Here is a 121,896-nt window from a genome sequence, read left to right as displayed (position 1 = left end):
GGACAGCGGGAGCTCAGTCTTGTTGACAGCAGGTGACAAAAGTCCAACCAGACCAGGGGCGCCCGGGGGGCTCAGTGGTGGAGCGTCCAAGTCCTGACTTCGGCCCAGGTCGTGATCTCGGGGTCGTGAGGTTGAGCCCCGCGTCAGGCTCCGCACTCAGTGGGAGTCCTTGGGGGTCTCCCTCCCTCCCGCCCCCTGCTCATGCTGACACGTGAACGAATCGGAAAAAAAGAAAAAGATGCATCTGATCAAACGCGAGTGGCCCAAACGCGGTGCCGCCTTGACTCCTCAGTCCGGGCCGGGGGCCCCTCGAGCAGCAGCCCCGGCGCCCTCCTGGGAACAGGTGCAGGACGAGCAAGCAGCCAGGCCCACCCCACACCGCGACCAGCCCGCGTGCAGTAACGGGCCCTCTGGGGCTCTGACCGCCCCGGGGGTGCGCTTCCCCACCCAACACCCGAACCGGGCACCTGGCGGAGGCCCGGCCCCCTCGGCCCCCTCGCCGCCCCAAGTCGCACACTTTGAATTCCTGGGGGGCGCTCCGGGGCGGGGCACGGCTAGGCAACTGTGACCCTGGGGGCCCGGGCCGCGTTTGGGACACACGTCCTGTGTGACTCTCTACGCACGTGTGTGTCTGCGCCACCTCTCACCTGGACAGTTGTCATCGGCTTCATTGCTGCCTCTCTCCTGTCCCCAAACCCATCTGCTTTGCTCCCTGGTGTGTGACGAAGCCCTGGCCCTTAGCTTCTCTCCAAAGTCCCCCGGGGGCTGCACCTGAGTCCCAGCTTTTCCTCTTGAAACCTGCCCACCCCTCCTCAGCCCTCCTTGCCCCTCCTCGCCCCTCTTGGCCCCTCCTCACCCCTGCCCACCCCTGCCCCCCCTCCTTGCCCCTGCCCTCCCCTCCTCACCCCCCATCCCTTCTCACCCCTGCCTGCTCCTCCTCACCCCTGCCCGCCCCTGCCTGCCCCTCCTCACCCCTGCCCGCCCCTCCTTGCCCCTGCCCTCCCCTCCTCACCCCCCATCGCCCCTCCTCACCCCTGCCTGCCCCTCTTCACCCCTGCCCACCCCTCCTCACCCCCCATCGCCCCTCCTCACCCCTGCCAGCCCCTCCTCACCCCCCCATCGCCCCTCCTCGCCCCTGCCGGCCCCCCCTCGCCCCCCTTGCTCCTGCCTGCCCCTCCTCACCTCCCCTCACCCCTCCTTACCCCCTCCTCGCCCCTCCTCACCCTCAGCCCCAAACGTGTTCCCGCTGCGGGGTGTGGACGGGCCTGCACGGCAAGGCCGGGACTCCCCAGGGCCCGGCGCTCAGCAAGGGAGTCATACGTGTGTGGAGGCCTTTCAATTCAATTTATTTCAGTCCAGTGCAACTCAAAGCCATTCAGCTTAATTCACGTCCGCGTATTGGAGGAGCCGGAGCCCGGGCTGGGCACCAGCTCCCGAGCGCAGGCCTCCCCACGTACCGGGTAGAGGTGACGGGCACTCACGGGGGCCCCGCGCGGCCCCGCTCACCTCTGACCGCTTCCCTGACAGGACACTGCAAGCCGCTAAGGGACGTGTCGCGGCCACCGTGTCCCTGGGGCCCGTGAGCTCCGATCACCCGGAGCCGCGCGCCTCCTGACCTGCGTCACCGGCTATGTCGCGGGGGAAGAGCAAGCTGAGCTGAATGAATCTACCGCGGGGGCCCCACCTCCCCCGCCTACCTGCCACCGGGGGGGGGGGGGGGCCACTTTACCAGGACATCGCCACCCGGCAGCGATGCACAGCAGCAGCTGCTGTGCATAAGCCACAAAGCCCTGGTCCCACGCCAGCGCCAGCGGTGACTTCTCGGCGGGAGTCGGTCGGGATCCAGCTGCGTGGTTGGGTGCGGTCCTAGGTGTCACAAATAGCAAACGGGGCGGCAAGGACGGCCAGTCTCCGGGACCTGCTTGTTGGCGGAGTGCGCGGCCCGGGCACCCGGACGCCGGGAGAGGCCGAAGCTGCAGGGGAGGTCAGATGGCAGCGTCAGCGCGTCTCCTTCCTCCTGCGCCTGAAACAACAAACGGAGACAGAGACCTCCTGAGGGGCTTCGGGACAGCCCTGGAATCACGGCCCGACCGCAGAGCAGAGGCGAGGGGGCCGTGCACCTGCACCTGCACCTGCACCTGCACCTGCCTTCGCACCGGAGACGCTTCCGGCTCCTTCAGGGCCAATGATTTCAGAGGATGAGAGACCCCGAGGAGCCCGCCCCGCCACGAAGCAGACGGGAGACCTAGCCCCGGGGCTCCCCGCTGCGCCTCTCTCCTGGGGTTCAGTGAGACTTGCGTGCGTTCGGCCAGAACCCGGCGCAAACAGAAATAAAACACTTGGCCATGCTCCGCGAGGAAAGCGGGAAAAGCCAGGCGGCCCGGGGCGGAGAGAGCGGGGGTCCGCTCCGCAAGGGACCCAGCTCGAGGGGAGCCCCACTCATCCCTCCATTCACTCAGCAACACAGTGCGAAGCGCCCGCGACGTGCCAGGCCCCGGGCAGGAGCGAGACGCGGTCCTCGAGCTCCTGGAGGGTGCGCGGCGGGGGTCGGCGGGAGGCGGGCGCCGTGGAGCCCCCAGAGCTCACTGCGGGTGCCTGAGGGGCAGGGGGGGCCAAGAGGTGACCTGCACTCCGAGGTCCAAGGACTAGGTAAGATCCCACCTCCCGAGTCGTCAGTGCTCCTGCCTCGGCCCCCGCTGCTCCTGCTCGGAGGGCCCGACCTGCATCGGCACCCGGGCTCCGGCTGGGGGACACCCTGTGCCTGTGCTCCTCAGAGATGCTTGGAGGGTCCCCAAAGACTGAGGGAACCTTTCAGGTTAAGAGAAACCGAGGAGACGTGACGACTGAATGTAACCGGGGATTTTGGACGGGCCGGGGAGGCAGGGCGGGGACTGTCCCTGGGACCCCGCGGGACACCGCCCATCGCCCCGGCCTGGAAGACCTGGGGTCGGTGCTCCCCCTCCTGACTCGGATAATGGCCCTTTGCCTCGGTGCGGGAATGTGCTCCCAGTCGGGACTTCATCCCCCGCGAGCTCAGGACCAAGGGGCACGTCTGCCATCCGCTCGCCAACAGGGCAAAGTGTGCGTGTGCGTGTGCAGGAGGCAAAGTGCCAGGTAATGGCCGGGGTGAGGGGTAAGGGTACAGGGGGTTTGTACTATTTTGCAACCTTTTTTGTACGTCTCCAAGGACATCGGAATGAAAGGCTGCCCCCGAAGCTGGGTGCTCAGCGCAGGGCCCTCCGGCGGTGCCGGGGCTGGGAGGCCACCCGGTGGGCGCGGGGAACAGGCCAAGGCAGGGACTAGTGGGAGCGCGGGCTGGACGGCCAGGCTGTGGCCCACGGAGGACCTGGGCTCCCCCAGGCTGCGGGGACCTGCCGCTTGGTGTCACGCAGGGGAGGGGACGGGAGCGGGGGCCAGGCCGGCCTCCGATGGGCTAGCCGGGCGCAGGGGGCTCCTGGGCAGGGACGGCACCGGGACAGGAAGCGCCGAGTGAGGAAGTGGTCTCGGGAGGAAGGGACCGAGCCCGCGTCGCTGGAGGGGCCCACGGACACGGGTGGCCCCGGAGAGGTGGGCACGGCGGCAGGGCGGTGGGCAGGCCCCTGGAGGCCCCCCGCGGCCACCTGCGCCTCGGCCCCCTACGTCCTGGTGTACACGGCCGAGAGCCTCTCATGGGGCGGGGGGCCTGGCGGCGGCACGAGGAACATCAGAAGATGCTCAGAAGGGCCCCTGGATGGGTCGCGGGGGGTGCTCAAAGGGTCAGCGGCCACCACTGTGTCCCCACCATCGCTGCCTCCGGCTGCCCTCTGGGCACCCAGCAAGCGGGCAGGAGTAGGAAGGGCAGGTGCAGCGGCCCCATTTCCCCACCAGCCAAAGCAGAGGGCCAGGGCCTGGCTAACCGTCACCGCCTGTGCTGCAGATGCCACCCCGCCGTCCAGCTAGTTGGGGGCTTCCCAGGGGCCGGCCAGGCACATCGGCTCATCACTCTGCACCGGGTGGTGCCTCCAGGTGGACCCAGGCTCTCCAGGGGCACGCACAGCATTAAAATGCAGCTTCCCGGGCCCCAGAGCCGGAGGCAGCAGCTCCAGGACGGTGCCCTGAACACCCCGCTTTAAGCAAGCCTCCCCCGCGCCAGCATCCGCGAACGTCGTCTAGGAGCACGACACGGTGGGAGAAACGCATCTCGGAGGGAGACAACAAAGGGCAATTATTCCCATCCTTGATCATAAATAATTATTTTCAACCCCTTACATCATGATTTTAAGTGGCTAGATTTTTCCCCTCCCCTTAATACAGTATTCCCTTACAAAAAAAAAAAAAAAATGATGGGAGTATTTCAGAAAAGATAAATCCAGGTCGGTCGAAGTGGTTATTAGGACTTTTTACTTTAGCCTGGATAAACGATGACTTTCGATAAAGGAAGGAGTGACGGGCCCCTTCCAAGACACGAAGGGCTGTCAGGAGGGAGCTAGGAGACTTTGTCCTAAGATGATCTGGACAGCGGGACCGGGGCACAGGCCACGAGGCTGACTGGGGCTGAAGAGGGCGTCGCCGGTCCAAGGATGGCAGTGGGGCCAGGCCCAGGGGACGTGTCCCCGGAGCGGGTTACGGAGGACAGTGCTGCGCGGGGCAAAAAGCTGGACCCGTGAGAGCCTGTACGACCCTAATCATGCACGAGGCTCCGATAAGTGCAGAAAATGATGAGAGGACCACACCTTTTAAAGAGAATTTCACAGCTCTGGGGCGGGGGGGGGGGTGCGGTTATTAATGATGCATTTTAGTTGGCTGACACACGAACATTACTTTCCGGGGAAAACAAACTTACTTCTAATGAGTGAACATTAGGGTTACTCGGCACCAGGCACTGGGATATGCTTTTTCACATGCAGGATCTTAAAAAAAAAATTCAACGCCACACCTGACGTGTAATGAGGGCTTGATAAATATTCACTGGGTGTTAGTAACTAATAACCTGTCACTGTTAGCCCATTTTACAGAAGAGAAGGGGGCTGAGACCAGAGGAAAGTGGCTCGTCTAAGGTTATCCAGCCGCTGAGTGAGCCTGGAGTCCAGGAACCAGGAGCCGTCATACTGCACCGATGCCTGGGCCAGCTATTGGGGTGTTCATCTGAAGTGTGTGTGTGTGTGTGTGTGTGTGTGGACACGATGGAGGCAGAGCACAGGTGTGGCTGGCTTTGTCCTGACACCGTGTTTCTCCTCTTGGCAAGGATGAACCTACAGAACCAGCGCCCTGACACACGGGGTCCTTCACAGCAGTCATCGTCTTTCTACTGACACGATCATTCAGCAGACCTAAGAGCCCGAACTCCTTCTTTGACATCTTAGCAAAAGCAGTATTTTTCACTTTAATTTGATGTTTTAGTCTTGGGGTGGGGGTGGAGCACAGGCATGGGCTGCATTGTCCAGAGCAGCAGTCTGCTTTAGGAGAGGAAACTCCCAGCAGACCTGTCTCCTTCCCAAAGCTGCTTCACTTTTCTAGCAACGCCCCGGGGCGGCCCGGCGGAACCTCCGCTGCTGCGCCAGCTGTCAGCAGCAGGGGGCAGCACAGCACACCCTGCGGGCAGGTAGCCTGGCACCGCTGGGCATCAAAGTTGACCTTTACAAGGGTTTCCTATTATTTGGAGAATTCTAGAAGAAGAGTACTACTGATTTAAAACCATGAGATTCAAAACACAGAAGCACGTAGTTACTCCCTTACTACAAACTCAGTAATTAGAAAAAAAGATAACACAGCTACTCTCGTGAAACACTTCAAAGGGGGCTCACGCTTCTAGTTTTCTTGGGTCTCTTCCCTCACGGTGATCTTGTAACGGCTGGTGGGCAGCTTTAGTGCACCTACAACAGCTAACTGAGTTGTCTCAACTTTGTATAATTTGCTACGTTATACAAAAAAAAAAAAAAAATTTAAAAAATATTTAAGGTTGCAATTCACTCCCGGTTTGGAAACCGACTTCATTTTGAAGCTACAGCTGTGATTTCTCTATCGTTTCACTCCCTTTTCTAGAACTCACCTATGAGATTTCAAATGAGCCACACTTACAGCAGCTCTCGGGCACTTGCTTGCCTGTTTCCTGAGTTACTGTTTTGGTAAATGCTTCCTGCTGGAGCCACTTCGGCCTCTTACTCTCTAGAATCCGTAAGTCGCAGTCGTCTGCCAATGAGCCTGGAAGTCTTGTGCAGATGGGCACAGGTGACGCCAAGACTTGGCCACAGCAACTCAACCTGTTTTCTCCTGGGCTTTCAGGGAATGGTGACCAGGCTCCCATCTGGAAAACTTGAGGGAGGCAAGCGGATCATGTAAAGGTTCTGGACACAGGCATGTCTGCGTTCCCATCTCCGCTGTGTCACTTAATAGCTGAGTGGCTTAGTCAGTTATTTGTGTATTCCAGTTCCTCATCCTTTATAAAATGAGGATATACCTACTTCACTGTATGGCTGGGACTGTAAATCGTATTTATTAAAACGTTTAGCATGTGTCGGGTACTGTTTTAAGACTTGGTGATCTGGTAAATATAACTCTTGCTGTCATGAAGCTTCTGTTTCAAGTGGGGGTGACAATGGAAGAGGGAGGTAATTTCTGATAGCGGGGAGGGCACAGAGACCATGATAAATGGTGGTGCGATGCAGATGCTGGGGTAGATGCCTTGGATGAGGGGAGCGGGCTGGGGAAGGCTGACAGGCAAGGATCACATGGGGGCTGGGGCCTGTAGAGGGAATTACAGCCAAGGCTGGGGGCCAGAGGGAAGCAGGGGAGGACCAGATCACCTGGGAATGACCGTGGTCTCCATGTTCACACAGGTGTGACTGGAGGCCAGACAAGGGGCAGGACTGCACTCACTGGGCCACTGTGGGCCCAGGGACTGGGAGCCAAAGTGTGGGGCAGGAGCAGCAGCACTCAACACAGTGCCTGGCACAAACCCAGCTGCAGATGGAGTTTATGGATTTAAAAAAGTGACACATGGGAAGCTGGGGTTCCTTTAAGGAAAAATACTCTCGAGGATTTTCCATCAATAATCTTAATTTTCTCTGAATATGTAAAGTGATAATACTTCCAAGTTTTAAAAACTGGCTCATTTTATGAGCTACAGCAAAGCTGCCCATAACCACTGTGATTATTATGCTCACTGTAGGAGGCTCAGATAAACTTAACTCTGGTTTCTTCCATTATAAAATAGATGTATATCATAAACATTTTGAAAAAGAAAAATAAAGGGAGATCCCTGGGTGGCTCAGCAGTTTAGCGCCTGCCTTTGGCCCAGGGCGCGATCCTGGAGTCCCAGGATCGAGTCCCGCGTCGGGCTCCCAGCATGGAGCCTGCTTCTCCCTCTGCCTCTATGTCTATCAAAAATAAATAAACAAATCTAAAAAAAAAAAAGAAAAAGAAAAAAAAACCTGCCACTCTATCACAAAAACTGCTTTAGCATTTTATATGTATACTGCTCTTCAGACTTTGAGTGTTTTTTTTTTTTTTTTTCAGACTTTGAGTGTTTCAAGCACTGTGGACAAGAAATTAAAATACTGGTTCTTATTGTCCTAATATTTTTGATTTTTCATTTTTTCCTTCAGCAAAGACTAAAAACATTACATAGCTACAAACACTGTATCTCCAAAGTTTTTTTGGAGATCTCCATACTTTTTTTTTTTTAATTTTTATTTATTTACGATAGTCACACAGAGAGCGAGAGAGAAAGAGAGAGAGGCAGAGACACAGGCAGAGGGAGAAGCAGGCTCCATGCCCCGGGAGCCCAACGTGGGATTCGATCCCGGGTCTCCAGGATCGCGCCCTGGGCCAAAGGCAGGCACCAAACCGCTGCACCACCCAGGGATCCCCTCCATACTTTTTCTATGAAGAACACATTAATTCAGCTCTACTGCTTACAACACAATCTTGAAAAGGAAATTCTAGGTACTGCCCTCATCAATATAGATGAGCAAGTTAAAACAAAGACACCTCTCTGCTTGTTTAAAAATGTTTAAAAGGTCAAGATATGCAGTCGGTACAATTATGGGAACCCAAACTCTCAATACATGTGAGTATGAGGAGAAGGGGGAGGTTTATGACCAGCACCTGAAAAGTCTACTAGCTGCAAAACAAAACAAGTAAAAGTCATGTCGTCTTTATCCTAAAACAAGACTTTGTTACTTGAAATGTCAGAATTTTAAATGCAGAGAATGTGTTTGGCTTTTTTTCCCCTACAAATTCCAGGGGGGAAATTAAGATCAATATTGTACTTCTTTTTTTGCTTAGTACTTCTGATTCACTTTGTGCTTCTCACCTTTAGGACCTAGTAATAATATGCAGCGCCACTTTAGGAAACATTCTGTACTGTGTACAAATACTTCCGAGACCAGCTTTATTTAATTGGGGGATATGTAAATATAAAAAGGTGCATTTTACAAGATAGCAGACCAGTTTAGGCGGTAGGTTAGACCTATGGAAATAACAAAGAAAAGAGGTGCTCTGGAGTTTACCAAACTGGAAAAACTGAGATTTCCAGATACTCATAGAGCAAGAACCAACATTTCTCAAAGGCACACAAGAATGTTAGGGATTAATCAGGCCCACGTCCATTAAGCAGTCCTGAAAGAGAACATCCTTATTGGACAGTCACCAAATAAAACCTGCAGAAGAAAGCTGTCATAAATAACTCGATTAAAATACACCACTAGAAATCACATTCCCAGTCTGAAAGCACTAGAAACTAACATAGCAAACCCAAGACCTCCTGCAATGAATTAGGAAATACAAAAAGAACTATTTGGAACCAGAGGTATTTTGCCTACAATGAATGAGTTCAGATGTCTCTCAAGCTCTGAAATTGTTAGATTTTGAAATTGAGAGAATTTCAATCTAATTTAATTCATAGCAGAACTAAAATTAGTAAGAATTTATTAAATACTTATGGGCAAATGGCTGTACTTGGACTTTTTCAGATTTCATACTGGACAAATGGGAGCCGTGTTACTGGAAGAGTGGCAAGAAGTTAGGTTGGGGAGATCGGAGGGAAATAAACATCTGAGGCTTGTTTTTTCGGGGTTACAATAGAAAGTTTAAGTGAAAAAAAAAAAAGAAAGTAAGTTTAAGTGAAAACCAATCACACACAGGTGGTTCCAATGACGCCAGGAAACTAAGGGAGGACTGAGGTAATCAACAGCGGATGAAGCTCTCCAGAGCTACTACAGAGAGGACAATGAGCCTGGGGTGTCAGTTGGTTAGTGGAGACATGAAAAGAAGGCAAGAGCATCATCACAGAAGCTAAGGGGAACTCTGAAGGGGACTGATGGTCAATGGGTTAAACGCGCAAGTCAAGGCCAGAGCGCAGCAGACTGGCAAGCAGGGAACCACGAGACCCTGAGGGCAGGTTTTTGGGACAGAAGCTAAATTGAAAGCCTAATGAAAATTTACAAGACTGACAGCCTAACAAAGAAAAAGAGGCCAACAGAGTCTAATACTTTGTCAGAAAAAACAACAAAACAGGAATGCAGTTAGAGGGGCAAGAGAATCCTGCACAAGACTTAAGACAGGAGGGTTTCCATACAGTTGCACACAAAAGGAAGAAACTCAGAGATGATGAGGATGCTGGGAAAGGAGGTGCATATGTAGAGACCCAATCTCAAAGATCTGGAAGACAGAATCTGATAGATAGGACAATGAAGGAGGCCCAGGCATAGCTCTGAATGGCTTGTGCAGACAGCGGTCAGCCAGCCAGGTCCTCACAGCACAACCAGGGCGGCGTTCAATCAGGATTTCTCCTTGCAATCAGACTGTCAGGCCATTAGCCATGTGAAAAGTCACTGTAGTGTCCAATGATGGGTCACAGGATCTTACTGGTGGTCCTGAAATGAGATTACTTCCAGGCAGAGGCTCCAGGTGGAATTCAACTAAGGAGTCAAGATACAACCCTCCATACTACCCCACAGAGTCGTCCTCCTGCCACTACCTTCTTGCAGCCAGCTTCAGGACAGGCAGTCTACAGGCCGGCTCTGCATCGTATTTCCTGCTTAGTGGAGATACAGAGTGCCAGCAGCCTGCAGGGCTGAACTGAAATACATTAACCAGTATTTTTAACCATGGGCAGCTCACTCGATTATGAGGTATTAAATACAAGACCTTACGATACACATGACTGTAATAATAAACTGCTCAAGAGAATTCAATGGTTGAAGTCCTGTTTTCACGTGTGCTGAGGACCAACAGCTTTAAATCTTCTACCTTGAAAAAAAAAAAAAAATCTTCTACCTTGGATGATGGCAACAGGTCCTCTCCAAAGAGCCACTGTGCAGAGTATTTATAAATCTTGACTTCTGGCTGTGATAGTGCGTGCGCGGGCGCACACACACACACACACACACACACACACAAAGAGGTATCTACACTTCAGAGAAAATACCAAGCAAATCCTAAGCGATGCAACTACAACACAGGTAAGTAAGTATATTTGTGCATTGGTGTGAAAGCGCTCCCTCTCCGAGGATTCACAGGTCTTGTTCCAGCAAAGCTGGAGGCAGCAATGGACCAAATCTGCACCACTGATGCCTCTGGGCTCCTTGAAGCAGGTTCATCGTGGGTTGCGGGGTTACATAGGGCAGCTGTGAAGATTAAGAATTATGTGGAAGAACAGGCAGCAGATGTTCGCTATACATACACCTGCTCCATCTGAACAGTATTCTTGACTGAAATATTTCTCACACTCCTAACATGCTTTTAGAACCGCAGCACCTATTTTGACAAATGTAAGATAGATGATCAAATGGATTTCTGAAAATACACGAATAAGACGGATTCTCCTTGGGTAGCTCAGTGTGAAGAAATTCTGAGGAACTTCAGAAATGTTCTGAACAGCGATGCCATTACTGGAAAACATGCAGCTGCTCCAAGTGTTCTGAAAAAGGTAATTTTCAATTTGACAGGCAGGCTCTAAGAGGTAACAATAAACTCCCCTTGGCAGCCCTATTACTCTGGTTCATTATCATTTCCAGAGAGCTAGCCACATCACATGTCCATCTTAAGACTTTCACTCTTTAGCTAAAAAAAAAAAAATAGCACCATTTAGTGTTCCTATACAGACCTTAACTACTAATCCACATCCGAGTCCAAAAAGTGCCATACCCCCCTCCCCTTCATATACTTCAGGGGAGGTTGCAACAATATGGTGTTCCACAACAGCAGCAGCGATCACTTACGTGGTCACGACTCGCCAAAGTTCTGAACAGCTAACAACTCTAAAAGGCAGGCACCCAAGACTGAAGCCAGTGAGATGATGTAACTTGGAGAGACAGCTGGGACTGGGACCCAGGCAGTCACGCAGGAGTCCATTCTATACCTTAGTTCTTTTTGGTTTTGCTGGCTAAATTTAAGGAAGAATCATTTAATAACATTGAATTAAGGGTTTGTAGGTAACAGAATCAGACGATTTGGGACTGACACTTTGGGTATCTCTCAATTTAAGAACACATCAAGACTCCGAGATGAGCTGCCTTCCCAAGGTCACCGCTGCTTAGTGGCCAAGGTGGACGATATCCTAATCCCAAAGCTAGCATACCGTACCATCTCTCTTTGTTCAACCTCAGAGAAAGGCAAATGATACTGGGTTATCACCAGGAATATTTCTAAACACAATCCCATGGAAGAACAAGTAAAAACTGTTTCTCATTCTTTCTTTAAACACTTGCGATAAGGCTTCCACGTGACAACTGTAAGCTAGAAACTGGGGATAAAAGGCAAACAGGATGCAGAACTCACAGTCCAGCAGAGACAGACATATCACCAAGGGGACAGATCATCACAGGTCCTATAACAGAAATCCATGTAAGGGTTGTTCTTCATGTTCTCTAGATGATCCTGGACTTTCTAACGCTCCACGGTGTCCAGTAAGGGAAATTCACATTTGAACAGAAAGAGGACAGAAGCCTCACCTATAATCCCAGTTTTGTGTAGTTGTATAACCCAAGAAAGAGTACAGCTGACCCGTGAATGCAGGGTTTGCGGCGCCGATTCCTGCGCAAACATAACCACTAATAGCCTACTATTGACAAGAACCCTTTCCAATAATATAGTCAATTAACACATATTTTGTATATGTATTATATATGCTATCCCTACAATAAAGCTAGAAAAAAAATTTCACTAAAATCTAAGAGGAAATACATTTATAGTACCATATTGAAAAAAAATCCATGTGTAAGTTGTCCAGTGCAGTTCAAACCCATTGTTAAGAGGTCAACCGTACTTCACTCTCCTCTTTTAACATGAATATGAATCTCCAACCCTTTAAAACTTGAAAAACCCACCCAAACTACCATATTTTAAAGAAAATATTTTTAAAGACCATGATTTTGTTAATTAGGGGTACACTTAAGGAGGTGTCATTATTGAGATTAAGTAGGGGATTGCAGAGAACTGAATTATATAAAAAATTTCAAAAATTATATATACACACCACAAACTAACACCCAAATCGATTTAAAAAGCAGTTCAAAGACTCCTTGGGGTTTTACAGTGTTCTGAAGTTGAGTGGCATTTATATACTATTGCATAGTACAAGTATAGATATATTCAGTACTTTATTGAAACTTTCTGGTTGCTGAATTCTGGAAAACCAAGTATTTGTAAGCTGCCCAAATGGTTTCATAAAATTTCCATCTAAAACATGATGCTGGGGAAAGAATGTGGGACCTTTTAGAAAAAGCTCTGAATCTATTTAGAATCTATTTAGATTCAATATATAACACCTTAAACAAGCCACCTAAACTTGGGGGAGGTTTTTTTTTTTTTTTTTTTTTTTCCCATCTATACAGGGAGAATCACCTTCCTTCAGGGAGTTTTTGTGAAGGTTTCTTAGACGGTGAATGGAAAGGCCCAAATGAACACAATCCATGGCTGATGTTTAATAAATGAGTTCCTTTCCTACTGCCTTTTAAAAAGCAGCTAAGTGGTACCCAAACCTCACAGCCATAATCCTAAATGATTCCGAAGTCTGAAAAAAGGGAAAACTTCAGATTCTATGTAGAATTAATTACTATAAAAGTCTAGGCTACTTCTGTGTGAATAAAGAATAAAAACCATACAAATATTAACTAGTAAAGTTCTTAAGAGCCCCTAAAGAAACTGCTGAGATGTTTGCAGGTCAGTTAAGTCCTGTTCCTGCCTCCTACTATCCTAATATTCCGCTTATGCCAGTACTAAGGGGGTGACAGGTCAGGTGGCTCTTCACTAAGCTGGAGATATTAGTTCAAAGTAGGATTTTATTTAGTAAAATTAGAACAAATGTATTGACTTTACAGCTATAAGTGATGCTGTCCACAAATGTGGCAAATAACTTCAAGTATACCTGGAAATACAAATTCCAATTTTTAAATTTAAGCTAACGTCTAATTTTGGAACTAAAATAGTGAAAAACCAAGGATTGTAACCTATCAAAATCTTGGTGATTTTGTGTGGATTGCCAAGTTCAATGCAAAAAAACCAAACCAAAACAAAACCCATCATTATTTAAATGCACTAACCAAATTTCTTTCTTCTTCCAACCAAGGGTATGAATATCAGTGTACCAAAAAACATGAATTCTGTATGACATACTAGTAAGTTAATTTACTACGACTGTGCCTCCAAAATACTGTAGTCATTAAACAAAGATTTCAAGGTCACATTACTACCATTAAACTACTCCTCAACAGAGGCAAATACAATTATAGGCTGATGGACTGCAAATACACGTTTAAGGCAATGGCTTTTTAGTGTTTTTTTCTTAGATCTAAATTTGCCTTTTCCTATCAAAAATCACTGTTTTCTGAAACTTACTGAAAATTAAAAACCATGAAAATCAAGTACATGTTCCTTTTCTTCTGACTTCTATCTTCCTCAGGACCTTGCAGGTCCCCATTCCCTACCCACCCGCCCTGTTCAGACAACAGTTCAGAGGGCAGGGGCAGTCTGAAAAGTCACTCACTAGTAAGACCATGAAATGAATGATGAAGCTATACAACCAAAGCAAGATCCATGCTTTATGAACACATTATTCTCACATGTCTGCGTGACAGCTTTGATACACAAGATTCTTGGTTCATTTTACAGATTCTGAAACCAATTTGCTCAAAAGGTGAATTCTGAAACCATGGTTGGTATAGCAAATGAATATATCAAAACAAACTTTAAAAACTTCATCCAAATATTTACATTTAAAAAAGACATTTAAAAAATAGGCTACTTATTAAGTGTGCTTGAACAAACCATGTGTGGAATTGAATTCCATTCATTATGGAGTTAGTTTCTGCTAAACACATACTGATACTATAGAAGACCCTGGCAGCTGAGGATTTAAGAGTTTTCAACTGTTCCCAATCTATGCTAAAAAATAAAACATGACAAATATTTTCTGAGGCACTAATTTGAACCTCAGCAGTGGAAAGGCTAGTATGTAAGGCAAATTACTTAGGAGTCAGAAGGGCTGGCACCTGTAACTCAGCGTGGCTTTGCCACTGCCTAAGTACCACCAAGTAGTCAATGAAACGGTCTAGAAGCCACTTAAATTTTGTAATTATACCTCACTGCATTGTGTTCTAGTATCACAAACTTAGAAATTCACAAAACAATGTTTTTGAAATATATTCCTTGAAAAGGTAGAGGGTCTCCTATATTACATTAAACAAAAAACATGCAGTTTTTACAGCTCATAGAGCTTTTTCAAAATAAGCTACTAATCATACAGCCCAATTAAAAACTCAAACACTTTATATTACAGGTATAGAAAGTTTATAGTTCAGCAATGCCAATATAGATAATTTGACACCTTAGCCCCTATTTGCAAAGTTGTAGAAGTTTAACAACTATACAATAACTTCTATTCTATTGTCATAGGCTTTGGCTCAGATGTTTAAATACTTAAAGAACTTGGAAAGATTTTTTTATTTGCGTATCTTATTTTGCTGTTGTTTCATGTGGGCATGGGTGGGGATTATAGTGAGGAGGGGAGGAGGGGTCAGTTCATTGTAATAGACAGATCAGGAATTAAACAGCCACTAGAATTTCAGTTACCATTTCCTTACAAAATATATGGGGAAGAATATGGCTTAAAGACAGAGGGGAAAAGCCCCTTATCTATTCATACTATTTGACTTACCCTTTATCCAGTCTGACAATAATGCCAAACTTAATTTACTACCTAGGACAAGAGCATTTTATGAAGTCCAATTTAGTTTTGATTCTGAGATCTTAAGTGCTTAAAATTTTTGAATTCTTCAGATTACTAAAAAAATCTATTCTGGACAACCAAAATACTAAAAAAAAATTAGATAAAAATGAATTGGTTAACTACTTAAAAAATATCCAACTTTTTTTTTTTTTTTTACAGATTAGTAGTATAATATATATTTACCCCAATAAACTGACTTTTTTGCTTAGTCTATAGACCAAGACAATTTTTCTCAAACAAGATACTTCTATTAAGGAAAAAAATAAATGATCTCTTAAAAAAAAAAAATCTAAGCGGGTCAGAAATAAAACAATGGATAATACACTCGGGTCCCACAAATGTACCATTTTCTTTTTGTAAAAAAGAGAGAAAGAAATAGGAAAAGAGAGGGTGGGGTGGATTTTATATAGCAAAATCAGCAGAATTCTCATGCTTCACAATTTTGTTGCTAGAAATCCCCAAATTCCTTGGGCTCATTTGGGAAGTTTTCTGAAGGTGCGCATCATAGTAAACAGCAGCAAAATACCAAAACAATTCTATTGCTAAAAAGCAGCTACTCCTGACTATGCCTTTAGAATACTAGTTGTAAAACAGCAACAAAAACAAAACACCAATTTGTGCCGTCAACTGAGATTTGAGCAATTCTAAAAGAGAAATTGTTTTCTTTACAACAGTCTAAGGCAGGACATCCACAATCATATTGGACAAATATTCTTTTGAGTTTTGGGGGGAAATACTAGGAAATGTCAAAAAGAGACAACAGCATTATATTTAGTATTCTAAAGGCAGGCTTCAGGTAGTTCAACAATGATTCTGGTAACACTAACTGCTCACATACATACACACGCACACACATAGATTTTTAATGGCTTAAAAAAAAACCAAATTTGTTACTTTAGAAAAATGAATGCAGTGCATTTTCAGTAATATTATTATCGCCACAGACTCTGATTGCTCAGTCCACACATAAGTAGTAGTTGCCTTCTATGGTGATATGGCTTCTCTGCACTAATTCCCATCAGGCCGAAAAACATTAGGGCAGGTTAAGTAAAGACTGAATTGTTGCACAAAGGAACATTTACTCATCAGATCCCACTGATCTCTTCTGTGCCCGTTTCCTGGGCAACCTTCTTGGTGAAGCTTTATCTGGAAGAAAAGAGAAAGTTTTAACTTGCTTATTGTAAGTATGATGGATTCAAAAGATCTTTAAAAAGCATTTTCCTTCCACTTTACCATTAAGTCTAAAACACACACACACACACACACACACACACACAAATACCCTAGTAAAAATTGCCTCTTATCTAGTATAGGTTAAACGAGCCTTTAAAATAATCCTTCAAGAGGTAACTCAATTCAAACAAAACTTTGTACAATTAGGGTGGCAAAAGGTCTAATCTTGGTTACTGTGATATTGAAGCCACCAAGCAAAATCTTAAATTCTACAATTTAGTATGTTTATACATGCAAAAGTAAACACTTTGGAAATAGTGCCAAAGGTATGAAATTAAAGCTTTAAAAACACCTATATTGGCTACAAATTAATATTTATAAATGCAGCCATGCAGTTTGCATAATTTTTAGTAATTTCATAAATTTGCCTGGAATGAGCAGCAGGTTAAAGGAAATTTTTAGAAGATCAATACTAAAAACATCACCCTTCACATGTAGGCATTCTTTGTACTTTTTCTTATCTTTTTTTTTTTTTTTTTTTTTTTAAAGATTTTATTTATTTATTCAGGAGACACAGAAAGAGAGGCAGAGACACAGGCAGAGGGAGAAGCAGGCTCCATGCAGGGAGCCCGTCGTGACTCATTCCGGGGACTCCAGGATCATGCCCTGAGCCGAAGGCAGACACCCAACCGCTGAGCCACCCAGGTGTCCCTGTACTTTTTCTCTTTATCTCTTAGAGTCCTAGCGGGGTCTATTAAATAAAAGCTAAATTGGTGGTGACTTTCTGCTTCCATCCAGGAAGAGCAGTATCTACGTTTCTTTAAATGAGGCTGTCTTCTTCTCTGACCATACTTTTTCAATTTCTAGGAGCACTTTACATATTAGGAAGTCAAGCCCTTTCTGGAATAAGTTAGAAACTATAATTATTTTTCCAGCTTAAAAAAAATGAAGGGGTGGAAAAAATATTTCACATCAAAGTATGGGATTTATTTTGTAAGCATTTCATGAACGATTATGAGAAAAAATCTACCTAGAAGATCTTAATTTTTATTTTCTAAAACTGCCAGATCATCCTAACTACAGTTTTAAAATATACAGTAAATATTTATCAATATATTCTTTTTAAGATTTTATTCATTTATTCATGAGAGACACAGAGAGAGAGAGCGAGAGAGAGAGAGAGACAGGCAGACACACAGGCAGAGGCAGAAGCAGGCTCCATGCAGGGAGCTCAATGCGGGACTCGATCCCCGGACCCCACCCCAGGATCACGCCCTGGGCTGAAGGCAGGCACTAAACCACTGAGCCACCCAGAGATGCCCAAGAATATTTAACAACTAAATTCTTTTTTTAAATTTTTATTTTTTTTTTATTTTTTTTTTTTAACTTTTTATTTATTTATGATAGTCACAGAGAGAGAGAGAGAGGCAGAGACACAGGCGGAGGGAGAAGCAGGCTCCATGCACCGGGAGCCTGATGTGGGATTCGATCCCGGGTCTCCAGGATCGCGCCCTGGGCCAAAGGCAGGCGCCAAACCGCTGCGCCACCCAGGGATCCCCTAAATTCTTTTTTAAAAAATATGCTTAAGAGGGATCCCTGGGTGGCGCAGTGGTTTGGCGCCTGCCTTTGGCCCAGGGCGCGATCCTGGAGACCCGGGATCGAATCCCACATCGGGCTCCCGGTGCATGGAGCCTGCTTCTCCCTCCGCCTGTGTCTCTGCCTCTCTCTGTGACTATCATGAATAGATAAATAAAAAATTAAAAAAAAAAAAAAAAACAAATATAAACCTGAGAGATGTATTTAAAAAAAAAAAATGCTTAAGAGTCAAGGAGTATAATTTATTAAGACTGAGTCTGCAGATCACGTGAAAACTGACCTTGGAATTTTATTAAAATAGGTTAATGATGTGTTTAGAGGGGGCTCAACTCACCCCAAACTGAGCATAGAAGTAGTTTTCTCAAGAAAGTCTACAACTTTCATCAGATTTCAGAATGGTTAGACTGAACTACTGCCTTTATGCAACTGGCCAACTATTAGATATTTTATTTGAGTAGCTCCATACCCAGCATGGAGCCCAATGCAGGCTCATACTCAGGACCCTGAGATTAAGACCTGAGCTGAGATCAAGAGTCAGGATGCTTAACCAACTAAGCCACCCAAGCGCCTCTCAAAAAGTATTTTAGAATCTAACAGCCATCTGTGTGAATACAGCGGTTACTATGCAGATGTGAAGTGGTGATTTATGGACTTCCAATAATCTCAACCACCTGCAGCAGGGTTTTAAATATGAGAATAAATGAAAAAGAGCCTCAGAGGACCTGTGATGCCTGTCTCAACACCTATCAATTAAATTCCAGCAAGGCAGCCAACTCTGTCTACCTTAACAATGAGTCTAAAAACCTCCATCACCTGCCTAGCACAGCAAGTTAAGAAGCAGATAAATGAGAAACAGTAATAAAATAGCACTCTAGAGTTATTTGGCTTTCGGGAAACTGGCTCCAAATATCTCAAGAGTCCAGAAAGCAGCATTTTACTTCAACAAAAATGTTGTGTGTAATGATGTTTTTCAGCCACCAAAGAAAAAACAAGCCCCTCTTATCACTTCCCCCACCAAAAACCCTAAGAAACTATTTTTTTAAAAAAAAATTGAACATATTAAGGTCAAAATATTCTATGAAACAAGAAATCAACTGAAAGAACAAAAAACACTGGAACATGCATGATGTTAATGAGATTCAGTAAATGGGGCAGATCTGAAAATGCCTTAAAAAAAAAAAAGATGTTATAAAACCCACCTAATCATGTGGTAAAACTGTGACTTTTTTCATTTTTAGAAAGGACAAAAGCAAAATGTTAGCAGAAACTTCAACTAGTCCCTCACCAACCCCTTCTCAGAGTAATCTATTCCATCTCCTATCATACCTGGGGAGTCATACTATACAAATAGTTGTCAGATGAGTTTTGTAATTAATGAAATTAAAATTTCAAGCTTCCTAATGGATCCCCGAGTTAAAAAGAAAGTCAAATTACATGAAAGACTTCATCTTTGTAAGTTTCTGATTAAGGTTCCTTATGTATACGTTTAAAATACTAGTATTAAGCAAAGGGCCTATAATTTTCTATTAAAATAAGCTAACCTGTCATTTACAGTTAGAAAGATTTATAGGTAATTGAAGCACCCTAATCTGAAATGCAAAACATATAAGGAGAAAAACGTATTAGTAGCAGGCTCAAATTGTTTCAAACTACCCCTCCTTCCTTTACAATTCTCATTGAGTGAGGAGGAGACGAGAAAAACCTCTTGCCAAATTTACAGTGGCCCCTGAAACCTATTCGTCCTCACATTACCCCTCCCCAAAATTCCTGGAAACCTGAGAGACCTTCTACTTCCACAAAAACCTCCTGTTCTATTATCTCTAAAATTTCTCTTGGTTTTCTCCATTATGTCCTCAAATATGCAAATCACATGTCCTATCTTTGAAAGAATTGGCTACTTTTTTTCTAAATTATCTTCAATTTGCTCAATGTTCCAGTCTGGGAAAACTCTGTTCTAAGCGTGGTTCTTAAAATATGTCTGGACCAGTAGCCTCAAAAATCACCTAAGAACATGGATATACAAATTATTGGCCCTACCCAGACCTACTAGACTGGAAACTTGGGGGAGGCGAGTGGCTAGCAGGGGTAAGAAACAGGCTAGATGGTTCTTTTTTTTTTTTAATTTTTTTTTTTATTTATTTATGATAGTCACAGAGAGATAGAGAGAGGCAGAGACCCACGTCGGGCTCCTGGTGCATGGAGCCTGCTTCTCCCTCTGCCTGTGTCTCTGCCTCTCTCTCTCTCTCTCTGTATGACTATCATAAATAAATAAAAATTAAAAAAAAAAAAAAAAAAAAAAAAAAAAAGAAACAGGCTAGATGGTTCTGGTGAGTGCTATAATTTAAAAACTACTGCTTTAAGGAATCATGTGTAATATAAAATATAAGAATAAAAAAATCAAAAAAAAAAAAAAGAATAAAAAAATCAAATAAAAATATTAAAATTGACCTGAAAATATCACTTTGATTTCAGGATTTATTTGAAAAAATATGTATTTTCTAGTGCAGTTCACAGAATGAGCCTAGAAATAATGTCACCCAGTATCAGTAACATCCCTTAAAATCTAGATTTTCACTTCTAATGTCATCCAGGGGTCCTTGGAAAGGCAGCTTGCTCCATGCCTTGAGCAAGTACAAAATGTCTAGATTACCTTGTTGAGCTAGCAAGTAAAGGATCAAAGATCAAAAGGATACAGTTAAAAATGGTTCAAAAAGGCAACCAGTAAAAAAAAAAAAAAGAAAAAAAAAAAAGGCAACCAGTAATCCCTTCTCAGCTTTTTGGCTGAGATCAAGTATAAAAAGGCAACCAGTAGTCAAAACTGTAAGAATCGTAGCATCAAAAAAGACAGCTGACTAAAATACACGGATTCTATGAAAAACTGAGTTTATACATGATAATTAAAAAACAAAGGAGAAAATTAGGAAAATCTCATTTGTCACACTGGGGTGGTTTTTAAACTAACTCTTTGAAAACTGGAAAATAAAGGGAAGAATTAAGTACTTATCCTGCTTTTCCAGTAGGAACTGTCTTTTATAAAGTAACCAAAAAGTCCCAACTGATGAAGGAAAGAACTACTTTACAAAAAAACAAACAAAAGGCAATTAGCAAAATCAAAGAAATTTCAATGAAAAATGATCACTTAAGACTTTTGAAACATTGACTCAAGAAAGGATTTTCAACAAGTGAAACGTTTAGAGAACTGGATATCTGTGTGATGACGAACTAATACCACACAGATAATTTCTAGGTTGCAAGCAGAAACAACTACCTTCTCCTGGTTACATGGAAAGATCATATGCCTACTGCCCTAATCTAGTGCTCAATTTAGCATCACTAATGATGGGACAATCAGATACAGTTTCTCGATGTGATGCAGGGAGAAGTACTTATGAGTTATGATGTATGCTATCAGCCAAAAATATTTCAATCTAATCAAAGCTATAGATTTATCTTCCAAGTTAAACAAATTTTAACTAAAAGGCACCAAGAGAAAACAATCACAGAAATCTGGAACAAGGGACTTTTTAGAGTCTCATTCTTTAGTGAATCAATGGGTTGAAACAAAATCAGGTTTTGAGCAAGAAAGGCCAAGTACTATTAAAAAATATTTAATGACTTTATCCATCTTTGGGTCTTAAGTCTTCCTGGGAAAGTACATGGGCTTCAGAATGAGACGATCCAGCTGTGACACTTGGCAAGTATTTTTCCTCAGTAGCAATTTCTCATCAATAAATAGAGACAGCACCTCATCTTGCAGAGTGAATGCCCAGTACAGAAGTTTAATTCTTTCCTTCAACAAGGTCTCCCTGGATTCTAATATGGTCCCTTTTCCTAACTTAAAAGTCGTCCATATTATTCACTCTACCACATACCACATACTATCTCTGATTACTCAAATATTTCATACTATCTTTGTTTATTCAAATATTTCATACGTGTCCTTTACTTCCCTCAGGTAGAAATGTAAACTCCTGAAAAAAACCAGTAATATTCTTCTTTTCAACATACCATTCAGAACCTAGCATAGTATTATGACACACTAAATACTTGACACTTGCTGATGAAAATACAATCATAAATTCATACGCTCTAAGTGTAGTAATTCTCAGCTTTAAAGTTCATGAATAATAACGTCAGGGAGAAAAGATACGATAAAACCAACTCCTCTTCAATCTATTTGTTATTTAAGAATTCTCTGAGAGGAGTGGTGCCACAGCTTTAGTTTTTTAGCTGTAACTTTTAATGCTTTTAGGGCAGCCCCAGTGGCTCAGCCGTTTGGCGCCACCTTCAGCCCAGGATGGGATCCTGGAGACCCGAGATCGAGTCCCACGTTGGGCTCCCTGGAGCGTGGAGCCTGCTTCTCCCTCTGCCTGTGTCTCTGCCTCTCTCTGTGTCTCTCATGAATGAATAAATAAAATCTTAAAAAAAAAACAAACTTTTAATGCTTTTAAATGTAGTTTCAGCCAATTCTGTGTAAGACATTTAAAATTTCATTTTTTAAAGGTTTTATTTATTCATGAGAGATACACAGAGAGAGGCAGAGACACAGGCAGAGGGAGCAGGCTCCTCACAGGGAACTCGATGCAGGACTTGATCCCCAAAACAGAATCACACCCTGAGCCAAAGGCAGACACTCAACCGCTGAGCCACCAGGCGTCCAAAAATTCTAATTATTTTTGAAGAACCTTTATTTTAAACATCCAGACTACATTAAGTAATTTTGAGGCATTATAAAGAGACCACAGTCTACCCTCAACCCAATTCCACTTTTTGCTATGATGAATTTCAGGATAATATGGAAAACTTGTCCTTAAAAAAAGATTAAAGATTTATTTAAATTTAAAGATATATTATTTCATGGGATCTCAGCTATCACCTACACTCTATGTCCCAATGTCTCCAAATCTTTTGGTTTTTTTTAAGATTTTATTTTTAAGTAATCTTTACACCCAAAGCAGGCTTGAACTTACAACCCCCAGATCAAGATTGCATGCTCCACAGACTGAACCAGCCAGGCACCCCATCAGTGTCTCCAAATCTTGATTCACCTCTGCTCTAAAAACTTTCGAATGCTTACTGGACATCCTTATCTGGGCTCCTCATACTCAACAAATCTAGTTTCAATTCATCTCCCCTCATGCATGTTGTGCTACTGTTCCTATATTCTCTAACAGTATGGGATCATCTTCCATCCAGATGCCTAAAAGTCAAAATTATTTTTCCCTCCTCCCACCCTCAAACAAAAAATCACCAGAAGCCCAATCTGCTCCAATTCTGAAATATCTTTCTAGTTTCTTTTCCTCCACATTACTATTGTTTTAGCTTAGCCCCTAAGGATTTCTCAGATGTTTTAATGAAAATCATTTAACTGGTATCCCTACTTCTAGTAGCTCCTGGTTGCTAAACCATATACCACAAAACTACGATTATTTCTTTCAAAAATATAAATTTCTGGCAGCCCGGGTAGCTCAGCGGTTTAGCACCGCCTTCAGCCCAGGGTGTGACCCCGGGGTCCTGGGATCGAGTCCCACATCAGGCTCCCTGCATGGAGCCTGCTTCTCCTTCTGCCTCTCTCTCTGTGTCTCTCATAAATAAATAAAATAAAATCTTTAAACTATATATATAGGGATCCCTGGGTGGCGCAGCGGTTTGGCGCCTGCCTTTGGCCCAGGGCGCGATCCTGGAGACCCGGGATCGAATCCCACATCAGGCTCCCGGTGCATGGAGCCTGCTTCTCCCTCTGCCTGTGTCTCTGCCTCTCTCTCTCTCTCTGTGACTATCATAAATAAATAAAAATTAAAAAAAAAAAACAACTATATATATATATATATATTTCTTACTTCTCTACTTCAGAGTATCTGATGGCTGACTTTTAACAAGAAGGAAAGCCAAGTCCTTCACATAGTGCATAAAACTTTGAAGATTCCTTCTTTCCCAACTTCTTAAGACTCTGGTCAAAAGTCAAACTTTATAAATGATGTCCCCTACTCTCTCCTGGAAGATGAAGGGCCCTCCTATGCTGTTACTGCTTTTGTGCTCACTTTTAACAAAGCACCTATGATACTGTAATTATGTTTCAATAGAGAAAGCTTTCTGAAAGTAATAATGAGAACAATTCAATTTGTAACCCTGGAAAGGACTGTGAACAGCCCATTCACAACAAAGTACATACTAGGTAACCAATATAGATGTGTAAAGAAGAAAAACCTTATTCATAATTGTAAATGAAAAATGCCATTTTGTACCATACTGCTAGATTAAAACATCTGATAGTATTTAGTACCTGAGAAAGACTGACTGGTAAGAGTGGAAAAGAACTAGGCAATACTGTACATCGTTGAAAACAAACTACCTTTCGGAAGGGAAATAAGACTTTTCATTAAAAAGAAAATGTATATAATTTCAGACGTATTTTTAGGATTATCTAGCCCAGGTGAAAGGGGAGAAGAGAATCAAAAGGTACAAATTTGCAGCTATAAAATAACAAGTCATGGGGGTGTAATGGACACCACGGTGTCTACAGTTATTAACACTACATTGTACATTTTAAATTTTACTAAGAAAGTAGATCTTAAAAGTTCTTGTTACAAGAAAAAAAAGACTTGGGGTGTCTGCGTGAGTCAGTCGGTTAAGCATCTGCCTTTGCTCAGGTCATGATCGCAGAGTCCTGGGATGGAGCTCTGCATTGTATACCCTGCTCAACAGGGGGTCTCCTCCCTCTCCCTTTCAAATAAATTAATAAATAAATCTAAAAAAAAAAACCCACAAAAACGTTTTTAACTATGTGTAGTTAACAGATGGTTAACTAGACTTACTGTAGAGATCATTTCACAATGTATACAAACACTGAATCATTACGTTGTACATCTGAATCTAATGTCACTTATCTCAATTAAAAAATGAGGAATTATAAATTTTTATATAAAAATTAATTTAGAATTAAACACCTGAAATAACATATATCCTTCAATACAGAACAGGTTTAATTTATTAGGACACATTTATATAAAGGAGTACTACCCAGTTACTAAAAAGAATGAAGTCAGTCACTATCATTAAAAAAAACCCAAGACATGAAAACTCAGTAAGTAGAACAGTGTATGCAGCATGATGCCATTTGTATCAACTATTCACAAAGAAATAACAGACATATGTACTGGTAAATGTACAGAAAATACTTAGAATAACACACAAACACCAATTATTTATAGAAAATGAAGTTAGTGGAGCCAGAAGGGAATCTCAGTTTTTCACTTCTGTACTATTTACTAATGTTTTTAATACAAGGCCATACTGCTTTTATAATGTTTCTAAACAGTTCATTTATGGGGCCCCTGGGTGGCAGAGTTGGTTGAGTGATAACTCTTGGTCTAAAAGTTCAGGGCAGGATTCTGAGATCAAGCCCGGCATCGATGGTCAACACAGAGTCAGCCTGAGATTCTCTCCCTCTCCCCTTTCCCACACCAACTTGCCGGCTCGCTCTCGAAAATAAGTAAATAAATCTTACAACTAGTCCATTTATGATTGGAAAAAATAATTCCCATATTCTTTCATAAAAATTAATAGTTTAATCACACATGTAATGTTAAAATATATGTTATGTAAACTACCGGGCAAAGTTCTGGGTTTATTCTTTCAAACTACAGTGGGTAGTTAGTAGTTAGCTTTTCTAATAAACACAGTGCTGAAAACTGTTCCATTACTCATTAAACTTACTGTATTCATAAGCTACACAGAATCCCCCAGTACTATATATAGCAAGCACCATTAAAAAAGTTAATTGCCTCACCTCTTCTACTCTGCACTGAAGCAACAGAAAAAAAGAGATAGGAAAAGATTAGGAATATGGAGAATTGACACATTTGTATATGAAACTGTAGATCTGGAAGCATTTCTAAATTAAAGCATAAAAGTACTATTCACAATAAAATTTTAAAGTGTTTATTATACTAGGTTCTCCACAAGTAATGGAAAAGATGAGTGTTAAGTAGCATTGACCAAGCATTTTTGTGTCTAAAATACTTAAGTTTAACTTCCACTTAAGATAAAAATTTTCCAGCCAAGTTTATAAAAAGTACTTACTGATTTGATTCAAGGTTTCCTGAGGAATCCAACTCATGTCAACATCATTCTGACTTGATGTACCCATCTCTACCTTCTGTATGGGTCTCTTGCGCTGAGAGCACAAAAACATTATTTTATAAGAGTTCTCTTATAATGTTCACTGTAATTTTTAAAAAGCATATTAAGCTCTTCTAGCTTTAAAAACATACTCCTACTTAAGCACTTTACTAATTAGAAGGAGAAAAATCATGCCTATCACCAACTATAAATAAATGATAAGGAGTAAATCTTCACAAGAGTTTATTTTCAGGTTTTAAAGACCTTTTCCTCTGCTATGAAGCTTCCTACGTTGGTGGACTGGTGGACCAACTAAGTATTTATAAAGAATTCAAGATAATTACTGAAATACTGCATGCAAGCAGGTAGATCTGTACTGTTAGCTAAAGCTAAATACGCTCATACAGTTGGCATAGGTAAAATAAAAATATAAAATCTTATTTAAGCTAACAACCTCAAACTCTATCCCTGGAATAACTGCAGCAAATTGCTAGAAAGAAAGTGATTCAATTCTTTTAGTCTTGCTCTTAAACAACAAACCTAATCATTTATGTATCAAGTATACAGTCTAAAAACTAGACTCTGAGTACATGAAAAGTAACTAAAAACTGGCTTCATTCAAATGAAAAAAAAAAAAAAAAAAACTGGAGTTGCCATTACACCTCATACATAAATTTATAGCAAAAAGGCTATTATGAAAATGAGGTAAAGAAAGTTGTGGAAATTAACACCTGAGTATTTCTGAGTATTTCTCCTTTAAAGATCAAGTAATGAATATAAATTTGACACAAATCATGTTATACTTTCCATTGAGAGGATAACATGGGTTGTTCCTTTTTTTTTTCTTTTTTTGCAGGGAGAACAGACAGATAAAAGATTAAGTGGTGGAATAAGCTACCATATCCAGACAAAGAAAAACCATGATTATAGCAGGTGCTTCAGCATTGCCACTTTCCTACCCTAATAAGAAAGCAGAAGTTTGATATAATATAGCCAAATTCATTCATTCTATTTCAAATGAAAAGATTAACTTAAATGCTAACTGGAAATTATCTCTAAAGAGTAAAAGCTGTATTGATTAGACGTTGAATAATATATCCATTGAAAAGTGTAGTAAACAGTACAATGAAATCTTCTGAGTTGAAAAATAAAAATTCTAACATGATTTAGAATTACAATAAGAAGGTAAAGATCATTCTGGAGGGTGTAACCAAAAGACCTTAAATGCATTTGTGTATGGAAGTCTAAACAAAAACAAGTCACATATCCAAGGTCTCATCTTCAGGTTTTATCTTAAAAAAGTACACTAGACCTATAAATACACAAACCCACAGTTGAGAGCAAGAAGCCACAAATAACTAGATTATACTTAGTACACTAACAACTTCTGAATTATGGCTGTAAGAGTCATTCATCTAGAATTACCTTTCTCGATTCTAGGAGTTGATGAAGGCCAACAACAACCAGGAGCCCAAGACCAGCAAGGAACATATACATAAAGATTCTGATATAAAAAGGAGAAAAAACAAACTGGCTTTAATTCATAAGAAACAGCACAACTAAGTAAAACTATAATTCTGCTTTAACTCAAACATCATAGCTAATTACAACTATAATTCTAATATAAGTGTTCCAAATAACTTGTGGGGCAAAGGAAGTATTTTACATCTAAGTATCTAAGTATCTTACATCTAAGTAGTAAGTTTCACTGATTTACTTTAAGAACAATTAGTCAAAAAAAACCCAAATGTATGATCTAAAATGAATAAAATTACTTTACAATTTATTACACTCAAGCTCAGTTTATTAAAATTGCATTAGGTTTTTTTCTCTCTCAAATATTATTTTGCACAATTTGATTTAAAAATTGCTTCTAGTCAGTTACATATATGTATACAGTGAGAAATGATTCATGATCATTCACTAAGAACAGTTTCCAAGATAACTTGAGGAAAGTTAAAAATATAAACTAGATCTAGCAAGTGAAGAGGTATGTAACTTAGATGAGGCTGGTGATCAGCTTATGAGCATGTGGCAGAAAGAATTTAGAAAGGGGAGATGTTCAGAAAGCCATCTATCTTTTAAAAACAATATATGTCATTTTCCATTATCTTTCCTAACTCACTATTAGTTCTAAAATATGGATTTATGTAGGCAGGATTTCACAAAAATTTATTGTGTGGTCCATTCTATCAAAATAAATGTTGGGCAGCCCAGGTGGCTCAGTGGTTTAGCGCCGCCTTCGGCCCAGGATGTGATCCTGGAGACCCGGGATCGAGTCCCATGTCAGGTTCCCGGCATGGAGCCTGGTTCTCCTTCTGCCTGTGTCTCTGCCTCTCTCTCTCTCATGAATAAATAAAATCTTATAAAATAAAATAAAATAAAATAAAATAAAATTAAAAAAAATAAAAAAAAAAAAATAAAATAAAATAAAATAAATAATAAAATAAAATAAAATAAAATAAAAAATAAAATAAAAAATAAAATAAAATAAAATAAAATAAAAAAATAAAATAAAATAAAATAATAAAATAAAATAAAATAAAATAATAAAATAAAATAAAAAAATAAAAAATGTTAACAGGAGCAAGCCTTTCAGGCCTACCTTGTGAGATCAAGACATACATACTGCAAATTTCACTTACGTTTCTCCATCTAACCCATCCTCTCTTTCAATGATCGTAACTGTTTGATTGAAGACAGCATCTTGGAATACATTGCCCTATTAATAAATCACAAAAATGTCAACAGCATTGAAAAAATAAAAATTGTAAGATTTCTTAAAACTGTTACCTTAAAAAAAAAAAAAAAACCTGTTACCTTAACAGATATAAAGCAGCTTTCTCATCACTTAGATAAGACTCAACAAAGTTACATGTAATCGCACTAACTCAATGTCAGAGACTCAACATTATAGTAATACTTTCTTCCACAAAATAAAATCGCTTCCAACTTTGCTAAAGTTGTCCTCTGGTTTCATGAGGGTGGGCAAGTGGAAAAGTGTGAGACACCAGGAAAGTAAAATAAAGATAAAATGTGCAGAAAGAGACAAAGCCCACAGAACACTCATAAGCTAAAAGCTGTAAGTTCTGTTGTGTATAATGCCCCCAAAAAGAAGGGAAGAGCATGACAATGTATACAGTAGCGGCCACAGCAGCAGATTTTAAGAACTGAAGTCAAATCCATGTTCTAAAAATTGACAATGGACTGGAAATTAATTTACATGATTTCAGTATCAAAATATTTTTCTGTTGCAGTCTTGGATTAATTTTGTCGGTTCAACACAACTTCAGTTTTCAAACACATCAGAATCATTGGGACAATACAGATAGTTGTTTCCAGTGTTTGATGCTTCACACAAAGGCAATACTTCTCAAAATTGTCACTTATTGCTAAACTGTAATTATGTAAGTTTTACTTCTAGATCTTTCCACCTGCATTCCTCCAATGACAATTCCAGGAATCAGAATACATTGATGATACAAACAATCAAAATGAAATAAAACTACACATTCATGTCTGTTGGATTAAGTTTAATTCTGCTTGAAAACAAGACAAAATATATAATTATTCAAACTGCTTAACTATGAAATTGAGGAAGATGACTACATTATTTTGAAAGATCAAAAACCGTAAGTAATAAAAAAAAAACTTCATTGCAGCATGAAAAATTTATCTTAGACATAAGTAAGCATGCTGACAATATATAAAGAAAAGGTTGAGTAAGCTTCCAAAAGGATAAATTTTCCTTCTCTGAAAACTTTTTGAGAAGGGAATGATTTAGACGTGCTTTCATCTGAAGGATATAATACTTGGCACCTGGAGGTCAGCTCCCAGCAGTAAAATTCTGGTGTTCTCTCATTGATTTACTAGACATATACATATATATTTATGTGTGTGTGTGTGTGTATATATTAAAAACCACAAGAAAGACAACAGAGCTTATATTAGACCATTTGGTTCTCATAAACCATAAACCTTACTGCTCTAACTATCCTAAAAATAATTGATTATATTTTTATCTGAGTATATAAAATGATGGAAAAAGTTACAGAAAGCCCTTAAAACTTACAAATAAAAGCAGTAAAATGGGCAAAATGGAAGCAATGAAAGGAAGTACAAAACAAACTATTCTCTCTATATGAACACCTGAATAAACAATAGAATCTGCTGTGTGGCTTATCTTTAAGATCAAGCTCAAGTCACATCTACTTTTCTACTACAGCACCTTACACACTTCTCTTTAGTATATATCACTAATGCTGGAATATTGCCTGTTTATACGTATCTGCCCCACTCAATTCTAGTGTTGAAGACAAACGTGCAATTTATTTTTGCCTCCCTGTTGCCCATCACAGTTCCAACCATAAACAGGCACTTGAATGAATAAATATATGAGTATTCATTAATCAGTGTCGACTGTCCTCATTCATCTCTAAGTTAAAAAAAAAAAAAAAAAAAGTTTAGAGGGCCTTACATTCAGATCTTTGTAGTTCAGATTGATGACTAGACCAAAAGGTCGTCCACCCATGGGCTCTGCAGGAATGAAGGAGTACTCAAAAGTTGCCTGTCTCTGGGGTGGTACTACAGTGTTCAGAGGAAGAGCTGTGAAATTCTGGATATAAAACTGGTAGTCCTGAGGATAACGGAATGAGGCATCTAAGGATTCAACAATAAAATCTTCTGTACCCTTGTTTGTAAAGCCTACTAGGAACTTCACAATATTATTTGCTGGAAAATCTAAGAAACAAAAAAAGAAATCAGAAGATTAGAAAACATTTTAAGCACACAAAATAAATTGACATTATTAAGGATTTGGGCACCCTTTCCTACATGTAGACTTGGTTTCAGAATCTTTTTCAGTAGCACACTCCAGTCACCCACTAACTAGTAATTGATTACAGTTAGTGTATAAACTGAAACCCTTGTCTGTACTTTGGCACTGCAACTTAAGAACTTAAAAAGCAGGGAGCATCTCAAAATCAGATTACATCACTTCCATGTTGTGTGATCTAAGAAAGAGTTGTGTACTTTTAGCAGTAAGATTAACTGGCCATGGGGCTACCTGTCTTAAAGTCACCTCCAACCTAGCGTCTATTATCTATGCAGGTAAGAATGACAGAAAGGTGAATCTGAGATTGTAGTGTCCATTAAAATACTGGAAAAAAAAATTAACCAGGTAACCCATACCACTTTAAGCAATCAGTCAAAACACAAATTTGAAGGTAAGATTCAGAGGCAGCTACAAAAAGAGGAGGAAAAGCCTCTTAATCAAATCCTACTTTTTGTAGGCATAAAATTGGAATACATGCAGGAATAAAAACTTGAGAAGACTAAGAAAATTAGTAACTTCAAAATGGAAGTATTTAGGGATCCCTGGATGGCGCAGCGGTTTAGTGCCTGCCTTTGGCTCAGGGCGTGATCCTGGAGACCTGGGATCGAATCCCACGTTGGGCTCCCGGTGCATGGAGCCTGCTTCTCCCTCTGCCTGTGTCTCTGCCTCTCTCTCTCTCTCTCTCTGTGACTCTCGTAAATAAATAAAAATTTAAAAAAATAAATTTAAAAAAAACAAAACAAAACAAAATGGTAGTATTTAATAATTATATCATGGCCTACAGAACTGAGTTTCACCCAGTTTAGCAGAGGCTTTGGGGCAGACACATCTGGGACCATCTTCATAATTTATTTACCAACTGAGTAGCCTCTGGACATGTTCTTCACCTCTCTAAACCTCAGTTCAGCAAGAGTAACTATCCTCATATGGTTTCTGTTATTTTTTTTTTTTTTTTTTAAGATTTTATTTGAGAGAGCCAGAGCATGAGGGAGCACAAGTCGGGGGAAGGGGCAGAGGCAGAGGGAGAAGCAGACTCCCGACTGAGCAGGGAGCCCAAAGTGCGGCTCAATACCAGGACTCCAGGACCATGACCTGAGCCAAAGGCAGATGCCCAACCGACTGAGCCACCCAGGAGCCCTGGTTTCTGTTAAGATTAAATAATGCACACAAAATATTAAGAACAGTGTTTGCTGATAGCCCTCAGTAAATATAAGACATATTCATTTTTCTTTTAATGAAACTAGGCTTAATCAGTTTTCATATTTCACTAATATTTACTAATATTTCACTAATTTACTAATATTCGTTAATATGTCTCTCATATTTTAAAATAGAAGTCAGTTTACTGTGGCAGTTTGAAAAATGTTTAAAAACAGTATCTTCCAAAAGAACATTTGACTTCTAATTTAAATATAGTACTTATTTTCCCCATAGTTTAAATGCCAGGAATACTACCTTACATGGATTATATGGATAATCACACATATAAGTGGGTTTTTTAAAAATACGTATTTATGCCATATTTGTAAAATAATAAAGAGGAAAATGAATAAAAATCTTAAGCACTACTAATGCTTCCCCCAAAAAGTAAGCTTGTCATTTGAAAAATTCCTATGCCTGAGTTAAAACATTTCTCTATTACCTTCTCCTTTCACAAACAGGATGGTTGTATCTGCACTTGGTGAAGCTTCAGGTTCACCAGATACATCTTCTTCCTCTTTATCTTCAGCCTAACAAAAACAACATTAAAAAAAGATAATTATGAAGGAAAATACATCATTTAAAAATAATGACTTCACTGTATGTGGGACAAAATGCTGCTTCTCCAAGGCTTTGCTGGGATTAGTAGGAGTACGAATTTCAGTGCATCTCCAAGAATATGTATACCAATGCCCCGGGGATTTTATGCAGATCTGATTCAGTTCCAGGGAAAGCCTGAAATTCTGTATTTCCTTTTTTTTAAAATTAATTTATCTATTCATGAAAGACACAGAGAGTGGCAGAGACATAGGCAGAGGAGAAGCAGGCTCCCTGCGGGGAACCTGATGTGGGATTTGATCCCAGGACCACCCCATTCCACCCGCGACCGGACCAAAGGCTCAACCACTGAGCCTCCCAGGTGCACCTGAAATTGATCCCACACGTGCTTTTTAAAAGCACGAAGGAAATGCCAAGGCTACAGGTACTCAAACCACACTTCCAACTGTAAGGTTCTAGAGCACAGGTTGGTAAACTTTATCTGTCAAGTCTGAAAAAAGTTTAAAAGGCATCTTTCAAATGAACACTTAATTCCCAGTTAAAACAAATAGTATTTGTTTTCTCCTTTAAAATGCCAGGAATACTACCTCACAGGAAAAAGTCTCAAACTTACTCCCTCCCGCTCACCCTCCATCCTCCCACAAGGGTGAAGGAAACAATACTCTGAAAGCAGCACCAACCCAAGGATCCAGCTATCAAATAATTTTGGCTTTGGGAACCATGAGGTCCCTCTGGCAACTACTCAACTCTGAGGCTGCAGCATGAAACCAGCCACAGACGATATGTTAAACAATAAGGACAACTGGACTTGGCCTGTAGCCATTTTGCTGACTTCTGTTCTAGAGCACCTTGTCATCACCCCCAAAAGATTTCTATCTCAATTAACAGAACAATCTTTCTGTGAGAAGATGTCACACAACTTGGAAGAAGCGGTTAAAAAAAGAGTAAGCAGGATCATATGGGGATGATGGAAATGGCCTAAAATGCAGAGCTGCTCAACTTGGCACATTTATTAAAGATTGTTGAATTGTTTGTTTAAAACAGATGAATAGTATAATCTGTAAACTATATCAATGAAATAGTTACAAAATGTGAAATTTTAATTTAAAATTTTAATCCTCAGTGCAGCACCTCTTCAGGAATTGATGAGGATTACAGAGATTACTAATATATTTGAAGTGTTCAGGCCTTTAATAAATTGAGATGCTTAAGGGCACCACTGTTTACTGGCATTTTGCTTTTTTCATTTATGTAAAACACTCTCTCTCTCCCAATAGACCTCTCTCAAGGGCAAAGACAGTCTTTAACTTAAAAAATTCTCCACATCTAGATCATAACTCAAGAGAAGACCCTCAAACATTTGTTCAATGACTGTGCAACTGTTTGATGTTATATTTTAAATATCCTAATGATATACCATTCATTTAGTAAGAGTTAGTGAATTTCTATTTTTGAGAAAAGAAACCCACAAGTAGGAAAAGGGACCAGCGATAAGAAGGCAGGAACCAAAAGGCTGTAATAAGAAGCAAAGAGTATTTGATCTGACTTGATTGATGTATTGTGGTATAAAAAGAAATGGAAGTCATTAAGATGAAAGCTTAAATTGCTAGAGCCATATCAAAACAGGAACAGTTTATGGAAGTGGGATGGATGGTAAAAGCTGAATTCCATTTTAGACATATAAAATTTCAGGTATGAATGGAGTATCTAGATGGTGCTATCCAGCAGAGAGCTGGAAATAAAGGTATAGAGCTCAGTAAGGTAAGTGGCTAGAGACAAGATCTGAAGGTAATTGGTAAAAGGTGGTGCTGGCTGAAACCACAGGTTTCATCAACAGTAAGGAGGCAAGCAGAGGGAGAGAAGATGGTAGAGAGATCGAGCAGCAGCAGTTGGGCAGAGTAAACTAGTCACCCCCACCTCCAAACCAACATGAAGGGACTCAAGGAAGGGGTACTCCGCAAATGCTAGAAAGAGTTTGAACAGGATAACAATATAACAATGAAAAACAGGCCACAGATTTTGCAATTAGGTGAGTGGTGACTTAGCAAGAACAGTTTTACTAGATACATCGGACCAGACCACAATACAAATGTGAAATGAGTAGAGCGGTACAGTTTACTCTCTCAAGAAAAGTGCTGGTAAAGAAAAAGTGTAGCAACTTAAAGTGGAGGAACACAAACTGGAATATAAAAGTATATCTGTAGCATTTTAACAGAATCAAGCCACTGACAAAGTTAAAGAAAAATACAAAATCCCACCACAGGACCAGATGGGGACATGAATACAGGTGGTAGGGCTAGCCTTAGAAGAGAGTAAAATCAACTCACTATTTTTTTTAAGGAGAAAATGTAGAAAGGATGACTGAATAATATAATTCAGAAGTAGAAAATTTGATAAAGTTCACACTCGATGGCTTTTACTTTCTGGCACTGAAGGCATTGTCTTGCTAAGACTGTGAAGAGAACTGATTCTGGAGTTTAAAAGTTGTTTTTTAAAAAGAAGTAATCTGTGTAGAATAAATTATAGTAGTCCAGAGAGGAAATAAAAGTAGCTAGAAGCATGTTGCAGTTATCTTCATTCTACCCCAACATTCTTACTGTCATATAATTTTATAGTAAAAGTTTCAAAACTAGACTTATTTAAAGATTATTTATTTATTCATGAGAGACAGAGAGAGAGAGAGAGAGAGAGAGAGAGGCAGAGACACAGGCAGAGGGAGAAGCAGGCTCCATGCAGGGAGCTTAATGTGGGACTTGATCTCGAGTCTCCGGGATCACATCCTGAGCTGAAGGCAGGCGCTTAACCACTGAGCCACCCAGGGGTCCCCAGAACTAGACTTTTTAAAAGATCTCCTCCAAGCCCCTTCTTTTTCACAAGACACATTTTATATACTGTTTATTGCCTATTCCTCACTCCCTGCCACCAAAACACATATATATTGCCCCAAGAACAGAAACTCCATGTCAGCAGGGAAAATACCTAGTTTCTTTACCCCAGCACTAAAAACAGCGCCTACCACATAGTATGGATTCAGTAAATACTTGCTTACTGAATGAAGGAAAGAAAGGAGGAAAATGAGATCCAGAGAGATAACCTACTCAAAGTCAAAAAGCTAAGTAGCATGCATCCCAAATCGATCAACACTGGTCCAGTGCCATTCCCAGTGTACTATTACCCTCTTAGATAAGGTCCGTATGACATTTAATTGTTCTTTAATTGTTCTTTGTCTCACATCTTCCTCCTTGTGCAAGAAAATACTTATCCATTCTCAATTACTGGCCCCTTTCTCCCAACTTCAACCCCCTGATCACAGTAACCTCTTAAAGCAAGAATTTTAAAACCAAATTTGGGGAAGCCCGCGTGACCCAGCAGTACAGCGCCGCCTTTGGCCCAGGGCCTGATCCTGGAGACCCAGGATTGAGTCCCACGTCAGGCTCCCTGCATGGACCCTGCTTCTCCTTCTGCCTGTGCCTCTGCCTCTCTCTCTCTCTGTGTCTCTCATGAATAAATAAATTAAAAATCTTTAGAAAACAAAAACAAATTTGTCTATAAAAGGATAGACTCTAGAAATGCCATATACATGAATTACGCTTTATAGAACACTAACCAAATCTGTGGGTTCATCTTCTTCCACTTCTGCTTCATCATCTTCATCTTCAATTATTGAATCTTCCACCGTTTCTTCATCTTCTGTGAGATCTTGAGCTGCAGCTAATGAGCCTAACAATAAAATACAAAACAAGTAATTACCCTTTACTGCTGGCATACCAATGGTTTTTAGTCCCAGGTACAGGCAACACATGTTTCCCCTGGAGTAATTCAATCTCCCAGTTCCCTTGAATGATGTCAAATTACAATGCATCTAGAATACTCGTGATTTTATCCTATTGGTAGTCAGATCAACTGTATGTTGTTTTTATTTTTTTATTTTTTATTTTTTTTATTTATGATAGAGAGAGAGAGAGAGAGAGAGAGAGAGAGAGAGGGGCAGAGACACAGGCAGAGGGAGAAGCAGGCTCCATGCACCGGGAGCCTGATGTGGGATTCGATCCCGGGTCTCCAGGATCGCGCCCTGGGCCAAAGGCAGGCGCCAAACCGCTGCGCCACCCAGGGATCCCCAGATCAACTGTATGTTAACTTTAATGGGAAATACTGTTTCAATTCTCAAAAGCACTGAATTGTTAGGAAAATGAACTGCCGAAACTAAAGATGCCTTGAAGGTCAAATAAAAGAACTTTACACAAGTTTGTTTTAAACGTAAAAAGCTCCAGAATTTAATACCTATCATTAACCATACAAACGAAAACCCTACTCAGATCTAAAGGAAATAGCAACCTCAATAACTAGGCAAGAAACATTTGTTATTAAAGTTGACTACAGCTCCGAGAACTTGATAGCATGTAATTCCAAGGAATAAATACTTGTATGGCATCCATGGTAAAAACTAGCTTGCATAAAACATGTTGACTACAGCTCCGAGAACTTGATAGCATGTAATTCCAAGGAATAAATACTTGTATGGCATCCATGGTAAAAACTAGCTTGCATAAAACATATTTGATACAATAAAAACTACACTGGTAACTTCAGAGTTGATAGCACCGAAAGCATGCATCCATCTATTTTTGCATATGACTTTCAAACATGTTTTAAGTACCTTTTCATTTTATTTCCCCTACACTTAAAAAATTAAGCATCACTGTAAGGTCAAGAAATTATAATTTTATAGGCAAAAGTTCTTTAAACAAGTCACGTTAAATTGATCTCAGGCAAGATACTCAAAACAGAATCTCAAAGTTCTAGTGACTCTTCCAACATTTCTCAGCAAGAATGATGATGTGGCAATTCAGAAGAGGAAAAAAAAAATGTGGGAAAGGAAGCATGTGTACATGCTGCAATACCCAGAGAAAACAGTCTATATTAAGGGCTATGCATTTTAAGCCTTTCCCACTTCCTTGAGTTCTTACAAGCTGTTAAAATTTATGTACAATATTAAAGAACACCGAACCGCACATTATGAACTGAAAAACAGCTTCTACTGTTTGCTGGACAAACAGTGCATTCATAATTTACAAGTCATCTTCTAGAACCAGCAAGAAAAATACCTATGCTAACATCATAATTTCAAGTTGTACTTAAATTTCAAGACTTCTCAATAGATGCAATGGCTTTTCACCCTACAGTTCAGTAGATATTAAGGTTACTCAGTAACAGTTCTGCACCTAGAGAGTCTAGCAATTCTCAATTGGAAAACTTTAGAGAAAAAACTTCCTTTGGGAGAAAGGGGAAAAAAAAAAAGACCATTCCTCACACACACACAAATGTCTAACGATATCTAATTAGGTTTAGACAAAACTGATGTTTCTTAAAACAGAAAGACAATGTTTTGAAACCTGAAGAACACAGTCTGGATCCTAAACAGGCAATTGTCAGATTTTCTTTTGAAAGCCAAGTAAGAGCAAACCAGCCAAGTGACTCCTAAAGGAAGAGAGTCCCCCTTCAACCCTGCAAATGAATTCATCAACAGGCTCTATTAATTCTCTCACCTGGTTTCCCATCCCCTAAATAGAAACCAGTGGCTTCCCTTTCCTTTGTATTAAAAAAAAAAAAAAAAAAAAAAAGAGCATGCATGGGCAGCCGCGGTGGCTCAGCAGTTAGCGCCGCCTTCAGCCCAGGGCTTGACCCTGGAGACCCCGGATGGAGTCCCACATCGAGCTCCCTGCATGGAGCCTGCTTCTCCCTCTGCCTGTGTCTCTGCCTCTCTCTCTAATAAATAAAATCTTTAAGAAAAAAAAAAAAAAGCACTTGTGGGTACCTGTCACTATCAACCATTTCTGCTTAAACTTACAGAAGGAGGGGAATCCTAGTGATCATTTAGACTGAAATTCTGCAGATAAGAAAACTTAAGTTTGGGCAGCCCGGGTGGCCCAGCGGTTTAGTGCTGCCTTTGGCCCAGAGCCTGACCCTGGAGTCCTGGGATCCAGTCCCACGTCGGGTTCTTCCACTTCTGCTTCAGAAGTAAACGGAAGCATATAACTGGGTGTTTTATGTTGGGAAACTGGAAAGAAAGAGGAAAGAAAGAGGAAAGGAAAGGAAAGGAAAGGAAAGGAAAGGAAAGGAAAGGAAGAAAAGAAAAAAAGAAAGAAAGAAAAGAAAAGAAGAAAGAAAGAAAAAGAAAAAAAGAAGGCTTCTCCCTCTGTCTCTCGTGAATAAATAAATAAACTCTTTAAAAAAAAAAAAAAAAAAAACCTTAAGTTCCTAACGGAACCAGGGGGCAAAAAGAGCCACGTGTCTCCGTCCTTAGTGTCCTGCAATTCCCACATCAGGCCAAGTGCTGCAAAGAACAAGCCGAAATGAACGTCTAATGTTGGATTAGATCTTTTTCCCGGCCCCAGGGCCATGAGATGCGCACACATACAAAGTTGCAGAGACAGGGAAGGGGAGGGAGGAGGAGGAGGAGGAGGGCTCAGGTACAGGCAGGGCGGGCTCCCGAGCCGCCGGGCGAAGACGCCAGGTACCCCCAGGGATGCGGCGCTGGTTAGCAGGGGGGGACTGTGGGGGGATGGGGGATGGGGGGATGGGGGATGCTCTGGGAGCCGAGCTGCGCAGAGGCCAAAGGTCTCAGCAAATGAATGAAGGAGGGCTCGCAACGTGGAGGCCAGAGACACGTCAGCCCAGAGCGGGGCGGGGGCGGGGCGGGGCGGCCCGAGGAGCGCAGCGGGCTGCGGCTGCACCCACCCCCCGCCCCCCGCCCCCCGCGACCCGGGGACCCCAGCTCCGGCCACGGCGGCAGGTGCGGCCCAGGCGGGGACACCGAGGTGCAGGCGGCCGAGGGGCAGCCCGCGGGGACGCGGGGACGCGGCCGAGGCCCCGGCGGGGGCTGCCCCGCGCGCCCGGACCCCCGACGACCCGCCGGGGCGGGGGAGGGCCGGGAGGGCGCGGGCCGGACCGACCGCGACCCCGACCGCGACCGCGACCGCGACCCCGACCCGGGCGCCGCTGCCGCCTCCGCCTTCCAGCCCGCAGCCGCCGGCCTGCGCCCCGCCACCCACGGCCCTCGCCTCACCTCCCGGGCCGCCTCGGAGCAGCACGGCAGCGGGGAACGCCAGCAAGAGGAGCAGAAGCAGGCGCGGGAGGACCCTCATGGCGCGGCCGGTCCGGCGTCCGCTCGCCGCCCGCCAGCGCTCTCCGCGGCTCCGGCGGTAATGGCGTCACCCTTCATCCGGGCTCCGCGAGGGGGCGGGGCACGCACCACGCACGCGGCTCTCGCCACGCCCCCTCCCCGGCCGCGGAGCGCCGCCAACGTGGCCGCGGGGCTCGGAGGGGCGGGGGGCGGGGCCGCCCCCGAGTCACGTGATCGGCTGCCCCGCCCCCCCGGGCTTCGGCTGTTCCCGCGAAGGGTCCGCCTCCCGCCGGAGACGCGAGCGCTGCACTTGCACCTTGCTGCCTCGCGCTCCCCTGGTTCATTTGCATCCTACGCACTGATTTTATTTGTCTTTTTTTTTTTATTTGTTTTTTTAAATTATTATTATTGCTGTTTTTTAATTTTTTTAATTTTAATTTTTTATTTATTTTTTATTTATTTATTTATTTTATTATTGTTTTTAAAAGATTTTATTTATTCATCAGAGAGACACAGAGACAGAGAGAGGCACAGACACAGGCAGAAGGAGAAGCGGGCTGCACGCAGGGAGCCCGACGTGGGACTCGACCCTGGGTCTCCAAGGTCACGCCCTGGGCCCAAGGCAGGTGCCAAACCGCCGAGCCACCCGAGCTGCCCTAGTGACTTTATTTGAATGACCATCGGCCTATAGTGCCCGGCGCGATGCTCTTTTTTTCTTTTTCTTTCTTTCTTTTTTTTTTTGTTGTTGTTATTTAAATAAAGTTTGCCAACATAGAACACCCAGTTATATATGGGATCATCGGGCGCTGTAGCCTTTGTATGATTTTAACTAATAGTGATATAAGGGACACAAACTACCTGCTTTGAAAAGCAAAAATGTTTTGCGATATGTGATTGTTTAAAAAAAAAACCCTAAAAGCATAAGAAATAGCGGAAAATCTTGGCCTCTATCGGCCCACACCCTCACCCATAGTTAAATAGTGCCAGTGCTTAAATTCTCGACATTCCAGGATTATAAATCACCCAGAACAGTGCCTGGCATATGGTAAACATTTGGCAAATATAAAATAGAGGCGGCAAGGGCTGTTGAAGTTTAGGTTGCTATCAATACTTGGGTATTTCGTGCAGTTAAACAGCGTGAATACCAACTACTATTGGGCTGGAGCAGTGTGAGATGTCGTAGGAGTGGTGAAACGGGCTATCCTTTATCACATGCCTACTATTGTCAGTCACTATTTCTTAGAGCTGTGCTTTCATGCATGATTTCAGTGATCTCTAAAAATCGCTCTGAACTGGATATTATTTACTGAGAAGAAAACTGAGAAGCAGAAAGGTCATTTACCCAAGGCTGGTCAATGACAGAGGCAAGATTTGAACTTGGCAGTCTGATTCCAGATTCCTACTCCGGGGCCTAGTACCATCCATCAGCTGCTCTGCTCCTGTGTTGGCTCTGCTCAAGGCCTCATTGGCCTGGGGCCCCTGTAAAAGCAGCTTGTAGCCCATGTTGACTAAGTCTGTCTGCTAAAATCACAACCTGACCGTGCTAGGCTGAAACAACTCAGCTCCACGCGGTTCCGTCAGGCCGCCAATGCCACTGCCGCGCTGCTGTGAAAAAAGAAAACTCACAGGCCCCAAGCGGCATCACTCAGGCCACATCACCAAATCTGGACTTGATATGCAACTTAATTGCAGTTTCAACTGCCACTAGAAATCGAGTCTTAACCAGTCAGTAATTTTCTGATCAGCGTCGATGAGGAACCTTGTCACATGGGCCCATCTCCAACCCCCAAAAGAAGGTAAGGTAATCAACCTAATAAGACAGGCTGTCCTTCCCCCCAAGGGGCAGGTGACTGTGCCTGAAACAATTCTTTCTTTTCTTTTGCTAATAACTTCTTGTCCCCATCCTCCTTCCTATAAAAACTTTCCATTTCCAAGGATTCCTCCTTGGAGCTGCCCTCCACTTGCTAGATGGGATGCTGCCCAATTCATGAATTACTTAATAAAGCTGATTAGATCTTCAGATTTACTTGATTCCGTTTTTTTTTCTTTTTTTCTTTTTTTTAACATGGCTAAGGTGGTACCCTCCCACTCTGCTACTGCCTCCACTTCTGTGCTCGCCTGCCAAAGTCGCCACTCTGCGCCAAAGCCACCAAGTCCACTGCCACTACTTTGGGGCTGAACTTTGCTGAGTACTCCCACTGGCAAAAGAAGACTCTCCCTCCCCAATTTTCTGTTTCTTGAGTTTCAAATCAGTCCTTTTCTGAGTTCCTGATATCTGACAGGTTTTTTTTGAGAAACACAGCCTTCTATTTAACTTGCTGCTCTTCCCTTGTAGCAGAAAGAATCCAATGTGAACCATGTAAAAGAAGACACAGACATTAAACAGTACTCAAAATCACCTCTTCTCTCCTTTCTGCACCAAGGATATCTCACTGACTCCTTTTCCTTCAGAGGACCGGTTTCCAGTGAGAATGCTCATTACAATTAAAACAAGATTCCTAGTAGGGCTGCCTCTCCAGTTCTCAGGACATGTCTAGACGTAGCCTGAACCAGTAAAGATAATCCCGTTTAGGCTTAACCTGGGACTGCAACACCAGGTATTAAATGATTACCTAGTGGGTTTTATTTGGGACTTGAATTTTAGATAACCAGCTACGAAATGCTTATCCGGGACACATAAAGTGTGCCTCTTCTAGATGTGACTGCTGTACAGAATTTAGGGAAAAGAAAAACATACAAACAGAAAACAGACATACGTGACTGTCCAATGGTATAAAATATAAAAGGTAGTTGTCTGCGGATAAGGGAAGTAAAATATCCTGATCTTGGTGCTCACAAACCCTGTACTTATTATGATCTACATTCTCCCTATAATAAGCAGCTTTCCTTTGGTGCCCACCCAGAGCTCTCCCACTTGGTTCCAATCCTTGATTCATGGAATTAAGAGTCTACCACTAAGGTAAGGGGCACCATTGGCTCAGTCAGTAGAGCATGTGACTCTTGATCTCAAAGTTGTGAGTTTGAGCCCTATGTTGGGTGTAAAGATTACTTAAACAAAATCTTAAAAAAAAAAAAAAAGAAAGAAAGAAAGAAATGCACCTACTAATTTAGTTAGATCTTTCCAAATATTTCCCCATGTTCTCCTGTCTCTTACCTCTGCACCTATCTCTCTAAAGATATTCATTTTCCTGGAATATACCACATTCTGGTTATCCTCATTCGTATAGCAAATTCACCATTGACTTTCCACTTTTGTCATTTTATTCCCTTGGAATTTGTAGAAGCTGGGCCTTTTCTCCCTCTGATTATTTAAGAGTTCTCTCAGCATCGTTGGCAAATGGGATCGTTAAGCACCATTTTTTTGTTCAGTTATATTCCCCCAGATTACCATATAGCTGAGGAACTTCCTCGTGTCTCTTAAACTTTTGCTCAACCGAAGCAAAAGCCCAAAGTGGGGCTTACCATCACTGCCTAATTTAAAATCACAATCCTCCAATCTTCCCTTCCCCACATTCTCCATTTCCTTCTCTCTGTTCTCAAGACTTCATTCTTTTTTTTTTTTTTAAGATTTATGTATTTATTCATGAGAGACACAGAAGGAGAGGCAGAGACACAGGCAGGGGGAGAAGCAGACTCCCTGCGGGGAGCCCGATGGGGGGACTCGACCCAGGACCCCAGGATCACGCCCTGGGCCAAAGGCAGAAGCTCAATCACTGAGCCACCCAGGTGCCCTCTCCTTCATTCTTAGCACTTGTTACCTCCTAAGACAATATATCGTTTATTATGTGTCCTCTCTTAAACATCTTGAGGCCAGGGATTTTTGTGCCTTTGAGTCAATGTTACAGAAGAGTACTCTGTGTGGTAACTCAGAAAATATATGTTGACTTTATTGTATTGTCGCTGGTGACATTTTTTTCTCCACATATTTGCAACCTCAGTTTAATTGTAGGCTGAAGAGAAAATGGAAAAAAAAAAATCAAGCAAAAAAAAAAAAAGTTGTGTTTATTACAGTGCAAGCAAAGACTTAAGTGTTCTTTCATCTAGCAAGGGCTAAAAGACAAGAATTGGGTTTTTTGTGCTATACTTTACCTCTGAAAGAAAATCCTCATGAAAAGAGGGCACTGCAGGATAAAGAAACAAAGTAAGGAAAACTTTCAAAGGAGTCCTGGCCCTCTAGCCAGACTCCTCACTTGGAGGGCGGTCCTGTATTCCCTCCCCAGCCCCCTGGGCACTCTTCCCATCTGGTTCCCTTTGCTGCACAATTCACAGACCTCCCCAGCTCAGATTTCCTTGGAAAGAACTGATGGACAAAAGCACAATCACCTGATCACTGGCCACAAAACCTGTTGCTTCCCTCCATCTGTACACTTAGGCTCTGCCCTCCTGTCTGTTACAATAAAAAATCTTTATAGGCTCATAAAGGGCATCCACCATTTGTGGTCTGCATCCTATCTCCTGCTCAAAAACGTGTGACTCTGAGAATAGCTCTTTCTTCTCCACCTCATAATAACTTTCTTACCTCTCCAATTCATCTTTCCCATCAACATACAGACATACTGTAATATTGCCCATCTTAAAAAACAAAACCCTCTGTCTCCAGAAATAGTCTCATTTCTCTGCTCTCTGACAAGGTAAAACTTCATTAATCTCACCTTTCAATTTTCTCCTCCACCTGTTCCAAGTAGGCTTTTATTTTTACCACGAAAACATCTCCATCTTGCTAAATCCCAAAGTCCTCCTCAGAGCCCTGCCTCAGAGTCCTTCTTTCACACTTGTTGTTCTAGGCTCAGAGACAACTTACTCTCCTAGTCTTCTTTCCATTTCACCGGCCCCTCCTTCTCCTCTGCCTGGTCCCTAAATGTAGGCTTGTTGGAATGGATATACTATGTAAGGCTGGAAAACTCACCAGCTCCCATTCTGCGAGAGGGCCTGGAAAACACTCAATCTACCAAAATGGTCCAGCCTCACTGAGACCAATGGTGGGCTGTCCTCTGTAGCCCAGGCTGAGGGTTAGAGATGCTATTACACACTGGGGCTGGTTGCAATGAGGACCAGAGGATAAGAATGAAAGGAAGCCAGGTGGCACCCCGTAGCCATCAGAAACAAGGTAGGCTCAGTTATCATCATGGCTTGCAAAGTCTGAACAGGAGAGAGGAATGGAGAACGGGAAGGAGGAGTAACCTGGAGAGAACCATGGCAATGGTTAATAAGATTAATAATATTACCCACCTTAGTGTTAATTCATACCATAAAAGACATCAAGAAAGATCAGAAAGAGGCAAGACAGTCACCCAGTAAAGTCACAATCCCCTCCTCAGCTGGGCCTGAGCTGGTTCTCAATTCCAGAGCCCAGTAACCGAAGACAAGCCAGAGTGCTAGGACATGGAGCCCTGAAACACCTCAACAATTCAGTAGTGCATCCCCCATCCTTTTTCTTTTCCCCCCCCCCATCCTTTTTCAATGGGACCTATGGACATTTAATCACAGTAATCATGCACTGAGAAAAAGGGAACACCGGCCTGTGGAGGATTATTGGACACTAGGTCTGAACTGATTTTATGTCGAAGACCTAACTTGCCAACGGGGCCTCTTTTTAGAGTAGGAGTATAGGGGAGCCAGGCAATAAATGGAGTCTCAGCCTGGGTCCAGCCAACAGTGGGTCTTTCAGATTATCAGACCCACCCATGTCTGGTCCCTAAAAGTAAAGATGGAATGCACATACTTAGTGGTTGAAAGAACTGTTATGTTGGTTCCTAGGGGACATGTCAAGAGTAATACATTGGGCATCTGGGTGGCTCAGTTAGTGAAGCATCCGATTCTTGGTTTCAGCTCAAGTCATGATCTCAGGGTTATTGAGATTGAGCCCCACGTCAGGCTCTGATCTCAGCACAGAGAATCTGCATGGGGTTCTCTCCCTCTCCTTCCATGTGTTATAGTTTATTTTTTTAAAAATTTTTTAAAATTTTTATTTATTTATAATAGTCACAGAGAGAGAGAGAGAGAGGCAGAGACATAGGCAGAGGGAGAGGCAGGCTCCATGCACCAGGAGCCCGACGTGGGATTTGATCCTGGGTCTCCAGGATCGCGCCCTGGGCCAAAGGCAGGTGCTAAACCGCTGCGCCACCCAGGGATCCCTGTGTTATAGTTTAGAGAAGAGTGTGCTAAATACCTTTAGAAAGTCTCAAATAAAATAGAGGAGGAGCATCTGGCTGGCTCAGTTGGTGGAACGTGTGACTCTTGATCTTGGGGTTGTGAGTTTGAGCCCCACTTTGGGTGTAGAGATCACTTAAAAATAAGATCTTTAAACAAACAAATTGTGTTGTTTTCAGGTAAGGAGGAGGGTGAGATTTAAATTAGGCCTTGAAGCGTATAAAAGTGTCAAATATGAAGAGCTTGTTGGTAGAAGTGGAGAAGGAAGGAAGTTTAGTTTAGTTAGGGCAGGGAAGGGCATTCCTGGAAAAGTCACATGATAGGCAAAGGCATGCAAATAGTGTGGGGCCGAACATGTAGATCAAGAGATGTGTGGCTACAAACATCTATGGCTACAAACTGTGTCCTTAAGATATATTCAATAAATTGTAACACACACACACACACACACACACACATATACAATGCATGGAATATTATACAGCCTTTAAAAATGAGAGTGGCATTTTGAGACTGGCAATATGGAAGAGTATTCATCAGAAACACTAGGAATTGGGGGATCCCTGGGTGGCTCAGCGGTTTGGCGCCTGCCTTCGGCCCAGGGCGTGACCCTGGAGTCCCGGGATTGAGTCCCACATCGGGTTCCCTGCATTGGGGCCTGCTTCTCCCTCAGCCTGTGTCTCTGCCTCTTTCTCTGTGTCTCTCATAAATAAATAAATAAATAAAATCTTTAAGAAAAAAAAAAAAAGAAACACTAGGAATTGAGATGCCTGGTTGGTTAAGGTGATATGTGAAAGTGCTTTGTCAACTATAAACCATTTCCCAGAAGGGATAACGGGGTGTGAAAAGAGAGCAACAAAAATAGCTTTAAGAAGAGAAGAGGATTGCAGGAAGGAATTTTTTCTGGCGAGAGCAAGAATTCAGTGCAGAGTAAGAGGGGGGAGAGAATAAAAACAATTGATGGGGCAAGTCCTCAAGAAGATGCGATGGGTCGGAATCAGGGGAACGAGGAACCAGACGGGAAGGAGAAGAAAGTGGAGATAAAAACAGAAATTGTGAGCCGGAGAGGAAATTGTACCTCCTTGTCATATCCTGTGGTGAGAGCCAAAGCTTTGCCATGTGAAGGCAGAGGCTGTGCCTATTTCAAACCTTCACCTCCAGCCTCCTGCTGCAAGAAGAGAGGGAAGCTTTCAGCCACGAGCTTCCACCGACCATGGCACAGCCCTAGCTGCCCTGAGCATGCTTGTCCTGATTTCCTTTCTTCCAGGTTCAGCAGAGGAGGTATCTCTGTTTCTACGCTGTGCTGGGGAATCGAGTCTTTCTTCCCCTGAGACCTTGACTCATCAATTATCCCTGCTCTCCCCTCTATCTTCAGTCCCTGTCTGGCTAGGGGATCCTTCTCAGCCTGTATGCCACCGCTTGTTAAATATCTCCTGGATGTTTCAAGGCAATCTCACACTCATCCTCTCTTTCCCTGCAAACCAGCTGCCCCATTGTGTTCTCTATTTCAGTTAGGACAACACACCCAGAATCCTGCTAGGCTTCCCAGGCTCCTCTGTCTTCACCCCAACAGTGAACCAATTACCGAATCCTTTTCACTTTACCTGACATCAACCGGGCATGCCTATCTTCCTCTTCATTTTCACCACTGCTATTTTAGTTTCTGGGATCAGTTTTCCTCGCCTGGTGCATTGCAGCCGTATCTTAATAGGTGCTCCTGATTCTGGCATCACCTACCATCAAACCTACCCTTTACATCACTTTCTGGGTGATCTTTCAAAATATATGTCTGACCGCATCACTCCTATACTTTAAATCTTTCAGGGCTTCTCATAAGGATACAGTTCAAAATTTTTGGGAAGGCATGCAATGCAATTCCTCATCATTTTTGTCTCCTGCCATAGGAAGAACGTAAGTTTTTGGTTCAGGGGATGTAACGCAGCGCCTATCAGGCCTCTGTGCTTTGAGTGTGCTGTGGCTCCTCCCTTCTGTCTGGGGGATACTCAGTCAGTGGTAGATCTGGCCCAGATATCATCCTCTCTGGAATATCTTCCCTGAGTTTCCCGTGCATAGTCCTGGACCATTTCATCTACGCGCCTAGAGCACCCTAGACAGGTACACTGATACCTCACTCCAGGATAGAGTTTATCTATCTCCCTCAGTAGATTATATAGTCCTTGATGAACTTTGCCTGATTTTATATTGTGTCCTTGGCACCTAACACAGGGGACGTCATATAGTTTATTGAAAGTCACCAAATGTTTATTGAAACAAGTATATGCTTAGACTCTGTGTTCTTGAGCCATGTACCAAGGAAGGCACACTACCTTCATTTTGAGACAACCTGCAGGTAAAAGATCATAAATGTCTAATAATACACATGACAAATGTAGTGCTTATGCACATGCTCCTGTTTGCAGACCACCTATCTTAATCTTTTCTTTCCAATCATTTCATGACATTTGTATGCAGCTTCCAGAACTGCGTTAGCCATTTCCATGCTAATATCTCAAGCATGTCTTTCTCCTACCATATTTTAATTTTCCCTCAAAGAACTCCTAAAACTATTAGTACTAATATCTTTTTAAAACTTGAATCACTTCCAAAACTTTCAGTGCTTAATTTTCTGAAACACAACACTGTTACAGCTGCAACACTGCATTTCTCATCGTTTGTCTTAAGTGATATTGCAACTTGTGGAATTTGAGAAATTAAATTTCCTGTTTCAAAATTCATGTAAGATTTGTCTTACAGAATTCCTCCACAAAAATAACAACACTGGTACTTCCTAAAAGGCCAGATATAACTTCTTCATGTATTTTCCTCTTGTATTTATCTGAGTAATATAAATGCAAAACTAATTTCAGTGAACTAAAATAATTTCTTCCCTTCCAATAGTTGATTCAACAGCTACATCTACATCCTGGCTTTGGGATTTATCAAAAGGATAATATATGCATGTAGGTACATTTGTTTTTCTTTTCTTTAGGATTTCATTTATTTATGAGAGAGAGAGAGCATGAATGGGGTAAGGGGGGGCCAAGGGAAAGGGAGAAAGAGAATCTCAAGCAGACTCCCTACTGAGCAAGGAGCCTGATGTGGGACTTGATCCTAAGATCTTGAGATCAGGCCCTGAGTCAAAGGCAGATGCTTAACCAATTGAGACACCCAGAAGCCCCTACATCTGTCTTTCTGATACATCTCACAAAATAAGCTGTCTCTGGTTCCTTTGTTTAAATTCAGAACTAGGGGAACCTGGGTGGCTCAGTGGTTGAGGGTCCTGCCTTTGGCTCAGGTCATGATCCCACGGTCCTGGGATTGAGTCCTGCATTAGGCTCCCTCTGGGGAGCCTGCTCCTCCCTCTGCCTCTCTCATGAGTAAATAAATAAAATCTTAAAAAATATAAATTCAGAACTAATTCCTCAAAACTGTGTTAAAGTAGAAATTATAAGGATTCCATCTCAGAAGGCCAGTCCTCTCCTGTCATCTGGGGTTTAACTCCAAAGGACTTCAGAATTAGTGTCTTAATATTTGGTTGGTAATAGGAAGAGCCTGCCTATTAAGAGAGGAAAAGGATGTCACACAGGGGGAAACGAAAAGTTGAAATGACACACGTTACTATTTTTATGTGTCATTAAAGGCTTGATAATATGGAAGTGGTATTCTGTGTGAATGAAAATAGACATTTGGACAAGAAGCCACTGCATTCCTCTGTTTATGCTAAAGTAGAATAGATTTCATTGTCCATGGGAATAAATTAGAAGAAAAATAATCACATTTTTTTGGAATGTAAAATTTCATCATTTATACAGATTTTAATGTATCATTTGTATGATCAGCCTGGGTATTATACTTAATAATGACTCTGCTCCTGGATTGGTTGACAAAAAATGATTAATGTTTAATATTCAGTCCTGTTTAATCTAAATAATTTCTATTTCTTCTAAAATATCTGGCATCTAAAAATGAAAAGAAAAAACTGTATCTAATTTTTAGGAAACACATTCAGTGACAGAGCAGCTGATTCTTGATTACATATGGAATTCTTGATTATATGTACAATTATATTCCATAAACAGCTAATTCTTAAATACACATGGAAAAGGGGTACTGCATATAGATAGATGAACTTCACAGGTAATACCAATACTTTAATAAATATTTTTGTTTGTTTCAGTCTTTTTCCCATTAAGGAACATGACAAGGAACAAGGATGGTTGAGTTTCATCTTTCTTGGTCTGGTTGCCGGTGGACAGAATGAAGAAAAAGGAATAGAAGCAAGAATCTAAGCGGCACCTGGGGGCTCAGTTAGAGTGTGTGTGTGTGCCTTTGGCTTGGGTTACGATCCCAAGGTCCTGAAATGGAGCCCTGTATCAGGCTCCCTGATTAGTGGGGAATCTGCTTCTGCCTCTGCTCCTCCCCTCTGCTCATACTCTCCCTCTGGCTGGCTCTCTCTCTGTGTCAAATAAATAAAATCTTAAAAAAAAAAAAAAAGAAGAATCTAAATAATTCATGAAGTTATTTACCAGCACAGTATAACTAAAAATCAGTAGTATTAAGGTGTTCTCATAACTCAACTATTAGAACAGCGGGGGCTCATATAGAGACATGGCCTTCGATTGTACCCCCTTTCCACAAAGCTATGCCACATATAAGCCATGGGTTTCCATGAATACATACCTTTGGCCCAGGGTGGGAATTAGGATTTAGTATGATTTTTAAAGATTTTATTTATTTATTCATGAGAGACACAGAGAGATATAGGCAGAGGGAGAAGCAGGCCCCATGCAGGGAGTCCAATGAGGGACTGGATCCGGGGACTCCAGGATCATGCCCTGAACTGAAGGCAGACGCTTAACTGCTGAGCCACCCAGGCATCCCAGGATTTAGTATCAGTGGGAACTAGGAATTAGTAATTCCTTCTATTAGAAATTACTCCAGCACGGGTAGCATTGGTCCTGGGTCCTGAGTCTGTCTGACACTTCTTCTTATTTTGTACCTATTATAGTATAGGTACTTGGAGATAACAAAATGAATATGAGGGCATCCCTGCACTAAAAGGGTTCTAGTCAAGTCAAGGGACACATAAGCAGAGAAGAGTTATAACAAAATGTTGCAGGTGCTATTTTGTCAGAGGGTACAGTGTGGGCACCTGGTAGGAAGCTGGTCAGTTCCATCTGGGAGACAGGGCAGGAGAGGCTTCATGGAGGAGCTGGAACGTGAGCTGGCAGGTGAGTTTGTGAGGTGGGAACTGAAGTTAGAGGACAAAAGGAGTTGAGAGAGAGCAGTCATGGCAGGACATGGGCAATAACAGGAAGGCATAAAAATAGCAGAGCATGTTTGGAAAGTGGCAATTGCTTAGATATGGTTGGGTGTATTATGGTGAGGAGGAAGCAGTGAATGAGAAGACTGGATAGGAAGGTGAAGGCCAGGTCACAGAGGACCTTATATGCTGTGCTAGGGAGCTCAATCTGATCCAGAATGCAAGGGAGAACCATTGAAGGGTTGTATGTAGGGAAAGGGCATCATCCTATTTGCTTCTGAAAGATCACTGTCTACTCAGTGGAGGATGAAAGGAAGAGGCACCAAGCTGGAGGCAGAAACACCAAGTAGATGACTGTCATAGGCCAGATAAGAAGTGATGAGGGCCTGATATGAAGCAGTAGCTATAGGGATGAAGTGAAGAGGACCAGTGCAAGGACAACCTCAGAGGGAGGGCTTCCCTGTTATAGGACACAAATGATCAGAGGCTGAAAAGCCCTCGTCTGAGGACAGAAAGGAAAGCTAAGCTGAACACTCCTGAAATTTAATCTTGTGCTACTGTTGAGTTACAGGGAGATATAACATTCTTTATAATGATCATCAATATGACCTACCATGGTCATGGACTTTGGATGATTTTCTAACCTTCCGGGTCTGTAGGAGGCAGAAAGAGAATAATGTGGAAAAAACAAACAAACAAACAAACAAACTAAACAAAAAACAAAAAAACAAAAAAAACGGTGGTGGCAGTGGCGGTGAGGAGGGCTAAAACGGTGAGTGAATCTAGTGAGCAAGTACACCATTATTTAAAATACTCTTGCCCTCACTTGCAAGGAGAAATTGCCACTTAGGATAGAACTCTGAGACCCTAAAAGATTAAGAGAAAGCTTTTCAGTGTGTAACATATGGATCAGTCTCATTGGAATTAAGTAAGTATATCAAACTACAGTCTCGTTATGCTTGACATTCTCAGGGATTTCTTTAGGATAAGTTTCTGGCTCCTTGAAAGTGATAAAGAACTAAAGGCAAAAAAGAAAAAAAAAATCTGAAACTATTAATATTATATACTTGCTTTTATCTCTTATTTCCCACTGTTTCCTCTACCGAAGACAATTGGCACCAGGAGCATCATAATTCTGAGACGGTGCAGAGGTAGTCTAAAGCGCATTGCCATTGTTGAATTTATTGAGGAGCATGGGGAGCTTCAAGGATGGTGGCTGAAGGCTCCTGTAGGTCTCCGATTTTCTAAGGAACAGCCTTGATCAGCTGGAAAGGGCCTTGACAGCTCTTCTGCTCCAGCTCACCCCCTGGCTTCAAGGACACTCTAAATCAATACAAATGGGCCTCAAAATCCATGGTATAATAAGCTAAGTATAAATAAACAACTATCTGAATTAGTGAAATGTATGAAATTTATATGCTAATTTTATTTTAAAATAATTCTGGGGGGGGGGGGCAGCCCCGGTGGCGCAGCGGTTTAGCGCCGCCTGCAGCCTGGAGTGTGATCCTGGAGACCCAGGATCGAGTCCCACATCTGGCTTCCTGCATGGAGCCTGCTTCTCCCTCTGCCTGTGTCTCTGCCTCTCTTTGCTCTCTCTGAATGAATAAATAAATAAATCTTAAAAAAAAATAAAATAATTCTGGGGAAAAAAATTCCACAGTTTCTATCAGAACTTGAAGAAGATTGATACTCAGGGTTTTTTTTTTTTTTTTTTTTTTAAGATTTTATTTATTTACTTAGAGAGAGAGAGAGAGAGAGAGAGAGAGCATGCACAAACACAGGTAGAGGAGAGGGACAGAGGGAGATGCAGGGCTCAATCCTGGGACCCTGGGATCATGACCTGAGCCACCCAGGTGCCCCCACACTCAGTTTAAATTAGCAGTTACTGAACATCTGTAATATGCCAGGCATCAGATTCTTTCATATTAGGGGAAAAAAATTGTAGTTAACCAATCGCTTTGCAAATAGTTGGTTAACTACGATTTTTGTATTGCAACTGGTACGCTGAACATTCACGACTCATGACGTAGTCAAAGTGCAACTTTAACGTCTGCCTCCCATTTCTACTTTAGACTTTCTTCATTCAGGGGAGCGTTTTCATTGCCCTTGGCTGAATATGCAGCAGGCCCACTGAAGTTTTTTTGCTTACTCTAAGATAAGGTCACAGTCCTCACTGTAAGGCATGCACACAATCTCAATTCAGTAAGCAGGACGTCTAGTCTAAAAATTAATAAATCCTTTAATCATCATTCAAAAGTAGGATTCCTTGTCCCCCTTCTCCCCTGAGCTAGGCCTTGTAGTTGGTGGATGCCACCTGCTACTGGAGGCCAATTTCTGCTCTCTTTGTTCTCTACCTTCTCCATTTGCAAGAGGAGGGCGAAGTAAGGTGATAGGACATTTTTACTTGGCTTGGTGGCTTCGGAGTCTCTGGGTGTAGAAAGCAGCTAAACTGATTCTTTCTTTGTGGAGCTTGCCACGGCTAGGGACCACCTCCTACAGCTCTCCCTGACTGAGGCGGATGCACCTCTCTTCTAGTGGCCACTCAATAGTCCTTCACAAGCCCCCAAGAATCTGGCATTCCCTTCTAGCCCCTAGCTGCTGGTGTCCCTCCAGGCAGCTTCAGGCAGAGCCCAAAATAACTCAGCTCCCTCCTGCCTGGTTCTTCACAAACTATCACACACATGTTTTGTCCTGGTGACAAGCTCAGAAAGAGCAGGCCACCCCAACAGCCTTGCTCTGGGGCTGCCACGCTTGCTTTAGTTTTCTCAGGCATGGTGCGTCACTGATCCCGTTTTCCAACTTTTAGGAAATGCAAATCAAAGCTCTCCAGGTGATCTTCTGGAAACCCCCTTGCCAGGATTTAGATGAAAGAGGTAGAACTGGGGCACCTGGGCGGCTCAATCAGTTAGGCGGCTGCCTTTTGCTCAGGTCCTGATCCCAGGGTTCTGGGATAGAGCCTCACATGAGGCTCCCTGCTTAGTGAACAGTTGGCTTCTTGCTCTCCTGCTGCCCCTCCTCCTGCTGGTGTGAGCTCTCTCTCTCAAATAAACTGAAAAAAAAAAAAAAAAAAGAAAAAAAAAAGGAGGTAGAATTACTTGGGGGTGATGGGAATTCACAACATGATGGATTCAAAGAAATTTCTTCTCCAGTCTTCCCTATTCTCCACACTTTTTATATATTGGATCTGGCCAAGAGATACGAGTCATGAAACAGGTTCTTTGAATTTTCTTTCAGAAACGCTGCACATGGGGGAAAACTCACTCTTACTTTAAGAACTGGTAACTGTTTTATTAACACCAGGGACTAGGCCAGGAAGGATCTCATTTTAACATCCTACTATGGTCTTAACCCCATAGGGTTGTGCATATACCTTGTAACACCAAATCTACAGAAATAAAGGATCATAAGTTTTACATTAGTGTAGAAAATATGATCATAAAATACATATGTAAGCTCTTTTGCTGTAGACAAAATCTTAGCTCCTAATCTTTATAGAATCTTCCTTAGAGGTGACTGTAAATTCTACGAGAATAGGTAATCTGGCTTTCCAATTCAACTTCTACAAAAATCATTTATCAAACTACTATCTAATGCTAGCCAAAATGCTAAGGACTTGCATACAGTTCATCTTAAGAGAAGGAAAAAAGGTTTTTTACTGTATTATTTATATACTTATGTTTTAAAGTTAAAGACATTTTTAGAAAAAAAAAAAAAAGAAAAACTTAACTTGGTTTTCTTGCTCTCTCTCTGGGCCTCCTAATTAAATCTTCCAAATGTTTATTTCTCTCTTCTAAACTGAAGGGGAAAACAATTGAATTTTATGACTCAAATTGACTTTCCTAAACTAATATTTTGTTGGACTCACTGGAGGATTTGAGAAGATGAATATAAATGGCAAATCTAGCTTTTGGTGTCTCATCCATCTACCTCACCATACGACCATTTGGGATTCTTTGCTGGCAACTCAGTAATTTAATCAATTTCTCCCTTTAGAGGTTCCAGTAGTGAGGAGGGAAAGTAGATAGTAGTAAACCTATAAAGTGACAGTTTGATGTTCTATTCATTTACACAGACAGTGGGTAGATAACTGATCCCTTTACACAGGAAACTCAACATAATCCTGGGGGGTAATATGTTAAAAACACAGCCCCTGAACTGTGAAATGCTGTAACATGAGGAAATATGTAATAGTGTCATAGGAAGGATCACAGCACTCAGGTGTTTGTTAAAAATTTACTTGCGTTCTGCTTTTATGGCTTCTAGCAAGAGAGATACCAGCAGGTTTCCTTCTTGCCTCTAGGAGGGCAAATTTAATTAAAATAGTCTCTTCCCAAACTCACTTTCCCATCCAGGGACAGTTTATTACTTTCCTGTCGTGGCTGTAACAAATTGCTACAAACTTGGTGGATTGGAACAACACACATTTATGGGAGGTCAGAAGTCTGAGATCAGATGCACTGGGCTAAAATCAAGGTGTCAGCAAGGATGTGCTCCCTCCGGAGGCTCAGGACTATTCTTTGGCTTGCTTTTTCCATCATCTCTGGCTGCTGTCCTAATTCCTTGGTTCCTGGCTTGTCAGCACATCGCCTTTTCAGCCTGCTTCCTGGCTTGATCACATTGCCTTCTTATAACAATTGTGACTGCATTTAGGGTTTCCCCAAATAATCCAGGATAATCTTACCATCTCGAGATCCTTAATTTAATCACATCTGCAAAGTCTCTTTTGTCAAATAAGGACACATTCATAAGTCCCAGGGAACTGGATTTGGGTATCTTTGGAAAGCCATTATTCAGCCTACCATAGAGATAGGAAGTGCTCTTCTTGCAGGAGTCATAACCTCAAATGCCTATGGAAGAGTCGGGCAAGTATGTGAAATGAGTGAAGTCAGCTAAAGAAGATTTGGGCAAACCAGCGAGCATATACTTCAATTGTAGAGGCCACTTTTAGACAACAGGCTTGAGAAATGGAAACCTGATTAAAGCAAAAGGCCTCAAAGTGACCCCAACCCCCAGGCTGAATAGAGATAGGCCCATCTGGCAACCCACCTTGAAACATCCATAAGCCCTAGCTGACCAATGGGTTACATGCAACCAGGCACAACCAAAGATGGGAAAATTTCAAATACTTCACGGTTCCCCTTTAGATACAGACCCCACCCATTGCCTCCTGGCAGACAGTCTCTGCTTTGCTGTCCTGCCCGCTGCTCCTTTGCGATGTATTCTATTGAATTTATTGAATAAACTTCTGCCTCCAGGGAATTCTTTCACTGCTTGGGCACCCCAGCTTCTGCTGGATAGGGTTACCCCACGTTTGGGGGCTCCTATCTGATCAGGAGAGACACCACACCTACTCCCGGCCTAAAGGACAGAGTTACTACTTGGCTCTTGCCTGATGTTGCCATGTGGGAATGTTGCAGCAATGATGGCAGATCTTTATTTTATTTTTTTATTTTTATTTTTTAAAAGATTTTGTTTGTTTATTTATTTATTTATTTATTTATTTATTTATTTATTTATTCATGAGAGACAGAGAAAGGCAGAGACACAGGCAGAACGAGAAGCAGGCTCCACACATGGAGCCCGACATGGGACTCAATCCCACGTCTCCAGGATCAGGCTCCGGGCGGAAGGCAGCGCTAAGCCACTGAGCCACCTGGGCTGCCCCCAGATCTTAATTTTAAAGAGGAGATGGGAACCTAAAATTGTACAGGAGATCTTCCTTTTTAAACATTGACAATATTTCAAAAATACTTTAAGCATTATTATACGGACCAAACAAAACACAACTGCCTCAGGAGATAAGACGTGTAGGGTGTCATTCTGAAACCTCAAGTTATTGTCCAGAGATATCAGGCTTTTGTTTTCAAAGGTTAAGGAGGAGACATTGTTCAATCCAGGAGGAGATGACAATATTAAATAGATCCTTTATTCCCAAACAGTTTTAATTTATCATTTTGTCCCTTCTCAGAGTTCTTTAAACTAGTCTATGGTCCTTTTGAATTTCCATATGAATTTCGGGATCCGCTTGTCAATTTGTTTTAAAAACCTGTTGGAATTTTTATTGGGACTACACTGAATCTAGAGATCAGCTTGAGGAAAAATGAAATCTTACAATATCAAGTCTGAAGAGCCATGAAAAGGTGTATTTCTCCATTTATCTAGGTCTTCTTGATGCTTTCTCTGTAATGTTGTATACTTTTCACATTTTTTTGTCAAATTTATCCTATGTAATTCGTATTTTCAGTGCTTTTAGAAATGTTTTTTAAAAGTTTAAATTTCTGAGTGTCCACTGCTAGTACACAGAAATACAACTGATTTTCATATATTGATCTTGTGTCCTACAACTTTGTTAATCTCTTAATAGCCTTAGTAGCTTTTTGTAGATTTCATCAGATTTTCTACACAAGATGATCATGTCATTTAAAAATTCATTCAGTTTTGCTTGATCATTTCCAACTTGAACGTCTTTTCCTTCTAACTGCACTGGGCTGAGCTTCCTGTCCAATGTGAATAGAAGTCTTATTTCTGATCTATAAAAAGTATTCAGTCTCTCCTCATTAAGTATGATTTTAATAGTATTTTTTCTATGGATGCTCTTCATCATATTGAATGAGTTCCCTTCTATTCCTAGTTTGTTTGGAGTTTGTATCAGGAATGGATTTTGTGAAATGTTTTTTTCTGTCTGATGATCACATGCTTTTTCCTTCTTTCTTTTTTAGTATGTTGTCTTACATTAATAGAATTACTTAACAGAGCTGACTCCCCCCTTTTTAGCCATATAAGGTAGCATTTACAGGTTTCAGGGTTTAGGACATGGATATCTTCTAGGGAGCCATTTTTTTCTATCTGCCACAATTATTGTTCTGCCATTTACTTTTACCTCCCTTTTGCTCATGCCAATTTTTTTCATCAAAAAAGAAAAAACAGAAGTCAAAGAAATACAATGAATTTGCCTATAAATAGAGCAGTATTGATGCTCTTTTAATGTGCTATATATTTAAATGTGGCTATTTTGTTGGAGTTACAAATTTTGTTTCATTTATTTATTATTTTTTTAAAAGATTTTATTTATTTACTCATGAGAGACACAGAGAGAGAGGCAGAGACTAGGCAGAGGGAGAAGGAGCCTCCCTGCGGGGAACCCAATGGGGGACTTGATCCTTGTGACCTGAGCCAAAGGCAGATGCTCAATCACTGAGCCACCGAGGCATTACAAGTTTTAAAAGGTAAACAACTGTTCATCTTATTCTCTGGGATCAAGGTGTATAAACCATGGAGATATATATATATATATATATATATATATATATATATATATATTTTTTTTTTTTTTTTTAATTTAAGAGACCGAGAGAGTACGAGCAGGGAGAGGGGTGGGATAGAGGGACAGGGAGAAGCAGAGTCCCCACCAAGCAGAGAGTCTGACTAGGGGCTCAATCCCAGGACCCTGGGATCATGACCTGAGCCAAAGGCAGACCTTTAACTGACTGAGCCACTCAGGTGCCCCCCACGGATTTTTTTTTAATTTTTTTATTTATTTATGATAGTCACAGAGAGACAGAGAGAGAGGCAGAGACACAGGCAGAGGGAGAAACAGGCTCCATGCACCGGGAACCTGACGTGGGATTCGATCCCGGGTCTCCAGGATCGCGCCCTGGGCCAAAGGCAAGCGCCAAACCACTGCGCCACCCAGGGATCCCCCCCACGGATTTTTAAAAAGATTTTATTTATTTGGAGGGGGGCAGTGAGAGAGGCAGAGAGAGAGAATCTCAAGTAGACACTGTGCTGAGAACAGAGCCTGATGCCAGGCTCCATATCATGACCTGACATCATGACCTGAGCCAAAACTAAGAGTCACTTAACCAACTGAGCCACCCAGGTGCCCAAAACATGGATTTTAATAGTATGTTCAAGCCAAGCAAATATTGTTGATCACCCTGTACTCAGACTATGATGGAATGAGGAAGAAAGGTTGTGGATTTTTCACTCTTGAATTTTCTGTGATTTCTGATTTGGTTTTGCATGGAAAAACATTTACAGGGACTTCACATGGGTAGAAACCACAGTTGCTGTGAAAGGGCTGGAAATGTTACCTGTGAATGCAGTGTTGTCTGTAGGAGAGAGAGTATTGGAGGTATTTTTCTAGGACTCAGCGGGTAGTCTATGGATGATGGTAAATGGTGAATATATTACTGAAAAGGATACTGACAAGTGTCCTCAAAGTCTGTAGATTACAGTCCATGATGAATAGGCAATGAAATGGAAGATCACTCAGAATAACAAGGCAGCATGGCTGGAAAAGATGGAAGGCCAGGACAGTAAACGAACTGAGACTTTTTTTATTACAACTTTCTACCTACTACTCCATGGATATTATATAGTGCCCCACTTACTTAGGTATTCTTTAATATTCCAGTAAGGACAAAAATTTCTTCTTAAAGTTCAGGCCTTTTTTTTTTTTTTTTTTTGGTAGGGAACTTTATTTGCTATTGTAATAGAGAGTTTTACAAATTGCATTAATTTACAGCGTGTTGCTCATGTACACGCTGTTCAATTGACTTTGGAAGTTTTTCTTGTAATTATCAATTTTGCTAAGATCATTCATAAATACCCATAATTTATCTGTAGATTATTTTGGATTTTCTGTATAGGCAATTATATCATTGGACAATAATGACAACTTTGTTACTTTCATACTAATCTTTACGATTTTTCTTCCTTTTTTTCTTATGGCACTGGTGAGGACTGCTAGCATATTGCTAAATAGAATTGGCAACAACCATTATTAATCTTGTTCCTGATTTTTAGATGAAATACTTGGAGTGTTTCAGTTGGTTATTATATTGGCTTTGGTTTTTTTGGAGGGAGGAGATGGAACATAACCTTCTTAGTCAAAAAGTATATTCTCTTGCATTTTTGTCACGAGCTCTACAAAAAAAAATTATATTGTTGTAGAATTCCTGAACCTATTGAAATGGTATTTTTCTCCTATAATCAGTTAATGCGGTAGACTTCATTAATTCTTTTTTTTTTTTTTTTTAAGATTTTATATATTTGAGAGAGAGAGAAAGCACATGCACACAAGCAGGCGAGCGGCGGGCAGAGAGGGAGAAGCAGGCTCCCTGCTGAGCAGGAAACCCGACTGGCAATCAATCCCAGGACTCCAGGATCATGACCTGAACCGAAGGCAGATGCCCAACCGACTGAGCCACCCAGGGGCCCGTATTAATAGACTTTTTTAAAAAAAATTTTATTTATGATAGTCACACAGAGAGAGAGAGAGAGAGAGGCAGAGACACAGGCAGAGGGAGAAGCAGGCTCCATGCACCGAGAGCCCGACGTGGGATTCAATCCTGGGTCTCCAGGATCATGCCCTGGGCCAAAGGCAGGCGCTAAACCACTGCACCACCCAGGGAATCCCTTCATAGACTTTCTAATGTTGAACCTTTCATTGCTGGCATAAATTCAATTTGCTCAGGATGCACTGTTTTTTTCATTGCTGGACTCAGTTGGTTCATAATTTTTGTTTAGAATTTTTGCATCTATATTTATGATGTAATTAGCTGATCATTTATGTCTCAGGCTGTCCTTATCTGGTTTTAATGTTAAGATATTATTTTTCAATCTCCTGAAAGAATTTGCTTAAGATTGGGTTTATCTGTTTAGTAAATGCTTGGGAACACTCATCCATAAAATCACTGGGTTTACTATTTTTGCAAAAAAAAATTTCAAATGACTGCTTTAATATGTCTAATAATTCAGATTTTCTTTCTTCCCTGAGTCAATTAAAAAAATTTTTTTTTCTAGGGATGTCTGGATGGGTCAGTTGGCATCATTCAGCTCAGGTCATGATCTCAGGGTCATGAGATCAAGCCCCATGTTAGGTTCTGTGCTTAGCAGGGAGTCACTTGAGATTCTCTCCTTCCCTCTTTGCCCCTCCTTCCCCAAAATAAATAAATAAAATCTTTTTAAAAAACTTTAAAATATTTTTCCTACAAACTTTCCATTTCACTTAATTTTTCAAAGCCACTGGTATAAATCCTTTTATTATCTCTCCTTAATCTCTGCTGTACCTGTTGTCATTTTGCCATTTTCATTTTGAAGTTTCCAATAGTAGAGTCTTATTGTCAGTAAATGATTTGGTTTTGTCTAAAATTTCTGTATCTCATCTGCATTTCTCCAAGAATGTAAGTAGATAAAACAATCTAGGTTGTACTGCTTCTTATCAGCACTTTGCAGATAGTATTCTACTCTCTTCTGGCTTTTGTTGCTGCTGTCAACAGAAGAGCTGTCAGTGAAACTGGCTTTCATTTTCAGACATCGTCATTTCTTTAAACCTGGTTTTAAGATCCTCTCTTATCTATTATTCTTCAGTTTCACACGGCCAGGTTTCATTGCCTTGGTTTCTTATATTTATCCTGCTCAGATTTGTAGAGCTCCTGAAACTGGAGTCTCAAGTTGTATTAATTCTGCAAAATCCTCCGTAGTTCATTCTCCACTATTCTATTCTCTTTCTCTAAAGTTCCAGATATCTTGGGAGCCTGGGTGGCTCAGTAGTTGAGCATCTGCCTTCGGTTCAGGTCGTGATCCCGGGTACTGGGATCAAGTCCCGCATCAGGCTCCCTGCAGGGAGCCTACTTCTCCCTCTGCCTATGTCTCTGCCTCTCTCTGTGTCTCTCATGAATAAATAAAATCTTTTTTCTTAAATAAAATCTTCTACAAAATAAATAAAATTCCAGATATTTTGGGTCTTTCTACTCTGAGCACTGTTTCGCTTGATCTTTATATGTGTCTGTGTGATACTGTGTATCAATTTTTTCGATAGTTCACTAATTCTTTGTTATTGTGTGACCAATCTGCTGTCTATTCTGTTCATTGAGTATATATTACATATGTATGCATTTCTGTGACACAGAGGAACTGGAAAAAGGGTCATGTTAGATGTGGTCATGGAAGGCCTTCTTGGGGAGGTGACATTTGAACAGAGACTAAAGGTTGAGAAGGACAAAATGTCAGCCTGGGGAAAAACATTCCAGGCAGGAGAAAGAGCAAGAATGAATGCCTTGGGAAAGGGAAGTCTTGCCAAGTTCTAGGAGCTAAAAGGAATAATGAGGTTAAGGAGAGCCCAAGCTGAGGCAAGAGAGACAGTACAAGACAAGATTACATAGGGTTTTAGAAGCTGAAGTGAAGAGTCTGCATTTATATTAAGTGCAGAGGAGAGGCTACTCAGGGGTTTAAAGCACTTTAACATACTGCGATCTGATTTGTAGTTTTTAAAATAATTTTTAGAGAGTTATAAATGATGTAACATTTTATGTTAGTTTCAGATGTACAATGTTTCAGTGTTTGTAAATATTGTGAAATGATCACCACAGTATGTGTCTAGTTACCATTTGCTACCAAACAGTTACATTAACACTTTTTTCTTGTGATGAAAAATCTTAAGATTTACTCTTAGCAACTTTCAAGTATGCAACACTATTATTAGCTATAGTCACTATGCTGTATATTACATCCCCGTGACTTATTTTATAACTTGAAGTGTGTACCTTTTGATCTCCTTTACCATTTCACTGAATCCTCCCCAGCCCCCCACCAACCACTAATCTGTTTTCTGTATCTATGAACTTGTTTTTTTAGATTCCACCTATAAGTGAGATCAGATGGTATTTGCCTTTCTCTCTCTGACTCATTTCATTTAGCATTATACCCTCAAGGTCCATCCACATTGTCACGAATGGTAGAATTTTTTTTTTGTTTCCATGGCTGAATAATATTCCACTGAATACATATACCATGTTTGCTTTATCCATTCATTCATTGATGGATACTGAGATTGTTTCCATATACTGTCTATTGTAAATAATGCTGCAGTGAACATGGAGGTGCATATATCTTTTCAAGATAGTTTTCATTTTCTTCAAATACCCAGAAATAGAAGTGCTGAATCATATGGTAGTTGTATTTTTAATTTTTTGAGGAACCTCCATACTGTTTTCCATAGTGACTGCACCAATTTCCACTACCGCCAACAGTGCACATCTCCACATCTTAGCCAATACTTGTTACCTCTAGTCTTGTGAATAAAAGCCATTCTACTAAGTGTGGGATGATTTCTCATTGTGGTTTTGATTTGCATTTCTGTGATGATTAGTGATGTGAGCACCTTTTCATGTACCTGTTGGCCATCTGTATGTTGAACTGGGATATATTTGTGAGAGGATTCACCTCTCACCATGATGTTGTCACAGATATCATGGAGATTAGGGTAGAGATAATAAGTCTAACATTTCACAGAAAAGTGTTCCTGAACCAGGAGTGTATGGAGCAGGAAATCCTACATCTGAAACTGATCTGGCTAAAGAGAAAGAAGTGTTTGGGAGAGAGATGCATGATGACTGAATTTCTGCAGCATTTTGGAAAAGCTGCCTTACTTAGACTGTGAAGAAAGTGAATGCACCTTGGGATCCCTGGGTGGCTCAGTGGTTAAGTGCCTGGCTTGGGCCCAGGGCGCGATCCTGGACTCCCGGGATGGAGTCCCACATTGGGCTTTCTGCATGGAGCCTGCTTCTCCCTCTGCCTGTGTCTCTGCCTCTCTGTCTCTCATGAATAAATAAAAAGTCCTTAAAAAAAAGTGAATGCACCTCCAAGGAAAGGGCATTTGAGTGGGGATTTGAAGGACAGACAGTAGGAGATAACTGGGGTGAGGGTAGTCTGAGCATTCCAGGTGGATCTGCCTATGCAAATGCCACGAGGCAAAAGGGAATATGACACATTTGAAAAGCTATAATATCTTCAGTGTGGCTGAAAGCAAGGCAGGGGAATGTTGAGATGAGATTGGAAAGGCAGGCAGAAATCGGATCTTGAAGAAACTTGTAGGTCATGTTAAGGATTTTTGCCTTTATGTAAAAGTGATGGTTTGTTCCCCGCCCCTCTTTTTCCCCTTCCCATATGTTCACCTTTTTGTTTCTTCAATTCCACATGCAAGTGAAATCATATGGAAACAAACCATAAGAGACTTAACGATAGAGAACAAACTGAGGGTTTAGCCATTAATGATAATGATTAATGATAATTAATCATGATTAATGATAATTGGAACCAATGGCTTCCATTGGTTCTCACAAAGTGTGCTTCTCTGGGTGGGGCAGGCTGGCGCTTCAGTTGGACCCAAGTACCTTTCTCTTTGGCTTCCTTCTTTTTCTGATCATTTTCCTTCACACGCTTCAGGAAGCTATCTCGGCTCTTTGAGTGTTTAATATGCTCAATGCGGACATTAATTCTCTTGGCTGCTTATAAGTAAGCAGCTGTTTCTAAGATCCAAGGTATGTGAAATATTTGAAGAAAGATACTTCAAACACCGCTATATTTTAACAGAATAGACTGGGACCAATTTAAAGAAACTTTGCTTTAACGATGAATTTGATAATTTTTGAAGCAGCACATATCTTTTAATAAGATTAAAGCTAATCCACTATAGTTTTTAAAAAACTGTCTTCATGAATGTAACAGGCTATACTTGATGAACAAGATGATAATCCTGATCACAAATCAACTCATAAGATATCTGGCAGTGGTTCTTGAACTATCCAGACATTATAATCACGTGGACAGCTTTTGAAATACACTGATGCCAGAACCCACGTGGTATTTTAGTTTCTTGGATGTTTTGTAAAAAAAATTCAAAGGAATTCTAATAAGCAGCCACAATCACAACCATTTTAGTACAATTTATATATAGACCTCAGATGTCAAATCTCTTCTTGAACACATACTGGATCAGCCACTTTTCTGAAAATAAAAGTTCAAAATATTTTAATTTTAAGAATAACTGGGGCACAGTAATGTGGCCTGAGTGATGAGTTGATGTTGTTTTAGAAACATTAGGTTATTTATTATTTTTACATTTCATGAGCCCGTGATGATTGAGCATCGGCTGAGTTTTCTGAGTTTTCTCAATTATAAGCCAAAGCAGAGTCTTATTTTACTTCTCTTGAGTGTATAATAACATCCTCTTCTCTTTCAAATTTAAAACTTGCCAGTGTCAGTCTGAAAAACCAGAAAATTGTTTTAATATTCATTCTGCTTAGAAACAATAATGAAAAATAAAAACAAACTTCCCAAGATACAAATACCCACAGTGTCTTTCAATTATCTTGTGGTGAGTTAGCTGTAAAGGAACCTCGTCATATTTGGGGTGTCTTTTTTTTTAATATCTTATTTATTTATTCATGAGAGACACAGAGAGAGAGGCAGAGACAGGCAGAGGGAGAAGCAGGCTCCATGCAGGGAGCCCGATGTGGGACTCGATCCCGGGACTCCAGGATCAGGCGCTGGGCTGAAGGCGGCCCGGGCTGCCCTGGGGTGTCTTTCTATGTAAGATTAGACCTTTTGCTTAAGCTCTAGTGATAGCCAACACAGTATAAATGAAATTGGGGGAAGGATAAGGAAACAGCATATGAGAAATAAGGATAATAAATAAGCAAAAATTTTTGCAGAATTTAAAAACACTAATTTTGGAGTGTTGTCAGCTGAATCTCATTCTAATGAGAGAGTTTAGTTGGTTCTTAATAAATGTATGTTTCATTTGGCGTGCCTTCAAAACTTTTTGTGAATAAAGCCTAAGCATTGCAAGGTCATTTTACTTAAATACCATGGACTATCTTCTGAAAATTTTGGATGTTTCTCACTGATCCTGTCACCTTCCCCCTCCCTGAAATTAAAGGGAACTCTGAGAAAGGAAGATGAAAATCTGGTTATTCAAGTAGTCAGACATTAAGCAGACTATTTTATTGAAGAAATGGTCTTAATTCATAAAAATTGCACTTTTTTTCTCTTCCTAGCAGTCAGTGAACATAAGTTTGGCAAGCCAGAGAGCAAAATAAAATATCAGTAAAGATTTACAAAATTTAAAACGCTTTTTCAACTTACTGTGCAATCTGAGAGTGGGATATCTCGAGCCTTTGGTCAGCATATTCGCTGATTTCTTCATATGAGGAATTTTTATTTTTTACTTTTATTTTAAAAAATATTTTATTCTGTTTACTTAAAAAAAAATCTCTACACAATGACATTCAATTATGTGACTCCCAGTAATTTTACACAAGGCAAAAATCTTACAGTTTGAAATCAGGAATAGAAGGAATGAAGTGTCAGAAAGTAGACAACTGTAGCATGGGGTCAACTCTAATCCACTTGTCTTCCACACAAGCAGTGGATGCATCCACTAAGGGTTAAAGTTAATGCAACTTTTAGGAGGTAAATTGCAATGTTAAGTTGGCAAGATTTCTATAATTATCCTCAAAATGAAATCCCAATACTAAGACCTGAAATTGCTGACAGTACAGGTAAAGATACACATAATGCTCTTTTCTAGGTGTCCTCTAAAAAGCTAATAGGAGCATTTTATAGGGGCACCTGGGTGGCTCAGTGGTTGAGTGTCTGCCTTCGGTTCAGGTTGTGATCCCGGAGTCCTGGGATCAAGTCCCACATTGGGCTCCTTACAGGGAGCCTGCTTCTCCCTCTGCCTATGTCTCTGCCTCTCTCCCTCTCTCATGAATAAAATCTTCAAACAAATTTTTTTAAAGGAGCATTTTGTAATGTTATGAAGTAAATAGAATCAATATAAATATGCTCCATCATTCCTCAGCTCCTTTGTAGCACCAAAATTCTATTATTTAAGTATTTGGGATGGTTTTTAAAAACAAAGATTTCTATTAAAAAATTATACCTTATTTATTAAGTTGCCTAAATGTCTTTGATATTTGTCATTTTCTTCAATGAGTCTGTTGCAGTGGTCTTCTTTTGACTCTAGAAGATTTCCCAATTTTGCAGTTGGTAAAAATACTAACCTGGAAACTGTTAACTGAAAAATACTAACCATGAAAACCATATATGGATACTGAGAACAAATAAGAACAGTGGCCTAATCTTTATTCCAAGATTTCTTAAACCAAGTTGTACCATAGATAAATCAATAGATGCTAATCCTGGTTAGACTGCATTTAGAACAGATAGGCAGAAATTATAATTTTATAATTAGTTATAATTTTCTCCACTTTAATATTATGAAACAGCTTCGCAAATAATTTGACACTTGGTAGTGAAAAAAATATCAGCCTCAAATCTTCACTACCTTTTTTTTTTTACCCTCTTTCCATTTATAACCAATATATATAAACATATTTGATTATATTTGAAATAAAGCACTAATGTGCTTGATGATGCATAGTCAGGCTTGAAAAATATTCTCGATTTGCACAAATGATGGCAGGTTTTAAAAAAGGTTCAGCTCAATGTATGCCATGTTCTGACCTAAGATCAATGTTTATTTGCAAACAAAAAAAATTTAAAATTTTATTTCTAAAAGTGACATCTTGAATTAATGATCAGAAAAGGGTATTCACAAGGTCCCTCAGCAATTACCTTCATTTTCAAATCAATTATAGAAGAAAAATGACAGAAATGTACACATTAAATACCAATGTTAAGAATGGCCATAAGTCTTCTAATGCTTTAGATATACTTATGTGTCTATAGTGAAATCCCCTAGGAGAAGCAATAGCAAAACAAATTTGCTGCAGAAATTTCTTATTCTTATTATATTAACTTTCTTATTCTTACTTATTTTTAAAATATTTTTTAAATTTATTTATTTATTTATTTAGTATTTATTTATTTATTTGTTTGTTTGTTTATTTGAGAGTGTGTGTACAAACAGGGGGAGGAGCAGAGAGGACAAGCAGACATTCAGCTGAGCATAGAGCTTGATATGAGGCTGGATCTTATGACCCCCCCTTTTCTCAGGCCAAGTGTTTACTGATGAGAATTTTCCACACTCTGGATTTGTTATCATGGTGTCATAATATGTCTCTTTATCTCCTGTCAAGGTAGTTGGGTCTAGAATCCTGCCTTTGGATCCAGTTATTTTGGTGAGAAGACTTCCTAGATGTGCTGTGTATGTCTTCCTGCATCACGTCAGGGGGCACAGGTGTGCGTGCCTCACCTTTAGTGGGGTTGAGACTTGATTAGCAGGCTCAGGTGCTTGTCAGTCTGACCCATTCATTAAAAGCTGCGCCCCTAGGGGTGCCTGGGTGGCTCAGTCATTTAAGTGTCCAACTCTTGATTTCGGCTCAGGTCATGATCTCAGGGTCATGGGATTGAGCCCCACATTGAGCTCCATATCAGGCTCTGTGCAGGTGTGGAGCTTGCTTAAGATTCTCTTTCTCCCTTTCCTTCTGCCCCCCCCCCATTCTCTCTCCCTCTAAAAAAAAAGCTTCCCCTCAGTCTTGATTGAAGGTTTTTAGCAGCCATTATAATTGCCCCCCCTCCCAAAGATGCATCTTCTCTTCTGCTTTTAATAGCTTACCTTTTCAGTGAAGAGCTCTCCCTCCCTCATCAACTATTTGGTTTCTCTGAGATACAGTTTGTACAAGTGGCCTGCAGCACATTTAAAAAATGATATAGTGTCCCTGACATGCTTGCAGGTGTGTCCTTTTTCTCATTCCAGCTTCTGGGAAGATGGAGGTCCACTTGCATCATCTTTTATGTCCGAAGCACAGAATGTACTCATGAACAATAGAATCTACAGCTCTCCTCTCAACCTCCCTGTGCTCAAATTTTACTAGTCTTCAAAGTCCAGCTGCCATTCCCTTCACAAGGTGTCCCATGACTCCCCTCCTTGGACAGTATCTGTTCCTCCTCTGAACTTAACATTAGACAGACACTGCCTGTGTTAGACACTGGTCACTGTATCGCTTTCTAAGAAACTTCCCCTTTATCCCTCATGAATATTTATGTATTTTATCTTATTTTCTAGGGTTCTTGGAAGCAGAGATCATGTTTGATTTGGCTTTCTGTCTCCAGAGTGACTAGCATTTTTATTTTGAGATTTTCGTGAGAAGTCAATAATTACTTATTAAATTTAAAAAATTAATGAATTACAAGAAACTTGTGAGCCTTAACCACGTTGGACTTTTTCTTCCCTCTCAAAGATGCTTGGTCATGCTATGAGTTTATTGCAGAATGCCAATGTTTAATAATTTAGAAATATGATAGACTTTTCTCATTAACCACTATTAAAAATAATCACCTTTTCGCTATTAGAGGGATCCAGTTGGACTGTAACTCTGTATCTAGATACCAAGATCACATTTTAATTTACTTGTAACATATATTTCCTATTTCATCTGCCTTTATTTTTCTTCCAGCTTTATTGAGATATAACTGACATATAACTCTGTAAGTTAAGGTGAACAGCATGCTGATTGGACACTTTTTTATATTGCCAAATTATCACCAATGCAGCATTAGCTGACAGCTCCATTAAGTGACATAATTACCATCTCTTTTATGTGGTGATGCCTTCACCTTTAGATGGTATCTAAAGTGGACAATTTCCCAAAGTACTCCTTAATCATAGTGTTATAAACAGCTATTGATACATTGATATTAAGAATGATGGTAGTAGGGTGCCTGGCTGGCTCAGCCGGAAGAGCATGTGATTCTTGATCTCAGGATTGTGAGTTCAAGCTCTGGGTTGGGTGTAGAGATTACTAAAAAAAAAAAAAATAAAACTTAAGAAAACAGAATGGTGGGACACCTAAGTGGCTCAGCCATTGGGCATCTCCCTTCAGCTCAGGGCGTGATCCTGGAGTTCTGGGATTGAGTCCCACGTCAGTTCCCAGCAGGGAGCCTGCTTCTTCCTCTGCCTATGTCTCTGCCTCTCTCTGTGTGTATCTCTCATGAATAAATAAATAAAATCTTTTAAAAAAAGAAAACAGGATGGTGATAGCATATACAAAAATACAAATGTGTTTCAATCACTGTGAAAAACAGCACATATTTTTTATTTCTGCATTTTGAAAGAAATAAATATTAGTCTAAACAGCAATCAGATAGGACAATATGTAAAATATCAAAACCTGCAAATGCAAAGTATAGAACTTAAACTCTACACATAATAGTTGAATAATACTGCTACAGTGCCAGTGTGTGACCATTTTAACGAACACATTATTTGAAGGTTGATATTCTTAAACTTGTTAATAAAATGGTGCTATGGATAAAAATGTTAGCAAGGCAATAAAAGGTCTTTCTTACTAAGAAATCAAGATCTTCATTCAGATTGTGGTACTTAATCAGCGTGGCTCCCAATAAGATAGGTATCTCTAACATTCTTGGCTTCATCTGAATCAAAGCCTATAACCTGAGATTAAATATATACTTGTGTTTGCTTCCAGTACTTTCACATTCCTTGGAAAATCTGATAATACATACTTTATAAGTTTAGTAATCAAAGAGATCTTCAGTGGTTAGAATAATAGAAGTGTAGAACTTAGAGCTAGAAGGATTTCAACAAACTTACCAAAAGAACACAAATATCTGAAATTCTATTGTTGTATGTTAAACAGTACACAGTAAATGTTAAACTCACTTCAATAATCTGATCTTGAAATGCTCTTTCTTTTGCAATTAACTCTCTAAAAGCTGTGATTTTGGCTCTATGTTTCAGTACCTAAGGAAAAAAGCATTTTATATTTCAAAAAAGAAAAGGAGAAGAAATAAAACTACATTCAAATAACATTTATAATAAAATCATCAAACCATGCACCATCCACTCCCCAGTCTCCAAATATCAACTGTTTCTACAGCTCTTGTACAGAAAAGAGTTCACACAGCAGATCTGAGGCTGCTTCCCTAAGAAGGCCTGCTAGTCATGCTGCCCCCTGACTGCCATGTGGGAACCTGGATTGCAGAAGGATTTTCATCATTCTAAAATATAAATGGCTCATTGTGCCTACCCTATTTGTACAAAGCGTGCAGCTTATACTGAATGCCTCTTTCCTTCTGGAGGGTTCAGAGTTTTAGTACATGCTAGGCAGACATGACTAGGCGAGCAGCCCCCAGTAAAAACTCTGGGTGCTGGGACTATAATGAGACCCTGACACAAATTTCACACATAGTGTCAGAGATCATTGCTAGGAAAATGAAGTGCTTCTTCTGTGACTCCACACAAGAGAACTCTTGGCAGTCTGACTCTGGTTTCCTCTGGACTTTGCCCCAAGCACTTTTTCCCTGTGCTGACTTTGCTGTGTAGCCTCTCACTGTACCACCATATGCTCAATCCTATGGGTCCTACCTAGCACACCACAGAACCTGAGGGTGGGCTTGGGGTCTCTGGAAGCTTATCCCAATATTTAATTGTTTTTACAGTCAGGCTATCAGAATTCTTCTGTAAAGGAATAAAAAAAAAAAAAAACCTACCCTAGATTTAATTTATAATCATTTCTTATCTATTCCTTCAGTATAATAACAATAAATCTTAATATTTAAGATTCAAACTTCTCCAAAAATCAGTGAGGTAAAGTGTGATGCACAGAATTATTTTTTTATAAACAATGCAAAGCTCAATCTCACAACCCTGAGATCATGACCTGACCCAAAATCAAGAGTTAGACACTTAACTGACAGAGCCTCCCAGGTGCCCCAACAATTTCCAATATTAAAAAAAAAAATAGAAAAAAACTTTAATGAACCTCCAGTAATTACCACTCAGCTTTGACTATTGACAGTAGTAGCCAATTTTGTATCATTTACACCCCCAACTATGTCCTCCTCCCTCCAGTCCCCTTTCACAGAGTCTAATCACAGATACATCATTTCACTTGCCAATAATTCAGTAAATTTACCAAAACACCACAAATATCCGAAACTTTTGTATTGTATTCAGTGGGGCTTATTTTTGAAAGCTGGTTTAGGAAATGGAGGACAGAAGTTTTTCTTCATATCCATTATTCCCTGATCAGGTTAGCTAGGAGACAGAGGCTTCCCAGAATACCTGCAATAAATCTTCTATCCACCTCAGTTCGGAGAAGTAATTTCCTGACAGCATAAGACCGAATTTGTTCCTACAATCCAAGATCCCATATTTGAGTAGGTTTTTATTCTGTTACCTGATACACTTGCCACTTCTATATTCCTCTCACATTAAAACTGGCGCAAGTTAACATCCTGTTACCACCTTCCCCATTTCACTGATTCTCTTGATTTATCACTCCATCTCTGTACCACTACTATACTAAGCAAAGAACAATTGAAGAAATTCCAGGAATGCCTTCCTGTACCCAGTGCTATTTGAGAAAGAAAATGGTCAGTTTTCAATGTATCCACTATTCCAAGTGCTAAAGTCTGAAGTCACTATCAAGATGTCAAAATACACTATTCTTCAGGTATCAGTAGAGCCAGGCAAAACTGGAAAAAATAATTATACCATATTTTTAGTAGATGAACAGTATTTTCTAATACAAATTTAAATTATAAAACAAGTCAAATACTGAATAATATACCTCTTTGGTGAGGGCCATAACAAAACTAATCTGGTCCCCCCTCCAAATTTTTTCCCTTAAGTATTTATTTATTTTTTGGGGGGAGAGAATGAGCGAGAAGGGCAGAGGGAGAGGAAGAGGGAATCTCAAGTGGACTCCACGCCAATCAAGGAGCATGATGCAGAGTTCAATTTCATGACACTGAAATCATGACCTGAGCCGAAACCAAGAGTAGGACACTTAACCAACTGTGCCACCCAGGCCCCCTCAAAAACCAATGCTTAAAAAAAATCCAAATTTGGAGACTTTCTTTATATTTTTGTATTACCTTTTTCTTTGACTTTTTTTCAGAAAAAATAAACAATTTTTAGAAAAAGAATAAACACAGTACCTCTTTATCTAAATTTTCCTTTTTAAGATACAAGTGCTTCAATTTTTGTAGCATTATATCACTAACTTTCTTGCTCTCTTTGAAATATTCAGCATCAGGAATGGTGATGTCCTAAGAATAACAGTTTGAGAAGTTATATTAAAAAGTTTTCCCTAAAGCTAAAGGAGGACAGAAAAAAACACACAAAAAATTCCAGAACAAGTGACCAAACCAAAAGAGATAAAATATTGGACTCAATTCTTCAATTACTCATAAGATATCTAGTAAACGGTTAGTGTGGAAAGAATTCTTACAGATTCACCCTTGCATATAAGTTGTTTTTGGTACCAATTAAATGATCACTGGGAAGTTAATCCTCACCTCCAATAACAATACACGCTTAGGCATTCACACGTACATCCTGTTAGCCTGGCCTAATCAGCTTACAAATCCAAATTTCAGCCAAATTGCTGTGTCTGACACTAGGGTAATCAGATATCCTCAATAATATTGAAACTCTAGATATTTAAAGGTGCCTAGAATGAAGGTATTTGCATGTATAACCTCAAAATCAAAAATATGTGCATGAGCTGGACTGCCTGAGTTAGTATCTAATTTCTGCTGCTTAACACAATGTGAGACAAAGGACAAGAAACTTGACTCTTCTAAGCCTCAGGTTATTTTTCCATGATTTGATTTGGTCCGATCTGATCTTATTTTTCCCATTTGAAAAAAAAGCATGATAATATAAAGAATGGTATAAGGATTGGTGAGATAACCCATGAAAAATAGCGACAAACTTAAGACTTCAAGGACAGGTTGTGAAGTCAATAAATAATTTGTTGAGTGCCAATTAAGGGCTTAACCTGTATTAGGTACAGGGCATATGAAGCAACAAGTTTCTGATGTTGAAGGCTTCTTTTTTTTTTTAAGATTTTATTTATTCGGGATCCCTGTGTGGCGCAGCGGTTTAGCTCCTGCCTTTGGCCCAGGGTGCGATCGTGGAGACCCGGGATCGAGCCCCATGTCGGGCTCCTGGTGCATGGAGCCTGCTTCTCCCTCTGCCCATGTCTCTGCCTCTCTCTCTCTCTCTCTGTGTGTGTGACTATCATAAATAAATAAAAAAAATAAAAAAAAATAAGATTTTATTTATTCATGATAGACACACAGAGAGAGGCAGAGATATAGGCAGAGGGAGAAGCAGGCTCCCCACTGGGAGCCCGATGCGGGGACTTAATCCCAGGACTCCAGGATCATGACCTGAGCCAAAGGCAGACGCTCAACCACTGAGCCACCCAGGTGCCCGATGTTGAAGGCTTCTGCTGTAGTGGGTGTGGGAGACACAGAATTAGCAAACATAATATTTGTTTGGTATGGGATGACATCTACGGACAAGAGGGCTAGAGACACATTCCTCCTTGGGAGGTGTGGTACAGAAGCAACAGCTCGCAAATAAGGCAGAAAGAACAGCAGCTTCCAGTGACATGGGGGGAATCAAGCCTTAGGGTGAGTAAGCAAACGTCTGAAGGAACAAAATGGGATGTGAAAGTTTGTAGCTAAGAAGAGTCTGTGCCACATTCAGACTCACACACAGAAAAACAAAACTTCAGGTGGATGTAGTCTGTGGGCCACCACTTTGTGATCTCCCCAAAGAATGCTCAGGTCCATTTCTAGCACTAAAAAAATGCTAGCGTTCAACAAACTCAGCTGAAACAAAATAGATATAAGGGTTGTGTTGGATCAGGACCATCACAGACCATGCCCCTCAATTTTGGGTGAGATGACTGCACTTAAAATCCAAGATATGGACATTAACAGAAGAGGAAGAAACATAGCCAGCTCATTTGAGATACTATCAAATGCCAGTCCTGTAATATGGTCTCTCATTATAGCAGTGCTCGTTATCTCCCAGGGCAGCGGCAAGTGTCATTTCCCCTACTCATGAAGAGGAAGCTAAGGCTGACAAGGCACACAAGCCAAGAGCTGGTGAAGTCAGGATTCAAACTCACCTGACACCAATTTTGTTCTTCATCCCACCAGTGTACCCAACTCCCTACTGCTCTCCCTCTACCCAAAAGCTAAATTTTAGATTGGGTCAATGGCTCACTGATGGGAACACTCACCCATCACCAGGGGATTACCACTCTGATAGAGCTTCCAGGTCACGGAAGAAGTACTAAGTGAAGAGTTTTTGTCTGATACCCTTATTTTTTATCTAATTTGGTTATCTTATTGGAGACTTGTGGGAATTAGGTACTGAAGAAAGATAAAAAAGCAGTAGGAGGAAGGAAAAGCTGAATGCTTGGCTTAAGGGTCTATATTTTGTCTTCCATTTTTTTCTCCCATAACTTAACTCTCTGTGGCTTTAGACTGCCTCTTCTGTTTTGTTCAATCTTGATATTTCTCTCTCTCCCAACAGAAATACAATTTTTAAAAATTACCTGGCATGTGGTGGTCTCTCTACCACTAGAGCCAGAAGATTTTGAATTTTGGAGATAAGCTGAGAACTTATTTTCTTGTCTAGGGGATTTAGGCTCTCTTCTTCACCAGGTGAGGAATTCAGGACCAAATCAGAATGCACCATCTTTTGGACACCTGGGTGGCTTAGCAGTTAAGCATCTGCCCCTGGCTCAGGGCATGATCCTGGGGTCCCAGGATCGAGTCCCATATCAGGCTCCCTGCATGGAGCCTGCTTCTCCCTCTGCCTGTGCCTCTGCCTCTCTGTGTCTCTCATGAATAAATAAAATTAAAAAAAAAAAGAATGCACCACATTTACATCCTATGTGTACACAATTCAGACACATCATGATAAAGACAAAGAGTCTGGATTGCTTTTTAAGTAAAATCTTGAATTTTTTAAAAAATATTTTATTTATTTATTTGAGAGACAGAGAGTGCAAGCTAGAATGGGGGCTGAGGGCAGAGGGAGAGTGAGAAGCAGGCTTCCAGCTGAGCAGGGAGCCAGACTCAGGGCTCGATCCCAGGACCTGGGATCATAACCTGAGCCAAAGTCAGATGCTTAACTGATTAAGCCACTCAGCCCAAGCAATATGCTGAATTAAATATCACTCTTAGGGGTGCTTGTCATCTCTGCTTAGGGTAGTGGTTCTGCTTAGGGTAGGTGTGACCCTTGGCCCAGCAGCATTGTGAGAGACTTTGGCTCTTATTAGAAATGCACATTCTCGGGCCCCAAGGCACACCTACTGAATCAGAAAAGTGGAGGTGGGCCCCAGGAATCTGCCTTTTCACAGCTAAGTCTCATAAATGTTAAAGTTTGAGAACCACTGGGTTAGATCATCCTAACTTATTCCTGGAGAAAAGATTATAAAGAGAATTTTTTAAACATAGAACAATATTTTCCTGAGAATCATTAAAAAATAATAGAACTGCTTACTTGCAAACAATACTTGTGCTCATTATGGATTCCTCAAAGTCCACTAAGGACATCCTCAAGGTAATATAATCAGCTCAAGTTGTTATAAAAGTTTTAAAATAAACACATTTTTTTAGTTCAGATTAGCCTTCTAAGTAGTCAGAATTAATAAGGTTGTACTATAAATATTTTAAGACAGGCCTGCAAAACTGAAATAGATGTGCGCTGGCTTGTGAAAATGATCACTTCCAGGACATGCTTCCAGGTTCCATGCCAAAAAAGCCATTTGAACTGCAGAGAATACAAAATTACAACCTCTCCAGACATATTGAGATGAGGCTCTCATGCTGTTTTTAACAGATGTTAACTTAGACTTAGTGTGGTGATCATTTTGCAACATATGCAAATAGCAAATCATGTAGCATACCTGAAACCAATGTTACATGTCAATTACATCTCAATAAAAAAGTTTATAATTTCACAAAATTAGTATGTGATATAGGTTTGTCTGACCTTGTAAACCAATATGTAATTGCATTATTTAGTTCTATTGTTAGGCAGATGTGGCATGAATACATGGAGATCTCCACCCAGAAGATCCTTCATCCTCAGGGAAGCTTCAGATGATTGGTCACAGGTACCCAGAAGTTCCCACATTAATTTTCACCTCTACCAAGTCACAAGAGCTCAGAAATGGCTCTTCTGCAATGTGAGTACCTAAGAACTAGAGGAACTTCTCCAAACCTGTGGTACATTTTCCATTCTCTCTCTCTCTCTCTCTCTCTCTCTCTCTCTCTCTCGTTAGTAATTCTTTCTGCCAACAAATGTGAGCACGGTGTCTAAATGTGCATCAATATATTGTGGGCAAGTTGGAAAATTGTGAAATTCAGCATTGGAGAACCTGATGGATACCTTTGTGCCATCCGCCTCCACTGCTTCCCCGGGGTGTTCCTGTAACTGCACTGTCTCAAACTGAGGGGCATCACTTTGCACCTGCACCTGCTGCCGAAGCCTTGCGATTTCCTGCTGCACATCCTGGACCTGCTGCTGGAGTTGAGTGTTCTTTGCCTTCTCATTTTCTGATACGAACTGCAAATGACTAACCTGAGCGAGAAGCTTCTCGAGCCTCAATTTCAGGCTCTGCCTTTCTTCCAGGTTTTCCTTCTTGTGCTTCTGAAGTTCCTCCTGTAAAGATAGGAACTCTTGTTCGAGGGTCTTTTTCTCTCTTTTCAAGTCCAGAGCGGAGGTGGTAGCCTTTTCCAGCTCTCCCTTCAGTTGCTGCAGCCTCTCAACCTCTTCTTCTTTCTCGGTGATGGTTCTGTTCATCTGTAGGCACAGGCTGACGGTTTTGTCTCTCTGTTGCACTGCCGTCATGTACTTCTCCTGTAGGTGAACAAAATTGCCCTTGATCCTCTTAAGCTCCAGCTGCAAGGTCTCCTTTTCATTCTTCACTTCCTGAAGACGATTTTGGGTGTGAGTTAAGACCTTGTGCAAATTCTGCAGTGTCTTGTTGGTGTCGCTCTTCTCCAGCATCATTCTGTATTTGTCCTCAATTAATTCCTCCACCTTGGCCTTCAGCTCATTTATGATATCCACGAACACCTGCTGTTTGTTATCCTGCATCTGTAACTCCTCCACCTTCCTCTCTAGATATTTGTTGCTACTCTGCAGGTCTTGGATCTGGCTTTGCTGCTTTCTATTAGTATGCTCTAATTTCCCCAAGACTTCGCAAGCCATCTCCTCTTCCAGAGATTGTGAGCTTTCCAATTCCTGCTCTGTGTCAGGCATCTTGCCATCACCCAGAGGTGCTCCACCGCTCCAAGGAATGCCTGCAGGAAACCAAGGTGAGGCAATCCTTGGACTGGCCAGGCCCTCCAGGGCAGCTTCCTTTTGGCAACAGACTGGCATGTCAGGAACATCCTCAAAGCTCTGTACTCCTTTTGAAGACACTACAATCTGTAAAGTAGAGTACGTAAGTGTGAAAAAGAGTGTAAAGATCATGAGTTTTATTTATTTTATTTTTTGTATATGTTTTTATTGGAGTTTGGTTTGCCAATTTATAGCATAACACCCAGTGCTCATCCCGTCAAGATCATGAGTTTTAAAGTCAGATAGAGTTTGCTTGAATCCTGGATTCCTAGTGTGGTTTCCTCAGCATAAAAGAGCAATGATAATATCTCCTTCCAATAATAATAACTTCGGTTTTTTTTATTTTTTAGATTTATTTATTCATGAAAGATGGAGAGGTGGGGACACATGCAGAGGGAGAAGCAGGCTCCCCGTGTGGAGCCTGATGTGGGACTTGATCCCAGGACCCCGGGATCATGACCTGAGCCAAAGGCAGACGCTGAACCACTGAGCCACTCGGGTGCCCAATAATAATACCTTTTTAATGAACATACTTACATAGGAACTGCTAAGTATATACATAGCACTGAATGGCACAGCAGATCACAAACAGTATATATATATATATATGTAGATGTATCACATTTACTTTTACAAAAGAAAAACTCAGCTTTAATACTCTCACCACTTTCTATGACACAAACGTTTCTGAACTCATGTGAGGTACTTTCTTTGACTTCAAATGAATTACGACAAATTTTTCAATTACTCTACAGTCTGTGAGGACTCTTGAACGAAGACTTCTGTTATTGCTCATTAAGCCATTATCTCACAGCTATGACTCCTGTGAGTGTAAGAATATCAGATGGCCATGCCTCGTGATTGACTTTCTGCCCACAATACAGGTTTGGGGGGCTTTTTAAAAGGATAATAAGTTGTAGCAAGAAAATGCTGAAATGAGTAGGACATTTAAAACTCTGTAAAATATATCTGCAGGGGTGGGCTGTATCACTTTCTAGAATTTAGAGACAGTGGACTCCTATGTTTTAATGGTTCACCATTACTCTGGGATAAAGACAACTATTCCTACTGAGGCCTATCCCTCCTGATGTCTAGTCTTGATGCCTGACCCACGTTACCTGTTCATCCACATCAACTGTCTGCTGCCTTTGATCCAGCAACACTGGGCTTCTGTCAGGTCCTACTGGGTGTCATGCTCCCTGAAGCCACAGGGTTCTTACATGTGTTACTGCTGCATGGAATGCTCTCCCACCCAAAGTTACTTTAGTAACTCCTAGCTCATCCTTCAGAGCTCAGCTCAATATCCTCTACTTCACGAACGGTAATATTTGCATCATTTTATTCACAGCACTTATCATACTTTTGTTTATAGTTTATACATAGTATTATATAACATATATAACTTACACATACACTTTATATGTAACTACTCACCATATTTGAAAGTCTACATTTGTGTGATTATTTAATGTGAGTTTCCTCTACTACGGTGTTACTATCATGAGGACAAAGACCTATATCTTTTTTTTATAGCCAACACATAGTGCAGGGCCTCCACATAATAGATTCCTGAAAATATTTTTTTTAAAAAATTTTATTTATTTATCCATGAGAGACAGAGAGACAGAGAGAGAGAGAGAGAGAGAGAGAGAGAGAGAGCGCACCAGAGACACAGGCAGAGGGAGAAGCAGGTTCCATGCAGGGAGCCCAATGTGGGACTTGATCCCGGGTCTCCAGGATCAGGCCCTGGGCTGAAGGCAGCGCTAAACCGCTGAGCCACCCGGGCTGCCCTGAAAATATTTATTGACTGAATAAATTGCTAAATGCAGTGGACACAGGAAGGAGGAATCTGAAGAAACGTTAAACATTTTTTAAAAACGTCATTTTCCTGAATCAACAGAGGAAATAAAGTTCTTTTTAAAATGCTGCTTCCAAATAAATGAACAGAAAGCTGCTTACACTTGCAAATGAAACATAATAACATAGTTTTTCTCATCAGACTTACAAATAAAAAGGTACTATTTTTGCTATTCTTGGATTATACCTATTTGCCCATACTAATTCTTAAAATTGTTACTTTAAAAAAATTTTTAGAGTACACAGAATTTATACTATAGGCATCTTCATTGTTCTTAGGATACTACATGTGTGCCCAGAAAGATAAGTCAAAAGACAAATTAAAATGTTCACTTTGGTAAACTAATATTTTGTGCTTGTCAGTAGAAATCCGTCAATAGAAGGCACCTGGGTGGCTCAGTGATTGAGCGTCTGCCTTTGGCTCAGGGCGTGATCCCAGGACCCTACATCAGGGGATCCCAGGATCCCAAGTCCTACATCAGGCTCCCCACAGGAAGTCTTTTTCTCCCTCTGCCTATGTCTCTGTCTCTCTGTTTCTCATGAATAAATAAAATCTTTTAAAAAATAAATCCCTTGATAGAAAAATTTTAAGATTTTCTTGTCAAATAATCTAATCTCTCTCCTTCTTCTCAATCTTTTCCTTACTGTAAACTCTGAGTTCCAGCCAATTGGATTCACCAAACATAAAAGCCCATAATTCAAGGTACCTTGTGGATGCTAACATATGTAAAAGGATGACAGAGCCCTGATCCTCAAAGAAATTATCATTCAGTAGAGCTAACCTTCAAGTATGGACTTAATTTCATTAGAAGAAATTTGTTTCTAAATTGATTAAGATCACAGAAGGCATTTTTGCCAGAGAAGCAATGTCCCTCGTGCTGATTAGATTATCTAGCTACTTGGAAAAGTCTCAGCTTATATACATGTTGTTGTTTTTGGAAAGCACATATTTTAACACTCTACAAACTATACCGCCCATCAAAAATCTTACCTCCTTGGGATGCCTGGGTGACTCAGTGGTTGAGCGTCCGCCTTTGGCCCAGGGCATGATCCTGGAGTCCTGGGATCGAGTCCCACATCGGGCTCCCTGCATGGAGCCTGCTTCTCCCTCTGCCTGTGTCTCTGCCTCTATCTCTCTCATGAATAAATAAATCAAATCTTAAAAAAAAAAAACTTACCTCCTCTGTTGTATAATTAGCTCTCAGATCAAGGAAGTTAAAGTTATTCTCGTTGTCAAAAGGTTTTTTAACATCACTGTGTACATTTTCCGTATACAAGAAGCTTTGAGGTTGACTAGGTTTGAGTGCAGCCTCTGTGGCAGCACTTTGAGCTGGTGACATTTCCGTGAATTTCAGTGTCTCTCCACTGCTATGGACCAGAGGTGGGCTTCTAGAAAGTTGTCTGACACATTCATGAGCAAGCTGCTCTTCCTTTGTGGAGGTGCTAAATTCAGTTCCCACTGAATTTTCTTCCTTAAACGAATCTTCCTTTATATTAGTGTCTTTTGGACAATTACACACATGACTTTGCATTTCTGGTTTTTCTGTGTAAGGTAAGCCTTCTGTCAGATTTTGAAATGTTATTGTTTCAGTATTAAATGCTTCTGTGAGATGAAATTTGCAAATGGGTTCAAATTGTCTGAAGAAAGAAAGGCTGGTGTCAACTGGCTGAGTTAGTAAGTTCTGTGAGTCACTTCCAGTGGTGACATCTCATTAGAAAGAGAAAGATAGAAATAAGAATTAGCTGACCATAACTTTATATGTTAAGATATTTACATGTCTGAAATAAGCTGCTGGAGTCTTTTTAAAATTATATTTATTTCGGCTTTTTTTTTTTTTTTTTTTTTTTTTTAGTGGATTTCAGCATGACTTTGTGCTAGCCAACCAAACAGAACTTTTACATGGGGGCCAGAAGTTCTCAAATGACTGCTACAAAAAAGCTTGCTATATGTCATTCTGGCCAAACACCATTACAACAAATCCGAAGATATATTCAAAATTTTTTGTTATAATTTTTAAGTGTTTTATGTTTCCAAAAAATACAAAAGCACAATAAATAGAATAACAAACAAACATAAACTTGTTTAATCTCACAACAACCCCATGAGCTAGGCACTGTTATTCTTCCTGTTTTACAGATAAGGAACCTGAGACATAAGAGATATTAATTCACTTATTAATTGCCTTGGGTCACAGAGTGGGGTAAGCAGTGTAGCTGGGATTCTAGAATACTATTTTTCTTTTCAAAAATATAAATGCAAGTTAGTTAACATATAGTGTACTATGTTTTGGGGTAGAATTTAGTGATTCATCACTTACATACAACATCCAGTGATTGTCCCAACAAGCACCCTACAATACTCATCACCCATTTGGCCCATCACTTATCTCCCCTCCAGCAACCTCAAGTTTGTTATCTTAAATATACAGTCTCTTATGGTTTGCCTTCCTCCCTGCTTTTATCTTATTTTTCCTTCCCTTCATGTATGTTCATCTGTTTTGTTTCTTAAGGTCCACATACGAGTGAAATCATATATTTGTCTTTCTCTGACCTATTTTGCCTAGCATAATACACTCTAGTTCCAACCACGTCATTGCAATGGCAAGATTTCATTCTTTTTGATGGCTAAGATTCCATTATTGATACACACACACACACACACACACGCACACACACACACACATTCACATACTACATCTTTATCCATTCATCAGTTGATGGACATTTGGGCTCTTTCCATAATTTGGCTATCGTGGACATTGCTGCTATAAACATTGACGTGCATGTGCCCCTTTGAATCAGCACTTTTGTATCCTTTGGATAAATACCTAGTGTAATTGCCAGGTCATAGGATAGTTCGATTTTTAACTTTTTGAGGAACTTCCATACTGTTTTCCAGAGTGGCTGCACCAGTTTGCATTCCTGCCAACAGTGTAAGAGGGTTCCCCTTTCTCTGCATCCTTTCCAACATCTGTTGTTTTCTGTGTTGCTAATTTTAGCCATCTAGAATACTATTTCTAAATGCTATGGTATGTTGTTTTTCAATAAGACACATTATCTAGACTTAATATGTTTTTAAAAATCAGAAGCAAATAGGGATGCCTGGGTGCCTCAGCAGTTTATGCCTGCCTTCAGCCCAGGACGTGATCCTGGGGTCCCAGGATCGGGTCCCACATCAGACTCTCTACATGGAGCCTGCTTCTCCCTCTGCCTGTGTCTCTGCCTCTCTCTCTCTCTCTCTCTCTCTCTCTCTGTGACTATCATAAATAAATTAATTAATTAAAAAAATTAAAAAAAAATCAGAAGCAAATAAGGCAAGATGGAAAGAAATAAAATGTTACAAAATTAATGATGCCTCCCCTTTATTCTCTCTTTTCCTCCTCCCCAGAGATAACTACTGATAAACTGAAGCTAGTATGTATTCATTCGTCCCATCCATATTTTTCTACTTTCACTACTCATTTATGGGCCTTAAATAACATATATCAACTTCCCAGAATTTCTAATTTTGTGACCATCTTACTAATTTTTTGCAGCACCAAAAGACCAAAAGAAATACCTAAGAGTTCCATTTATTAAGTAGTTAAGCTCAACTTAAGTATTTCCTAACAAGTTTGTAGATGTTCAAAAACATACAAAAGAAAAAACATGTTTTATTTCAACCAAACTTACTACTTGGATGTACTATTGTGTACCACACATCTCAAAGCTTGAAATCAGATAAGACAACATTAACTCTCACTTTCTATTCCACATTGATTTTCATATAATACTTGCTTTTTATCATAGCAACCATCAAAAACCCAGCTTTGCAAATCATATTTTATAGAAAGGGTTGTAGTATGGTTTTACATTGAAATAGTGAACTGTCTCAAGCTAGTAGTTTGTGGGATCCAACAGATGCTATCACTGTTTCTTAAATATTTCAAAAGATCCTGCAGCACCCTGGGATATACAATATTATTTTCTGTGTTTTAAAATTTTATGTAATTAGAATCAAATTATATTTGTGACCTATATGTTACATATAAAAATATAAATGTATATCCGTATGAAAGTCTTTATTTCACTTAAAATTTTGCTTTTCAGATTTAGCCATGTAAACACATGAAGATCTAGTTCATTTTACTGAAGGATTACACTTTACTTCCTTTTTGTTAGATATTTGTTTCTAATTTTGCTATTAAAAATAACCCTTCAGGGCAGCCCGGGTGGCTCAGCGGTTTAGCGCCACCTTAAGCCCAGGGTGGGATCTGGGGGACCTGGAATGGAGTCCCGTGTCGGGCTCCCTTGCATGGAGCCTGCTTCACCTTCTGCTTGTGTCTCTGCCTCTCTCTCTGCATGTGTCTCTCATGAATAAATAAATAAAATCTTTTAAAAAATAACCCTTCAGTGAACATCCTTATATACATTTCAATGTACACTAAGAATTTTTTGTTCAGGTTCTGGGTATATACCAAAGTGGAATTGCTGGACTATAGAAAACATATATCTTCAAAATTTTTAAAAAGATTATATTTATTCATGAGAAACGAGAGAGAGAGAGAGAGAGAGAGAGAGAGGCAGAGACACAGGCAGAGGGAGAAGCAGGCTCCATGCAGGGAGCCCGATTTGTTTTCGATCCCAGGACTCTAGGATCACGCCCTGGGCTGAAGGTGGCGCTAAACACCACTGAGCCACCCGGGCTGCCCTATATCTTCAAATTTATTAGGCATTGCAAAATTACTCTCCAAAGTGGTTGTACCAATTTGTACTTCCACCACAAGTTTCTTTGCTCTACTATCATGCACATTAAACTGATACGAACAAAATGGAATTTTATGGTCTTTTTAATAATCATGGGGATCCCTAGGTGGCGCAGTGGTTTGGTGCCTGCCTTTGGCCCAGGGCGCAATCCTGGAGACCCGGAATCAAATCCCACGTCGGGCTCCCAGTGCATGGAGCCTGCTTCTCCCTCTGCCTGTGTCTCTGCCTCCCTCTCTCTCTCTGTGACTATCATAAATAAATAAAAATTAAAAAAAAATCATGAAGGTTTACTTTTCTTTGATCTATTAGATACTGTTTTGGCTTGAATTTTATCTCCCAAACATTCATACGTTGAAGGCTTACCACCTCCACACACATCCAGTACCTTAAAATGTGACTGTACTTGGAGATGAGGCCTTTAAAACAGGTAGTAAAGGTTAAATGAGGTCATAAAAGTGCGGCCCTAATCCAATGACTGGTGTTCTAAGACACCAGGGAGGCACAGAGAAAAGGCCATGTGCAAACACAAGAGGATTGCTATCTGGGAAGTCTCAGGATAAATCTACTCTCACACAATTTGATCTTGGACTTCCAGCTTCTAGACTGTGAAAAAAGAAATTTCCATTGTTGAAGCCATCTGCTCTTTAACATTTTGTTATGGCAGCTCTAGTAAGCTAATACATATTCTTTGCCTGTTTTTCTATTGAGTTGTATCTTTTTCTTATTGGAGTTCTTTATTTGGGGTACTAATCTTGTTAATGCATACATTGCATATATCTTAGTCTGAAATTGTTTTTTATTATCATTTGGTCATATAAAATTTTTAAAAATTTAATATAGTCAAATGTGTTGCTTATGGTTTGTACTTCCCATGTAAAATGAAGATAAAACAACCCTTATTTAAAAAGAAAAAAAAAGGGGATCCATGGTGGCTCAGTGGTTTAGCACCGGCCTTTGGTCCAGGGCCTGATCCTGGAGACCCGGGATCAAGTCCCACATCGGGCTCCCTGTATGGAGCCCGCTTCTCCCTCAGTCTCTGCCTCTGTGTGTGTGTGTCTCTCTCATGAATAAATAAATAAAATCTTTAGAAAGAAAGAAAGAAAGAGAAAAGCCCTATTTCACAGGACTGTTTTAAAAGCAACTGTACATAGAAAGTGTGCATTAGCACCTGCCCACTACTATTATTGCTCTTATCACAGGACATACACACAAAAATCTTAGTTTCTCTGTTTGCTTATTGGCAACAAAGTGATACTCACCATCTAATCCATCGTCTAGTGTGCCATAAATATCTTTGGAAAGTGTGAGTTTAGATTCATCTTCCCTTTTAACATTCTTTATTTCACTCTGTATTAATAAATAAGGCATTAGCATTAATACTTCAAATATCATAAGCCTCTTCTGAATGTATATGTGCATTGCTATGTAATTTGTTAGTATTTTCTGTTGCATGAGTAGAGTGTACTTTCTAGGACCAGTCCCTTCTGTATATCTGAACTTCTTACTAAAACCATGCAAATAGAGACATGATATTAATAACATTAAGCAAGTATCTTGCTATTTTAATATTTTGTTTTTTTGATATATCAAGTCATGTTACTATAAACATGGGGATGTATGATAACATAATATCTCTGATCATCCTTTGAAGTTTGTTAAATCTGATCTAAACAACTATTAGGATAGCTGTTCTTCAAGTCTTTTTGAGGTGAAATCTGATTCTAATAGAAAGAAATCTAGTGCTTATTCTCGAAGGTCCCTTAATGTCATCTAAGATAAAAGGTTTTGGGAAGTAAATTAATAGTATAAGTAAGATAGTAAAGAAAGTTTTTTGAATGAGGAAAGCATTGGTTTAATCATAAATAGTGTATCAAGTATGTGAGACCTAAATGATGCTCTAAAAAATTTGTGTCTCTTACTAAAGTCAGCTGGTTACAAACCTCAATTCAATCATGCTTTTTATAACATTGTTGCACTTATTGAAGGCACCTCCAGTAGGAGAAAAACTGAGTTATATTTTACAACAATTCGTTTTTTAGACTTCTTGCTAATTTAGGCCATTTCTACTAAGGAGATTTTAGAAGTATGAAAAATAATATACTTGGGAAATAAAATAGCATTATTCACATGTATTGATGTCATATTTACACAGACTCCACTACTTGTCATATTACCATAGCATCTCTATGATAATACCATTTTAACTAGAATATGCCTTTTGTTCCTTCGGTCTGTAAATTCTTTGTGAAAAATAAAATAGTGAATTCCAAGAAAGAGAACCTCTTGACATAAGACATTCATTCTTCATAATTTGATACATAATGGTTAGACTCTGATTAACACTGTAATACTATAACCAAATTTTCTTTTGAAGTTAAAATATAAAGTTATCATTATAAAAAGAATCTTTAACATTATTTTTAAAAAGAAAGTTAAAAAAACCACTCAAAAGTTCACTACCCAGTGAGAAGCAACGTGATCATTTTTCTACATCAACAAATACACAGTTGATCCTTGAACAACAGATTTAAACTGTGCAAGTCCACTTAAACACAGATTTTTTTATAAACATAGTACTGTAAATATATTTTACCCTCCTAAAGATTTTTTTATTAAATTATTTGACAGAGAGAGAGTGCACGCATGTGTGCACACAGGGGGAAGGGGCAGAGAGGGAGGGAGAGAAAGTCTTAAGCAGACTCCACACTGAGGGTTGAATCTGAGGGGCAGCTCCATCTCAAAACTCTGAGATCAGGACCTGAGCTGAAACTGGGTCAGATGCTTAAACAACTGTGACACTCAGGTGCCCCCTGCACTGTAATGATTTCTGTAATCCCATTTCTTTCCTCTAGCTTATTTTATTGTAAGAATACAATGTATAATAAATATAACACCCAAAATATGTGTTAATTGACTATGTTGTTTTTAAGGCTTCTGATCTTTTGTTCTGGGGGACTCAAAAGTTGTATGAAGCTTTTCAACTTCGAAGGAAGTCAGTATGCCTAAGTCCTGCATTGTTCAAGGGTCAGCTCTGAATCTGTATTACCATATTTAAGGTTTACATATCTACTGACATATGTGCAAATAACTTAAGTCCCTACTGATAAAAATTTGGGTTGCTTCTAAAGTTTATTTTTAATTTTAAATGTTACCTTTCTAAAAACTTTATTTATTTGTGTTTGGTAATCTCTACACCTATCGTGGGGCTTGTACTTAACAACTCCCAGATCAAGAATCACATGTTCCTCTGACAGAGCCAGTCAGGTACCCCCAATGTTTATTATAGTAATTCTGCACATATCTCATTTGCATACTTCCTTGAGATACAATTAAAAATAAAATGTGTTTTCTGGTCACTGAATAGCCCTTTAGATAGGTTATGCCAATTTATGGGCTAACCCACATGAAATTGTCAATATTTCTCCATTTTTGAACTACAAAGTGTCAGTTACATATGGCACAACCTAATTAATTTCTATTATTTACATTCCTCTAAATAAATGTCAAACTTTTAGAACAGCATCCATCATGATTTCGGACAGTAAAATCTTTTATTTGGTGAGAAAGGGCACTTGGAATTTTCATTAAGATAGAAAATCATTTACATGCAGGGCTCTGTCAATGCCTTTAGGAATGATGCTTGAGGGCAGCTTGGGTGGCTCAGCGGTTTAGCACCACCTTCGGCCCAGGGCTTGATCCTGGAGACCTGGGATCGAATCCCACATCGGGCTCCCGGTGCATGGAGCCTGCTTCTCCATCTGCCTGTGTCTCTGCCTCTCTCTCTCTCTCTCTCTCTGTGAATATCATAAATAAATAAAAATTTTAAAAAAATTAAAAAAAATTTTTAGAACATGCTCTAGATGAGATGTCCTGTCCATTGACTCTTTTCCTGCCTATGACTGAATTGTTGTGACTATGTCCCCTGGTTGCACACTTAAGACTTCACTTGGAGTCCAGGAAGGATCAGTGTTAACACTATTTGTAAAATTCTTTGTTACATTAACAGAACTAGGAAAACCAGACTCTGTTTTTCCTGTTTGAGGGTCTCCTCTGAGCCTCCACCGGAAATTCTTTTAGTGTTCTTCCTGTTTTTGAAGAAATTTTCATATGGGAGACAATGTGAAAGCTGAATACATCTGTACCTCCTAGTACTCTATAAGCAACGCTCACCTGAGGCGAGTCTGAAGTGGTACTGTTGGTATCCATATACAAGGGAAAATGTGAGTGAGTTAAGTCTTGAGAAAAACTGCTGAAATTCATGGTATCTGCTTTGAACACGCCTTCTAATTTTTCATGAGAGGCATCCACTTCAAAATGCGCAGGATCTGAAGGTGATGACCAAACTTTTTAATAGTCTTTGTTTTTAACTGTTGAATTATGGAAGGTTTCTTTTAACAAAAACGTAATTTTAATGTTCATTAGTATATGCAAACAGAGGTTGTTCCTCCCATTCCCCCTCACATTCAGAAAGCAGCAACATTCATTGTCCTAAAATTTTTAAATGTCCGTTGTCAGGTTATTAGAAAAATAAAAATTTTTAGTTTGAGTATATCATGGGAACTTTGTGTAGCAGTAAATACTGATTTGGACAAAAACAAGTCAATATATGTGGCTACTATCCAATCATTCCCTAAAAGACTTGGGACCCGGATCATAAAGGGACCTCTCAGTCATTTAAGAGATATTTACAAAATATTATCAGAGGACTATCAGGTTCCACAAAATACTGTACTGATATTTACTTGATACTCTCTATTGTGTCATTACCAAATTAAATCCAACATTGTACATCAGTTTTCCCCCACTTTCCTATCCCACATTATTCTCTCAGGCATTTTGGTTTGAAAACTTGGGAGACACCTTTGGCATCCTTCTACTTCGTCAACTGGGCTACCCAGTTACCAAGTACTGTGCATCTCTCCTTTAAAAATGACTTTCGGGAATCCCTGGGTGGCTCAGCAGTTTAGCTAGCGTCTGCCTTTGGCCCAGGTCGTGATCCTGGAGTCCTGGGATCGAGTCCCACGTCGGGCTCCCTGCATGGAGCTTGCTTCTCCCTTTGCCTGTGTCTCTGCCTCTCTCTGTGTGTCTTCCATGAATGAATAAAATCTTAAAAAAAAAATTTTCATGGGCACCTGGGTGGCTCAGTGGTTGAGTGCCTGCCTTCGGCTCAGGGTGTGATCCCAGGATCCTAGGATCGAGTCCCACATTGGGCTCCCTGCATGGAGCCTGCTTCTCCCTCTGCCTGTGTGTCTCTCATGAATAAATAAGTAAATAACCTTTAAAATTTTTTTGGTTAAAAAAAATGTTTTTCACAATCCATGCTTTCTTTCCACCTCTTACACCTTCGCACTGGCCCATGCTCTTGTGACTTCCTCAGGCCTGTCAGAGGATGGGAGAGGAAAGGATGTCCAATTGCATGGAATCCAAGTTTTTCTCCTTGACTTTCTAGGTCTCCCACAGCCTGGACCCACATTACCTATCTGGTGCATCCCTGCTCTAGTCAGATCCTGCTCCTTAACTGCTTCAGTCTGAACTGGCAAATGCTTCTCTCCATTGAGACCTTGCTATCTACCCATTCATCTATCTTTAAAATTCCTGCAATGTTGTTGCATCTAAACCTCTATCACAAGGGATGCCTGGGTGGCTCAGCGGTTGAGCATCTGCCTTCAGCCCAGGTCGTGATCCCGGGGACCCGGGATCGAGTCCCACATTGGGCTCCCTGCATGGAGCCTGCTTCTCCCTCTGCCTATGTCTCTGCCTCTCTGTCTCTCGTGAATAAGTAAATAAAATCTTAAAAATAAAATAAAATCTCTATCAGAATTCAGCACCTACTCATTTTACTGTTTTAACCTCTGCCACCCTTTCAAGGGTGTCAATATTTACACATTTTTAAAAAGTAAGTGATGTTTACACCCAATATAGGGCTTGAACTCACCACCCTGAGATCAAGTCGCATGCTCTTCCTACAGCCAGCCAGGTGCCCCACAGTATTTACAGACCCTAAGTGCATCCAGTGGAGTCCACATGTGATTTTTTCAGAACTCCTTACAGCAAACAGCAATGTCGTTCACAGAGTGACTATTGATTGAACGAACCTTGCAGTCCAAGGACTTACTTTTACTAAAACTTCTCCATCTACAGTCACTGGCCATTTGCCTGATTTTATTTTATTGAATTGCTGAATTAACGAATGATAATTGAGGCTTGATTCCCATCCCCTCCCCCTGCAAGCTACTATGTCATCACGTAAAGTATAAAAAAAAAAGCCAGTGAGTCAAGCAGGCTAGCCAGGGATTAGTGAACTTTTTAATCACCTTTTCCATCTTTCCAAACACATAAATGCTGCCTGCGCTGTGGTGAAGGGAATCTGAAAAAAATCTTTGTTTTCTAAACGCAAAACAAAAACAAAAGCAACCAACAACAACAACAAAAAAACCAAGTGCCTTATTCAACAACAACAACAAAAAAAACCAAGTGCCTTATTCCTTAAACTTTTTTTGGTCTAGAATTTCCAATCACATTTCTGGACCTTTGTTCATAGGGCACATTCTATCAACTTATTATTTATTATTTTTTTAAGATTTCATTCATTCATGAGAGAGGCAGAGATCCGGGCAGAGGGAGAAGCAGGCTCCCTGCGGGGGAGCCCGATGCGGGGCTCGATCCCGTGACCCCGGGGTCACGCCCTGAGCCCTCCAGCTGCCCCTCCAGTTCGGTTTTAAGGCGTTTTCAGTCGTAGGACAAACTCTCTAAAAAAAATAAATAAATCACTTATCTTAGTTTACCCTCAAAACACGGCACCAAACTCCTTAAGTCTAACTACCACGCTCCATAGTTTCCCGGACCGCGGCAAGGACCTCGAGCCTCCCGCCTCCGCACGCCGCGGCGCGGGACGAAGAGCAACGTCACACCCGCTCCCACCCAAGGCGTTAAAAAACGGCCGGAGGTACCGGGCGCGCCGGACTCGCGCGCGTGTGACGTCACCCCGCCGCGCCAGCCAATCTCCGCAAGGCTCGCCGCCCGCCGAGCTCCCACGCCCCCTCTGGGCCACACCCCCACCTGCGCAGGGGCCGCCACCGGCCTCGTGGAGGGGCGGGACTTCCGGCGGGCCGCGCCTTCCGGTCGGGCGGGACTTCCGGTCAGGGAAGTTCCCCCGCGCGTCCGGGTTGCCGGCGCAGGTGCGTTATCAGCGCGTGGCGCTCGCCTTTCGCGGAGGAGCCTCTGAGCCGCGTGCTGGGCGGGCGTCTGCCCAAGGGCGGTCTCATGGGCCGCAGGTAGGTTCCTGTCCCAGCGCGCGGCGGACGGCCTCCGGGCGCCGGGGCTCTGCGCGCTTCCGGGATGGACTACCGCCGGCTGCTGATGAGTCGCGTGGTCCCGGGGCAGTTCGACGACGCGGACTCCTCCGACAGGTGCGCGGCCCCGGACACCCCGACCCCGCGGGGGCTCCGCTGCCCCCCCCCGGCCCCCTCGGCTTTGGAGGGAGACCAGTAGTTGTCTCGCTTCTTTCCGCATCCCCGCCGGGTCTTTTATCCCACTTTGCGGCAGAGCCCGCAAAGGAGCCCCGGGTCGCTTAGCATCGCTGAGTCAGGCGACTGCGGCTGGGGACAGCGGGGAGGAAGCCGATTTTTCTTTTAAAAAAAATATATTTTATTTATTCATGAGAAGCAGAGACACAGGCAGAGGCTCCACGCAGGGAGCCCGACGCGGGACTCGATCCCGGGTCTCCAGGGTCACGCCCTGGGCCGGAGGCGGCGCTAACCGCTGAGCCACCCGGGCCGCCCAGGAAACAGATTTTTGCCTCTTGAGCTGCATCCAACGTCCAGAAAGTATCGGAGCGCCTGTTGTGTGCAGGTTCTGTCGGCGGCGCTGGAGACGGTGATGAATAAGACAAGAGTCCCTGCCGTCGCCTGAACATTGCCTTCTGCATGGGAGCGAGGACTTGACGATGGGGTACATAGAGATAGTTTAAGAGCCCCGAAACAGATGTTAGGCGCTAATGCAAATAATTGAAATCAGTTGATAGGCCGAGTAGTTGGCAATGTCAGGGGAGAGGTAAGTCCGGATCAGAACGACAGAAAAGGAGCTAAAGTCGGGGAGAGCAGAAGGGAGCAGCAGTTCAGCAAGAGGAGACAAGAGAGCAGAGGCCCAGCGGGGCTGCCCCTTCTGGCTGTGAAGGGAGGATCTAGAGGCTACATACCTGGAGCACAACAGGAATTGGGAGGATGGCGAGGCTCTGATGGAGAAACGAGAAGGGGCCGGGCCATGTACAGCCTCCGAAGCGATGACAAGGAGCTGGCGATGTTTTTCTAGGTCTTAATAGAAAGCCGTAGGAGAGACTTTTAGCAGGGGAATGACGCAATGTGACTTATGGTTTAAAGGAATTACTCTTCCAGAGAGGATGGGCATGGATGGAAGCAGCTCAAGGTTGATAAAATGGGGGTGCCTGGGTGGCTCCGCCGGTTAAGGGTTTGACTCTTGATTTCAGCTCAGATCGTGATCTCAAGGGTGGTGGGATTCAGGCCTACATCCGGCTCAAGCTAGGCACGGAGCCTGCTTAAGATTCTCTCTCTCTCTCCTTCTCCCTCTGCACCCCACATCCATCCTCAAGTCATGCACTCTCTCTTTAAAGAAAAAAAAATGATAAAGTAATTCAGTTCAAACCTGACGGGAGCTAGAGACAGGGTCACAGAGATATGTGTTGGAGGTAGAAGTGACAAGATCTGGTGGTGGATCGGATGTGAGCAAAAGGAATGAAGGATAACGCCTACGTGAAACATAAGAGTTCCTTTGGAATTACAAGCAAACAGTTTTTACTTTATGTTTGCAGTAAGGATTCATTACTTGTAGGTTTTATTAAATTGTTGATCGTTTTCTGTGTGTCACATCTAATGTCAGTGGGTAGGGATACATTGGTAAACACCACCCTGATTGACACAGGGCTTGCATGGGAGGAGGGGAAACATTAAATAATTAGACAGTAGATGGGGATCCCTGGGTGGCTCAGGGGTTTAGCTCCTGCCTTTGGCCCAGGGCACGATCCTGGAGTCCCAGGATTGAGTCCCACGTCAGGCTCCCAGCATGGAGCCTGCTTCTCCCTCCTCCTGTGTCTCTGCCTCTCTCTTTCTATGTCTATTGTAAATGAATAAATAAATGAATGAATCTTTAAAAAATAATTAGACAGTAGATATTTGCATTAGAATTGAGTAAGTAGGAAAAAGGAAAAGTGGATAAGGAATAGGGAAGACTTCCTTGAGCAATTGATCATAAGCTAATACTGGAAGGTTGCATAAAATTTAGCCAGAGAAACAGGATTTTATTTCAAAAGCATTCCAGATTTTTGTTTCCAAAGAGGCATATATAAATCTTTAGGGAAGAAGTAGGAAGAAGAAACACAACCCAGTGACGACTGGTGAATAAACAGTAGTGAGTGTGCACTGGTTTACCATCCATCACTGGAAATATCCACTATTCACAAGAATGAAGATAAATCCGTGGATTTTGTGACCCCACCACACTTGAGAGTTTCTTGGCAATCTTTAGAGACATTTGTTTGTTACAACTGGGTGGTGGGGGAGTGCAGAGTAGCATCTGGTTGGTAGAGGTTAGAAATAGTGCTAAACGTCCTACAAGGCACAAAACAACTTCCCACAACAAAGAATTGCCCAGCTGAGGTTGAGGAGTTCTGGTACAAATGAAGTCCAGCTTAAACATGCCACTCTAGGTTTATGGCAATTGAAGGATCAAATTAAGGATTATATTTATGAAAATGACAGTGTAAATCCTAACTTCATTAAGGCAGAAGTGGGTTTCATACCTGCTGTACTTGTTTAGTAGGACTTGGAGAATGAGCAAACAATGGGAATGGCGCTCTGAAATCTGTTTTATTGGGAGGTACGGTGGAAGGAAAACTTATACATTTATTAGTATAGACTTGGTCTGTTGTAGCACAAGTAAATGAGTAAGTCACATTAGAGTTATGTGTAAACATGCTGAAACATTCGTATTTCTAGTGAAAGTATTGACTTGAAGACCGTCAGAGAGCACGGTGATGTTCAGTTTGAAAACCTGCAGAAGAATGTGTCTGAGAAGGCAGGTGGAGATGAGATGGAGGAGGAAGAAGAGGAGTATGATGAGGAGGAGGACGACGACTGGGACTGGGATGATGGAGTTGGAAAACTCACCAAGACTTATATCTTCAATGCAAGGTGTAACCCCCAGGTAATTTATAAATGATGCTATACATCTTTATGTTATTGTTTATGTCATCTTTTCTCAAAGGACTTTTTGCCATTCTGGAATTGACTAACCTGAAAGATTTCCCTCAGGTTATGTTGCCCCATAGCCCCAGCCTTTAACCATTTTCATTCTTCATCCTTTTCATATTTCTGATAATTTCTTGGTTGTAGATTCCTTGCATAATCAGTAAATTTTTTTTTCTTTAAAGATTTTATTTATTCATGAGAGACACAGAGAGAGGCAGAGAGACAACAGGCAGAGGGAGAAGCAGGTTCCATGCAGGGAGCCCGATGTGGGACTTGATCCAGGGACTCCAGGATCATGCCCTGAGTCAAAGGCAGATGCTCAGCCGCTGAGCCACCCAGGCATCCCAATAATCAGTAAATTTAAAAAGAGTTATTTAAACTGTGATAAGATGATGAGCTTTAAGATCTGCGCGGGAAAGGACGTGAATAAGCAGTTCACTACAAATTGTTAGGAAACATAAAGAAAAAGTTCAACTTCCTTAATAAAATGCAGGTTAAATATGTAGAGATGCCATTTTTTTCACCTATGAAACAGATCACGACCCAACATTTATAATTGCTGGTTGAGTAAATAAGTACAGTTACTTGGAAGATAAACTGGCATGTAATAATAGGCTTTTAAAACATAAAATAAATGCTCTGACTCAACAGTTCTTCTAGGATTGTGCCAGGAATAATGTTACAAGAATGATTCTCCAGTATTGCTTATAGAGAAACATTGGAAGCAACCTTGATTAAATTTACTGTGGGACTGATTTCACATGATGGGATATTAGGCAGCCTTAAAATAGGTTGCAGTGGAAAACTATATTAATGATATGAAGATGTGTTTATGATCTACCATCATTTACTAGGTACAGAACACAAGTTACCAAACTGTGTAGAGCCTTCTTCTCACCTGGAAGTACTTAGTGTTCCAGGAGTTTGCAGAGTCCTAGGATTAACATGGTACATTTTCCTGGAGCATAAAGGTTTCTGAAAGAGATGAGAGGGACAAAACCAACAATATTTCTTTGAATATTAAGATTGCTATATCATGGACTAGAATCCATGCATTTAAAAAATAACCAGATGAATTTCACACTTGTGGTCTTGTTTTGGTAACTCCTCCATTGATTCATTGTTGAGACATTGAGCTATTTCAACATAAAGAGTGTAATCCCTTTTAATAAAGCTAGAAAAACAAGTAAGTTTACGTGTGTAAATGTTAGCTATTTGAGTAGTGGGGATTATAGGTGATTAAACTTTTACCTGTGTTTTTTTGCTGTGAACCTGTGTTTAGAAATGTTTGACAAGTTATATTTAGTAGTAGACTTCAAAGAGGTCTGGGCAGCAAGAAAAAAGTGAGCCTCACACTTCCAAGTTGAAATAACAGGATCAAGTCAGCAATTCCTCTGCGCCCTTTTTATCTTACTGTATTCTCTTACTTATGGGTTCTTTCTTCTCTTTTTGCTATTATTTAAGTTTGTACATAGTGCCACTATAAGTTGATAAGCCTCATACTTAATCTTTCCCTTTCTGTGGACAGTAGGCCCAACATGAGACTCTTAGAACTCATTTAATATTGGTCTAATTTGTGATACACTTCAAGGGTAAATGAACATTTTCAAATTTTAAATCTATAAAGCAAACTAGAAAAATGCATTTAATTTTAATTTGTTATTTATAATAATGAGGAATGCATTGTAGAGAGGTTAAAAAAATGCAGATTGAACAGTCTCTTTTACCCATTAACTTTGTTCTATTTCAGATGTCTTTTTAAAAACATTTTTGCACAAATATGATTGATCCTTAACCTGTTTTTAGGGTACTCATTTAAGTATTGATGCTTTAATAGTTAACTGTGAGCTAAGGAAAAAGGCACATGATAAAGAACCCTAGAGATGTATTTCTACGGAGTGCGTTCAACTCTGAAACTCCTGTCTTCTAGGCAAATCGACAGACTTCCAACTGCAATTCAGCCAAAATGTCTACTCCAGCAGACAAGGTCTTACGGAAATTTGAGAATAAAATTAATCTAGGTGAGTTCATGAAAATATATTTGGGCTCTGAGGAAGCTCTTCAGAAACTGTGAAGTCTTATAAAATGTTACTAGATCAAGAAATGAGTGTATTCAGCATTACTGGCTGACTAATGTTTAAAGAAGATAAAAATCAGTAATTTAAAAACCTGGCTTTAGGAAGAGACTTTAACTTTTGCTTTTCTAGGTCTGTTTTCTCTACTGTCGAGTTATAAAGTTACAGTTATCTATTTAAGTTTCATTTTTGAAAGATATTGTACATGTAACAAAATATTTATAAAATAAGGAAGATAGAAGTATTCTATTCAGAAAGTCTTTTTTTCTTAAATGTTGTTTACATTGTGGATTTTTTAAATTTTCAGATAAGCTAAATGTTACCGATTCTGTCATAAATAAAGTCACCGAAAAGTCTAGGCAAAAGGAAGCAGATATGTAAGTAATTTAACTATGAAACATGCTTTATAGGGACTAATTCTACACCAATTAAACAATATCTTGGTCATAACTCTTTTGGAAAGGATATTTCTTTGTATACTTAAACCAGTTTTTCTTTTTTTATTTTCTTAGCTTAAATGAGGGTATCCTTTCCTTAACAAGTTGAAAATATTGAGTCTTAAGAAGTGTACAGTCGGGATCCCTGGGTGGCGCAGCGGTTTGGCGCCTGCCTTTGGCCCAGGGCGCGATCCTGGAGACCCAAGATCGAATCCCACATCAGGCTCCCGGTGCATGGAGCCTGCTTCTCCCTCTGCCTATGTCTCTGCCTCTCTCTCTCTCTGTGTGACTATCATAATTAAATAAAAAAATAAAAAAAAAAGAAAATATTCCCAATATTCTTAAAAAAAAAAAAAAAAAGAAGTGTACAGTCAAGCTATAGTCTGTGAAATTCACAGATGTACTCTAAGGATGGTAACGGGTTTTAAATTAAAATGTAGATTAAAATGTAGTTTAGAATGTTAGAATGTAAAAGTGTTCCCTTTTAAGAATTTATTAAAATTTTCTCTCTTCCATGAAATATTTTTAAAAATTCAAGGGAAGATTTAAAACTAGTGATATAACTAAGAATAGTTTCTATTTATTCTTCTCAAAACCAGTTGTTAAGAACTGGCTAACTTCTATATCCTAATAACTCTAAGGTGTTAGCAATATGTTGTAGAAAGCGATACTAAGATTATACAACTAGTAGTGTTAGAACTGAACTTTAGGGCCACCTGTGTGGCTCAGTCAGTTAGTTAATTGTCCAACTCTTGATTTTGGCTCAGGTCGTGACCCTGGCGTCATGAGATTGAGCCCCTTATCAGGCTGAGCAGGAGTCTGCCTGGGGAGTCTCGCTTGCTCGCTCATTCACTTGCTCTGTTCCTGCCCCTGCTTGCAAGTGTATTGTACGTGTGCATTCTCTTCCTCCAATATAAGTAAATCTTTAAAAAAGAAAAAAAAAAAACTTAAAAACCAGTTTTCTTCTGGTTTATTGCTATACCCAAGAGATTAAAAAAAAAAAACACTTTTCTCTTTTTAAAAGTTTACTTATTTTAGAAAGAGAGCACATTTGTGCACACACACACACCCCAGCAGAGGGAGGGGGAGAGGGAGAGAGAGAATCTCCAGCGACTCTCCACTAAGCACAGCATGGGAGGACAGGGGAGCTTGATCTCACAACTCTGAGATCATAATCTGAGCTGAAATCAGGATTCTGATGCTCAACCCCAAGATAAATAAGCTTTTAGAGAGCTGCCATAGTCATTTGTTATTTCGTGGAATTGTGTGTTTGAATCTTTATGAGTTTAGATGAGTTTGCTAATTGAGTCAGTAGTGAGCTGAAGCCAATCAGAGTTTGCACTTTAATGTAGAACCCAGTAACTATCTTAAGATGATAAAGACTCGTGTCTTTGTAGAAAGGGACTCTAAAGTGAAGGTAGTATAAATGACTTTAATTCTGTGCTAATAGAATCATTAAAGATTTAAGAACAATATTAACAAATTCGATGTGTGTTTTTTTGCAAAATAGTTCACTTTACCCCTGCTGGTCTTTTTATGTAATCCTTCTGAAATATGGAGAGAATTATTCTTCCTGCATATGTGCTCCTTTTACTCTAGGGAATTGAATTGATGATTAAGGGAACATGAAGGAATCATCACTGAGATAAACTACAATGAAATTATGAAATTTGTTGTTAAACTACCTATTTAGGAATTTCACAAAATGATTTACATTTGGGAACTTTTTATTTTGGTTTCTGAATTTTGATTGTCACATATACTTTTTTGGTTTTGGTTAGGTATCGCATCAAAGATAAGGCAGACAGAGCAACGGTGGAACAGGTACGGCTTAAATATGCTGCAAGCTCTCATTTTTATTTTTTTGAAGATTTTATTTTTTTATTTGAGAGAGAAAGAACATGAACGGGGCAGGGGAGAGGGAGAGGGAGAGGGATGTGGGATTTCATCTCAGGACCCCGCGATCACAGCCTGAGCTGAAGGTAGATGCTTAACAGGCTGAGCCACCCAGGTTCTCCTCAAGCTCTCATTTTTGAATAAGCATTTCTTTTCTCTTGGGATTATAGTTTGCATTCATTCATTCTTGCTTAATGCTAATGTTATTTAAAATTACTCTTCTGGGCAGCTCCCGTGGCGTAGCGGTTTAGCGCCGCCTGCAGCCCAGGGCATGATCCTGGATGCCCGGGATCGAGTCCCACATCGGGCTCCCTGCATGGTGCCTGCTTCTTCCTCTGCCTGTGTCTCTGCCTCTCTCTCTAGCTGTGTCTCTATGAATAAATAAATTAAAAAAAAAAAAATAAATAAAAAAATAAAATAAAATTACTCTTCTTGTGGTTTTGAGTTTAGAAATCTACGTTTTGCTTCATTTGTAATAGGACTATTAATAGATAAATTAGAGTCATGCTTCTCTCTGTGGCCATCATGCAGTGCTTTCATCTTCTCTGGGGAAGCAGAATTTACTAAGACCAGAAATCTTTTGTCTTGTTTTATTTTTATTTTTTTTTTTTTTTATTTATTTATGATAGTTACAGAGAGAGAGAGAGAGGCAGAGACACAGGCGGAGGGAGAAGCAGGCTCCATGCACCGGGAGCCTGATGTGGGATTCGATCCCGGGTCTCCAGGATCGCGCCCTGGGCCAAAGGCAGGCGCCAAACCGCTGCGCCACCCAGGGATCCCTTTTGTCTTGTTTTAAACAAGGTCAGCAGGAATTTTGTGAGCTTTTCCAAAAGATAGGTATCTGCCACAAAGCAGGTGTATGTGTATGTGTGTGTGTAATTTTGAATTAGGAATTTCTTACTTGCTTTAGAAGTTAATGCTTGTTTTATTCTTTTTATTCAAGACTGGTGGAAAACTTTCCCATATGTAGAGAGTTTATTCTTTCTATGCAAGAGTAGGGGGAAGATTTTCTCATATGTGGAGAATTGTGCTTGAGTATTAGCATTGACCCTGATTTTTGATGTGAAGAAGGTTATAGAAAGGGTCAGAACATTGCTACTGGTGCCTGCCACCCTTCTCCATACCCCTACAGAGAGCAATAAGCTCATTTTGCGATAGTAGCCTCTTCTTCCCACAGATCCTTGGTTTGAGATATAACCACCCCTGCTACTGTCCACCTCAGCCCACAAGGGAGGCACACCAACCTGAGTACCAAAAGCACTTGTATGGTTGAAGAATTCCACCTGTAGTTAGGCGGGAGTAGGTCGGGGATCCATGTCTTCATTGTCCTCTAATGTGTCCTCTAATTTTGTGTGGTGTGTGTGTGTGTGTATGTGTGTGATAGAAAACAAAGGGTAGTCCAGCTGAGAGAAGTGAGGCAGCTCTAGTTTTCAGACCCTAAAATAACTAAGGCAGGAAATCCTTTTTGTCCCCTTTCCAAATTAATTTGGAATAAGAGTGTGTATCTTGACCATAAACGGTCTTTTAAGTGTCTGTAAATTTATTCACTTTGTGTATTTGTCTTTGCCTATTTGGCTTATAAGCCATTTTGGTGCATTTTACTCCTCCTGCGCCCCTGACTTGGCTTCCATCTGATTCTGCCTGGCTCCTTCGGCCCCAGCTCTAGTTGCCATAGGTGCAGTTTGACTTTTAGTCGTGCAGTCTTCCAGGATTTTCTTCTTATTAACCTTAGGTTTCTGGTATGACCGCAACTGCATCACTGCAGGACAGACCCTAAAGCATAGTTAGACTTTCCCACTTTACACCTTCTCCCTGGAGATGCTGCTGGTTGAAATTGTGTGTAAATATGTGGCTGCTTTAGTTCAGACATGGACAGGACCAGGCTTTAAGTCCGTTGCCTTCTTTTTTGTTAAGAGGACTTTAGAATCCTTTTTACTCAAGACTGATAGGTCTGGGGCACCTGGGTAGCTCAGTCAGTTAAGCGTCTGCCTTGTCTCAGGTCAGGATTCCTGGGGTCGTGGGATCAAGCAGGGAGCCTGCTTCTCCCTCTCCCTCTGCCTGCTGCTCTCCCTGCTTATGTTCTCTTTCCCTCTGTAAATAAATAAATAAAAATTTAAAAAGAAAGTTGATTACTCTGACTTCTAAGGAGCTCCTTTTCCTGATTTACATGATCATCCATAGCAGAGGTGTGCAAATTCTTTAGAGGGTTAAATAAATACTTTAAGCATTGTGGCTCACAATGCTTTTTTTTTTTTTTTTTAACAACTATTTTAAAATGTAAAGACCATTTGTAGCTTACAGGCTATAGAAAAACAGGCTGTGGCCTGGATTTGATTCATGAGCTGTAGGGTGCTGACCCCTGACTTAAAGTTGCATGTTCAGTACAGTGGCCACTGAGCACTTGAAATGTCACTAGTCTGAATTGAGAATTGATATAAACATAAGCACACCGAATTATGAAGAGTTGGTATAAAAAAACACGGTGTTATGTCTCTTGCTGGTAGCTTTGTATCAATCGTGTTGAAATTGATAGTGTTTTAGATATACTGGATTAAATAAAATATATTAAAACAAAATTTATCTGCAATTTTTTTACTCCTTTTAATGTAACTAGAAAATGTAAAACTATATATGTGACTTGCTTTATATTTTATTAGCTAATACTAGTCTAGAGTCAATGTCTGCTTCCCTTTGACTTGGTAGACTTTCATTTCTGTGACTGAACAAATTTATTGGTTCATCTCTTATTCCTTTGGCTTTTGTGTCATATTTATTAAAAATTGGAGTGAATAAAAATATCATAATTGAGACTCATCTAGTCAGCCAGTGTAGCATAGTACTTAAGCTTTTCAGTTTAATAACAGTCAGATGTCTCAATGAGAAATATTTGATACCGGGACGCCTGGGTGGCTCAGTGGTTGAGGGTCTGCCTCCGGCTCAGGGCGTGATCCTGGGATCTGGGACAAGTCCCACATCAGGCTCCTTGTGTGTAGCCTGCTTCTCCTTCTGCCTGTCTCTCTCTCAAGAATGAGTGAATAATGAATAAATAAATCAAATCTTTAAAAAAAAAGAAGAAGAAGAAGAAGAAAAGAAATATTTGGTACTGTCTGAACTTTCTGGTTTTTTTGCTTTTTATAGGTGTTGGATCCTAGAACACGAATGATATTATTCAAGATGTTAACTAGAGGAATCATTTCAGAAATAAATGGCTGCATTAGCACAGGAAAAGAAGTGAGCTTTTCTTTGGATGCCTGAATGTTTTCATGTTAGTTTTCTTACTTCAGCTACTAAATGAAACTAAGGCACTTAATAAATAAATGGTGCCTTTAAAAGAAAAAGGAAAAAAAAAATAACACAAGTCAGAATAGTTTAGTATTTCGAAAAACAGCTTTATTAATATTTATGGGTAGGCAGGAGGTTGTACACAGAACTATACGTTTTCACCACTGTTACTATCCTGGTTCACTGAGTGCAGGTAATGCTCACGGTTAGCATAGATGGTCAGATTACTGCAGGCTTGAATGCTTATCACATAGTTACTAATGGGCACAGGAGTTTAATCTAGGTTCTCTGAGTAAATGAATCTCTTTACCATTTTTTCTTTGTATGTGGATACAGATGGCGTTTTTATTTTTTTATTATTTTTATTTTTTAATAATAAATTTATTTTTTATTGGTGTTCAATTTGCCAACATACAGAATAACACCCAGTGCTCATCCCGTCAAATACCCCCCTCAGTGCCTGCCACCCAGTCACCACCCCCCCCAGATGGCATTTTTAAATTAGCAACTCTTTCTATGGGAAGCAGTTCTCAGTAAAACTCAGTTTATAAATGATGAAATAAGAATGTCTTGAAATATTTTTCACACACTTGAGAGAGGAAAATGTTCGAAACCATTTCTTGTTTGTAAAGTGGATCTTACTATATGTGTAAATTAGAGCTCTACTTACTATACCTTTTGGTATGACATTTTGTAATTGATACATTCAGATGATGATGGTATTGCTTAATGCATGTTGCTTCAGTTCACTTGAGTTTTTTAAACTTTTGAGGATAGAATCAAATAGAGTGAAAATTAAAATACTGTTTGTAGTTATTTAACACAAAGTTCATTTCTTTCTGACACAAAATAGGCTAATGTGTACCATGCTAGCACAGCAAATGGAGAGAGCAGAGCAATCAAAATTTACAAAACTTCTATTTTGGTGTTCAAAGATCGGGATAAGTATGTAAGTGGGGAATTCAGGTGAGCTCAGATTCTTTTTCCAGTTGGCCTAATTTCTATATCCTAAAATAAAAACTGGAATAATGGAATGTTTGGAATAACAAATATTTTTCTTGTTCCAGATTTCGTCATGGCTATTGTAAAGGAAACCCCAGGAAAATGGTGAAAACTTGGGCAGAAAAAGAAATGAGGAACTTAATCAGGTAACTCTCTGGGGCACGTGTCTGTGCTGTGCTCAAGATACTGGCCCTTGCTCCTTCCTGCTGGCAAATCCCAGCAGGTTCTGTCCAAAGGTGGAGACTTGTAGTGATGTTCATTTCTGTTAGATCTGCTGAGGTAAGCAGAAGCAACAAATAAAAACCTGATCTTCTCTCTTTTGAGAACCCATTACAGAAAAATTCACATTTATTCAGCAAGGCTGGATCATTTGAAGCACCTTGGAAGGTGTGTGAAAGCATTTAAAATTTATACTGAGGATGATAGAAGGCTATTGCAAGATTTTAAACAGGGAAATGACAATCAGCTTTTGAGGCTCATGTGTCATTTTTTATAGGCATTGGAGTTTTAGATAGTTCTGTTAGGTCCTATACTATTATCATAGTTTCCTTTTCTTCGGTCCAATTTTGGACATATTTATGTATTCTTTGTACTGACACTTCGATATCAGGTCAGGGCAACTAACCTAGTTGAGATCAAGTTTTCTCAAAAATTTGAAGGTATTCTTTTCCTCCCTCTTTCAAATACCTTTTAATTTTTTATATGCTGTGCATTGGTGACATATGTTGGATATTTTAGTATTAAGTACTTGTTTTGAAAGTCTTCTGAAATCTTCCTATGTTCACTTAGCTATCAGGTATGAATCCAACTGGTTTTTATTTTGTAAGTAAACTACACCTTGTGTGGGACTCGAACTCACAACCCCAAGGTCAAGAGTCATGTGCTCTACCAACTGAGCCAGTCAGGAGCCCTGAGACCCAACTGTTTGATTACTCATTGTTGAGTCTAATCAACTCAGAAGACATATCTGCTGCATTTCATCAGTTCTGAGATGCACATGGCACAGTTGGACATCTCTGGAATTGGCCTGAGCACTAGAGGCAATAATTGTTTTTTTAAGGTTTCCTTTATTCAGAGAGAGAGCGCACACAAGCGAGGGGAGTGGGAGGGAGAGGGAGAGGGAAAAGTAGGCTCCCTGCTGAGCAGGGAGACCAACTTGGGGCTCCATCCCACAAGTCCTGGCATCATGACCTGAGCTGAAGGCAGATGCTTAACTGACTGAGCCACCCAAGCACCCCACATGAGAGGCTGTGAGATGTAGTTAAATTGCCAGTGTTGTGTCATTCTTGGTTGTGCATCATGGTACCACTTAAAATCACTGGGCCTTAGAGTTGATGAAATACAGTAATGCAGTTGAGATATGTTGGGCCTTAAAGTTGATGAAATACAGTAATACAGTTGAGATGTGTTGGTGTTGTTACCTTACAGTAATACTGATCTTGTGTTCTGTAGCCATTTAATTTGCTGGAGATTCTGTGTCACCTTTTCATTTGTCCTTTTATCTGATTGAATACCACAGACTAAACACAGCACAGATCCCATGCCCAGAGCCTATCCTGCTGAGAAGTCATGTTCTTGTCATGGGCTTCATTGGTAAAGACGACATGTGAGTACATGGAATGCCTAATAATTACATGCTCAGAAGTGTGTCTTTAAGTGCTTTGGATTATCCAGTGTATGACCATTCCCCATTTAAATAGCTCCTTTCAGCTTGGAAGGTTTTTTGTGAATCTTTTCCACTATCATGCACAGAGCTAATTTATTCTACTTTTTTAAGTCCCAAAATGCTTCAAAATAACAAAGTTCACCCTATTTTTGAGGAATGTTTACAGTAAGCTGGGAGAACACCTGTTTCTTGACAATTTTTTGCATTGGTACATCTGTAGTGACCCAGATTTTTTAGTGATGATTTGTCAAAAAGAAGTCCATGTAGCAATGTATTGTAAACCAAGAAAACTTGTTCTGGGCATTTTCTCTTAGTTTATTTTATTTGTATTGAAGGCCAGCACCACTGTTGAAAAACGTCCAGTTATCAGAATCCAAGGCTCGGGAGTTGTATCTGCAGGTCATCCAGTACATGAGAAGAATGTATCAGGATGCCAGACTTGTCCATGCAGATCTCAGTGAATTTAACATGCTGTAAGTGTGTTTGGTCCCTGAGGAACTTCCAGTATGGCGTTTTGTGTCCTTTAAAAAAAATGAAATCTCAACCCAAGAAGTCATTTTTAAATTCTAAAGTTTTGAAGTTGGCTTCCACATGGTCATAGGATAGCATGTGTTCTCTGCCTGTAGTGGCCTTCGTCACAGAATTGACCAGCTGATCATTAATAGAGTGATAGTACTTGGGAAATTGCCTCAGTTTTCATCTCTTGTTAGTCAAAGTGGCCTCTTATCCTTACCCATTTTATTTGATCTATTGGTTATGTCCCTTGCTCTTAAAATAGAATTTTTTTTTAAAACAACAACAACAAAAATTCAGGAAAGTAGATCCCAAGTCCCTGTGTGTCTGGCCCACAGGTACCATAGTGGAGATGTGTACATCATTGACGTTTCTCAGTCCGTGGAGCATGACCACCCACATGCCTTGGAGTTCTTGAGAAAAGACTGTGCCAATATCAATGGTGAGTGGAAATTAGAATTTCCTACCAGCTTATTTGCATATGTTGGTTCTGTACTCTGGTAAGCTCTTGATACAAGATGTTGGCACTAAATTCTTTGATGTAGTGATACTTAGCCTGTTTGCTGGGAGATGGTATATTTTATATTTTTACTCATGTCTTTGTTTCTCTATAAAGTAGTTGGAACAACAACCTTTTCCCTTTTAAAGCTGTACTGCATTTTCCTTCCAACAGATTTCTTTTTGAAGCACAGTGTTGCTGTGATGACTGTGCGGGAGCTCTTTGAATTTGTCACAGATCCATCCATTACACATGATAACATGGATGCCTACCTCTCAAAGGTGAGATGGGGCGAAGAAAAGAACAGAAAGTAGTAGTAATTTGCACTTACATGGCACTTCTTGGAGACTCAGATTGCTCAGTGTTTGTTCATTTCAACAGCGTCCTGAGACTTTCTCCTGATTTCACACATAGGGAATCAAAAGCCAGTGGGAACGCCAGGTTTCTCGACTTGAAGCATCAGGCGAGATTACATAGACCGCCAAAGTTTGTGACTTAGTTTAGTGAGAAACTTACTTGCTTCTGGTCTTTCCCTTGTTTCTCAGAGGCCTTTTTGAATCAGAGTTTTTGGAATTGTGATAAAATGCACATAGCATTAAACTTACCATCGTAACCACATGTAAGTGGTATTATGTACATTCACATAATGTTGTGCAACCATCACCATGGTCCATGTCCAGAACTGTGTCTGCTTGTAACATACAAACTCTATACCCATGAAGTACTAACTCCCTGTTTCTCCTTCCCCCCAGCCTATTCTGTTTCTGTCTGTGACATTGTCTACTCTAGGTACCTCATATACATGGAATCATGCGGTCTTTTCCTTTTTCTGGCTACTTATTTCCCTTAGCATAATGGCCTCAACATTAATTCATGGTGTGCAAGCACATCCTGTTTATCCATATATCTGTGAGTGGACACTTGGGTTTCTTCCACCTTTTTGCTGTTGTAAATAATGCTGCTATGAACATGGGTACACAAATATCTCTTCAGTTCCTTTGGGTATCTACCCAAAAGTGGAAATGCTGTGTTGTATGGTAATTCAGCTTTTAATTTTTTGAGGAACTGCCATACTGTTTTCCTTAGTGGTTAAGCCATATTACATTCTTACCCAACAGTGTGCAAAGGGTTCCGATTTCTTCACATACATCCTCACCATTTTCTGGTTTTGTTTTTGTGGAAGGGTTTTTTTTTTTTTTTCTTTTTTTTGGATTAGCTATCCTGATGGGTGTGAGGTGGTGTTTCAATTTTGCATTTCCCTGATGATAGTGATGTCGAGCATCTTTTTTCATGTGCTTCTTGGCCATTTATATATCTTTGTTTTGAGAAATGTCTACTGCAGCCTTTTGCCTGTTTCTAAATGAGATGGTTTTTTTTTTTTTTTTGCGCTTGTTGGGTTGCAAGATTTCTTTAAATATTCTGGATATTAACCCCTTATCAGATCTATGATTTACAGGTATTTTCTCCCATTCTTTGTACTGCCTTTTCACTCTGTTGATTGTAGCATTTTGATTTTGGTGTCAGTTTATCTGTTTTCATTTTTATTGCCTCTCAATCATAGAATACTGGGCACATGGCATGCACATCCTGACACAGTTTTCCAGGTTCTGTACCTCTTCATATTCTCCCCATCTCTCCCTTTGCCCATTTTTCTCTACCTTGTCAACATTAGAGTTCTGTTGAGGAAGCTTTCTCCAGGAGAAATCAGACACATGTCATTGTTAGCAGGCTTATTTCTCAGATCATGTGAGCCTATAGTAGAAGTGGTCGTACTGCCTTACTTGTCATTAAGTTCTTCTTCTTCTTCTTCTTTTTTTTTTTTTTAAGTTGCTAGACTTGGAGCCTAACCTGGGGCTCGAACTCACAATCCTGAGATCAAGACCCAAGCTGAGATCATGGGTCAGACACTTAACCAACTGAGCCACCCAGGAGCTCCTGGGAATTAAGTTCTTTTTAATGTTGCCAACCTCTTACTAGACCACGAACCCGCAAGGGATGGGAAATTTATTCTTGTATTGCCAGTTTGTAACCAGTACCTGGAACATACTTAACAATTGCATATATTAATTGAATAAATATATAGCATTTTTATTCCTGAATTCTTCAGCACTAATTTTAATATCTGAACATAAAATAAAAAATTCCTAGCACCATGATTCTCTCCTTTTTTTCTGTATATTCTAAGTAGAGAACAAATTTCCAGTTTTATGTGTTTATAAGCCAAAAACACATAAGTTTTATGTGTTTTATGTGTCTTGGTCACCTTAGTTGCAGTAATTGTTTGCTCAAAGAGATTCCTTTTTTTTTTTTTTTTAATTTTTATTTATTTATGATAGTCACACAGAGAGAGAGAGAGAGAGGCAGAGACACAGGCAGAGGGAGAAGCAGGCTCCATGCACTGGGAGCCCGATGTGGGATTCGATCCTGGGTCTCCAGGATCGTGCCCTGGGCCAAAGGCAGGCGCCAAACCCCTGCGCCACCCAGGGATCCCGCTCAAAGAGATTCCTTTGGCGGTTTGTTCTTTCTCAGTGTTAGAGACACATACGCAAAATTAGAGGACAATCCACTTCTCTTGGATTCCTTTGTTGACTGCTCGCGAATTAAGGGGCAGTTCTTCAAAATCTTCAGGTCTTGGTTTTCCTGTAATATTTTTGTTAATCACTTAAAAATTGGGAAAAGTAGGGTCTTGAGTTCAAGCCCTGCGTTAGGCTCTGTGCTGGGTGGGGAGCCTACTTTTAAAAAGATATTAGGGAAAGTAATTTTACTCTTGAGGAAAGGGCTAGGAAACCCCTGAGGCTAGATAGTTTGACTTATGCTGTTACTTTTGAGCTGACAGCAGCCTTTTTGATGAGATCCGACAGCTAACCTGTATCACTAGAGGCCTTTCTTTCAGAAGTGTAGGGGTGATACTGCTAGAAATGAGAGCAGGTTTGTACTAAAGTGAGAAATGGATGCATCTTCTGTAGGTTGAACATAAAGGAAAGTAACTTTCTATTTCTTTCCAAGGCCATGGAAATAGCATCTCAGAGGACCAAGGAAGAAAGGTCCAGCCAAGATCATGTGGATGAAGAGGTAAGATGTATTATCTATTCAAAGCCATAGGAAACACTGTTTTGAGGTTCTGGTTTTCTTAAGGGCATACTAGGTTACGAACTTGATTTTCAGAGAGAAGCAGTTTTCAAATGATGAGAATATTACCTTGTATATAACATAACTGAGCCAAATTGTATAAATTACATTTAATTACTTCATTCCACTCAGCAGCCTATTAGCCCATTGTCCTAGATGGAGAGCTTTATTTATTTATTTGAACAATAGTTGCTGTACACTACTGTGTTACTTCAGGTGTGCAGCAGTGATTCAACATTTATGTACATGCTGAATGGTCACTACAATAAGTCTAGTTACCATCTGTCACCATCATTTTTATAATATTATTGACTGTATTTCTTATGCTGTATTTATATGCCTGTGATATATTTATTTTAAAACTATAAGTTTTATACGTTTTAATCCCCTTCATCTATTTTGCTCATTTCCCCATCCTCTCCCCGTCTGGCAACCATCAGTTCGTTCTTCATATTAATGAGTCTTTTTCTGTTTTGTTTGCTCATTTGTTTTGGTTTTTTTGGAATCCACATATAAGGGAAATCATTTAGTGTTTTTCTTTCTCTTATTTCACTTAGCGTAATACCCTCAAGATCCATCCATGTCACAACAAATAGCAAAATTTCATTGTTTTCTATGGCTGAGTCATATTTTATTGTTTGTGTGTGTGTGTGTGTGTGTGTGTGTGTGTGTGTGTGTCTACATTTTCTTTATTAATGGACACTTCTATGATGCTTCCTCACCTTAGCTATTGTAAATAATGCTGCAGTGAACATACGGGTGCAGCATCTCTTTGAATTAGTCTTTTTAATTTCTTTGGCTAAATACCCAGGAGTAGAATTCCCAAATTTTGTGGTAATTCTATTTTAATGTTTTGAGGAACCTCCATAGTGGCTGCACCATTTTGCATTCCCACCAGAAGTGCATGGGGATTCTCTTTTTCTTCACATCTTAGCCATCACTTCTTTTTGATATAGTTGTTCTGACTGGTGTGAGGTGATATCTCATTGTGGTTTAGACTTGTAGCTCCCTGATAATCAGTGATGCTGAGCATGTTGTCATGGGTGTGTTAGTCATCTGTATGTGTTTGGACAAATCTCTACTTGGGTCTTCTGCCCATTTTTTTAATCAGTTTGTTTTTTGTTGATGGTGAGTTTTAGGGGTTCTTTATATATTTTGGATATTAACCCCTTATTAGATACATCATTTGCAAATATCTCCTCCCACTCAGTAGACTGTCTTTTCATTTTGTTGATAGTTTTGTTTTCTGTGAAAAGCTTTTACTTTGATGTAGTTCCATTTGTTTATTTTTGCTTTTGTTGCCCTTGCCTGAGGAGAGAGATCCAAAAAAAATCAGACTGTATTTAAGTTTACTACCATTGTTTTCTTTTAGGAATTTTAAGGCTTTAGGTCTTACGTTTAGATTTTTCCTCTGTCGTGAGTTTACTTTTGTGTATGCTAGGATAGTGGTCCAGTTTCATTCTTTTGCATGTGACTGTCCAGTTTTCCCAATACCATTTATTGAAGATACTATCCTTTCCCCATTATATATTTGTATTTCCTTTATTGTAAGTTAATTGATCACATATGTGTGGGTTTATTTCTGGGCTCTTTATTCTATTCCATTGATCTATGTGTCTGTATTTGTGCTGGTGGTATACTGTTTCAGTTATTACAGATTTGTGGTGTAGTTTGAAATTAGGGAATATGATGCTTTAGATAGAGAACGTTTTTAAACAACCCCTTGAAACATGATTCCAGAAGGAAAAGCCTGTTTCAGTTCACAAATGTGAATTTTTAAATGTTGACTTCAGTGCCATTGCAGACTTGAAATATTTGTGTGTGGTGAAAAAGAAAATTATTTTAACCTTGGGGATCAGTGTATTTTTTAAAGATTTATTTATTTGAGAGAGTACGTAAGTGGGAGGGGTGGAGGGAAAGGAAGGGAGAATCCTCAGGCAGACTTCACACTAAGCACAGAGCCCAGCGTGGGGCTTGATCTCATGACCCTGGGATCATGACCTGAGCCGAAACCAAGAGTTTGTCGTTTAACTGACTGCGCCACCCAGACAGCCCATAAAGAATTCTAACAAAAATTCTCAAAGCTTATCGGTGTAACGGATAAATATAAGGCACCCTGAATTTATCAACAGTTCTGGCTCCTTTTCACCGCAGCACAGGGTAGATAAGATTTCCATGTAAGAACATGTTCCCCTTTCAAAGACATAGCGAGGGGCAGCACTTGCTAACCGCAGTTCCATTCCTTTCTTTCCCACCCAGAAAAGCTTTTGGGAGTGGAATGAGGGGAAAGAAGAGACTTCGAATCATTTCATGTTTTATCATTAGTAACAAAGTCCTTTTGGGATGCCACACAGCCACACAAGTGTTTGCAGAGAGCCTGGCTGAGAATCAGTGATGTAGATGATGACAGATTCCTCTGATATGATGGGTGTGGGATGCTCAGGGAATGAGAAAAGCTTGTGAATGTCATTTTGGATTTTACTTTCCTCTGTTCACTAGGTGTTTAAGCGAGCATATATTCCTAGAACCTTGAATGAAGTAAAAAATTACGAACGGGATATAGATATAATGATAAAATTGAAGGAAGAAGACATGGCCATGAATGCCCAGCAAGACAATGTGAGTAGCTTGGTTTATTATGTAGCAAGCAAGTTTACAGAGGAAGCTATTTTCGCACACCTGCCACCTTGAATGTTGGCTTCTAATCTCGTGAGATGGCTGATTCCATTTGCATTAATAGGTCCTCCGTGCACATTGGATGTAAAGGGAATTCACTGGTATTTGTGAAAGAAAATGGCACATTTGAGTTAAAAAAAACTATATGGGGGATCCCTGGGTGGCGCAGCGGTTTAGCGCCTGTCTTTGGCCGAGGGCGCGATCCTGGAGACCCGGGATCGAATCCCACATCGGGCTCCTGGTGTGTGGAGCCTGCTTCTCCCTCTGCCTGTGTCTCTGCCTCTCTCTCTCTCTCTCTGTGTGACTATCATAAATAAATTAAAAAAATTAAAAAAAAAAAAACTATATGGTTGCAGAAAATGGAAGATTTGTGTAGAAGTCTGGGCTGTAAATGGTTATTATACTAGGTCCATTAACATACATATTTCAAGGTCTGGAACATTTTTTCCTGTGAAAAGACCAGAGAGTAAATATTTTTAGACTTTGCAGGCTAAGAAGTAAAATTGAGGTAATTAAGTAGGTCTTTATAAAACAAGAAACAATTTTCCCAAGTTTTTATTGAAGAAATTAAAAGCCTTTTATTAATAACTAAATACAGCTTTTCACGATTCCTGATAGAGAGAATACATTTCATTTAATTGAGAATCAAAGAGTTTTCTAGTATAAAATTGGTGGTGAAGATTCATTTGTAAAAACCATCAGGCTTTGGGTTGCTTGTGGGTAGAGTTTACTGTTGCCTATATGGTTGGTGAGAAAAAATTATATGCTATAAACCTCCTGTGTTAACCAGGAGATGAATTTTAAGCACTATTAGTACAACGTTCTTTTGTAATAATACATGTGTTTTTCACTGCCTAGTTTTATGTTGATTCTTCTTTTTATCTTTTTGGTGATAAGATTCTGTACCAAACCGTTACAGGATTGAAGAAAGATTTGTCAGGAGTTCAGAAGGTATGTGTTTGTTCATTTACGTGAATACTCTTTTGAAGCTTATGAAGCCTAGTGTATACTAGAATTAAGCTAACAATAACTAGTATAGATACTTTCAAAGTTTATGGGCATTTTCAGAAATGCTCTATGTTCACTTTTTTTAACTGTAAGACTAAAATACAGGAATTTGTGGTTTATTTATGCCCCTCTTCTGTTGTTGCTGAGGCATCGATTCTTTTTATATTTTGGTTTTCATTTATGAACTTATTAGTGATAACCATATGTTTCTTGATCTTTTTACAGTTTAAAAAAACAATAGAATCTGGTCTTACACTGGCACATAACCTGTTGAGCAATCTCATGGGTTTTGCAGCCTTCTAGTTCTGGATTCCTGTAGTGTTTTTTCTTGAAACAATCTTGTTTTGTTTTGTTTTGTTTTACATTTTTAGGATGGTGTGGATTAATTCTAATGTAAGCAAAAATAAAGGCAGTTCTTGTTTATATTAACGTTTTGTTTTGTTTTTAAAGTAGGCTCCACATGGGGCACCTGGGTGGCTCAGTCCCTTTAGCATCTGCCTTTGGCTCAGGTCATGATCCTAGGGTCTTGGGATGGAGCCCCACATGAACCCCACATTGGCTTCCTGCTTAGCAGGGAGTCTCCTTCTTCCTCTCCCTCTGGTTGCCACTCCCCCTGCTTGTGCGCTCTCTCTCTCCCAAAAGAAATCTTTAAGAAAAAAAAAAAGAAGGCTTCACATCCAGCGTGGAGCCCAACATGGGCCTTGAACTCATGATCCTGAGATCAAGACCTAAGCTGAGATCAAGAGTCTGATGTTGGGCAGCCCAGGTGGCTCAGCGGTGTAGTGCCGCCTTCAGCCCAGGGTGTGATCCTGGAATCCCCAGATCGAGTCCCATGTCAGGCTCCCTATGTGGAGCCTGCTTCTCTCTCTGCCTGTGTCTCTGCCCCCCCCCCGCCCCCCCCCCAGGTGTCTCTTGTGAATAAATAAATAAAACCTTAAAAAAAATTTTTTTTTTATTTAAAAAAAAATAGTCTGATGTTTAACTGACTCAGCCACCCAGGCGCCTCTATTTTAATGTTCTTAATTAAAGACTTAAGTGTGAAGGATCATAGTTTGCATTTTGAAAATTTTACTGTGTCTTTGTTTTGGAAGAGTTGAATTAGGAAAATTCACATATTCAGTCTGTGTTATAAATAGTATAAGGGCAGTTGTGCCTTAAGTTTCAGCACGTGAAGATTTTGTGAAAACTGCCTGGAAAACCTTTTGTACAATTGCCTATTAAAGATTATTTTTTCTTATAAAAAGAAAACTTCTTGGTTTTTAAAAATGTTTCCTGCTGCTTTAAAAACTGCTAAACTTCAGGGGGTGTGGGTAAGGAAAATTTCTCTTGTTTAAATATTGTTTTCCCTCTTGATTGGATTAATAGTAACTGTTGCTTGAAATTCAGTTCATAAGAAGAGAGCCGTGAAATTATGCAAATTGATCTTTATTTTTTACTTCTGCTGTATTTCTCATCCTTCCAGATGCTCGCTCAGTTCTGTCAGTGACCTGGGTCACCCAGTTAAGCCCCAGTTCCTTCATTTGGGTGTGTTTGGGAGCCTCACTGGATGCACTACTCCCACACTTCCTCGTGGGATGTTGACACTGTTGTTCTCGATATTTCAGTACAGGATATGGTTTTTCAGTGTATACCTGCAATGCTGAAAAATATGAATTCTAGCATTAACACATTTAATAATAGATAACTAAGTGGTTTAGAATAATGTGGTTTTATAATATTTTTCAAGGTCCCTGCACTTCTAGAAAATCAAGATAAGGAAAAGACTTGTTCTGATTCAGAAGAGGCTGGAAGCTCTGAGTGTTCTGACACAGACTCCGAAGAGCAGGGAGACCAGGCCTGCTCTAAGAAACCCACTGCTGACGTTGAAGTTGATAAAAAGGTTAGCCGAGAGCTCACATTCCCTTGTTCTTCAACATGGCGTAAAGCCAGTCTTGTTTCTCTTTGCTCAAGTATCTAGATTATGATGGCTGAAAATATTGATCAGTAAGTACTTCTAGTTGTAGTACTAGTTTCTAAGTGTGCACTTTGCCTTCAGAGGTCATGTTGTAGAGACTGGGCTTCTATTAGGAGCTCCCTGGGCACTGCCTAGAGAGAGGACACACTGAATTCATTGATTAGAAATGATTGTCATTCACCTGAAACACAAAGGATGTTGGAGTTGTCCCATGGTGAAATATTGAAGGGCCACTTCACAGAGGATTTGCAGCTCAGCCTGTGTTTCCAGATTTCAAAAGACTTATTCCACTCCTAGCCGTCGTCATAAGAGACGCTACTGAGTGAATGACGGAGGACTGCTGTGTAAATGTTACTCTTCTTACCTCAAGCCTTCAGACCTTACTGCGTGTGGGCTCTGAGACTTCTGGGAGACATACCCAAGCTAATGAATGCATCTTCTGTCTTTGTCTACTGCACATACTTTGTTAGAATATTAAAAAGTAGTTGCAAACATTAATCTGTCCTCCCACATATTCCTGTTTGACACTCTTCAAATTTCTTTTAAGAAACCCTAAGGACAGATTTGGAACCAGATTGCACCACCAAATCCTAATCCTTTTCATCTTTTCCTGTTATACTCACTTTTATCCTTTCAACATATTTTCTCACTTAGTTGCAATAGTCAAATGAATACCCTGTGTGAAATCTGCAGGTTCCTTTACTTTGTTTTTGTTTTACAGGAAAGAAAAAAGATGGTCAAAGAAGCCCAGAGAGAGAAAAGAAAAAGCAAAATTCCGAAGCATGTGAAAAAAAGAAAGGAGAAGACAGCCAGAATGAAAAAGGGCAAATAGAACCAGAACTCAAGACGTAGAGTGATATGTCAGTCGCTTTTCATGCCTGTGTGGTGAGCTGTGCCTGGAAGGGGTTCTCCTGGCAGTGTCATGAAGGTGGAGTCATGTGTCCTCATGTAAATATGTAACAAGCTTTCTGCTCTCCTGTCTGGATCCAGTCACTGCCTCTGGGTGGTATTGACAGAGGATTTATTTAAGCTACTCTTTTAATGAGAACTTTGAACAATTTTATTTTTATATATATTTTTTCCTCCTGCAATATGCTTTTGGAAGCACCATAAATATTTAAATGTGACCGACATCCATAGTCTTTATATAAAAAGGCACTTTGAATTGGCAGATGGTTTTTGCTTTGCTTGTACAAGCCAGAGACCCATCTGAAATCATTTGATCCTAGGGCCATGGTTTCTGCAGAAGGGAGTTTTGCTTCTAAGAGAATTCAGTTGGCTGTTGACTCTGTTGATTCATTGCGACTCTGTTCTGTGTGCATCGCTGCTTATTTGGGATGCACTTATTCTTCATCATTGTTACTCTTTTAGTTAAGACATCCCAGGTCAGAAGCTGTTTCACATTCAGCATTTGGCTTATTCATTCATCGAATATTTGAGTGTTTTAGGTGCTAGGGATACAGCAGTAAACAAAATGAAAAATTACTACCTTCAGATAGTTTACGTTTAGAAAGCAAAACATTAAACAAATAAATAAAAAAAACAGTATCTGTAGGTGGTAAATTCTGTGGAGAGAAATAATGCAGAGGAGAGACTGCCTGGGGAAGTGGAAGTTTGCAATTGTAAAACAGGCCACACTGAGCAGCTATATTTGAGCAAATACTTGAATGTGAGTTATTTGCATATCAGGAGTGAAGAGTATTCCAGGCAAAGCAAACAGCAAGTGTGAAGGCTAGAGGCAGAAGTGTTCCTGACATGTTCCAGAAACAAGAGGCTCCCAGCACTGAGAAAGAGATCAGACGGTGCGAGGCTATTAGAGGGTTTTGAGCAGAGGAAGGATATGATCTGACTTGTGTTTTGGAAGGATCTCACTCTGGCCTCTGTGGAGACCTGAGTAGGAAGTGAGGGCGGGAGACCAGAGAGGCAGTTTCTGTAGTAACCCACATGATAGATGGTGATGGCTCGGTCCAGGTAGCAGTGGACATGGAGAGAATGGTGGGATTCTAGGTATGACACAAAGGGGAGTGAACTGGATGTGCTAGGGGAATATATGAGGCATATGACAAAGTGAAGGATGACTTCAGGATTTATGACCCAAACAACTTGGGAAGGATTGTGGCTGGAGTGGGATTGGGTATAAGCTTACATTGCAACAAAGCACAAAGGTCAAAAGAAATGACCAATTTTATTTTTTTCCCCATATACTTCATATTAGAAATCCCTATTTTAACCCTTGCATCAGAAACAATTGCTATGAACTTAATTCCCTTAAAATGAAGCTTGCACCTGGTTGTTTGAAGATTGGTGGGCTACTGGGTTGGTGGGGCGGGGGAGGGTTAGTCAACTGAGCTTTTAAATTACTAGGTCACATTTATTATGTTCACATACTATCCTCTTCCTAACTTTAAAGAAGTTCAGAATCGGGCAGCCAGGATGGCTCAGTGGTTTCGTGCCTGCCTTCAGCCCAGGGTGTGATCCTGGAGATCCGGGATTGAGTCCTACATCGGGCTCCCTGCATGGAGCCTGCTTCTCCCTCTGCCTGTGTCTCTGTGTGTATGTGTCTCATGAATGAATAAATAAAATCTTAAAAAAAAAAAAAGTTCAAAATCCAAAATGCAGTTTCAATGAAATACAACAGTAGACCGTCTAAAATAGTTTACAATTAGCCAAAAAGAAAGCAGAAACAGACAATCCTGTGTATGTTTAGAGGTTTTACCTTCAGGATCTTCCCTTTCTTGTACTTGTTTGGTCTTACTCTCGGACAAGGTGTATTTGAAGGGCTTAAGCCCCTCTTTTTGGTGAATGCAACTCAATTACAAAGTTTGCAGTCAAGTTCTCTGGGGCAAAAGTGGTGTCAGCATGATATAGCGACAATGCATTCTCATTTGCATTGCTGCAGGGAGGAAGTGGTTTGTAAGACACCAAAATTTGGAACTGTTAATATTTGGGACTGTTGGGGGATTCTAATTTGAGGACCATTTTTCTGATAACTGTTTTGCTGATAGGCCATTTCCTGGTTTGGATTCAGGGCAACAGGCCGTACCAACTAGTAACCATTGCTAGCTGGCTAATTTGTCTGAAGCCATATTTCCCCCTCTTTGCCTTTCTCACCAGAAAGCTTGGACGAAGGAGCCTATTCTTAGGCAAACTTAAAGTAGGGCTACTTGCTGACTTTGATTGCAATTGAATTTTGACTACTCCACAGGTTCCAAGTGCCTGTGGATTGATTATTGGTGGTTCAGTTACTTTCCATTTGAAGAGGTGAGGTTTGGGTCTTGACTCAAAGGCTGGTGTATAACTTTGTCAGTTATAGACACATCTGTTTTCCTATCCTATTTTGTTGATATTTAATCCTATCAGATAATGTTAAGTGTTCCTAAAAGTCTACTGGGAGAGATGTGGAGAATTTCTTCGAAGCACAAAATCACAGCTACCTCCTGTGCTGCTTTAGTTGTCTTCCTTCCTTCCTTCCTTCCTTCCTTCCTTCCTTCCTTCCTTCCTTCCTTCCTTCCTTCCTTCCGTAAAGCAGTTTGGGAATGGAACTTCCTTCCACTGGCCCAGGTGCTCCAGCATTTGAGTATGGCCTCATCCTCACATGAAGAGGCAGGAACCGTGACAGCTGTTGGCCTTGGTCTGACCAAATGGGAACCCAAGGCTCTGGGCTGGCATCAGGTTTTCTTCAGCTTTATCTTTACTTGATGAAGATGGACTCAAGAGGTTGGAAGACTCTAGGGTTTGGTCCTAAGAGTTGTTTGAGACAGCCTCTCCTTTTCATGAATGTTATCTTGAATTCAGTGCAAGCTGTTTGCTGTTTCTTGGTAGTAGGCCTATCCTCTTCCATGGCTGTGATTTCATTAGTCTTTCAGCTCAGAAAAGGAAGAGTTGGGAAGAAAAAATTCTAGAAGCTGGTAAAAATTCAGTTGAAGGACATCTCAGATGTCATGAATTTCAGATGAGGAAATGCAAAATCCTCTCATTTTCAAAAGCTTGACAGATTTTCTAATTTTTAATTGTCTATACACGTCATAAGGAGAGACCACACCCATCCAGAGCTCTACCTTGATTTCTTGGGGATTACTTTTTGATAAGGAAAGAGTTGCATGGATCAGCAACTCAAAATATGGTTTCCTGGGAAGATGTTTTGTGACCACATTAGATATGGACAGTGTTTCCAGCCATATATTGGTGATCATGAAGCAAGAGTACTTTATGTTGAATTTGGATTAAGTTACCATACTCCCTATGTTTTGGTTGCAGTTTTTAACTTCCATAGCCTTTGGGTTTGTGTTGCCTTGAATAAAAAGGCTTTTATAAATGTCCCAGGGGAAATTGTAGTACCGGGTATCGAGTCATTTAAGCTAGTTTTCAAAGGACAAGATGCCTTTCTTGCATCTGTGTCCTCCAGTCTGTCCCAGTTAATAGTGTTGTGGAAACTTCTGCACTTGAATTTAGAGAACCAAGACTTGAATTGGTGGAATTCTTGACTGTTTTTTTTAGCCTTCCTTCATTTTGGGGGTCATTCCACATCCTGCTTTGAGTGTTGACAGGCTATGATTATGAGGAGGTAGCTGTCCTACAGCTAGACTAACCACACAGCCATAAAATCTTTGTCCTCATCCCTCCCCTGCGCCAGTGGTAAGGGGGTCATTTAATGTGTGAACAGAGCTATGTCTAGCTCTCTGAGACGTTTTCATGTCTTATTAATGCTACTCAGTGGTTTTGTTTAAAGGCTGATCCACTTCATCAGCTTTTGTTGAAATTTTAGCCTTTGCAAATCTGTATGTGAATGTCATGGGGTTCTAGATTTGTCAGTGAAAAAGTGGTAGGTCCTTGGGGCCAAAGAATTGTTGGAGTCAGGATGCTAGACTGCAGAAGTGAGAAAGACAGAGATCAGAGAATGAAATATTTCAGGTCATACTCGTGGAGGGTTGCCTTTGGCGATATCTAAGGTGCAGCCCTAGTTGTAAGTGGCTGCAGGACAACACCAGACAAAAGCATTGAGGGCTGGAAGGTCAATGAACTGAGGCCAGGCCTTGGCAGGGCCATCTGTGTTAGGATAGGCCTAGTTTTAGAGTGTTGGTAAGAGCCCTGTTTAAATCTTCAGGGAGGGAAGGAAAGTGGACCGGGGAGGGGATGGCACATTGATGCTTGGCACTTGTGGGGAAGTGAGTGGTGTGTCTGAATCCAGGTGGCCTCCAGATGTGAGCCGCAGTGACAGGAACTACACAGCAATCAGCCCAATCCAAGTCAGAAGGTCTGTAAGGGAAAAGGGAAGAGCTATTACAAAACACAGAAGAAGTCTAAGAGACATGTGTCCCAGCACTGGGGACTTCATTTGGATCTCAATTAGACCAAACCAGTTGTAAAAAAAAAAAAAGGACTTTGTTAGACAAACAAAGAAAATGTAAAATGGAGTAGGTATTGAATGATAGGAGGAAGGGACTGTAACTTTACTGGATATGACACTGGTATTGTTCCTTTTTTTTTTTTTTAAGATTTTATTTGTTTATTCATGAGAGACACAGAGAGAGGGGCAGACAAAGGCAGAGGGAGAAGCAGGCTCCATGCAGGGAGCCCGACGTGGGACTTGATCCCTGGTCTCCAGGATCACACCCTGGGCTGAAGGCGGCGCTAAACCACTAAGCCACCAGGGCTGCCCATATTGCTCCATTTTAAAAACCATGCTCCAGGGATGCCTGGGTGGCTCAGCAGTTGAGCGTCTGCCTTCGGCTCAGGGCGTGATCCTGAGGTCCCTGGATTGAGTCCCGCATCGGGCTCCTTGCGGGAAGCCTGCTTCTCCCTCTGCCTCTGCCTCTGCATCTCTCTCTGTGTCTCTCATGAATAAATAAATAAAATCTTTTAAAAAAAATAATAAAATAAAAATTACTCCATAAAAATCCTTAAAAAAAAGGCTGTGCGCCATATGGACTGAAGTCTTCGTGCATATAACAAAAAGGATGCCTGGGATAGTTTGAAAATACTCTCATCTTTATCCCCATCCCAACTGTAGACAAAACAGGATCAGCAGAACACTAATAATTGCCAAATCAGAGCATTGGGTGTGTAGGGGTTCATTGTATTGTTCTATTTCTAAGTGTCCATAGGAAGAAGGGCTTTTTCTTATTAATGAGTTAAACTATATTAAAAACAGGGCTTGTGACATAGTAGTAGTGTCTATGTATTTGTCTTGTGATTATTTTAAGTAACTTTTTTTTTTACTGAAGCATCAAGGTTTAATCATTGGAGCCAAAAAGATAGGTTTGGGTGGAATCCTGATGCCTGCTGGTGCTGGCCCTGCGTGGTGTCACTTGAAATGACCTTTTGGCTCTGAAATTGTGATGCTCCTAGTAGGATGCAGCTAGAGGACCTGTATATTGAACAAAGGCTGTTGGAAGTTTGAGTTCCTCCACACCTGAGGCTTGTTTTAAAGTATGATGCCACCTTCTGCGTGCCCTGTCCTAACCACTTCCTTTTTGGAGTCACGGCCTGGCCCTTCCCTGCAGCCCCCACATGCCTATACTGCCTTTACATTATTTTCCTAGAGCTCTTCCCACTTCTGGTGTCTTCGCTCAGCTCCCAAACACTGACCAGAGTATAAGGTTCCTGAGGGCAAGGATTTTTATCTTTGTTCAGTTTTGCATCCTAACACCTAGAATAGTGTCTGAAATGTAGTAAATGCTCAATAAATATTTAAGTGATTAATAGGTTGTGTTTCTTTTTTTAAAAAAAA

General features: G+C 40.7%; 3 protein-coding genes across 12 annotated transcripts; 1 reads left to right on the top strand and 2 right to left on the bottom strand.

The window, feature by feature from the left end:
- Positions 1–1,325: 1,325 nt before the first annotated feature.
- On the bottom strand, positions 1,326–39,918 carry SSR1 (signal sequence receptor subunit 1). 4 transcript variants are annotated; one of them, XM_041771418.1, is made up of 10 exons: positions 39,757–39,918; positions 36,298–36,410; positions 32,575–32,662; positions 30,576–30,838; positions 28,744–28,820; positions 27,524–27,602; positions 26,060–26,153; positions 25,767–25,781; positions 16,291–16,354; positions 1,326–2,023 (listed from the first exon to the last, which is right to left on the bottom strand). In XM_041771418.1, exons 1-10 carry the CDS (start codon positions 39,833–39,835, stop codon positions 1,999–2,001), a joined length of 897 nt encoding a protein of 298 aa, XP_041627352.1. In that variant the 5' UTR covers positions 39,836–39,918; the 3' UTR covers positions 1,326–1,998. The 4 variants fall into 4 exon arrangements, with proteins under 4 accessions (XP_041627352.1, XP_041627353.1, XP_041627354.1 ...); XM_041771419.1 differs by lacking the exon at positions 25,767–25,781 and having other exon boundaries at positions 39,757–39,917; XM_041771420.1 differs by lacking the exon at positions 1,326–2,023 and having other exon boundaries at positions 14,008–16,354; positions 39,757–39,917.
- A 24,948-nt stretch (positions 39,919–64,866) lies between these two features.
- Positions 64,867–91,736, bottom strand: CAGE1 (cancer antigen 1). Of its 7 annotated transcripts, XM_041770004.1 has the most exons (8): positions 91,553–91,653; positions 88,938–89,155; positions 86,027–86,114; positions 81,200–81,729; positions 77,208–78,251; positions 72,944–73,054; positions 70,662–70,742; positions 64,867–65,275 (listed from the first exon to the last, which is right to left on the bottom strand). In XM_041770004.1, the coding sequence occupies exons 2-8, from the start codon at positions 89,025–89,027 to the stop codon at positions 65,255–65,257; spliced, it is 1,965 nt and encodes a 654-aa protein (XP_041625938.1). In that variant the 5' UTR covers positions 89,028–89,155; positions 91,553–91,653; the 3' UTR covers positions 64,867–65,254. The 7 variants fall into 7 exon arrangements, with proteins under 7 accessions (XP_041625938.1, XP_041625940.1, XP_041625941.1 ...); XM_041770006.1 differs by lacking the exon at positions 70,662–70,742; XM_041770002.1 differs by lacking the exons at positions 64,867–65,275; positions 91,553–91,653 and adding an exon at positions 91,718–91,736 and having other exon boundaries at positions 70,266–70,742.
- Positions 91,737–91,900: 164 nt separating this feature from the next.
- On the top strand, positions 91,901–116,337 carry RIOK1 (RIO kinase 1). Its single transcript, XM_041772160.1, has 17 exons — positions 91,901–92,176; positions 94,778–94,985; positions 96,960–97,050; positions 97,412–97,481; positions 99,323–99,365; positions 102,576–102,668; positions 103,573–103,685; positions 103,787–103,867; positions 105,241–105,327; positions 105,723–105,860; positions 106,239–106,342; positions 106,574–106,680; positions 109,406–109,471; positions 112,028–112,147; positions 113,102–113,155; positions 114,939–115,091; positions 115,888–116,337. The coding sequence occupies exons 1-17, from the start codon at positions 92,106–92,108 to the stop codon at positions 115,996–115,998; spliced, it is 1,710 nt and encodes a 569-aa protein (XP_041628094.1). The 5' UTR covers positions 91,901–92,105; the 3' UTR covers positions 115,999–116,337.
- Positions 116,338–121,896: the final 5,559 nt, after the last annotated feature.

The sequence above is a fragment of the Vulpes lagopus genome, chromosome 10, assembly GCF_018345385.1.
Source record: "Vulpes lagopus strain Blue_001 chromosome 10, ASM1834538v1, whole genome shotgun sequence".
NCBI lineage: Eukaryota > Metazoa > Chordata > Mammalia > Carnivora > Canidae > Vulpes > Vulpes lagopus.
This window is presented reverse-complemented; position numbering and strand designations above follow the sequence as displayed.

Bases quoted from the DNA above. Each gene is read 5' to 3' on its own strand.
- SSR1 (XM_041771418.1), bottom strand. From the start codon at position 39,835: ATGAGGGTCCTCCCGCGCCTGCTTCTGCTCCTCTTGCTGGCGTTCCCC. The intron at 32,663-36,297 runs GTTAGTGTTCTA...TGTTTTTGTTAG, and splicing joins AAGATGAACCCACAGATTTG to GCTGAAGATAAAGAGGAAGA. The intron at 30,839-32,574 runs GTAATAGAGAAA...TTTGTTTCTTAG, and splicing joins CCTGTTTGTGAAAGGAGAAG to ATTTTCCAGCAAATAATATT.
- CAGE1 (XM_041770002.1), bottom strand. From the start codon at position 89,027: ATGAATTTCAGCAGTTTTTCTCAAGACTTAACTCACTCACATTTTCCC. The intron at 86,115-88,937 runs GTGAGCGTTGCT...TTATTAATACAG, and splicing joins CCACTTCAGACTCGCCTCAG to AGTGAAATAAAGAATGTTAA. The intron at 78,252-81,199 runs GTAAGTTTTTTT...TCTACTTTACAG, and splicing joins CTAATTATACAACAGAGGAG to ATTGTAGTGTCTTCAAAAGG.
- RIOK1 (XM_041772160.1), top strand. From the start codon at position 92,106: ATGGACTACCGCCGGCTGCTGATGAGTCGCGTGGTCCCGGGGCAGTTC. The intron at 109,472-112,027 runs GTAAGATGTATT...TCTGTTCACTAG, and splicing joins AAGATCATGTGGATGAAGAG to GTGTTTAAGCGAGCATATAT. The intron at 115,092-115,887 runs GTTAGCCGAGAG...TTTGTTTTACAG, and splicing joins ACGTTGAAGTTGATAAAAAG to GAAAGAAAAAAGATGGTCAA.